This window comes from Aythya fuligula, chromosome 13 (genome assembly GCF_009819795.1).
Source record: "Aythya fuligula isolate bAytFul2 chromosome 13, bAytFul2.pri, whole genome shotgun sequence".
Classification (NCBI taxonomy): Eukaryota; Metazoa; Chordata; class Aves; order Anseriformes; family Anatidae; genus Aythya; species Aythya fuligula.
In genome coordinates this window covers 19,946,145-20,085,821 of record NC_045571.1, presented here as the reverse complement: position 1 = coordinate 20,085,821, position 139,677 = coordinate 19,946,145, and the positions used below count along the sequence as shown (strand labels likewise).

Genomic DNA, 139,677 nt, shown 5'->3' with positions numbered 1-139,677 from the left:
CCTTGATCCCCAGATGCTCATGCATGTTCATTGCCAAACCCAGCTCGTGCCAGAGGTGGTCCTTGAGCAGAAACACATCCTCTCCAGGGGCTGTGTGCCCTGTTCCCAGCACTGGGGCATCACCCACCCACCCTGCCTGCACCCCCAGGGCATCGCCGGAGAGCAGGGAGGAGGGAGCCAAGGAGCGGCCAAGTTACGTGGGAAATTACCTAATTACTGCACCAAATGACTGAGGCACGGGGAAATGCAGACAATGCCCCAAAATGGCTGGGTGCAAATAATGGGAATCAGCCCCATGGAGAGAAGGAAGCCCTGACCACACACTGCCCACGGCTGACCCCGGTGGAGGGGAGATGCAGGCTGACTTGTGGGGCTCTGCCAAAAAGTGAGGCCACAGAGGAGCCGAGCCCCATGGAAGGATGGAAAGGGGAGTTGGGATGCAGGGAATGTTAGGATGTCCTGCTTTTGATAGCCTTCCATTCCCCATTTCAAACCCCTTTTGAAAAGTCCCAATGAGTCTTGCTGGGAAAGAGTGGATCCGTTGGGTGACTAAAGTCCTCAAGGGCAGGATTCATCCCTGCAGCCTTGTTAGAGGCAACACCAAGAGTCAGCTGTCAACGGCAGGCAGAACTGGGGCCTCAAGATGAGGAGAGAGAGAAGGGGAAGAGAGGGAGAGAAAAAGCAAAAGGGAGAAAGGGAAAGGGAAAGGGAAAGGGAAAGGGAAAGGGAAAGGGAAAGGGAAAGGGAAAGGGAAAGGGAAAGGGAAAGGGAAAGGGAAAGGGAAAGGGAAAGGGAAAGGGAAAGGGAAAGGGAAAGGGAAAGGGAAAGAAAGAGAAGGAGAAAGAGAAGGAGAAAGAGAAGGAGAAAGAGAAGAGAAAAGAGAAGAGAAAAGAGAAGAGAAGAGAAGAGAAGAGAAGAGAAGAGAAGAGAAGAGAAGAGAAGAGAAGAGAAGAGAAGAGAAGAGAAGAGAAGAGAAGAGAAGAGAAGAGAAGAGAAGAGAAGAGAAGAGAAGAGAAGAGAAGAGAAGAGAAGAGAAGAGAAGAGAAGAGAAGAGAAGAGAAGAGAAGAGAAGAGAAGAGAAGAGAAGAGAAGAGAAGAGAAGAGAAGAGAAGACTGATGGTAAATGAGGCTTAATTGTAATGACGGGAGGTAGCTGATTATCAAAGCTAACGTTTAGGGCGGGATATCAGACACCATCTGGCGCTTTGCAGCAGGCTGGGAAGGGCCAGGAGAAAACAGCCTCACGTTAAATCACTGCAAGCGCTGGGAGCCGGGGGCTGAGCCGGGGCAGCCCCCACCTGCAGCAGCCACGCTGAGACCCCGACACCCACAGCAGGTTTGGGCCATGGGCAGGACCTGCTCCAGCCCCTCCAGCCCCTGCTGGGCTCCGTCCTGGGGGGTTCCCAGCCACTATTGCATGAGAACCTCACCGTGTGCAGGCTTTGGGTTCGTGAGCAAGGCGGCTGCCTTATGAAAGAGAATTTCTGAATCCTTTTGTCAACAAGTAAATGTTTCGGTTGACAAAGTCAACGCGTTATGCGAAATTATAAATATTAGATTAATAGTATTGTATAGGATTTATATCACACAAAGATCCAAAGAGTTATTTTTACCTTTGTGCAAAATAAAGCAAGAGAGTTAAAGTGATTTGTTCAGACACATTTCCCTCAAAAACTTTGTCAAAATCCGCTCATTCCCAGGGAACACTTTGATTTCGATAAAACTGCATTTCTCAGTAGAAAAATCAACCTGTCAACAGCTTCAGCCAGCTCCAAACATTGCCTGAGCACTAATAAAGGAGGAACCTGGCTCCAGGGAGGCATTTCCCGAACTGTGGGGGCTCAGTTCCCTGCCAGGGGCTGTGGGAGCTGGTGGTGTCCCCCCACAGCCCTCCTCCTACGGGTGTCATGCACCTCCCCAGAGGGAAAGGTGCAGCCCAGCCCTGTGGTTGGAGAGGTCCTGCATCCCCTGTGAGGTCCTGCACCCCCTGCGAGATGCTTGACCTACCAAAACAGCTCACAGCATCCTGGGGCACCCCACCGGCAGCTGGAGAGGTCGACTGAGCACCCAGGGGTGCCAGGTCCATCATGACCCTGGCAAGGCTGGGGAGATGCTTTCACCACACCAGCAGCTTGGTGCCAGCACCCCCGAAGCCACCCGAGCCCCAGCCCCGTGGCACCGTGACACCGGGGGACCCTGGTATTGTCCCCGCACCCCAGAGCCTGCCTGGCTGTAGGATGGAGGTGAGAGGCAGCCTGCGACTCCCCCCGTGCAGCAAATGGGCAGAAACCCTCCACATGCCTCCGCCTCATTAACTGTGCTTTCCTGGCAATAAAAAGCAGTTAACCCACCGGCCCCTTGATCAGCAAATTCGCTCCAGCCTGGAGAAACCCCCGGTGTGGCTGGGGCTGAGTGGTGCCAGGCTCACCCCGCTGCCCCCATACCCACCGCCCCCTGCCCCGCAGCCCTGCACAGCAGCGAGGGGACGTGCCCAGGAGCAGACCCCCCTTAAAACCCTTCTTTGTAATGATCCTCCGACTTTTGAGCCGTCTCTTTCTAGCGCTGATGGTGCTCATGTCCTGACCATCGCAGGCTGGATCCCAGATGATCGCATGAGTTTGTTTTGCTCCTGAGCTCCCCGTGCTCTCCGTGCAGGGGCTGCCTGCCCCCCGCAGCCCAGCGCCGCCCCCCTCCCACCTCGCCCCCTGCAGCCCCTCCCGGGACCCCCCCCCCCCAGCTCCGGTCCCGGCGGCTGCTGCTAAAATTAGCCAGGAGCTTCTGTCCATTCTAATAGTAATAGGCCCATTTTTAATAATGATGTTTTCGCAGCAATTTCAGCCCATCACGGTGTCACGGGGGTATTGATGAAAAAAGCGTCTAATCCCTTTTAATAGATTCCATTTGACAGCGAACGTGTCTCCAGGTTCGTTCCCAAAGGCCCCGGCGGTTTCGGTGTCACTCCCGGCTGACCCCAGCGGGTAACGAGACCCTCTCCAGAAGAATGGCCCAGTGTCCACCCGGGGCTGGGCTCCCCAGCCCCCTGCCCCTCTCCCCCAATTCTCAGAGGGTTTTCACCCAGTTCTGCAGCACAGGGGGGCATTTTGGTGGGTCCCATGGGGCTGCGGTTTGGTTTGCTCTTTCTTCCCCCTTGGATACGCAGGGGGGTGCTCCGGATCAGGGGTTGTGCCCCCGGGCAGCACACGAGCAGGGCAGCCCGAAGCCTCGCAGCCTGTCCTGAGCCATCCTGCAGGACCCGTGCGCACACAAACCCAGCACACACCTGCTGGAAGGTGCCAGACAACACATAAGGAAGCCGCGGCAATTGCAGGTCCGGGGATCATTAAACAGGGAAGAATAATTGGCAGCTTCTCACCGGCATCGCCAGGACTGGGAGCTGAGGAAGCCACCTCACTGCGGGCTGCTCACCCTCCTGCAACCAGCCGGGATGGTGCCAGAGCCCCCCACCTCCCGCACAGCTCCCTGAGCCTGGAGGCAGCTGGGACCCTATCCCCAAGCCCCTCAGCACCCCACATCCATCCCCTGATCCCACAGCCCCATCCCGGTTCTCTCCCAGAGCCCCTTCCCTGCCTCCATGCGAGGCACGCGTGGCGATGGGGGCTGCTCCCCTGGCAGCGGCCGGGGGCAGGAGGAAGGACACAGCCCTGCTGTGGCTCACAGCTAAATGCTGCCTTTCACTCCAGCATTCCCAAGGAAAGTAATGAGAATAATTAAAGGTAATTTCACTTATTTCGGCTTCAGCATGTAAAGCAGATGGGGAGGGGAGGGGGGCAGCTCCTTGCTGAAGGAGGGAGGGGAGCACACAGAGTGCAGAGCCAGGCAGCAGGACCCACCTGCAGCCCCCATCCCCTGGGACTGGCTATCAGTGGGATTACTGGGGTTGTGGGGTTGTGGAGAGCGGGTGCAGAGGGGAGAGGTGGTGCTGGGGCACCCGGGGCGCTCCCCCCAGGATGGGGGTGAAGCGGTGTCAATTGTTCATCAGCGCCACGGCCACCCCGCATCAATTCCTGCCCCCAAGGGAGCCGGGAGCTGAAAGCAGGGACATTAATTGCTTGTTAGCCACACCAGTACTCTGGGCCAAAGGGACCTAACCGGGTGGTGACGATGCTGAGCTGGGTAATTACGAGGCCATAAACCTCAAAGGTGGCCAGCGGTGCTTTTGCCACCAGCCCTCCTGCTTCTGTGCCACAGGCTGGGGGCTAACGGAGCCACCCTGCAGCACAGGACCTCATCTCCTCCTCCTCCTCCTCACCCTGGTGGGGGTGAGCTGGGCAGACTGCTCTGGGTCATATTTTAACCTCCTCGAGTGCAGAGGGAGGTGTCCCAGGGCTCCCCAAACCTTTGGGGACAGGGGAGAGGTGGCACGCAGGGAGGCAGGGAGCAGCCCGAGCACCGCCAGCCGAGTCCCCTGGGAGCTTGTTCAGGCGCAGAGAGCTCTTTGATTCACCTGTGCTCTTGACCCCATTGTGTCTCTTCCGCATGAATAATGCCAACGCTCGAACTTCCCCAGCACGCACGCTCATTAAATATAAATTCTGTACTCAGATATTTGGCAGCAGCATTGGGAGCAGTGCGTTTGGGTGCATTTGACATCCTCACCGTGCGGTGGGTGACGGAGCCACCCAGCTGCCCCCCAGGAGCGGGACCACCGGGATCGCAGCCGGTGGCACGAGCAGGAGCTGCAGGATGAGCTCCCTGCCATGCAGTCTGCAGGTGGACTCAGAGAGGGAAGGGATGCCAGGGAGAGATTTGTAAATCATTCCTTGGGACAGATATGGTTTGGAGAAGCCATCTCTTCACTGAAGTGCCATAATAAATAAATAAATAAACTAATTAATTAAATTAAAAAAAAAGAAAGGGCAAAGAAAGGAATGCTTTCGCTGTGTTCCCCAGCTTCACACCACCAAAACTTCATCAGTGGCTTCAGGCCTGTGGATATCTAAAGGGCCACGGCTGCCTCCAGTGTCAGACCAGGATCTCGCTGCTGCTGGGTCCTTGCTTGTCCCAGGGTTGTGAGGACACCACATAACCTCAGAGTCAGCCCGCCAGCCCTTCCCTCTGCTCTGCCCATGTTCCCCCAGCAGCTGTGTGAACGTCCTGCCCCTGTCCCCGAGGGGAAGGTCTGTGGGGACAGCTGGTGGCAGGGAGCCTGCGGTCCCCTCGGTCCCAATCAGCTGTGATTGAATGCAGCCCAGAGCCCCCGGTTCCTCCGCACGTCTCGCGACGAGCATCCGTGGAATCTGCAAGCCATTAACTCTCTGTTATCTTTCTGGAGATGCTGAGGTGAGCCATATGGAAGCACTTACTCGTCAACAGCCTGGGACAGAGTTTGGTGGGGTGGCCAGGACTCAGCCCTTTGTGAACTGCAGAGAAGCTGGAACGCGTCCATTGACCCATTTAATGAGCTCCGGCAAGGGGAATTTCACACTGTGCCTGGAGCGGCAGTAACCTTATATGTAGAGAGAGGGGGAGATAATTTCTAATCTTGTCAATCACGCCGTTGTGAAATCCGCAGCAGGGTTTCTTATAGCGTGAGGGCCAAGGAGAAGGAGGAGGGCCTGATCCCGGTTCGTGCCGAGCAGGACTGCACAAGAAAGGCCTTTCATTATTTTTCTTTGCAGTCTCCTCATTTCCTCGCTGAAAAAAACAACAATATATTTATTAACTAGACAAATATTTGACTGGGACAACATGCTGAAATGACCTGCGGACGCCTCCTCGTTCCCACCGCGAGGGGCTCCTGCTCCCCCTGGCAGCTGCCTGCGCGCAGCAGGGGCAGGGCTCTGCCTTGCTCCCCCACCCCGCTGCCCCCAGCCCCTTCCAGCCCCCCCGAGCAGCAGGAACAGGGCACAGCCCCTTCCAGGTCCCCCGCTGGCAGGGACAGCTCAGCACCACCTCACCTGGAGGGTCCTGTTTTTTTTTTTCAGCTTATGAGCCGAAGTTCCTCATGTCCTCGTTGTGGTGAGGTGCTCCAAGGAGCAGGAGGCAGAAGGATGAGGGACGTGGCCACCAGCAGCTGTTGCAGCGATTTCCCTCGGTGCTCCCCAGGGTGCACTGCCCCACGCTGGCCTCTTCCAGCCCCTAAAAAGAAACATCACCACTAAAATGCATGTTAAAAGACATCTTTTTTTAGAACCAGAGCACTGGGCTTCGTTGGCCTCGTGTCTCCAGAGAGCCGTGTGCCCACTGGGGTGGGCAGGGGAAGCTCTCCTGCTGTGCCAGCAGCTGTGTCCCTGCAGGGTCGCCCATTTTTGGGGGGGTGGCAGAGTTTCCTCAACATACTGTGGCTGGGAAACTCTTAAAAAGACTTTTCTTTTTAAAACAAACCCCAAAATCCACACAGGACCTCCACCAGGCCATCACTCCCCAGCGTAAGCAGGGGTTGCACCCGCCGAGCCCCCACCCCTGCTGCCAGGGGACAGCACCGCTCACCCCAAAACGTGCAGGCTCTCCCCGATGCCAAGGCCCGGTTCCAGCCTCCCCGCCGTGGGGAAGCGCTCCGATGGAGAGCTGCAAGCTAAAGAAACAAACACAGCCTTTTTTCCCTGTTGTTTTTCCTGTTTGCCTAAGAAACATAATCTTCCCCCAAAATGAAAAAAAAAAAATAATAACTTACAGGAAGGCCCCAAGCGTGAGCCAGTTTGTGTGCGATTTCAATCAAAACAGGCTTTAAAAAACAAATTCCTTCGATATTCGTCACATGTGTAAAACACATTAAAGGGGGACAGAGGAGCAGAGCCCTCGGGGTCCTGCTGGCACCGAGGGATGCAGCGAGTGTCAGCGGTGGCTTCTCCTGCTCGTCCCCATCCCCTGGGCTGGGGGGGACACAGGCACCCCCACCCTGAAAGGGAACCAGCAGTGGCTGTGCTTCTACCACACATTACAGAACCACTTTTATACCCACCACCTTACCTTCCCCTTGAATCCCTGGCTCCCTGCACCCTGGTGGAGCTGAGGACGGCCGAGCACCCCGAGTCCCATACAACCCAACCTCGGCGGGTCCCAGCTGCTTTTTTTTCCCCCTCATTTCAGTGGATCACTGCTTATTTGCACATTTGCTAACACAAAGCGACTGCCACCAAGAGGAGCACCCCCCCTCCTCCCCGGGTCACACTTTCCCTGGCAGGGTCTCTCCCCTCTGCCGGAGCCGCAGCCCTCGCCGCGCCGTGCCGTAATCATTATCCGTGGTGTAACACTGCCCGTTTTCTGTGGGTTCCCCTGCTTTTATGAGGTGTGATGGGGAAGGAATGCTGTGTACAGTTTAATTAGGGACTAAGTGCCGTGGGGGGGAGTGGAAGGCAGCAGATACCCCGGGCACTAGCCCCGGACACTCAATACCCTATTAAAGCAGCCCCTTTGATGTCTGCTGACGGCCGCCGCTGCGCAGCCCCGGTGTCCCACCGCGCACAGCCGGGACCGGGGGATCAGTGGCCAGGGTCTGGCCATGGGGGCTGCGTGACCGGGCACAGCCTGGCCCCCACCACGACCCCAGTGCACCCCAGGCTGAACTGGGCAGCCTGCTGAGCCGGGAGGAAAGTCCCCAATGTCACCTCGCAGAGCTGCGGCCTGGACAGAAGGCACCTTAGGCTTGGTCCCTTCTCCAGGGATGGAGCTCCACTTCTCCCAGGTTCTTTTTCTGCCTTGCTATTTCATCCAAACACATCTGGGAGTGGGAACCAAGCAGGAGCAGGGCCAGGCAGTGGGATGACAGGAGGACAACGTGCTGTCCCAGCTGGAGGCTGCACCTCCAGGGCACGGCGAGGGCTCTCCCGGCCGCTGGGCTGCCCTGCCTGGCGCTGAGCAGCTGCAAGGAAAGGGATTTGGCTTCTGCCACCCTTCAGAGCAGACCCCAGGACAGCCCAGGAGGCCACAGCTGGATGGTTTTCCACTCCAAGGCAATGCACAGTGCCCAGTGCCGAGGTGCCAGCACCCAGCTGTGCCAGGCCATGCGGGGACCCCGGAGCTCTGCTCCCACGTCCCGGGGCGGGTGCCTGCTCCTCGCCCCATGACTCACGGCAGGGCCCAGCACAGGCTCTCAGAGAGGCTGAATCAGTGCCCCGCGGGCAGGATGGGCCCTTCCCTACCCAGGAAGAAGTCATGACCTACCCCTGCTCCATCTCTGACTTGTTGCGGGCTGCAGGTACACGTTGTGGGAATGGGGGGGGGCTGTGTCAGCGTTGGCTCATCACCCCTGGGCTGCCCCAACGTGTGACAAGACGTGGTGGCACACTGGGAGGTGAGGACACAGAGGGGTCCCAGCTGGGAGACGTGACACGGCCAGCACAGCCCCTGCGCCAAGGAGCTGAGCCTGGTACCACGGAGCGGCCCCATGGGGGCAGAGGTGCACAAAGCCCCTTGGCAGTGCCAGAGCCTTGAGGTGCACGGCACAGGCTGGCTGAGGACACATCCAGGGACAGCACGGGGCTCTGCTCATGCTCCCCGTGCTGGGCACAACGCTGGGGTCCCTCACCACGCTCCCACTTGTAACCCACCTGCTTTTTCACCCCTTCCTCTGGAGCTGCAGGACGCGCACCCTGCTCTCCGGCTGCCCAGGCACTCACCCGCCCCATAAATAATTCCCAGCTCCCCTCCCTGGCACCGGGGTGACCCGTGGAAGCGGAGACGTGAACTCGGCACACACACACACGCCTCCCCTGATTAGGACAACTTTTAAGTAGGTCAGAGCCTGGCTTTAAGCCGCCTGACAGTTCCCCTATAAAACATACCTAGTTTAATGCCCTGTATATTTTTTGTGATGTGAAATAGGAGCAGTTTATAGGGGCAGTGTTGGGTAGCAGATGTTATTCCCATGCTGGGGGAGGGCAGCGCTGGGGAAAGTGACTGCTGCAAATGAGCTGGTGATTGAGGTCGTTAAAGACCCCTAACGGAGGGCACAGAGGGGCCGGAGCCGTGCTCCTGGGCTGCTCCATCCCCCAGCTGGGCTGGTCCCACGAAGCCAGCGGGCACCTCCATTTATACAGCTCCTAAAGCTCTGGCTGCCAGAGTCCTGTGATTATAAGAGAAAGGTGACTTTTGGCATCACCTTTTTCTCTTATTTTTTTTTTTTTTTTTTTTTGGAATAAATCTGGTCACTTGTTTTTTTTGTGTCCATGGGATAAGAGCGCATTTCAAAAGCGAAACCCTACAGATCCGTGCCCCATAAGGCAGGCATTACAAAAAGCTGCTCGCTGCCCTGCTCAGGGTCTGGGGGTCTCTGCCTGAGCCCAGCAGTGGGATGGAGATAAGGGGAAAACCCTGTGGCATCAAAGCTCACCCCCAGGCCATCGGGGCAGCTCGGACGGGGGTGCTGTGCCGAACCCTTTGGACCCCTGCACCTCCTGGGCTCCCTCCCTTTGGCCCTCAGGAGCTCCCATGAACCAGGACATTTGGCAGTGGTTTGCTCCCCTCTGACACCCCCTCACCCCCCCAGCCCCACTCCCCCCTGCACGCCTGCAGCCCCTGAGCACACCCTTTCTGAGGAGGCAGGCGAGAGGCATGATTTAGAGCCGACCTCTCACCCCGAGCTGTGTCTGCAATCAGACGAGCAAACGTTAATAGGCCGAGCCAGGCAGCGGAGCCCAAAGCCCAGATAAAACCCGGCCCCGACGACAATTCAATTTCCTTCCATGAGATCAACTTGCAGCTTTAGCAAAGCCACTTGTGAGGTCGCTGGACTGAAACAATCTGGGCTGGCAGGCGCGGCCGCGCTGCCTGCAGCTGGCACCACCGGCTCCTGCACGGCACCTCCCCAGCCAGCACCCAAACGGGGCTGCACAGCACCCAGCACCCTGCTCACAGCACCCAGCATCACCCAGCACCCTGCTCACAGCACCCAGCATCACCCAGCACCCTGCACCCTCCCGGGGGCTTCTTATCTCCCAGCACAGCCCCTGAGCTTATCTCCCCCTGTGCCAGGGGTTGGGAGCACCGTGTGCCTTGCAGGCAGGGCTGGTATTTCCAGGGGAGGTTTTTTCTGTGCACATTTAACCCAGCGGGACTGGGAGGCTGCCCTTCTGCCACGGCACCCACAGCACCCACAGCACCCACAGCACTCACAGCCCCAGGCTGCCCGAGGCGGTGGGAGGCTTGCAGCACGCTCCTGGTGCTGGGACCATCCTGCCTCCAGGACAGCCACGCTGATCCCTCCGATGTGCATGAAACCCTTTTCTTCTTCCTCCTCCTCCTCCTCCTCCTCCTCCTGCTCAGAGCCAGTGTGTGCAGGGGGAAGGGGAAGGCTGGACCCTTACGCACAGCTGAGATGTGCTTTCTGTTGCGAGCAGCAAATCATGTCCGCATGAAAGGCACGATGCTGGCTTTTGCTTTCTCTTCCATTTTTTTTTTCCTTTTTTTTTTTTTTTATATTGTTGTTGTGCTTGCTAGTCTTTGACCTAGATACCAAGGAAACTTGATGGGAGAGAAGGGGGCTGGGGCGCCGGCCAGGGCTGCAGCAAACAGCATGCTGCCAGGGCATGGCGCAGAGACACCGCGGGGTCTTCAGGAGCAGTAAAGGAAATTTTTGCAACACCCACACCCAGCAGCAGTGCACTGGACTCGCCACAGTTCCTGGGGCTGCTCCCAGTAACCACCCAGCACCTCTTCCCAGCTCTGATGCACATCTTCTGCCTGTCCCCTGGGTGCCACCACAGGAGGTGCGGCCCCAGCTCAACCCCTTCGCTGTGGGTCTCAGCCCCACGGCGCCCGTGCCCCACCTCTGCCCCCCGCCCGTCCAGCCCCCAGTCTCTGGGTGGGAATTGCCTTGTTACTGGTGTGCAAGCCCTGCTAGAAGCCTCCAGTGTACAACCTGCTGTCACCGATTTCCAGCCCACTGTCACCAATTTGTAACCCGTTTCTGTTGGCTGAGCGTAGGGACACTTTATGAAAAGAAGCAAATCTGCACAAAGAAGCTTTTCCTCTAAACGTGCACCTCAATAACCGCGGAAAGGCCGAATGTAAAAATAATCATCCGAGGTCTGTCCTGCATCTCCTGCATCGGCACTCGCCGGCCCTGCTCGGAGATCACAAACTCCCCCGTGTGCTGCATGCACAGCTCCAGCAGCCCCGGTCTCAGGGAAAAGATTAGCTCTTAATTCCCCGAAGCCAAATCAGGACACGACACAGCCCATATTGTTCCAATTTACACCTCCTTATGAGTTTCCTCAGCTCCCTTTATAGTCTCAGTCTCTGTGCTGTGACTCTTCCCCATTTCCAGTCGCTCAGGTCTGGGGGCCCCTGGGTCCCACGGCCCCCCCCCGGACCCCCGCATCCCACCAGCTTCCAACCCAGGGGGCTGCAAGGACGGAGCCCCCAGCCCCTCGCACACCACCCTGCGTGGCTGCAGCGACCAAGGCGGGGGGAGATGGGGGGTGCTGGCCATAGGGGAGCCCCCCAGGGACGTGCCAGGGGTGGTGAGGAACCAGCCAAGTGCGCTGCTCACAAGGGACTTGGTGGAGAGCTGGGCTGCAGCCTCACGTGGGATGCTCGCCCTGGGCATCCCAGCTTCATGTGTGGCAGTTTTGTTTCCCATAAGACGTTACAGACTTGGTATTTTGATGGAGGGGATACATATATTTCTTTTTAATGAAACATGAGGATCTGATGAAGGAGGCAGCAGCCTCGAATAACCCCTGGCTTGGCGTGAAGGCAAGCCCTGGCTGCTTGGGATAAACACGAGCCCGGAGGAGGCTGCCCTCTCCCCGGCCCAACGCAGGGATGCTGCGGGTGGGATGCAGGGGTGGCAGCAGGGAAGCTGTACCCCCCCTGCAAGCACCCATCCCTGCACCCCCTGCCCCACGCCAGCCCCAGGAGCAAACCCCGCATGGGTGGGTGCAGGGGGGAGACCCCTCCCTTCCCCAGGCCCTGCTCCCCCTGGGCTGGCACCCTCCACCCTGCCAGATGAGGGGCGTTTAAAAGGAACTGTGCTAATTGTCCCAGTTTTGGGGTTCACCCAGGTGCTGGCTCGGACGGGGGGCTTTGGGTTTGTGCTCGTGGTGCTGGCACAAACCCACCTGGGACCCAGGCTCCCAGCCTGCGCCCCTGGGACCCTCCCGGCCAAACCAGCAGAATGAGCCAGGGAGAGCCACGGGCGCAGGCGTGCCAAAAGCCCTGCTCGTGAAAGGCAATTTATTCTCAGATTCAATCCGCTGGCTTAAGGGATCTGATCTGGTATTTTCTGCTGTTAAACAGCGGCTCCTGCCATGAGATGGGAATGAAGAAATCCGGAAAAGGCTTTGTTGAGCCCAGAGTGTCTGCAGGAGGCCAGGGGCTGCACTGGGGGAGCCCAGCACCCAGCAGGCAGAGCCCTGGTGTCCCCTGGGGCAGTGACTGCAGTTTCCAGCCCTGCTTCAGCCCCAGGCTCCCAGCACAGCCTGGTGCTGGGCCGGGTCCTGCCCTCTCTGGCGCATGAAGGAGTTAACGCGGTGCAAACCTCACCTCCTCCCCAGAAGGGCTTCCAGGGACCAAATCCTATTACAGTGACACGTACCTGGGGAGCGGTGGGGAGGGCAGCCATGCAGCAAACCTCAGCGGTTTGCTACTTCATTTTTTTTCCCCAGGACCAGACAGCTGCTGGTGGAGCCGCCAGAGAGCAGCCCAAGGGCTGGAGGATACCCTCACAGCCCAGGAGCTGCTTTTCTGCTCTAAATACCATAAAGGGGGGCTTGGGGACAACACCTCCGAGCCTGCATTGCTCCCCTCGAGCCGGGATGGCACAGAGAGCGAGGGGAGAGGCGAATGCACTCGTTTTGGAGAGCTCTGGGCCAGCAGACTCACGGCACCCTGGTGCTGCCGGCGTGCCTGAGGCTCAGCCAGCCCCAGCAGGGAGCCACAGCTCGCCCCAGCTGAGCAGGGAGGGGAGAGAAACGGGAAAAGGGAGGAAAAGGAGATGGATTACCCCTGGCAGAGGCAGCAGGAGTGGGGTGCACAGCCCAGCGAGACCCGTGCCTGGGAAGGGAGCTCGGCAAGGAGGCGGCTGCTGGGCTGGCGGAGAGGGGCGAGAGGATTGGGTTGTGCAGGGTAACGGAGACCTAGCGGGGGAATTGGCAGCAGCAGGGCAATGGCACGGCCCTCTGCCAGGGAAAGGAGCCCTCCTGATGGGAGCCAGGTGGCACTGCCCCTCCGGCCCTCACCGCGGCTCTCTCCGGAGCGAAGCCACGAGCACAGCCCTGTCTGCGGGATGAAAGCCTCCAGCCCCCACCCCGTCCCCAAAACAGCTCCATGGGGTGCCAGCAGCTGGGGGACCGCCACATCCCGCACGTGCTGCTCTGGCACGGGGAGCAGCTGTGTCCCCAGGCCGTGGCACGCTTCCCGACGGGCTGCAGCACCGGCGGCACTGCCAGCGGGTCGCAGCCGGCGGCAGGCTGCGCGGCTCTGCCGGAATGTCAGGGACAGGGGACAGATGGTCCGTGTCACTCAGGGAGCCCCGTGCTCCTTGGCCCTGTCCCCCAGCTGCCTGCGGGGATTTGGGGCAGCTGTCGGGGCGGCAGGCGGGGGAACGTGGGGACAAGCCCCGGGGTCAGCCACGCGCGGCGATTCTCGTGCAGGGCCAGCCTTGGCCATGGATGTGCCCCTGTGGGACTGCTCCTGTGCTCAGCATCGCTGCCAAAAAAACGTGTCCCCATGGCCTCCTTCAGGGGGGTGGCACGGCACATGGTCCAAGTGGCACAGGGCATGGTCCAGGTACCCCAGAGCACCGGGACCCCTTGTGCGACCTGTCCCTACCCCAAACTGGGTGCCACCCGCAGGGGTCTTCTTCCCTCGGGTGGATGAAGGGTCTTGGGAGCAGGCCCGCTGTCTGGAGAGCACAGCCCGTGCTCCTGCACACCACTTCACTTCTGGAAACTCGTGGTTTTTCCAGCTCCTGCCCCCCCAGCAGAGCTGCTCTGGCCGTGAGCTCCCTCCTGGCACCGGGAGCCGTGAGATGGCACCGGACCAGCCCCCGTTCTGCTCCCCAGCCCAGGGAACAGTGGGTGACTGGAAAGTGGTTTTATTTCACCACTGTATCTGGAGGCACGGTGATCCAAGAATAGAGTTTATGCATAAAATTGGACTCCTCAGTCAGGGTATATAGCACCAGCACAGCAACCGGCCCCATAAATCATGCGTCATAAATCTCCGATAATGCATAACCTGCACGCTGGCTGCAGCTCAGCTCCAGGTAATGGCTCAGAGAGGAACCAAACTTGGCAGCACCGTGGAAATCAGGCAGGACAGACCCATTCAGACCTCCTGCAGCTGCCCCAGGACGCCCAGACCCTGCACGCCACATCCAGCAGAGCCCCTCAATCCTCCCTCATCCCCAAAGGGATGGGAATGCTCTGCCCTGCCCCTCCCCAGCGTGGCTTATCCACAGGGTCTCAGCTCAGCAACCCTTGTCCTCTGCTTTTTGCCTTATTCTTCAAGCCCCAGAGCAGAAGCCTGCCTTTCTGGTGGTGCAACACCTATCATTTACTGGTTGCAGCCAGCCTGGGTCAGAGGCAAACCTTGACACAGGCCCCAGATTTTAGCTCTGGCTTGGCTGCCTCGAGCAGGAGCCCATTTGGACTCCATCGTCCCCAGCTCCCCTGGGCTCCCATCCAGAGGCAGACATCACCTCCCCGCGTGCTCCAAGCAGGGCTCAGGAACAGCTGCTGCTCCTCACTGACCGGCCGAGCACAAAGTCTGGCACGCAAAGGCCGGGAGGAGGCTGATGAGGACTGCGTCCTGCCCTGCCACAGGCAGGGGAGGGCAGGATGTGGGCATGGGAGGCAGCGCAGTGCCTGGTGCCAGCTGCTGGCCGGGTATTTCCATGGGCCAGCCTGCAGGCATGGTGCCACGGGGCAGAGCACGAAGTATCCAGGCAGGGGAGGCACATTTATCGCTCCCCACCCGGGGCCACCATTCCTGGACTCAGAGCCCAGTGTCAGGAGAGTCCTTGGAGGGCTCGGTCAGAGCATCCAAGTGCCGCAGTTTTCATCCAAGGGTTCACTTAAGCCCCTTTCAGCTTTCCAGCTGTGCTGGAAGTCCTGCGAGCTTCCCGTTGCATCAGATTCCCAGGAGTGCTCTCCCCCACAGGCACTTCCAGTTGTGCTCGAGCTGCTGTGCTGCCTGCTGCTCAGACCATGGAGCCAGATTATCCCTCCGTGCCAAAACCAAGGTTGTCCTTCCTGCTCCTCTTGGTGGTGTAAGAAGAGCACCTCTCCTTTGGTGCCCTCCTCTCCGTGATGCAGTTGCCGTGCAACTTACCCTCCCCAAAAAACAACGCACCTCTCTCTGCCTGTGATACTTAGGGCTTTACTAACAATTCATCTCAGCGGGGTGCATTGTGCCCAAAACAAGCCCAGCATCCCAAGAGCCATAGTAAAGGAGAGGATCCGTGATGTTTCCCCAGGACACATGAGCGGGCATCCCCTCTGCAGCCGTGCCCAGAGCACAGAGCCAGGGTTGTCACTGTCCCCAGGGCTGTCACTGTCCCCAGGGCAGCTCAACGGGGGCTCTGCAAAGCCAGAGCTGGGTGCAGTGGGGACGGCCGCCTCACCCAGCTCCCTCTCGCCAAGGCTCCTGCTCATGCTCGTGCTCACGTTCATGCTGGCCGGAGCAGCAGCGTGCACGCAGGGTGGCACAGCCCCACGAGGGACATCGGCCACCCCGGGGTGTCCCCATAGCGTGGGAGGAGGCGTTTGTTATTCCCCCGTCAGGCAAATAAATGGACACTCGCAGTGCAAAGCTCATGGCTCCTCCGCCAGATGTGCCCCGTTGCTGTTATCATGTAATATTAATCAGAAAGGCCTGTGTGTAATTTTGGAGTTTTGATTAGAGAAATCTCCCTTACAATAATAATCACGCTGGGGCCTGTATAAATACCAACGGCTCCAGGTTTGTTGGCTGGATAAAGTGGCATGTTGATTGCTCGGCTCGCCTGTTCATCAATCACTCAGCGTTGCCCCCGCGTTCGCTGTCCTCCCGGAGAGCCCCCCTCGTCCCCGCTGCCCCGGTGCTCTCCTCCTCCCCTCGCACCCCGTCCCCACGCCGTCCCCATGCTCACTCTCTTCCCCCTTCCTCCTCGCCTGCTCCCTGATCCCTGCATTCATCTCGGATTATATAAAGTTTGGCTGCCTCGAGTAAAATAAATTGCAGGCTTTTGAAGGGCTGGGGCTCTGTATATTTTTACGGTTAATGAATCTTCCTGTTTGAGTTTGGAAGATGGGAACTTTGGTTTCCAGCTGCCATGTGCAGCTCTGGGCCAATTAGACCAGCGGGGGCTGGAAACATCGCCCCAGCAGGGGACACCGCTGGGCACGGCCGGTGCCACCCTCCCTGCGCGGTGACACCACCGGTGAGCCAGCCCAAGCCCCAAGCACCCCAACATGTCACTGGGATAAAATGGGAGCAGCCCCTAAGTGAGGGGAAGGAGAGAGGCCACGGTGATGCTGCTGGGACCTGGTGCCCTGCCTGGTGGGGTCCTAACCCTAAAGGCTGAAACCATCTGAGCACAGACCCCTTTTTTTTGCTCATCCAAAGGGTGGGAGATACGCACGCAGCCCTGCCCCATCTGCATGGAGCACAGCCCTGTGGGGTCATGAGGGAGACGCTTTGCTGTGAGTAAAAGCGAGCCCTGGGCTAGCAGCTCGCACAGATCGTGCATTTGCCCAGCTTCTCCTCGCCCTCTCAGGGCCGCCTATGGGCAAGCTGCTCCAGCCCCTAATTTATTCATCATTGCGACTGATTCATCATCTACTTTTTACGTCTTGTTTCTTGGCCTGTAGATTATCCGCCAGCAGTTTGTTGAGCATATTTGACATGTGAAACTCAAGCTGTGTTTACTTGTAGTTCATGTACCATGGCGTTTGGGTTGGCCGCGTGCCACCGGCCACGTGGTGCCTGCGCCGCGCGCGGGTTGGCGGAGCGGGGCTCGCCGCCGATGCTCGCACGCCCCAGCGCCGGCTGCAGGCTCTTCCCCCTGCTCCCCTCACGGTGCAGCGAGCAGGGAAGCCCAATCCCTGTAAGAAGTCAGTGTGTGAGATCCCATACCATGCGGGGGTAGCGCTGGAGGAGCAGACGTGGGGGGCTCGCCAGCCCCACAAGCACAGGAGAGTCTCCAAACATGAATTTCCACTCTCGCTGCATATCCGTGGCCTCCAGCAGAAGAAAGGAAAGCTTTCCCAGCCCCATGTCCTGCGAAGAGCCGGAGGGGTGCTGTGCCCTGGTAGTGAGCACAGAACCAAGCCCAGGGCTGGAGGGAGGCAGCGTCCATGGGGCAGAGCCGGGGCGCGAGGCTGACCCCGCCGGGAGGGGAGCGCAGAGCCCCGCGGCCGGCTGTGTGACATGCGTGTGACAATAACCCCATTAGCGTGCACACACATCAGAGACACACTCACGCTGTGGGAGGAGCAAAAAAAACGAGCCCTTTCTGTCCGATGTGCTTCAAAAATATGTATTTGATTTTCAGATGTGAAGCTGGAATTGCATCCAGATGGACTCGGGGTCACACTCCCTGACACTGGCTTCCCATCACTCTGATATTGAATGCAGATAGGCTTTATGCAGCCGGCTGACAAATATAGCACAGTGTTGTTTGGGGGGAGGATTTTTATAAGACACATCCCCCACCAGCCCCTGTTGTGCCACCTCCCCAGCTCCCCACACTGCCTGGGGCTCCCCGCACAGCTCCGAGCTCATCCCACGAGGACAGTCGAGTGGCAGAGCCATGTCCCCCGTGGTGGCAGCCACAGCTCCTGCACCCCCTCTGTGCTCCCCTCTCCATCCCCACAGGGGGAAGGATGCAGCACTCAGACACAAAGCGAACTTCCCCAGCCACCAGCATCATCCCGGACACCAGACAAATGCAAACTGGACCGCAGCTGGGTAAGAACAAACATTTAACAACACGTCGAGATTTGTGGGGCTTAATGTGTAGTATTAAACGTGGCAATAAAACTATACGGCTATTAATGGTGTCATTCCAGCACTGAGGGCCTCGGGCGACTTCAAGGCTTTCTCTTGTGTTTCACATTGTCACCACGATCTGTTGATGGAATTACAGCCACTTTATAATAGGAATAATAATAATAATAACAGCAATAATAATAACAATAGCAATACATTTTCTTGCCATAAAATTCCTTCCGATTCCCCAAGGGTGCTATGCAATCAGTCCCACTGGTGCTGTCCCCACAGGAGGGGTCCTGCCCTGTCCCTGTCTCCAGGGAGCCGCAGCCATGCAGGAAGGGACATCGTGCACCCTGCGTGTCCCCCACACCCAGGGACGAGCAGACACAGCGGGACAGGAGCTCTCCGGCAGTGCACAGCCCCTAACGCTGTCTGGGGAAGGTTGCTTCTCTTTTTTTGCTGGTTGTTGAGTTGTCCGGGAAAGGATCACTGTTTTCTCAAATGTATTCATTATCCAAAATTATTTGGGGCCTAACAGAGGGGGATCTTTCCACTGACTTAGCTGGGTTTTGGATTAGGCCCTTAATGAATAATTTCTGCAAATAATTCTTGGCCTGTGTCTTGTTCACAGGCAGTTTACTGCAAGAATTCAAAAGTCAAGCTGCTTTATTGGCCGTATAGGTCATATGGGATTATTTCCGTTCCCCGAGCAGATGACTCTTAGCACTGAGTCTTCAGAGCACACATTTTGTATTAATTCAAAATTTGCTTTCTATGAATATTTTACAAGAGTGCCTTAAAACTCACTGTTTCCATGGACGTTCCTCCTGGTAACCTGGTCTGTTGGCTTGAATGTGAACCCATGGCAAACAGGGAAGGGGCACAGGGAAGTATTGGGCACGGGGGCTGCGGGGAAGCTCAGCCAGGGAGCTTCAGAAACACCAGCACAAACAAAGCAAAGAGCAGCGCCTGCTCCCAGGGCTCACCCAGCTCCATCCCTCCACCCCTGCAGCACCTGGCCTGCTGGCATTTGCTCCAGATAAAGGGAATGTCGGGACCCCAGGCATGTCCCTCCCTCCTCTGCTCCCCCCTGGGGATCACAAGAAATGAGCAGGGCACCGTCACTTCTCCTAGACAGCCCCGAAATGGGTTCAGCCCTGGTTATAGCAGCAGACACCCAGCCCAGCCCAGCACCGGGGTGCATTTCCCCCACTGCAGACCAAGGAGGGACCCGTCCCGCAGCGTGCAGGCTGTCAGCCCCATCACCTTCCCAGGAAGCCCCGAGAAGAAAGCGCATTTCCTCGCCGCCAGGGAGCGAGGAGCCGAGTAACGGGGCGGTCTCTGCCTGGTGAAATGTGCATCGCATTTGGGCTGAGATTCTAATAGATTCTGATGCGATTTTTTTTTTTCCTGATTTGTACCAGGCCATCTGGATTTGTTTCTGTGAGATGCTGGTTTAATACACTTAAAATTTCCCATTCAGTCTCATGCACCAAAGAGAGGGGGAGGGGGCAAATGAAAAGCAAATTTAATAACAGAAAGACCTGAAATCTATTAAATATACATTAAAATACATTTGGTTTCCCAGTGGGTGCAAAGTGCCATAACGTTTTACTGGGTTTATGACGCTGGCAGAGGCTCTGAATGAAAACGGAGCGGAGAGTCCAGGGTCCCTGCTCAGTAGTTCACGGTGGAGAGAAAGAGTCGTCTGCAGTTTGCTAACGCAGCAAAAACGGAAAAGGCTTCTCGGGTAGATCCGCAGAGAACGCGTTTCACATGTGTTTCCGTTAAGGATGTTCACAAAACCTGAACAGCGAGAGACGCTCAGGTTCTCCAGTTAGTTGGGACTCTCGCTCTCCCTCTCGTGCTGCAGCGTCGGCAGGGCCCCTCGGCGTCCTTGCAGGACGGCGATCCAAGCCCTAGGAGTGCCACAGCTCCGTGCAATGTGCTGCACCCTCGTCAGATGAAATCCCCCTGTGCATTGCATGGCAGAGCCTGGAGTCATGCCATGCAGCTCATGCCACCCGTCCCTTCCTGCAGGCACAGCCGCCAGCTCGGGGTCCCCCTTCCCCCCCGTCTGGGACCCCAGCAGTCTCCTAACACAGTGCTGGTCCTTACAAAGGGGCTGGGACAGACCCCGGGTCTGTTCTCCATCCCTGGAAGGCTGGGACGAGAGGAGGGGGCTGTCTGAGGTGAGCTGCGGTCCCCTTAGCAGAGCCCACCCCGCTGTCAGTGTATGGGCTTGACCCCCTGCATTTCAGACATCTGCATCCAGCAGGAAGGAGCTTTTCTTGGCATCATTCTGCCTCTCTCAGCCTGGTCCCAGCCTGCACATGGTAGAGCAAGTCATGAGAAAGTAACAGGAGGAAATACATGCACTTGCAGCCACCCAGGGCTTCAAAAAAAAGGCTTTGTTTGCACTTATCCAAGGCTCCAGCTGCTCCTGCTTTGATGTAGAGCAGTTCATGCACCCAGACACCGAGCCTGCTCTGCAGCAGTGCGTGCATGGCCAGCGGGGTGGGGCACACGTGTGTTCATGCGTGTGCAAGTGCACATGTGTGCAGTGGGGGCTGAGCGTGGAGAGGGGAATGTGCACTGGGAATGCAATGCCCAGGGCACTGAGTACCCAGGGCATTGGGTACCCAAGGCAGTGGGTGCCCAGGGCTGTGGGTGCCCAGGGCAGTGGGTGCCCAGGGCTGGGGGTGCCCAGGGCTGGGGGTGCCCGGCCGTGCACAGGCAGCAGCAGCACGGCTGCGTGTGTTCCTGCAGCCCCGTGTCAGCCCCGCTCCCTGCCGAGCCAGCAGCAGATGTTCGGGGCAGCGCGAGCCAGCACTGGGCCAGCTTTCCATGCTGGGAAGGAGACTCCTTCCTCTGCCAAAGTCAGGACGAAGCTTCCCCCAAGATAGGGTTAGCCAGCAATACGGAGATAATGGGAAGATGTTAAGGCAACACAGCTGGCAACCATCAGCACGCTGCTCTGCGTCGGCTGCTGCAGCCCATTGCTCCATTGTTCTGGAGGGAAGAGAAATGCCGACCTCTGGCCGGCCGCAGAGCCAAGTTCGCTGGGAGGGTAGGGAACAGGAACAGGACAGGCTTCAGAACGAAGACCAAAACACAGCCCGGATGGGTCACAGATGATTAATCTCGCAGGGAGCCGCTCTCCCAGCTCCAAGAGCTACACGAGTCCCAGCACTAATGAGCCGGTGGGTGAATTCCCCCGCGCGGACTTTAACGATGAGCTGGAAGGGAGCCAGCCCTTCCTCTCCCCATTCCCACAGCCACCCCCACCAAACCCCGCCGAGCCCTGCTTGGCCATCACAAATCCCACCTCGCTTCAGCACCAGGCTTGGGAAACGAGGGGGAAGGTGACAGGGCTAGAAGGGAGTTACTGGGGTGGCAAAGAGGGGCTGGGCTCCCTCTCCTGTGCCCCCTGGGCAGCCCTCCATCAGCCAAGTCTCGAGCAGGGCTGGTGGCACTGCATGTCCCGAGCATCCTTGGAGACATCCAGCTCATCACCCTTCACCTGCCCACATGCTGCAGGTGCCCCTGGGTGCTTTGGATGCCACCGACCCAGCAGGCACACCTGCATCTCCCATCCCTGTCCAGGCTTGAAAACCCCCCAGATCCCCCATTCTGCAGGCGGCAGGACAGAGCTCAGCCCTTGCTCGCTGCACGCAGGGAGGCCGCGGAGATGAGCGTAATCCTTGGCTGGAGCCACGGAGGAGGAGGGAGAAGCGCTGCTACCCGGCCACCTGGCACGAGGAGCCCGCTGCAAGGATGCTGCGCTCAGCGCTCCCGCCCGCGCTCCCAACCGGAGCAGGGGAACTTGGACAGGGTTCAGAAAAGAGCTGGGAGTGAGTCAAGGCAGCGGAAAATATGCATTACAGTGACAGAGCGAAGAAGCTCCGGCTGTTTAGTTTATTGAGGAGACCAAGAGGTGGCTTGCTCACGGTCTATGAGCATATGCATGGGGAAGAGATTTCTGATAGCAGACGGCTCTTTAATCTAGCAGGAAAAGGCATTACAACATCCCTCGTTGGAAGCCGAAACAAGACAAATCCAGATTAGAAATAAGAAGCACATTTTTAGCAGTCAGAGCAATTAAGGGTTGGATTGGATCCCCGGGGACAGAGTGGGATCTCCATCACTCGAAGTCTCTTAATGGAGACTGAGTATCTTTCTAAAAAATATGTTTCAGCTTGAGCAAAAGTTGGGAGGTTCCTGCCAAGGCAGCGGCCTCTGGAATGCAGGAGGTCAGCCCGGCCAGTCGCAGAGGGCCCTTCTGGCCTGAACATCCATGAATTGTGCTCAGATTTTCTGATATGGGCAAAAACGTACCCAGGCTGGAGCATTGACCACCCTGGGCACTGGGTTTCGCAGCTCCTGAGATGCTGGAGCCCATCCTGAGGCCACCAGGGCAGGGCTCTGCCCTGCCATCTCCCCTTGCCCAGCAGCCAGAAGTCCCCACATTGGGGGACAGTAGCTGTCCTCCCAGGGGGACATCCCTGGCCAGAGCTGAGAGATGTGGGCTCACAGCCCAGCCGCCTGCCCACGGAGAGGCAAACCCAGGCAGAAAACCCGTCACGGCTAGAGGAAAGCCAATGTTGAATGGTTTCCTTCTTAATTAATTTAATTCCGGTTTTAATGGCTGTTCTAAGGCAGCTTTTAGGCCCTAACAAAAGGAGCTTTAAAGTCTCAAGGAGTGGTGACTGTTATAAAAGGGGCACGAGAAGGTGGGAAGCCCATGGGACTTCGTTAGGAGCACAAAGCCTGATCGCAAAGCTGCTGCTCAGCACGGCTCAGAGCGAAGCCTGGCAATTAGCACAATCCTAAAAAAAAAAAAAAAAAAAAAAAAAATTTAAAAAAAAAAATCGTAGCCTCTCAGAAATGAAAAAAGGAAAGAGAGAGGAGACGGGGGGCACAGAGACACCCTGCCCAGCTCAGTGCTCCGCTGAGACCCAGCACCTTGGTCCTACACAGCACCAACACTGGCCACGGCCACTGCTCGTGTGAGGGGCATCCTTGGCGGGGCACTGCGCATGGGAAGCTCTCGGCAGGGCTCTGGGCTCTGCATCTCACCCCTGACGGACCCCACTCAGGCTCTGGGTGCTCAGGGACACCAGTGCCCAAGGCAGCTGGTGGCTGGCAGGGCCAAGGACGTCCAGTGGCTGCGGCACGTCCTGCCACCAGCTGGGCCCTGCAGCTGCCGTGGGGACCGCAGCGAGGTGGCACACGGCCATATACCCTTCCTCAGAGCATGGGGGACATCGGGGGGACTCGGTGCTGCCTTGTGCTGAGCATCTGTGCCCCAAAGCATCCGTCTCCACGGCAGGACCCGCCGAGCTGCAGCGCGGCAGGCAGCAGACAGACAGCAGGACAGGACGGCAGCCTGGCGGGGGGAAGCCGAGCCTGGAACACCTGCCACTTGGCCACGGAAACCCACAGGATGGTTATGACCCCATCAGCTAAGAATCTTCAAGCATTTGATACTTTATTTAATTTAATGCTCCTCTCTCTCATCCTTAATTGCATTTATCGTCATTAAAATATCAACAGAAGAACCTGGCTCGAGCCCAGGCTCGCTGGTGCTCGTAGGAAATTTCCCATTTATTTGATGGATTTAGCTGATGCCCTGCCACCTGCTCTTGGCTCTGCCCTGCTCTGTTTGCAGAGGGCAAAACTTAGTCAGGGGTGAAGTAAGAGCCAAAAAATAGAAACAAATCAACACGGGCTCGGAAATTCAGCCATTTTGGAGCAGTCTGAGCGGTCGCGGGGCAGGATGCAAACAGGCTTCCATGATCTCGAGCCTGGCTGAACAAGGGATTTCTGGTGGCTTCTGTCCATCTGAACTGCTAATGCCCAGCGTTCACGGAGCCATTTTTCTCCCTCAAAAGGAGTAATAAATATGATTAAGTCTCCCGACCACTTTGGCACGACTCGGATCTTGCAAGAGGCAGAAATTAGCGGCAGAGCAGAGAGCGGCACGATCCCCTTGCAGGTCACAGCAGGAGCTGGAGAAGAGGCAGGTGAGCTCCAGCTTCGCTCCCTGCCCCGAGCCGTGCCTTCCCCATGCCTCTCCTGCCAGGGGAGGAAGGTGCAGAAAATCCCCCTCTGTCCTTAAAGCCCAAGGGCTGAGCTGGAGCTCTCCCAGCAGTCCGTGAGCAGTGGCGGTGGCAGGGAGCGCACCGAGGAGGGGACACCCCAGCCACAGACGTGTGGGCATGCACAGCACCGGTGCTCATCACGGGACAACTTGCCACCCACCCATCTCCAGGCACCCTGCGGAGGATGACTTTGTTGGGAAGAAGGAGCATGTCCAGCCAGGAAACCTGTGGGATCACCGTGCCAGAGAGTGCCGGAGAGAGCCATGGTGCCTGCCCTGAAATATTAACAATTATCCAACACAACGGGGATGCAGGATCAGGTTTCCATCACTCTTTAGTACACGATGCTGGAGACATCCCCCATCCAGCCTCGCACCAGGAGGGACACCCAATTGGAGGTTGGAAAGCAGGGCACCACTGCACGCTGTGCAGGGCTTCCAGCATGCCCCAGGTGAGGTTACACCAAAAGGATCCTCCCCAAACTGGGCACCAGCTCCCCAAGGACACACACCATGTGCTGCGAGGACACTGGCAGTGGCAGTGGAAAAATCCTGCACCTCGCCTGGGGAAGTCTGCGGGGCCCCTGAGATGGGATAAGAGACGCGGGGATGACACAGAGAGGGAAGGAGAGCCAGCACGGCTCGCCCCTTCCCTTCGGATAGGGCTTTGATTTCCTCCACATTACGAGTCAGCGGGTCCCCTCTGCTTTCTTCCCAGAAGAAAGACAATACATGTCTTCAGATTTCAGGCTTCTGCCCAGGGCAGCTCTGTTAACTAGAAAATAGGAGGCATGAAGCTACTTTGGGCTCTGAGATGGAAGCGAAAACCAGACACATTTGCATGTGAACATTTTTGCTGTCTCTGGAGCAGCAGAAATGCCTCTCTGTGGACTTCTGTGGTTTCTTTCTGTTTTTGTGATGAAATATGTGGCATGGGGAGGGGTTCATTAGCAAAGCCCCGGGAAGGTCTTGCAAAGCCCTCAAGTTCTCCGGCGCGCTCTTACCGCAGGGAGAGCCAAAGAAAACTCCCTGGCCCCATTTCAGGATTGCCTCTCTTGCAGCGGGCCTCGAAACCGCGTGGGGAGGCCCGAACCTCCCCCGTCCTGCAGAAACACACAGCTCTGCCAGCCCCACGTCCTGCCCCCGGGGTGGGACACCCACAGAGGGCTACCACCCATGGCACAGCTGTGCTGGAGAAGGATGAAGACAGGGCTGGAGACGTAGGCTGCAGAGGACACGGTCTGCACCCCGTAACTCATGGCATGTCTGGATGGTGTTTGTCTTCCTTGAGTCTCCAAAGCCCTTTTTATTCATCCCCTGGAGCTCAGAGAAGGCTGCAGGGAGATGGGAGCCTTCTCCTGACCAAGGAGAGGGTATGGAGAGGCAGAGGCAGGATGGAGACCCAGCCATCCTATAATGATTGTCCTTAAAATGCGTGGCACGGGCGTGATTCACATGTCTCCCTTCAATCATTCGGGCACCCTGCACCACGGCTGGGCCCAGGGCTGCGCTCTGCCTTGGCACCCTGGCCAGGGGAGCGGGGGCTGAGACAGGGGCTGGGGGTCTCCACGTGCTCAGGGTAGGGAGATTTGGGTGGTGCGGGGGTGCCGGAGGAGAGGTGGGCTCCGGTGTGGGTGTCCCACGGGGCAGGGGAGCCCTGGGGACAGCCGGGGGTGGCCGGGGCCACCCCACAGACAGCCGCTTGCCTCACAAGAAGATTCAGCCCTCCAGATGGTAGGGAGATAACTAATTACCCGCTAATTATTAATCAATTCCCTGTGATTTTATCTTAATTGGGCTCTTGCCTACCCAGCCTTGAGCAGCATCTCCCTGGCTTTGTGTGAGCAGCTCGGAGCCACCGTCCCCTCGCTGCTGGGGTGTCCCCGTGCCCAGGTTGTGCCCCCCGGGTGGGGGTGATGGGGCTGGCCGTGGTGGCACTGGGACATGAGGCAGCTGACATCGGTTTCCTCCTGGGAACACGGTGCCCTGGGGCATGCCCACCAGCTTTGATTGCCTACAAGAGTCCCCAGGCACTTCTGCTGCAGTATGAATGGTAAATACCTCCGAATAATCCGTACCTGGAGGCTAGGTCAGGGCTGCCAGGGGGATGTGACAGGACAGGAAAGCCCCCCCAGGTCAAGGCAGGACATCACCTCTCCACCTGAAGCAGGGCTGGCATTGCTCTGGACCCGTGTATGTTGGCAGCCCCTGTGCCAGACCCCGGGAGGAGCCTGGGGGGGCTGAGGGACCCCAAAACATGCAGGTGACATGGGCTGTGCACCCGTAAGGCACCTCACCACATCCCCACGGCGCCGAGGGAAAGGAACCCAGCCAGGGACTGCTGCTGCTGAGATTTCCTCCCAGGAAAGAAACGAGGGCTGCAATTAACACGCGCTGGCTCTAATGACCCCCCGCAACAACTGCAGGCAGGGAAGAGGGGTGTGGGGGCGGGCAGCAGGGCTGGGGGCTGCCCAGCACCCCCGTGTTTTGGGGGCTGCGGGGGCTGAGCGGGGCCCCTCCAGGGCCCCGTGTGTGGTGGGGAGAGCTGGGGGACAGCGGGAATCCCTGGGAAAGTCTTTTACATGATTTATTCATATTCCAGGTATTTCAGTGCGTTGGCTGTAATTAAAGTTCAACATCTGAGGCAAAATAAGAGCAAAAATCTTCCAACCACTTTAAAGAGAGACTTTGAGAGAGGAAAGCAATAAAACATGCCGTGCTTAAACAAATCCTCTTTACCTTTCATCATTTCCCTTCACAGCCCTGGCTAATTATCAAAGCTATCTGTGTTTCGGGAACAGGCCCCGCTGCTCCCGGTCCCTTCCCCTGCCCCGTCCTGCCTCGTGGTCTCAGTCCCTCCTCCAGCATGTCCCAGTGCTCCCCAGTCCAGCGCCAGCCGCACCGGGCGCCTGCCACGAATAACGGAGCCCTTATAGTCTGCGCCCCGGCCCGGCTGCCATTGTTCGCTGGCAAGAAATTCGCCCCCAAAATGATTTATTTTGAAAAATGTGAACAAAGACGGGGCTCTGAGTTGGCTGCGGGGCACGGCGGGAGGGGAAGGGGAGGAAGGGCTGAAAGCCCCCATTGAGCGGGGCTGATCCGGGCCGCGGGCTTTGTGCGCGCCCCGTTCCCAGGCTGCCGGCCCCGCGTGGCCGCAGGCGCTTTCCCAGGGCAGCAGCACCCAGAGTGTGAAGCAGCTCTTGTGGCAGCCACCGCCACCGGGACCCCCGTGGGGCCACCACCAGGCAGGGCCACCGAGCCCAGTGGCAGTTTGCAGGGGTTGGAGACGGCGGCGGCGCTGGGAGCGCGCACAGAGTGCTGCAGGAAAAGAGGTCTGGGGTGACAACGCTGGGCAGAGGGAACCCCCATCCTCCGAGGGGCTGCGCAGGTGTTGCTGGATCCAGTGGTCCGTGCTTCAAAGCATCCACCCGATTCCCAGCAGCACGGGAAAACCTATCTCCCGCACCTGCTCGGAGCACTGATTTATCTCCCTGCGCTTCCCCTACGGCCTGGCAGGGAAACAAAGAGGGGGAAATATGAGAACGATCGCTAAAATAACGATCGCTTTAGTGCATTATCAAGCGAAATGGTTTCCTAGTGGCGAAGGGATGACGGAGTGAGGCCAGCGGGGCTTGCGGGAAGGCGGCGTGGGGTTCCCAAGAGGCCGGGGGGCCCCAGCCGAAGGAGAATGAAGGTGCGAGTGGGAGATGCCAGGCAGGAGGGGGGCGTGCAGTGCCACCCCCCGAGCGACGTGTCCCATCTGTGATGGACAGGGTGTCCCGCGCCCCAGCTCGCTCGCCTGCTGCACTTTTCTCCTCCTCTGTGGGGAAAGGTGATGGGGGAAAACGCTGGAGTGAGATTTCCCTTTGATCCTGAAAGCAGAACCAGCTGCCTGCTTTGGGGTGCAGGGAGGCTGTGCTGCAGGGGCGAGCGCGCGGGACACAAATCAGAGTCAGGATGCCCCTGGGAAGGGGGAACGTGGGCAGAGCTGCTCCCGTCCTGGAAAGCCGCCTTCCCCTTCACGCAGAAGGGCTCCCAAATCCATCACTGTCTCTTGGCTTGCTCGCCTGCAGATGATGGGGAAAAAGCAGAGGGAAGAGAAAATACACGCAAGCCCTCGAGTGCAGAGTTCACAGAGTTTCGGCAGCATCCGCAGCCGCCTGCCAGAGCCTGGGGATTTCCCTTCCCATTTCAAAGCCAACTGCTCGCGTTGCTGATCCCAGCCGAAGCGCCTGCTCCCTGGGGAACGCTGGCTGCGCTCCACTCCGGCACGGCCAGGCAGTGCACGTGGCAGGGGGGAGATGCTGCTCGCCCCCCAGTAGTTACCCAGAACCTGTGGCATGCCAAGCCGGCTGCCAGAGCCCCTGGTGGGGTGCGCCCCCCTGGCTCGTTCACCCTCCGGAGCCCCTCAGCCCTGCCAGGAGCCAGAAAGGTAAAACAAGAAGAAAGGGAGGGGAAAGGGGCCAGATGCAGAAAGAGGGACCATTTTAGGCTGGGAACACGCTCCCAGTGGTGCTGCCATCATCACCCATCCTGTGGGGTCCCCAGTGTCCCCAGGACTCTCCTGGGACAGCCCCTGGCCACCCTCTGGCACTCTGGGGCAGATGTGCAGGCACCATCCCATGCTGGGTCCCACTCCCAGGCTTGTCTCAGGAGCTGAAAAAAAAGCCTGCCCCCTGCAGCTCTCGTCACCCACCCCATGGCCCCCACCCCGTGCCCATCCCCGAAATCCCCCACCAGCCCCATCCCAGTTACTGGGACACACTGGGACTGCTCGCTGCGCCATGGCGTAGGAGGGCTCCCAGCCGCATGGAGCGGAAAGAGGAGAGGGATGCTGCTCTCCAAGTCAGCACGTTCTTTGGTTTGGGTTTCTTCTTCTTTTTTTTTTTTTTTATCCAGCACTGAGAGGCTTTTGGCAGGTCAGTTCTGTGGCCATGCCAGCACGGCGAGCCGCTTGCCAGCTGCGTGCTTGCCACTGGCTGCCTTCTGGTTTGAGTTACCCGGGCTGGTCACATTCCAGTGTAAAGTGCATTTTTTTCCCTCTCTTCCCCTTCCCCCCAGCCCCCCTCGCAGGAGCCCCCTTTGATTTAGTGCTTGTGAAAAGTTGCAGGACATGGCCCCAAGCTGCGGTTCAGGTAAAGAGCAGTGGAGCAGAGCACAAATTGCTGGGGATTAACCCCCCTGGGGAAATGGGGCCTGAGCATCCCCACCACGGGAAGCGCACGCCCTGGATGGGAGCAGGAGTGCCGGCTTCCAGCCATCCCGAGAGGGGCTGAGCCCAAGTCCCAGCGAGACGTGCTGGGGGGAGCAGCGAGGTTCAGCACTGTTTTGGTCTCACCTCAAAGCATTTTCTCCTCTGCCCCCAACCCCAGAAGTGCAGGGTTTCCTCCGTCAGGACTGAAAACCCCGCAGAGGTGTGGGGCGGCTCTTTTTCTTCTGCACTGCAGGAGCAAAGCGCTCCCTGTGGCACCCAGGGGAGCTCTGCCGGGCTCACCGCACCTCTCCCCAGTCTCTCCTCATCTTTTCAAGCTCCCAGATTTACCTGCTCCTTGGAAATTTTCAGAGACTATGCACGTGCAGAAGCCAAGAAAAATAAAGCCATCTACAGCTGCGCTGCGGAGGGCGGAGGGCACGGTGCAACCTTAACCCAACCTCCTTTACGACGGATGCAAAGTGGCACTGAACCACTTTCAGGATCCGTTCGAGGTTTGTAAGGACACCCAGAAAAACTGCAGCACCGGGCCCAGGAGCACTGCACCGGCTGTGCCCCCACAGGGCTGGGAGACCTGAGCAGGGATGCGGGCGTGCGGGAGCATCTCTGCCACACCGAGCCGGTTCCCGCGCCGCTCGCAGCCCAGCTCGGCAGCTCTGAGAGGTTGGGATCCTCCCAAGATGCAGCCACACATCGGGATGATGCTTCAGAGCGTTTGAAATTTGACCACCGCTAAGGAAAAGATGAGGAAACTGAAAAAAAAAAATAAAAAGGGCTAATGTGAAAATAATAAATTGCAAACATTCCTGCGGTGGAAGTGGATTCTCTGCCTCCTTTTATCCCTGCATATTGTCTTCGCAGCAGCCGTCTGTGAAATTGCACTGTTATTGAAGTAATTCTGGGGGTAATTAGAGTTAATAATTCAGTATTTTATTTCTATTCTCCAGTTACTGCAGGGGGAAAAACATACATATATATAATCCAGGGAGCAAAGGCGTGGTTTTCCTTTTCATGGCAAAAAATAGCCCTGTCTGGGTCCAATCCTTCCCGCGCCCACCCACGTCCCGCAGCGCCGGCCTCCTGCCTGCTGCTGCCCGTGAGCATCGAGCATCACATCGAGCATCGAGCATCACATCGAGCATCACATCTCATTGCATCGCCCAGCCCCACTGCCCCTGGAGCCACCAGGACCGAGCCCCTGGGCCACTTCCATGTCCCGTGGGGGATTTGGGCTGCGGGACGACGAGGGGACAGGACTGGGCTGGGGCTGCTCCGTGCCATTCGCAAAATGCCCTGGGCTAGCCGCGGTCTTGGTGCACTTACCCCCTTGAAACATTAAGGAACTTTTCTGCTAAATTATTTGGAATTAAGTTTGGCAGCCGAGCCCACTGGGAGGGATCGGATTGATTTCCTCAGTGAAATGAGTTTGGAGAGGGCTCAGGCTGGCTCCTCGTGCTAATTATCCCCTGCAATAATTAAGCCGTCAGCAGTTTGGGGGCTGCGGGCCTGTCTGGGGAGCGAAGGGGAAGGTGAGCCCCCCCAGGGGCTGCGCTCCGGCCCGGGGCTGGGCTCAGCCCTCGGAACAGGATTAGGGCGAGAGACAGACAGAGCGCAGGAGTTATTAGAGCAGGAAATTTCAAATGATATGGAAATAATCTTCTGAGTGAGAGTTTATTTTGGAACTTTAGACTTAATAATTCAGCACTTCTGGGATTTGGCATGCGGAGTGACAAAGATTAAAGGCGCATCGCCGGGCTCCCCGCTCCCCGCTTTCAAACCTCCTCACCTGGGCTGCAGCTCCGTGGGCCCCCCCGGTGCCTCGCCGCTTCCCACGCGGGACCCGGCTCGGTGGCCAGCACGGTGCCCGAGCGAGGGCTCATGTTCCCGAGACAGAGCTGTTCTCAGAACATGTGCTAGCGCATTATGAAGCATAATCATAAATAATTAAAACTCTGCTACACTTGTCAAATAAATGAACAAAGTACATTTTGTGATGTATTATCCCCGCTTTCTCTTGACTGTGTTTGTCACTCGCTCGTCGAACTGGGCAAACTATTTATAGCGAGCGATTTATTCAAAGCATTTTGCCCTTTCTTCTTTCTTCCTGCTTGTGAATTGTTCATGAACAGACTCCGATTCTTTACTAATTTCTACACTCTTCCTAATTGCCCAAAATATGTTTCATGTGCATCGTCTCCAGCGTGTGGGCTGATTGCAAACAGCTTCCCTTACATCCAGCCACTATTTTTGTTGCTTCCAGCCCTGGGATTGCCACTTTAGCCGCGTTTTGTCCCTGGTGCAACGCAAAGGGACCGGCGTGTGGGTTTACCCGGACGCCGGAGGGAAGACGGGGCTCTGTTTTCCCACCAGCAAGACAGCCAAGGACCCGAATTCGATACGAGTCCTTCTTGGAGCTGAATTCAGTTCAGCCTCTGCAGGGGAAGGAGCCTTCCTTGGCCAGCATGGCCCACAGAAATGATGGGTGCAGGCTCCAGCCCCCAGCCCCTTTCCCTGCCCTGCAGGAGCTCGGGCGAAACTCGAGGTGCGCCCAGCCGGGGAGCCGCAGTGTCTGGGGGAACGGTGCTCGGGGGCATCCCTGCTTGGGCTTTGGCCACCGGGGCAGGATTTTACATGACCAAACAGTTCTTCTTTGCGGCTGGTTTTGGAGAAAATATGCAGAACGAGTTACTCAGGGAGGGAAAAAAAAGAGTTCAGAGCTAGCTTTTAGCATTCAGGTAGTTCCTCTTTCATTGGCTGGGCTATTTTCATACAGAAATACATCGCTTTGTTGTGTGTGGTTTTGTTTGTTGGTTGTTGGCTTTTTTTTTTTTTCTTATTAAAGAGAAACCACCTTCAAAGTGGCATTTCCGTTAACCCCTCACTGCCTGTGAGTCCCAGCACTGCGGGTAAATCTCTGGTGCAAAAGGCAACAGGGCAGCAATGACGGCTTTCGGCAGGCAATGATGAGTGAGGAGACAGAAGCACATGCTCCCAAAATCCAGGGGAATCCCCGTAGCCTCCAGGCTGGTTCCTGCTGTCGGGAGACCCATGAGGTCAGCACGGGGAGTCGTGGCCATGCAAGGCCGTGATGGGCTCCATGGGGACCCCATCGATGGGTGGCAGTGGGGCAAGCTGGAGCAGCAGGGTGACTCAGGGGACGGCCACCATGCAGCCACCAAGCCCAGAAAGCCACCAGCCACCGGCCCTGAGAGCGCAGCTGGGGGTGGAGGAGATGAAAGCGGGCGGCCGGGAAGGCACCCGCAGACACCAGGATGCCGACACGCCCGGTGCCGTGGTTTCCGACTCGGGTCCGCGCCCAGGAGAAGACAAAGAGCTGGGGCAGGAATTTGACTGCAGGCTGCTGTCTCGTCAGGGCATCGTCACGCCGGCCTCGTCTGGGGCTCCCGGGAGACGTGTGTGCCTCCTGGGGAGCCCGCCGGCACCCGGCCCCTTCCTCACCCACCCTACGGATGCTCCGCGCCCGTCCCTCCTCACGGGCTTTCCCAACGCCTTTCCCCTTCTCCTCCGCTCCAGACACGCAAATCCCAGATGCAGCCGTCATGCTCCTGGTATTTCTGGTGCGTCTTTGCCCCGAGGGAGCTGGGGACCTTCCAGCTCTCCTGTTCCGATGCGGTTAGTCAGGAAATTCAGCCCAGTCATCGCAGCCTCCGTGCAGCCACCGAGCAGGCTTCCCGGGAGCACCCGCTGCGGCGGGGCTGAGGCACGGGGGGACTCTGCTGGAAGGAGAAAGCAGGGTGTGAGGCTCCACGAGTGCTCAGCCACCTCGGTTCCCATGCAGGGGGAAGGACACCACCAAAAAGCTGAGGTTCACCCCTCTGGGGCATGGCCAGGTGGCTCCCGCAGGCGCTGAGCACCCAGCTTTCCACCCAGCGACACCATCGCAATGCGCAGTGAGGCTTGGCCCATCTTTGCTCAGGGCCGCAATAATGCTAAGGGATTTGGGAGGATTTTAGGCCTTTCTGTGTCTTTCACAAATGCAGAAAATGAAGAGGTACTTAAGAATCTGCTGTTTATATTGAAAGCTAAAATCCCTTTAGAATTTAATCTCCCAGCGATGGATTTAAAACTGTTACAGGCAGTCAAGTTCTTTTTTTATCGCAGGAGTCGTGGTAACTCTTTGAGGCAGGGTTTTGTTGCAAGCACAGCATTTGTCTCTGAGGCCCCATCACGGTGATGTCCATGTCTGGCTCTGGGGACAGGCACTGTGACAGCCCCAGGAGGGGACAGCAGGGACATTCCTGCGCCGTGACACAGCAAGGGCATGCGGTCCCACCTGGGGGTGCCAGCCGAGCATCCCTGTGAGAACCAGATTTTACTTTGCCGGGGGCCTCGGGGAGCACCTGAACCCCAAGGGAACAGGAGCCTTTGGGACATGGGGTCGGCAGGGTGTGAGCTGCCCAGCACCCAGAGGGGAGCAGCCGGATGCAGGAGCAGCGTGGCCAGACCCTCCCTCTCCAGCATGAAAGCAACCCATTTGCTTTAACCGGGTACAATTAGCCAAAAGCCCCTTTGTTTCCAAGAAGAGGCGATGCCCAAAAGACGGTGCCCGCAGCAGCGCAGCGCCTGGCACGGCTGAATCAGCCCTGACTCAGAGGAGGCAGCCTCACCCCGAGCCGCGGCCCCGCTGCCCGCCAGCGCCAGCTCCCACCGCGCTGTGTGGCTGACCCAGTTCCCACTTAGCATGTAGAAGCTGGTGAGATTATCCACCTCGGCCAGCACGGCACAGACACCCTGCGTGCCTGCAGGGGAGGAAGGACTGAGATCATTTTGACATCACGAGAAATAAAGTGAAAAGGGAGAGATGGAGCCGCGGCTGCGCGGGGATGGAGAGGGAGCCCGCTCAGCCATCACAGCAGCAGGGCAGCCGAAGCACGCAGCCATCCTGCGGGATGTGTCCAGCTCCTGCAGCAAGGAACAGAGCTCCTGGCAGCCTGGGGTGGCCGCAGGGTGCTGGTCTCCAGGTAGCATCCGTGCTTGTAGGGTTTCTCCCGCTGACAGCCCCGGTCCCCTGATATAGTGCTCTCACTCGGTGCCCGCAGCATGATACAGCAGCAAAAAAGCCCACATCGACACTAAATCAGGCACTGGGTGCCACCTCTGATTACCACAGTGTCCCCACCTCTCTGCTGTGCCCCCACAGCCCCACCACTGTGCGTGCAGCAGCTGCAGAGGGCAGGAAGGTGCTAGCACAGCTCAGGCAGCGTCCCCAGCAGCACAGAAACACACGGCTGGAGAGCAGCCCTCACCCCTCCCCAGCAAGAAAACTGCCAGCAGGAGTCACCAACCTTGTCTCATCTTCCAGATGCTGTTCCAGGAGCTCGGAGGGACACACAAGGTCAGTGTCTCTGCCCGGAGGTGGCCAAGCAGCCGTTTCATGGCCGTGGAGAGGCTGGCGCTGAAGCACGGCTCATCCCGGGGCGAGGAGCTGACAGATGGGTGCTGTGTGGGCAGGACCAGGGAGACCTGACCTCAGTGCTTCCCAGAGCCTTCCACCTGGAGTTAGGCAGCTCTTCACTTCATTCAGCAGCTCCTCCATTGCCCCCACCCATGAGATGGGACACACTGTGCCCTGCGCAAAGCTATTTCCCACGGGGAGGCTGCAGAGGTGTCTCCTTTTGGTGGAACTCGGCTGTTCTGTTGTTCACGTCCTTTGAAAAAGCTGCTCTAGCCCCAAGCCCCTCATGATATTTAGGGGGCCTGGTCCTCTCACCATGAAGGAGGCAAATTTGAGGCCCAGACAGTGCTGTGTGCCATCCCTGGCTGCTGCCACAAGATGCAGGCACTGAGCATCACCTCTGCCCTGGCCGGGCACCCGAAAGAGGGCTCCTGACTCACCAGACCCTGCAATCTCCACTGACCCCAAACTGCTGCCTCACTGTTGTGCCTCTGTCTCATTGGGAACTTGCTGGAATGACGTGCTTGAGAGAGCTGTCAGGTCTGCTTAAAATTATCCTGTGGGCTCGGCGTTATTACCGGGGGACAGATGGACACTGGTGCGCACACAGAGCGCGGCCGCCTGTGCCCGGTACCTCAAGGAAACCACGCTCACGTAACCACTGCGAGCCTGCCCCTGGAGAGCAGAGCCTGCGAGACACATCGGGCAGGCTTGGCAGATGGTGGAGGGCTGGAAATTGGGCTAAAACCTGGGCTGGGGAGGACTGGCCCCAAGCCTGCCCAGCAGCACAGTGTGCTGCTGCTCTCCCCTGCTCATGGAAAACCACAGACAAGCGCATCCGTGTAAGATGTTCCCGAAACCCTCTGTAAAAGAGCAGGAGGCACCTGCCCAGCACAGGCTGCAAGGTTTCAGGGCCCTCCCTAGCCCCCCCAGGCCACTTTTACAATCCAGGGTGGTCCAGATAAAACCTCACCGTGCTGTGGCTGTGTTTATGGGCAGTGATTCCAAGCCTTGCTGCAGGGCTCCCACAGCGCTGCCCTCGTCTCGTCCCACCTGCCAATGAGCGAGCACATGGACAATTTTCTTTCTTCCCCCAAAAAGAAAAGCCTCAGATGGGGAATTTTCTCCCTTGCCAGTCCCTCGTGGTCTCGCCATGCTGGCCGGTCACCAAGCCTCTACCCATCCCTGGGTGACCCCATGGGTACCCACAGTTGGCACCGTGGCATCCCAAAGCAGCTCGTGCCATTCCCACCCCCTGGCCCCGGTCCCTTGCAGGCAGATAATTACCATCTCCTGGCCTGGGTAGTCATAATGAGGCCAGGTGCTCATTTCCCATCCAAGCAATTTACTTGGCAGATCCTGCAGCGAACGAGGAGTCCCACCGAAGGGCCTTGGAGAACGGCTGTGCCTGTGATAAATGCGTAGGACATCTGAGCAAAATTACCTCCTCGAGGGAGGAAGTGAAACAAAAGATAAGAAAAAAGGCTGGAGAGCCTGGGAAGGGGGGAAGGAAGAGACAAAGAAAAGAATGGGAAAAATGCAGCCGAGGTAGCGAAGGAAAGAGAGCCTCTGATAGATGTTGTTCTGTGGCTTCCCCGTGCCCAAGCCCTCCAGCACCTTAGCAAATACGGTCCAAAAATCCTGGTAAACACAGGCCTTAGACTACAGACATAGCAAGAGCCAGCAAGCTCCAAATGGTATAAAAACACAAACACAGGAACTCGAAGGAAAACAAAAACATCCTGCTCAGCACCAGAGGCATGTGCCGGGCAAGGGCTGGGCGCCGGGGAGGGGGCGAGGGAAGGGGGAGAGCAGAAGGGAGCTGCCTGGTGCTCTGTGCCCTGCGCCCAAGGGCTGGAACCACTGCCAGGAGGTTATTTGGGTTATTTAGGTTATTTCCAGCGTTATTTTGGCCAGGCAAGTGGACTTGTGTACAACCCCTCACCGCCCATCCGTGCTCAGAGTGAAGCAAAGCGCCTGCTGCTGTGGGTAGGGCAGGGATTGAGCTTGGCCGGTGCCAGGCTGAATCTCTTGCTGCTCAGATGCCCTCGGACCGGGCTTTGGCAGGGCAGGACTTGGCAGGGCAGGATTATTTCGCTGACATCTGCGAGCTCTGCAAGGCACCGCATGGGGCAGGCGCTCTGGCAGCACCAGCGCGTCTGCAAAGGTGAGTGGAGGGGAAATATTATTTAAAAATAGCGCCTGGCTTCACCTTGACGCCTTTCCCCTGGGAATCCCAAACTGCTTTTCGCCTGCCCCGTCCTTCCCTCATCCATTGCAGGGTAGGAGATCTTCCCGTGGTGCTCAGGGTCTGTTCTGGGCTGCTGGGTGGTGCTCAGCTGTGCCACGTTTAGTGCGGGTGCATCTGTATGGATGTGCGTGGGGGTCCCTGCCTGACTGCCACAGGCAGAGGGTAAGGTTGATATCATAAAATCAGCATACAAAAAGAGCAAATCACTTCCCTTGGATGTTTCGATCTAGCAGATCTGATGCTTGTACCCCCATTTAACTTCTCTGTGCATGGTGGGCACAAACTCCCCATGAAGCTGCTGAGCTCCCTCCTGGGTCCAGCTGGTCCCCGGCCAGAGCATCCCTCTCCCAGAGGCTGCTCCAGGCTCACCCCCAGCTGGTCAGAAACCCTTTTTCGATACCTGGCCTAAATTTATTCATGACTAATTCACAGCCGTTTGATCTTGTGCTGATATTATCACTTCACGTAAATGGTTTATCTCCCTCCTTGGCAGGTGCTCCTCCAAATTTGTTTATTGGGAGTCATTACATCCGCTCGCCAGCTCCGTTTGGCCAGGCTGAACAAACCACCTCCTCTCATCTCCCGGCATGGGGCAGATAAGGCAGATCCTCTTCCCCAGCCATCCTCTCAGGGTGCCAGCAGGCACGATGCTGCCTGAGCCTGCAGCAAGGGGAACCTTGGCCTTTGGCTCTGGGGAAGGCACCCAGCCCGGGGGAAGGCACCCAGCCTGAGCAGGGTCAAGCCAAAAGCTGCCCTGCCCTTCACACTTCCCAATTTGCCAATGCAGGTGTACCCAAAACGGGCGGTTCCGTGTCCCCAGCTCCCTGGAAAAGGCTTTTTCCCCATGACCGCCTTGCAGAATTGGGATGTCTGTTAACAGGGCAGCCAGCAGTAGCTGGGGAGGCCTAGGCAGAGATAAAGCACTGTTAAAAAAATAAAAATAAAAATAAAAGAAAAACAACAAACGATCTAAATGTTAAGGGAGGAAAAACTTAATAAATTAAATGTAAATCTATTTTTGTTACATCTGTTCGGATCCTTTAAGGAGCTTTAGGACAGATGTTTCTATATCCCATTTAATCTTGATGTTACTGTAATGAGCTCGGGCCTGGGGTCTGCGCTTGTCGCCTCCCCAGGTGAATTCCTGAGCCCCAGGAGCACACCGCCCCCAGCCCCACGGTGCCCCCCGGACCCCGGGCAGCTCCGGGCGCAGACCCCAAGACAGGGCCATGGAGCTGCTGGAGGCAGAGAGCAGCCCCAGGGCAGGGGGGCGCACCCCAAACTCGGCCGGGGCCCCTCCATCACCCCCCAAGCCCCCCCATCACCCCCCAGGCCCTGCAGGCGGCCGCGTTGTCACGTCCCCCCTTCGCGCTCCATCTCTCCCCCCCAGTTTGCTGGCATGGTTATTACCCTGGCATTAGAGGCTTTGTTTTTAATTTCCTAAATTACAGCATAATTTAGGCTAATTATTGCTTTGTCCCTCTGATCTTATTAAACCTTTAATCCCTCGGTGATTCCCCACCCAGAGCAAAGTCTGCTTTTCTCACATTCAGTTCTGCGCTGGGTCTGCTCTTGCCTCTCGCCCCGGGCAGCCTCACCTCCGAAACGCGTTGCAGATGCCCCTGGATCTTCCCTCCCCGTTTCCCTCCTCTTTGGTGCTGCGGGAAGCCCTCCCGCGGGCCGGGCAGGACTCGGTGTGAAGGTTTTTACCCTCCTTTTGCCTCGCACCATTTGCTCCAGCTGCCTCTGGCTCCCGGGGGCTCTCCGGCAGCCGCCCCGCAGCGAGGAGTGCGCAGCTCGCTGCCTTCACCCCAATTTTTCTACCTGTGGAGCTCTGCCCCATCCCTTCCTGCCAAAATCGATACGGCCAAGGCGCCAGGCGCACAATGCCCGTGCTAATTTGCTTGGGCAAAACAGATTGCAGAAATGTACTTTTTATAGCTATGAAGTCGAAGGATTTTCTGACCACAGGCTGCAAAAATCCCCTTAATGAAGCCCCACAGCTCTCCGGGGCTTTAGGAAGAGCTCTGGCCCTTGGCCCCCCTTCTCCACTTGAAGTATTGTTTCTGTCTTCAGCCTCCTGCCAAGAATCTCTTCAGCTCTGCAGCTGGATTTGATACAGGGGTGGGGAGAGGAGCTTAATCACAGCAATAAAGAGAGCGGGAGAGAAGCTGCTCTGGGGGAGTCTTTCAAGGAGCAGGGTTTAAAGCATCCCCACGAGCAAAGGGGGCTCCCAGATGCGCTGCCCAAAGCCGGAGGAGGAAAAAGAAGGAATAAAAATGCCAAACAAAACCTCTCCATGGCCGGCTCTGGCTGTGATTTATCCCAGTCCCAGGCTGAGGCAGGTCATTGAAGTGGCGGCAGGGAAGGGGTAAGGACAGTGCTGCTTCTGCCGGCGAAGGGACAGCAAATTTGTGGCCCCTGCCCCGGGAAGAGCTGCAGGCACCCATCACAGGGCTAACCATGCTGTGCCGACCCCACAGAGCTCCCCATTACCTCCTGGGGGGCACGGGTGAGTGCCCCACACCTACAATCACCGTGCAAAGCGCCGCCGAGCGCGGGGGGCAGCGGAGCTCGCGCTGCTCCCGGCGCAGCACAAAGAGGCCCTTACAGCAGCTCGGCAGCCGGCGCGCGCTGGAGAGGGGCACAATTATATTTTTATTCCCTCGTTTCGGCACTGATTAACATTCCTTCACATGGCAGCCGAGGGCCGGGCCAGAACAGACGGGAGCCGCGGCGAGGACAGGCGTGGAGGCAGATGTCCCCAAGGCACGCTTGGGCCCGGCGGCTGCCAGCAGCCCCGCTCCTCGGCGAGCCAGCGCCAGCATCCCCGAGGCCGGCAGCATCACACCGAGCTGGGGGAGAGGGGAGCTGGGGTCGGCCGCGGCTGGCTGCTATAAATAAGAGTAAGAAACCTGCTTGCCTCGGCCTTACAAGGAAGTGCAAGTTGGAAGCCATCAGCTGCGGATCACGGAGCCCAGACACGCTTCGCGGAGCAGCGGGGAGCGGAGGAGAGGTTGCAATCCCCAGTAACACTAATTACACCAAGCACGAAGCTGCATGGGGCCCGGGAGCTGTCACCGTCTGCCAGGGGCTCCTCCAGGTCTCAGCCTGCTCACTGCACGCCGCGGCGTGCTCTCGCCCCGGGCTCCCGGGGAGACTGGAGATTTGCCGGGAAGCGCCGGGCTGGGAGGCTCAGCCGGGGCTGGGGGGGCAGCAGGAGGTCTGACAGCCCCACGGCACGGGCAGGACCCCGGGCACAGCCGGGGCTGGGGGCCAGCAGCAGGACCGACAGCCCCACGGCACGGGAGGGACCCTGCCGTGAGACGTGCGGCCGGGAGCATCCCGCGCCCCACCTCGCCCAGGGGATGTTGGCCAGGGCGAGCAGAGGCTGGCTCCTGCGGCAGAGGTGGGGTGGCCCTGTCCCGGGGCACCCAAAGCTGGCAGGCTGGAGCCGAGCCCGGCTCCGTGCCGCGGCGTGATGCACGTGCAGGAGCGGGACAGGGCAACGCGCTCCAAAGCGGGCGGACTGCCGGAGCCTTCCAGGTGGCCCCGGCGGCTCCTTGCTGCCAGCCAAGGAGGATGCTGAGAGCTACAGGATCCTCCTGCTCTTCCCAGAAAGAAGATGTAATTTCACACCAGGTGTGAAGGAGATGGGGCGGGACTCTCCATGCCCCCAGCTCCCGGTGCCATCCCGCTGACCCTGCAGCGAGGGACAGAGCCTCTCCCACCTCCATCCCCGTCCCGTGCCAGCTGAGGCCAGTGGGACAGAGCCACGCTGCTGCCTCCAATTAATGTTTTATTCCTGCGGCTTGGCCAGGCCCAAGCAGGTGTTTGAAAGAGAGACCTTCAGCTGCCCACGAGCACCTCCTCAACTGCCCCGGCTCCTCTCAGTCCCCTCTCAGCTCCCACCTGCAGTGGGGCAGGGGGAGATTGCATGGGGACAGAGGGGGCAGAAAGGGCTGGGAACGCCTCCCTGCACCTGGAACTGCACTCGGAAGCGTCCTGGCCCCCAGTGCTCTGGTACCCCAGCCCGAGGGCTGTCCCCTCTCCTCTCCGCCTGCCTCTGGGGCCCCTCGGGACCCTCCCGGCCGGTGCCTGTGGCTCGGTGAGACCCAGCGCTGTCAGCGCTAACAATAGCGAGGAAGAGCTGGCTCTGGCTGGCGCCACGAATCCTGGGCAGCCAGGCTCACCACCCACAGCACAAAAGCAATTAAAAGTTGCACACAGAGGCCACTGTAAAGAATGAGGGCACGTAGCCATGTCGCTGCCGCGGCGTTCACGCCTGTCACACCAGCGGAGCCGGTCCCGGGGGACGCGGCACGGCCGGGGGATGCTGCTGGAGCGGGGCTGGGGCAGTCCCCAGGGGCTGGCGAGCAGGGTCCCGGCCGTGGCCAAGGCGCTTGCGGAGGACCAGGGAGCCTCCAGGGAGCAGGGACTTCCCCAGAGCAGCTGCCGTGTCCCCAGGGATAAATAAACCACCCCTGGGTGCCGTCTCCAGCCTCCTCTCGTGCCAGGCTGCCTCTGCTGCAGGCTGCGAGGGGTCACGGTGGGCACCGCTTTGCCCGCCCGCAGCCCCCCGCCACGCAGCCGGCTCTGCCGCAGCTCCGGCCCGAGTTCAACCCATCCGGGGCCATCCACGGAGCGGGGGCCCGGTGCCCGCAGCCCCCACCTCGTGCCGCAGCCCATTGTATAACATGGCCGGGCCGTCAGGACGCATCTCGTCAGCCTGCGCGGCCGCTCGCCCCCAGGGAGCCGGCGGCAGCAGCTGCCAGCACGCATTAGGCAGCGCCGCCTGCACCCAGCGGCGTGGGGGCACAGCGTGGGGAAGGGTTTGGCTCCCGGGGGGCCCTCGGCTGCTCCCCAACGTGGGTGTGGGGCACCAGGAGCGAGGTGAGGCAGTGCCGGAGCCTGGCCCTGGAGGTCACAGCCCGAAAAGATCAGTGAGGGGGAAGCGGCGCGCCGAGCCACTCGTCCTGGCGGCACATGAAGGAAACGTCGCGGCAGAAGGTGGAAGAAAAACCGAGGGCAACGCGAGCTGTGAAAATGACTGACTTTGTTTTCCGTTCAGCCACCAAACAATAACAAGAATAGGAGAGGGAAATTTGTTTGAGCAGACCCAGAGCAGGCGAGGAGCACCACAAAAGGGAAGGCCTTTGTCTCCGCGAGGATAAACAAACAGCACGTTGTGTACAGCCGGCGAAAGTCAAGTTTATTTGGGGAAGGCAGAGCTGTCTTTAAAAAAAAACGTGCCCTATAGCTTAACCTGAGCTCCAACAAGTCTCCAAAGGCAAAGCCAAAACATTGTGCTTCAAAAATGTCAAAGCGAGACATTTTTATATTTCTGAAAATCCGTTATTTTGGCCACGAATCCAGAATGCATGAATAGTTCAGGCCAGTCCAACGCCGCATATTTCTGTCGAGCAAAGCATTCGTCGGAAATGTTTCACCAGGCTCCTCCAGAAACAAAAGTGCAGCCCGCGAAGGCTCTCTCATCACCCGAACTGCGAGAGAGGTTCGGGCTGGGCAGAGAGCGTAAACACGGGGAAGTAAATCAGCTGCTTCCAGCCCCTTTCGCCTTCCCGAGCGGGGAGGTGCTTCGTGACACCGCCAAGGGGGCTGGGGAAGTTCCTATCCACCCATCCCGGTGGCCCTTTGCAGCAGGCTCGCAGTGGGATTTTGGCCCCAGGCAGTGACCCCGTGGCCCTGCAGCGGGATGGAGCAGGGCGCAGCACCCGCTGTGGGGACAGCCTGGGCACTCGGAGTGCTGCAGGGCATCCCAATAACCCCCACCAGCAGCATTTCCTGGGCTTCCATCTGTCCTTGCTCTGCAGATTTTTCTCACACTGGGGGTAAGGAAGTCCCCCTGTGCACACAGCTATGGTGCAGCAGAGGGGGAAAGGGGTGGCAGCATCCCCCTCCCTGCACACACCACTCGGAGTTTTGGGGCCACCCCACCAGCCCCCGGCGGAGCAGCGTGCATGGCTGCACTCCCTGAAAGGCCTTTTCTCTCCCATTTGTGCTGGCCACGTCAGGATTTGCCCCGTTACCACCGCGCATGCATCCCATCCAGGCTTGCACGCATGCCCGGAGGGCGCTGGGCACAGCCGGAGAAGCTCACGGAGGCAGAGCTGAGCTTGGGGCCGGTGGGAGCGAAACCCCACCACACATAAACCCTGCGGGAAATGGAGCAAAACCCAGCCCTTGCTGGGCTCCCTGGAGCATGGCACTTGGCTGCCTTTGCTGGAGCTGCAAGCAGCCCGCTGCCTGGGCTGTTTTTGGGGTGCAGGATGTGACCCCGGCCCTCGGCCACCTCCTGGCTCTCACGGACACCCGCCCCTGCGCGCCACCCGGCAGCTCTGCCAAGGATGGCAGGGCTCGCCTTTCCCTTTTATTAAGAGCTAATTACCCCCCTATTAGTTTGGGGAAGGATAGTGTCGATGTTTGTAAAATCAGCATTCATTAACCCTTTCACCCCAGCCTGGGATTAATTTCCTGCTGACCCTGCTGGGCGATGCGCGCCCGACGGGGCCGCGGGCCGGGGCGCAGACAGTGGGGCTTTGTTCGGCTGGGTTGTCGGGGCAGGATCACCTTACGTGTGGGTTCTGCAGCCCCACCGAGGCTGCCAGGAGCAGCAGAGCCCAGCAGGGACCAGGATCATTACTGGAAGTCCGGGCAGGGCGAAGAGCAGGGGGTGGGAGGAGGGACCCCATCCCATGCGCTCCCCAAACCCCGGTCCCCCCGTCCCTGGGGAGCCACCTCCCTGCAGCTCAGCCCTCTGCAGGAGCCTCCCGCCCGCTCCTCCAGCTTCCTCCCCAGGCTTGCCTGTTAAGCACATAATTAATGGCCGACACCTTATTACATTAAGCAGCAGGAAGCCAAAGTTCGCCACGCATCGCTCTCGCAAGCTGCTTTTCCATTTAGAGCGAGACCAAAGCGAGGGACAGGGCTGCCCGCGAGCCCACGGGTCCCATCCTCACCAGGACGGGGCGGGCAGGTGGGGCGAGCTGGCATCACCCAGGGCGTGGGAATGGGGAAAAGAGGCTCTGGGTGCTCCCGCAGGAGCATCATCCCACAGCACCCAGGGCAATGGTGCCTCCTTTCCGAGGAGGACACCCGTGCCCTGCCCTGTGCCCACCCAGCCTTCCCTCCGGCTGTATCCCGGCAAGGACACGGACCCCGGGTCACCAGAGCCCTGACAGAGGGGAGAAAAAGCCCAGCTCCAACACGGGCACACCCCGGGGGCAGGGAGAGGCCAGACAGCAGCGGGGACACTTCCTCACCTGGTGCCCCGGCCAGCGGAGCGGGGAGCGAAGCCCCCCCAAGCCCACTTCCCTTGGAATCGCCGTCTCCCTTTTCCTTCTGGCTCAGCTGCCTCCCGCAGCCCCCAGAGCCGCAGCCAGAGCCAATTTCCAGCAAGAACCTGGCGCTGGGCTCGCTCGGGAGGATTACACCAGGCTGCAGGAATTGGGAGGGGGAAAGCCCGGCTGAAACCGAAGCCTCGGCCGGCCCTTCCCAGCCGGGGCAGGGCTGGAGGCAGCCCAGCACCTTCCTGCAGCCTTGGGGCAGGAGGGGGGCTGCAGGATGGGTGTGGGGATCGTGCCACATCCCCCAGGACGTGCCCACCCCGTGGTCCTGGTGTCCCTGTGCCCCGTGCCCTGGGGATGGGGCACTCAGCGCAGCCGGAGGTGCGGAGCAGAGCCCGCACAGCACCCGGCCAGGGCTGCACCTGGCCCAGGCAGGATCCTGCCCCGGCGGCCGCAGCGCTGACATTTCCCGTTTACCTCTCATCCTCCGTCACGGCCAAGGAAAGGAAAAGCTTTCTGTTTCCTTCAGGCCCTACTCCAGCAGCCAGGGGACCCTCTCCAAGTGTTTTGTTTCAATAACATTAAAACCTTGCACATAATTAATTTACATTTGCTGCAGAGCAATACTTGCACTTCGCTCTTTTTTTTTTTTTACCCATGAAAAACTACTGAACTTGTCCTGCAGCTCCCTGTTTCGCTGGGCCTCACCTCCCTGGAAGAAACCTCTCTCCCTCCTCCTTCCTCCACTTTCCAGTTCCTTTTCTAGGCTGTCTCACTCTTTTTTCCAGCCTCACGCTCCCCCCCCACCAGCCCACCCCTCTCCCAGCTCCTGCACCCCAGGCTGTGAGCCCCGGCGAGCCTCCGCGTGCACCGCGTGCCCGGCCACCAGCAGCAGCAGGACGCACGGACACAGGCTTGGGGGTGCCAGCCCGGGGCACAAACCTGCAGAAATCAGCCAGGAGAAGCATTCCCAACCCATCCCACGCAGAGCATCGCAGGCACAGAGCGAGCCAAGGGTGGTGGCCAGCTTGGGGACAGGCTCGGTCCCCAGCCCCGGGGCAGCGCAGTCCCCCGGGACGCATCCTGCTGGTGTCCAGCAGCCGCCACGAAGGGGCTGTGATGGACGGCCCGCCGGTGCACTGCAGTTATTGCTCTAATTACGGAGCCCGCGGGACTCGTTGCATACCACGACAGCCTAATGGATCTTCCAGGCTCCTCTTCGGGAGCGCGGAGACCAGGTGCAGCCGAGGTGGTGCACGCTGCGAGAGCCCGCGGTGTGGGAAAAGCCCACGGCCTCCACCAGGAGAACCTGTTAGCTATTGCGGATATCCTACGGGGAAAACGAGGATAAACTTCCCGATCCTCGTTGCAGCAGCTGGCCCGGCCAAGGTTTATTGGGAGGGCTTGCTGCTCCGTGGCCTCTGGCGGGCTGGCCGGACGCTCCCCACGGCGGGCAGGGAGCGGCGATGCTGCAGGCGCACCCAGCACCCAGCCACGTCTCCAGCACCTGGGGTGTCCCAGCAGCTGCAGCATCCCTGCCTCCCCCTGGGTGCCGATGCTCCCCGAGCACGATGCCTGTCTCAGCCCGGAGCTGGGCTCGCTGCACGCGGGTGGCTTTGCCCTCGCCCACCCGGGGGGCTCAGCCCCCTGCCCGTGGCGGTGGCTCCGGGCACGCAGCCTTCACAAACAGCGCCGGGCCCGCTGGGCTGGCAGCTGCCTCAGCTTCGAGCGGGAGCTGGCCAAGGGCGAGTTAATAAACTCGGCAGAAAGCTCCTTTACGTTCAATAATTAAAATAACTGATCCAGTCCTGACGGACGTCCAAAAGCATCGAGGGCTGTAATGAACTTTGCAGACCCGCAGGCTGAGGTCCCGCCGATCCCCCCAGCACCAGCCGGCCCCGGGGGGCTGAGCCCCACAGCTCGCTGCCCTCCTGTGCCCCAGCCAGGGCCAGGGATGCTCGGAGCAAAGCCCTTTCCGTGGCCAGGGCTGTGTGGAGGCTCCCCCAAACCCCTGCAATGGGGGCGATGCACCAGGGACCCCCAGGGGTGGCCGTGCTCTGTGCCACGCACCTGGACACACAGGGGAGCACACACCGGGATCCAACGAGCTCCATCCCACCGGGTGTTTTTTGGGGCTGCCCCATGCCCGTGCTGGGAGGGACCCACGGTGCTGCCGCTCCCCGGCTCAGCGCTGGGCTCCGGGAACTTGTAAAAGTGCTTTCCTCCTCCTCTGGCAGGTCCGAGCAAGTTTGGCACTTAGAGATTTACCCTTCGGGCATCGGGGACCAGCGAAGCTGTTTGAAATTAAAAGCATTATTTAATTCACCCTGGGATCAAAGCACGCAGAGGAGAGGGATTTTCAGCCCGGCAAACCACATACAAGCAGGGCTGTCACACCCAGAGGCCCGCTCCCCCCGCCCTGACCCCGATCCCAAGCAGCCCCTGCTCGCTCCTGCAGATGCCTTGGCACCGTCCCTGCGTCTCGGGCTGCTCCCCAAGCACCCCGGGACCAGCCTGCCTCGTTTGATCTCCTCGCCCCACCTCGCCTCCCACCCCCTGCTCGCTGGCCCAGAAGAAGTTCCTCCTCCACCCTCTCCCGGTGCCTTGGCCTCATTTCTCCCCCGAGACCCCAGGAACCCAGCCCCGTACGCAGCACCACAGCCCCATACCGGGCAGCCTTGAGGCAGGTGGGGGCTGCACCAGGCAGGGCTCTGAGTCCCCCCCACCCCTAGAGCCCATCGCGCATCCCATACCCTGCACCCCGTACCCTGCACCCCGCACCCACACACCCTGCTGGCCTCTGCTCACCAGCAGGTTCCCCCTCCCCAAAAAAAAAGACACCCAAAAGCCTGCTGCCCCCTTAAAACTTCGTAAAACATTTTAGGCAAGGGAGTCCACAGAGCTGAAACGCGGGCCCCAGGCTGAGCACCTCGGGTGGCCGGGCTCCCCGGGTGCTTCCCACCCACCTCCCACCCCCCTCGCTCCGAATTTATCGCCGCGCGGGGCCGTGCAGGGATGCAAAGTGCCACATTAAAGCGGGTTATAAAGAGCAAGAGCGATGACTGTGGTGCAGCCCATCTCGGAGCCGGTTAAAGCACCATCTGTTAAGGATTTATTGCCATCCCATTTCCTAAAATGACTTTTTAATAACTTATTAAATGAAGGTACGCTGAGGAACGACTAAATAAATATCAGTCACCAGGAGGGATGGATGTTCCTGCCCCGAGCCATCCACAAAGTGGCTCTGGGCGCTCCCCAGCCCGGGAGCAGACCCCAAACCCCGTCCCCATCCCCTGCCACCCTCCTGCCAGGCTGGGGAGCGAGCACCCAGCAGCTCAGCACGCACCCAGCCACAGGTAGGGTGCCAAGGGGGGTGTAACGCTCCCCCCAGCACCCCAACAGCTCCCCCCACGCCGCGATGAGCTGCCCTGTCCCCGGCCTCCTTGGAGCCAGGCTGTGGCTTCAAAGGACAACCCGGGGCAGCAAAAAAGCACACGGGAGACAGCCAGGGTTTCCATAGGAAAAAAACCTTTTATTTAACAATATATCAGGTTCCATCACGGCTCCATGGGGTTCAGATGCCACAGAGCTGGTTACCGATGGCGATGATATGCTACTGGGCGGGAGAGCTGGGGCGAAGGCGAAAGGAACCGAAAGGAGGAGGAGGAGGAACAATGACGAGAAGAAACAAAAGCCCCCAGCGCTGGGGGGCGGCACGGCTGGCGGGGCCGGAGCCGATGGACGCTGAGCGGCGAAGGATGCTGAGCCCCGACCCCGGGCTGCTGGCATCGCCCCACGCCACGCAGCCCCCCCGGGGCAGGGGGTCCTCGGCACCTCCCCGCCACGGCCACCCCAAGTCCCCACAGCCCCCCGGGGCTGCGCCAGCCGAGCCCCCTCTTGCGTGGCGCCGGGCGAGGGATGCGCGCGTGGTGGCAGCGCTGAAATGTAGGAGCGGGCGCGGGGGTGCTGGTGTGCGGGGCGGCGGGGGCACGGCCCTGCTGGGGGCTCCCCGAGCAGCGGGGACAGCCGCAGCCCCCCAGTACCCTGCTGATATAATGAGGATTTAATGCACGGGCTGCCGGGGGCAGCGGGGACCGAGGAGTGCGCCCAGGTGCCGGGGGTGCCGGTGGCACCGAGCTGGCCGCAGCGGGGTGGCCACCTCGAGCCACCCTCGAGCTGGGGGGCACCAAGCAGAGAGCGGGCTGCAGCTGGAAAACAGGGCAGGGGGAGAAGGGCCCCGCGACAGAGCAGCTCCACGGGGCTGGAAAAGCAGATCTCAAGATGCTGCGTGGAGCTACGAGTCTTGAGGTTTTGGGTTTGCTTTGTGTCGTTTTGTTTTTGTTTCTTTTTTTTTTTTTTTCTGTTAAATGGATAAAAGGAGATCGATTTGCTGCTGCTTGCATTTATTTTGCATTAACAGGTCCGTGCCCAGCAGCTCTGCTTGGACCCAGCAAGGAGCTTTCCACGCACCAGGTCCAGCTCCCCACGAGCACCACGGGGTCCGGAGCTGCGCCCAGAGGCAGAGGGGCACCAGCCCCACACCACAGCGGGGGGAGTGGGACATCCTCTCTGCTTGGGGCCCGGCACATCCTGCATTATACCGAGGGTACAGACCCCAATCCTGCCCCTCGGGTGCCAGAGCACTCCTGGACAGCAGCACCCTGCAGCCCTCCCCTCGCCGAGGGGCGTTTTGGGGCTGGGGGCTCCTGCGGCGACCCCAGGACCGGTCCCCGGGACCCCCGCACACCAGCACAGACCCCGCGGTGCAGCTCCTGGATTTGATCGCAGTATGACAATGTTTTACACCCGTTCTCGTGGTTAATTTTTTTTTTTTTTTTTTTTTTTTTTAGTTCTCATTTGTTTTTCTAAGAAAAAGCAACCAGAAAATAATTCGGAGTTTATACAAAACATCTTTACATTATTTCTCCCAAAAAAGACTAGTATTTACACAAACAGAACAAAACAAAACAACGAAAAAAAAAAAAAAAAAAGAACTTCAACGCTTCCAATGAAAAGAACAGAAGGGACACTCAGTTTCAGGACCCAGCAGACCGAGGTGCTCAGCAAAAATCAAGAGTTCCGATTTCACCCTTTCTGCACATATTTACAAGTGTTTTTTTTTTCAGCTGCCCGCCTCAGAAGGAGCTGGGCTGCCCGGGGCCAGCGGCCACCCCGGAGCGCCAGCAGGGCCAGCCACGAGGACTCGCTGCTTGGCTTTTGGCACGCTGCGTGGCCAGATCCTCAGCAAATCAACCCAAAACCTGCCGCCCCCCCCGCTGCCCCAGCCTCGCCAGGTGAAACTCCTGCACCGAACCCACCCCAGCTCCTGCCCCGCTGGGCTCTGCTCCCCTGGGGACCTCCAGGTCGGAATTTGGGGGGGATTTTTTTTTTTTTTTAAGACACAATTTGATGGAGAGCAGACCCCGTCCCCTTTGGCAGCGCCGGCACAGCGCAGCACCTGCATAGACGCCCCGAGGGGAAGGCAAGGGGCTGGGGGGGGAGGAGGGGATCCAAAAGGTGCTGGGGGGGAGCGGGGAGAAGGGCTGGGCAGGGCAGCCCCCAGTCCCAGCTCCCCCCTGCCGCAGGCAGTGACCGCGTTACTGCCCCGGGGCGCAGGAGCCGTCCCCCCGCAGGGATGCCCAGGCCGGGGAGGGGAGCTGGGGCAGCCCACGCTGCTCCATCCCGAACTCCCACCTTTCCAAAAATAAAAATAAAAATAAAAATGACTAAAGCAACATGAACAAACGCTCTGCTTGGGCCCACGGGCGGCGCAGAGCCGAGCACGCTCCTGCCCCAGCTGCCCCGAGCGGGTGCAGACCCCACGGGGCTGTCCCCTCCGGGGCCCTCCGAGCTCCAGCCCTGTCCTCCTGCCACCCCCGGCCCTCTCCTCATCAAGGCACTTTTGCAGAGCAGCTCTCTCGCTCTTTGGGCACTTCCCAGCCCGGCACCCGGGGCCGTTGGTGCTGGACACGTGCCCAGGGCAAGGCGAGGAGAAGCCGGGCAGGGGGGGGGCGCACCGCGGCGGGCAGCAGCAGCCCCCTCCTGCTCCACGCTTGCTCCCTGAGCAAAAGCAGCTACTTCTGAAAGGAAAAGAAAGCGAGGAAGGAGCACGCAGCCACCAGCCCCGGGCTGGGACAGGCAGGGTGGCAGGGCTGTCACCTCCAACCTCACCACTATGGCAGCGGCAGGCCCCCCCGGGCAGAGGAAGCCAGGAGCGAGCCTGCCAGAAGAGCCCCAAGAGCTCCAACCCTCCCGGTTTTGGGCACAAAGCGAGCCAAACCATAGCAGAGCACGGCTGGGCTGGTGACCCCCTGCAGGAGCTGGTGGGGCTGGGTGAGTCCCTGCACCCGGAGCATCACCCAGGGGTGCGCCGGGCTCGGGTTGGGCCCGGAGGCAGGGCGCAGGGGGGCACCAGGGGGTCCTGGCACAAGGGGAGGGTGGAGGGGAGCCTCCAGCTCAGCTCCCAGCCTGGGGAATGCCTCCTGGGGGCTTCCAGGTCCCCGTGGAGCACCGAGTGCTGCAGCACCACAACAACCTCCCGTACAGCTGAGAAGTGGGGTGCTGATGGGGCTGGGGTGCCAAGGAGGAGGAGGAGGAGAAAAAAAAGGAGGAGAAGAAAGAGGAGAAGAAGGGGAAGGAGGAGGAGGAGAAGGAGGAGAAGGAGGAGAAGGAGGAAAAGGAGGAGAAGGAGGAGGGTTGAGCAGACCTGCCTGGGTGGATGGTGAAGGAGACCCAAGAGCACCGGCTCCCAAATGTTGGCTTCCTCCTGACACCGCCGCTCCAGCCCCGAGCCCAGCACCATCGTTTTCCAGTTTCCTTTCCAAGGAGAAGCACCGCAGGGCGGCACCCCGGGGCCACCAACTGCAGCACCGCCCCAGCGCCGGCCGCGGGACAGGACCGGTGACACGGGTGACACAGGACGTGCGGCCAGCCCTGCCCTCCCTCCTCCCCAGGCTGCCTCACGCTTCACTTCCAGCAGTCCCGGCCCGACGGGAAGCAGCAGCAGAGGCTTCCCCTGCTCCTCGTGGCACCCCGGGCAGGAGGACGCCCTGGGGAGGTCCGGGATCGCCGCGAGGCTGCAGCCTCCGCAGGGCAGGAGGAGCGCTCGGACTCTCGCGCGCTGAATGCTTGAGACATCATATATATATTTTTTTTTTCTTTCTTTCTTTTTATAAAGAGACTAAAACAAGAGTCAACAGCTACGAACACAAAAGTTTAAAACGGCAGCGGCGGGCGACGGCGGGTCTGCCCCGCGGCCGGCGGGACGGCGTGCTGGAAGGAGGCGGCGGGCGGCGGGCCGGAGTCCCGCCCGGGATTCACAAAAATAAAAATGTTACAAAAAAAAATTAAAATAATTATAATAATAATAATAGTAGTAGTAGTAAATCGGGTTTGCCAGCTTCCTCCCTGCACAGTTCTCTGCATCTTGGCACCTGGGCGAAGCATCCTCCTCCTCCTCCTCCTCCTCCCCCCGGGGCCGCTCGCTCCCCGTCGGCCCCAGCTCCTCTCCGCGGCCCCGGCGTCCGTCCGGGCCCGAAGCGGCGGCCGCTGCAGCACCAGGTGCACGGGCACTTAACACAAGGACGTGGAGGTGACGAGGGGAAATCCCAAAAACGAAAAAGGGGAGGCAGAGTCTGCGGGGGCGCCGGCGGTGTCCGAGCGGGCGCGGAAAGGCAGGGTGCCCGCCACGGCGGGCGCTTGGCTCGCGCCCCCGCCGGCCGCAGTCCGGAGCAGGAGAGGAGGACGCTGGCGGCTCACCCTCGAAGTCCTGGGATTACAAAAGCTGAGAACTACAAAACTAAATACAAAGGGGGAGAGACGGCGCGCGAGCGAGCGGCGCGCTGCCGGGCGCCAGCCCCCTGCGCTCCCCGCGCCGTGCCGCGGGGCCGGGGGCGCTGCCTCCCCCCCGGAGCCGGACCCGGCGGCCGCTCGGCGCTCCCCTGCATGGCGGCGTGCCCAGGCTGCTCCTCACACCTTGTAGTAAATGTTGGCTGGGCTCTGCGGGGGCATCTCCTGGACGATGTAGACGGGGTGCCCGTAGTCCCCGCTCACCTTCTCGTAGTGCGGGCAGTAGTTGTTCTCTGTAGTCCGTAAGGGGATGATGATGTCGCTGGGCTCCGAGCCCGCGTTCCCGCTGCATTTGGGGCTGGCCAAGGTGCTGAGTGACAAGGCTGCGGCCCGCTGCTGCGTGTGCTTCCGGTGCCGCTTGCGGATCTTGATCAGGAGGACGACGAGGAAGATGATGATGAGGATGAAGATGACGCAGCCGGCGCCGATCGCCGCGAAAACGGCGACCTTGGAGCTCAAGAACCCGTCGCTGGGGCCTTGGGTTTCCTGCCCATTCTGGTTGACGGAGCCTGCAAGGCGAGGGGAGGCGGGCGTCAGCGTGCACAGGTGGGCTGCCCCATGTTCCCACCCTGCTCAGCCCCTCGTGTGCTTCACCCCTGCCTCCACGGCCAGGCACAACGTGACAGAGCCCTGGGCACCCACGGTGGAGGTGCCAGCCCGTCCCCTCCCGGCTGGATGAACCAAAATCCAGGCTGAGACCAGCGCACGCCCCGGGAGCCTCTGCTCTCCACAGCTGACCTGAATGCAGTAATGAAAGTGGGGCCTGGTACCCGGAGCCCTGCAATATCCGATTACTGACCCCCACCTCCTCCTGACCCCGGCCCGGGCAGCTCCGGGCCCCCGAGGGGAGGCCACTTGGCTGGCTGCACCGCGGGAGAAGAAAAGAGCAACTTTTCCTGACTTCATCTGATTTCACTTTTCTCTCAGCAGGGTCAGGAACTCAGGAAACCACCTTCAAAGGGCTTTCACACTGGCTCAGCTCAAAAACCCAAGGACCTCAACTCCTCCAAGCCCCCTCAGATGTACGTGGAGGAACAGATGGGCAGCAGAGGGAGGAGGAGGAGGAGCGGCGTGCTGAACCAGCACTTCTCCACCACACCACTGCCAGCACAGCCCGGCGCTGGGAGAAGGAGCCCAGGAGCCCGAGCTGCTCCGCTCAGCATCCTCACAGCCAGCTCTGTGCCCTGGCACAGCCAGCAGCCCCTTGCCCATAACGCCCAGACCATGGCGAGGAGATGCTGGGGGTCAGGGCTGCGGCTGGCACAGGGGCGCAGCGCCCAGCACCGCCCGGCTCCGCGGCTCCCAGCCCCTCTCCGGGACGCTGTGGCCCCGCTACCTGGCTTGCCGGGCTCCTCCACCGCCGGGACCTTGTGGCGTGGGCTCTGCGTGACGATTTTCACCGTGTTGTCGGACTCCTTGCTGGGCCGACTCGTCGTCAGCTGCTCGGGGACGACCGCGTTCGGATCTGGGCGGGCAGAGAGGCGATGGATGAGAAACCTCGACTCAGCCTCGACACAGGCGGCTCCCACCCCACTAAATATCCCCTTTCCCCATCCCTACCGGTCATCCTGCATCCAAAAAGGCTCTCAGCCTGCCGTCCACCCCGGTGCCCCAGGAGGAGCAGCTGTAGCACACCGATGGAAAGATCGTCCTCCCCTCTTTAGGCCAGTCCGTCCCCGGTGCCCCACCAGCCCAGACAATTAGGCTGTTTCCAAAAGCTGCCCGTGGCACGGAGCTGGGAAGGCACCGGGGGGACAGAGGAAGGGGCACAGGGCCAGCAGTGTCAGACCCGAGCAGGACACAAGCCTCTGTCTGCAGAGCAAGATGCCAGCCTTGGATGATGACCGAGTTGCGTAGCTCCATAAATAACAAAGCTCCATGAAAACCCGCAGTGCTGGTAGCAAGGGATGGACCCAATCACACCACAACAGAAGCCTCTGTCCTAAAACCTCCGAGCTCCCTGGCAAACCCTGTGTTCAAAGCTCTGATTTGCTTTGCAAGCCACGGGACCCAGCCCTGCTCCTGCTCCCAGGTGCTCTGCGCCCTCCGCCACAGCCCAAAAAATCACGGTGGCTGTTTGGGAAGCAAGAGGGATCCTGCCCTCCTCGGCAGCTTAAACGTGTGAGAACTGGGGCGAGCCCAATGGTAAGAGCTAGGAAAAAAGATGCGGCAGCATCACCCCGGGCTGGGCTGCCCTGGCTGCCTCCTCCCTCCTGGAAGAGACAGGAGGACGGAGGGAAGCGGCGTCCCCACCCTCACCCCGCACCCCGACGCCTTTTCATGTTTTCTGCACTCCCGCGCGTGGGCTGGAGCGAGTTTCTTGCAGGGGCAGCAGGAGGAACACGAAGGGGAGGGAGGCTGCCAAGGCTGCAGCGCTGCTTCTTTTGTTTATTATAAATACTGGCCCCAGAGTGAAAACAAAATAATGAGAAGCAGGCACCGGGAGCTCCGCAGCCGAGAGGGGGCCGAAACAAGCCCAGGGCATGGCTGGGGCCAGCAGGCACTCGGCAGCCCAGGAAGGGAGGTTTTGGGGGGCGATCTCCAGCAGCAGAGCCCACTGTCAGGCTGAAGGGATGGTTTTGGTGGGCAACAAGAGCAAGGAGATGCTCTGCCTGCATCGGGATCCGGAGTCTCGCCCGGTCGTTCAACTGCAGTGACCGAGCACTGCTCAATACATGGCTGGCACTGAGCATTTTTGGGGTGGGGGAGTCTGGAGAGACTAGAAATGGTGTGTAAAAGGCATGGTGCTTGGGCAGAGGAGGATGTGGGGGGGTTTCTCTGCTCCTCTGGTAGGCGTGGAGGAAAGATGGGGCACCCCGGGAATGGGGTCCCGCAGCCGGCTGCGAGCTGGGGGCTTTGGGCACTTATTGGTGAGGGGGGGAAAAAAATTGATAACGCTATCAGGAAATGAAACCAGCTCCTCGCTCCTCTGCTGCCCACTGCTCATCACCCTGGGACAACACAGAGCCAAAAGGAAACCTTCCTCCTGCCGGGCGTTTTAGCACAGCACACTCCCCCTGCCCCATTTCCAAGCCCACAGCACGCTCCCCCTGCCCCATTTCCATGCCCAGGGGACACCCCCCCTGCCCCACGTCCATGCCCAGGGGATGCTCCCCCTGCCCCACACCCATGCCCAGGGACACTCACCCTGCCCCACTTTCATGACGATCTTCATGGAGCGTGTCTGGCAGACCCCCCCCTCTCGGTTCTCCAGGCCATCCAGCGTCCCGTTAGAGGTGGCTGTAAGGGAAGGAGACGGGCGGTTAAGGGCTCTGTAGGAAACGCAAGAGCACCGACAAGGCTTTTTTTTAGCTCTCCCATCTGTGGCTATTCCCTTTGGGCTAGCTTAGAAAAACCCCAAGGAACAGAGGAAAAAATTGTGGGAGTGATTCCTTGCGTCCCCCAGCCTGAAGACCCTCGCCCCAAATGGCACCAGCGACGCTGCAGTCACACGGGGCGGGGTTGTTCAACAAAACTCGGAGAGTTTTTACCAGCAAGGCTCCATTTTTTGGGGTTGCAGCTGCTGTGGGGTGCAGGCAGGAGGGCAGCAAGGGTTACTCCCCACTCCGGCAGCGGAGCAGCATGCTGCCGGCAGGCCCCAGCAGTGCGGGCGTGCCTGCTCTGAAGATGTTTGCAGTGGTGAAGAAGTGATACCTCCAGCTTCCCCTCGCCGCCACATCCACACAAGCGAGCCATTCTCAGGGCCTGCGCGCTCCTCCCCCCTTAATTCCTGGATAATTTCCTTTGCTCCTCGGTGTATAATAGGAACACATGCATATGCAGAGTTTAAATTATACATATATAATTACACACTGTGCCTCAGTAAAGAATGTAAACTCAGAGCCCCAATGGGCTTGAATGGCTTTAATTGCAGGGCAGAAGTCAGTTAAATTCACATTAACTTTTTTCTGTAGCCGGCACGGATTTTTTCAGGCTCTCTCTCCCGCGGGAGCACCGCGCGCCGCCCCCCCGGTGCTGCCATGCAGGCAGACCCCCCACCCACGCGCCCGGCCGCCACGAGTGGGCAAGGGATGAGAAAACACACGGCAAAACTGGGCATTATGGGGTCAAAAAATGGCTTCTGGCCCCAAAAGGGCCCCCCGGTGCCAGGTGGCAGTGAGCGCCCAGTAGGTGCTGTGCGGGGAGGAAGGGTGCTGTGCCGGGTGCCAATGGGTGCCAATGGGTGCCAATGGGTGCCAATGGGTGCAGGGGGGCTCTGGCTCACAGCCCCTGCTGAAATGACCCCCATCCAGCCCAGCAGGACCAGGCACGAGGATTTATTCACACAGAGGAGCCAAAAAACACGGGGGGAGCACGGCGACGGCGCAAGGGGGCTGAGGGAGGATGCACAACGCAGGACCACAAATCCCCTTGGAGAACTCAACGGAGACAAGGCAGCAAAGCCAGGCAGGATCCGGCCACCACCTTCCCCAAGCCTCGGTGCCAAAACTCAGCCCCGGAGTTTCGGGTTACCGCAGAGCTCCGGCCTCGGCCGGCGGCACAAGCGTTGTGCCGGGGAGGGGGGCGATGAGTGACGGTCGGCTGGGACGAATCCATCAGACAGCCCTCGCTGGCTGTCAGCTCGCAGGTTAGGGGAGGAGGCCAGCTACGAAGCGAGGTCTTTCCTTTCCTTCTGGGCTCCCCTTCCAGCGTCGGGGACCTCGGGGCGTTCGGTTGGTGCCGCGGCGAGGAATGGGGAATTTACGCAGGGCGGCAAGGCGCAGGCTGGCGGAGCCAAAGCAGGTCTGGGAGGCTGTGCTGGGAGGGCTGGATCCACGGGGCTGGATTCACCAGGAGCAGGGCATGGGCTCAGGATCCAGCATCGAGGCCCCAGCATCGCCCCTGCCCTGCCTGCGGGTGATGGCGAGCCTGGAGCAGGGCAGGGCGGGGGCTCCAAGCACATCAGCTCTGTCCAAAATCCTCCCTGCGATCCAGCCTCTCGCGTGAGACCCCAGCAAATGTTTTCCTAATCAGAGAGCTGCTGGGGCGGCCGCGGAGTCATCGCCTCGCCAGCGACAGCAGCTTCGTTTGCCAGCAGCTCGCCGGAGAAAGCCATATATCCACACGCCTGGGATTCGCCCGCCCCGGCCTTGACAGGAGCACTGTCAGCATAAATCCCGGGGCAAACGCAGGGGGGAACGGGAGAAACGTCCCCTCGGTGCCTGCACGGCCTCTTCCCAGCTCGAGCAGGAGGTAGGGCCCGAGCTCAAACACGCCGTAAAAACATCGCAAGGAGCTAATTCCTGCAACACAAACAGCGGCTCCGCTCTCCCAGACCAGAAGCACCTTTTTTGGGGATAAAATAAGTCAAAATAAGCAGTTTCATGAACAGCCTCCAGCCCAGCACCGTGCCACATGGAGCGGGGACACGGGCAGCACACACACATCTGGGGGCTGCTCCATCTCCAACAGACTTCACCAATTCCTGCTGCAGCTCGGAAAGGGGCAGCATCTCTCTGGGACGGACCCATTTGTGCTTGTTTTCACCCCAAACTGCACGTCTCACTGCCCGGAGCATCGCAGCTCCCTGCTCCACGTGGCAGCAGCTTCCCTACAGCCAGGATCCAGCCCAGCAGGGCCAGGGAAAACATCAGCCAGCGACACCAGCTCCAGCAGACCTTACAGGGGTGTGCTTACAAGGTAATGCCCAAATCATGTCAAAAGGATCTGCAGAGAAAGCAGGGCTTCGGCGCACGGGACCGCTGGAGATGTTGCAGAGGTGGAGCACGTGGAGGTACCGGGAGACATCTCCTTCTCCAAAATAACTCCCGAGACATCGCTTTCAGCCACGAAGTGCTCAAACAATACAAAAGCACGCCAGCTGGAGAATCACATGGCCGGACTAAAGAGGACACAGCTGAGCGTCCTTTCTCCCAAGCAGCGCGCAAGACTTTGTTGAAGGAGCCTCTCCTCATTCTGATCATAATAATTATGAGGAGAAAAAGTAGCTTTGAAAGGGGAGCCACATAAAAAAAAATATATATGAAGCAGCTACTTGAGGGAACATAAAAGGGACAGCTAAAAGGGTAAAACGCTTGCAAAAACCATGGCGATCGTCTCCAGCACAGCCTCTTGAAACAGGCTTGAAACAAGGACGTGAAGGGCCCAGCTCTCTCCAGGCCCGAAATAGGCCACGACCGAAGCAAAGCGAGCTACTCCTCGCGCTGCAGAAAGCCGAGGCCACGTCCAGATGAGGAGGAGAGCACAGCTCCTGACAGGCTTTATGTAAACACCCGGCAGAGCCTCAGATGGCCCCGCAGGCGGGTGCGGGTGCAGGACGGGAGCTGGTGCCTGCTGCAGGCAGCAGGGCTCCTGCACAGAGCCACGCACAAAGCTGTTCCTGGTGAAAACATCCTTTTGACCAAAAATGCAGCGGAATGAAGCAGAAAGCGCATCTCGGAGGTGCGTAACCAGCTCAAGACGGACACCTGAGCCGTGCGCTTTGCTTCTTGTTTTCACAATGGAAGATTTAGCAGCAGCACCTGCCCACAGCCCGGGGAGTGCACTGCAAGCAGGGAAACGAAAGCTCCCGAGCGATCCCAAAGTACCTGTGATAATAACTGCTAAGCCAGGTGCAGAGCTGTGGCAGCTCTGGGTAGCACAGAGCGACCGGTTTTAATGGCAGATGAAATCCAGCGTCACCAAACGCAAGGCGACACACAGGGGAGGAAGGCTAAACAGACAATCGTAGGCTCAGATGAGAAAACCACTGCTCGGGCACGATGCAGGAGACAGCAAGGATCGTTTTCCAAATGACACCGCGGTGTCAGGAGGGGTAGACACCATTGGAAATGGTGCAGAGGCGACGCGTGGCACCGGGCAGGTTCAGCCCACCAGGCTCCATCCATCGGCAGGGACTGAGCGCAGGCAGCCGAGGGGGGCACGCAGCAACAGTGGGTGCAGGGCTCCGTGCCCGCATCCCCTTCCAGTCGGGAGGGACTCGCGCTGTCTTGTAGGAGCAGCAGAACAAAAGCAGCCTCTGGACAAACGACTTCGGCACAGGCTTAGCGCAGCGCAGCTCCCAGCCCGGGGAGCTATTAGATGCCTTTGCCTTAATGAAGCATTAAGCCCCGGGCTGCCGAGTGATGAGGATTTACCATTGATACTATTAACCATGTAATTGCTTGTCAACTCGCAGGAGATGCTCAGATGGCGTGGAAGCAGAGGCAGGACCTGAGCTTGCTGGCACCGCTCCTCGTGCAGGAGCCCCCCGGATGGCCATGCAGCAGCCCAGCCCCGGTGCCAACCAGCTGGCACGGCCCCTCTGTGCAGAACGGGGACGAGCCACGCTTGTGCTCATGCTCGTGCTCATGCTTGTGCTCTGCTCGTGCTCTGCTCGTGCTCTGCTCCAAGGCAAAGCAAGCAGTACCGGCAGCTTTCTGTCCGCACGCGCCCGCCCGCAGCTGCGCACCCGATCCATCACACCCTGCCTTCCCACCGCTGCGCCTTCGAGCTGCACCATCGTTTTTCTTCCTCCACTAAAAATATTTCAAACAAGAACTCAGTTTTGGCAGATTGGAAACTCTGGAAGTAATACCTGGCAGCAGATAAAGGCAAGGGTCTCTTAAACGGTCAGTCTTGGACAGAGCGAGACGTTTGGTTTCTCTTCTGGATTCCCTCTAGCAGGACTCCGTTATGATTTGGGCCCCAAAGCACAATTAATGTGCTGAGACTGTAGCGAATCCAAGTCTCTTTCCTTTTATTATTCTTAATTACTCTTCCATCTGTGTACAGCGGCCCTGCTCCAGGCTCAGCCAAGCGCCGCATGGATCCAGCGTGGACGCTGGCCCCGCAACCCTTCCCTCGCCCCCGAAGTGTCAAAGACTCAAGTTTCCCTATTTTATCTCACAGCCCGCCGCAGGGCCCGTGCTCGCAGAGGATTTCCCTTCCTGTCCTCGTGCCGGGGCTCTGCAGCCAGCTCCCAGCTCCAGACGTGGCCTCGCAGCGCGCGGTGACGGCACTTTGGGCACAGAGAAGGGGCGGTGGGGAGGCACAGGCCAGCAGCGCTCTGTGCACTGCATCCTCAGCCCTGCGAAGGGGCAGCTGGCACAGAGCAGCCTCGACACACGGCTCAGAGCCAGCACAGCTCACCCAGGACACCCAAACCAGGCTGAAAGCCCTGCCTGCTCGGGTCTCCTGTGACCCCGAGCACGTTCCTCATACACCTCCAGTGTGCGCAGACACCTTGCCAGCAGGCTCCTGCGCACATCCCCAAACAAACTCCAGGAAGATTTAAAATAAAAACCTCGCCCGTGCCATCTTCCCCGTCCTCCCAGTCTTTCAGGTTGTTTTCTGCACCCGCAAAGCCCGCAGTGCAGGTGCTGCATCGCTGCAGGTGGGTGCTGCGTCCCTGCAGGTGTTGCAGCAGCGCTCAGCCCCATCGCAGAGCACCCAGCGGGGCCAGCACACCCCTCCCCGTGCCCTGGAGGACCCGCAGGGACACTTCCAGGCCCCCAGGCAGCAGCAGCACCCTGTGCTCGGCTGCACATGGACACTCTGCGAGCCCCTGGCTGGTCACAGCCCCCTCTCTGTTCCTACTGAAGCACCGGCACGCAGCCGCACGGCACCGGCCCACGCTCCCACTGCTGCTCGGATTTTTTGGGTTTCCTTCCCGGGCCGTGCTGGAGGGCTGTGAGCCCGACGCCCCCTCCCCACACACGTCACCCCAGCGCCCTTCCCATCGGCTGCGGCACACCGGCGGGTCGGCTGCCAGAGCCCCGAGCTGTCACGCTGCCAGCGGGGCCGGGAGCCGCCTCCGACCCGATCCCAGCAGCAGCTGCGCTGGGAAGGGGCCCCGCAGCCCCAGAAACGCCTGTGCAAGCCAGGCCGGCCCCGGCCCCTCCCCAGGCTCCTGCAGGAGGTGCGGGGCTAGGATTTCACACACCCTCCTGGCAGCCGGGGAGCTGCTCCAGCCCTGCTGTCTGCCAGGGAGAGAAGGAGCAGAGCAGCCCACGCTGCCCCACACCACCCCACCCCATGGTGCCAGGGTCTGCGCCTCCTTGCTCCCGGCACCGCTGCTCCCCTGGGCACCCTGAGAGCATGGGGAGCCCCAGCACTGTCCTAAACCCCGAGCCAGAGTCTCACAAGCAGCACTCCCTGTCCGCTCTCTGCCTCCTCGGGGTCCCCCGAATGCAAACAATTCAGAAACCCGCGGGTGTTGGCTGGAAAACGCAATCCCAAGAGTGCAGAAGCTGGGAATTAACAGCCAGGAATCACGACTCCTTCTCAGTTCCCAGCAGCTGGTTTCACCTTCCCTCTGCCCGGGGACTCTGTCACCCACAGCTCCTTCGTGGGCCAGGCACGGAGCTGAAGGCGAAACCCTGAGCGAGGAAGGAGCCTCCCAAAGCCCCCACGTCCCGCGCACCCCGCAGCCGTGGGTACCCCGCGGCCCCGCAGCTCCTGTTTGGAAGCGCTCGGCTTTTGCTGACGGCATCGACCTCGAGCAACAGCTGGGAGCCGCGAGCAAAGGCGGCTTTTATGGCTTCACCTGGCGTGGAAAGAGCCCTGAGCCGGAGAATACAGCGCCTGCAGGCACAGCCACATCTGCTGGGGACCCCCACCCCGGCCAGCGGGGACGGAGCCGGTGCCGGCGATGGCCACGTGGCTCCAGCTGTCCGGGGAGCAAGGGCAAGCGGAGAGGCCGGGCAGGGCGTGAGGGGAAGCCAGTTGGTGGCCGACACAAAGGCACCATTTATTGCAGAGGTGCTCGTGGGGGATTCGGGTGGGCAGGAGCACCACGTCCTCCCGGGGAGCACGGGCCGGCAGCGAGGGAGCCGCTGACGCCCACCAGCAGCAGGCGCCCAGCCCTGGCCGTAGCTGGTTAAATCAGTGAGAGCTACATAAATAAATGCATGAAGCTACATTTAAAAATGAAAGGCGTAAACAAATAAACAAGCTTCTCTATAAATAAATAACCTTTGAATCACCAAAGCCCTGTACAGCGCCGGGGAGGGAAATGCAAGCCCAGACCTTCGCCTGAGCCCCCGCGGCACCACGGGCAGCCCCCGCTCAGCCTCACGCACGGCAGGAGGAAATGACCCCACGGTGCTGAGTCCAGCCCGGGTCAGCATTTCGTGGTTTTGCTCTGAATTTCACGGCTGTAGGAGCGCTGCTCGGAGGCACCCCTTCAGCAGGGCCAGGGCACGCGGCCCCCTTGGGGCTGAGGGCACTGGGGGCTCGCAGGGCGCCCCGACCCCACCACAGCCTCTCCCCGCTTCTGGTACAGCAAGGGCAGGAGCCAGAGCCACCGTCCAAAACGGAGCCTACGCTGGACGCCGGCAGGGACTGGGACTTTCCAGGCTGCCTTTTCTGCCGCCGCAAACTGCCGGCAAACGCCTGGTGGAAATCAGAAGGCTGGAGGACGCTTTGAACAAGCCCCATCAAAAAAATGGCTGCGCGGGGTCTGGCTGCCATGGAGTTTGCTTCCTGCCGGCCGGGGTCAAACCACCACAAAGATCAAAATAGGGGAGGGGAAAATCGAGCGTAAAACCAAGGGTAAAAGCCGATGCTTTCGGACCCCCTGGCCGGGCAGCAACCTGGGGTCTCGGGGGGGTGAGCAGCAGGCAGCCCCCACACCCCGTGTGCCCCACACTGGTCTGGGGCAATGGGCAAGCACCACTCCCATTGCACAACACAAGATGCTTTAATTCAGGGAACGACATCAACAGCCTAATTTCCCATAAAAAAACAGCTTTTTGGTGGAAAAAATATAATCAGCCCTAATTAGCACTGCAATTAAGAGTCACAGCCACGTGGCAGGTAAGCTCATCAAGGCTGCAAGACCACTGCTTGCTCGCTCAGCCACGCGCCCTTCAGCATCAACCACTACTGAGCCGTCCACAGGGGATCGGGTCACAAAATGAAGTCTTTGTCTTAAGGTCCATCCGCCCCCTTCCAAAAAGAGACAGCAGCAGCGGGAGGGGAAGGTTATTTGCAACGTCTCCGTGGCAGCCCCAAGCAGCTAGCTACACGTCAAAAAGGGAAAAAAAAAAAAAAAAAAAAAAGTGCCATGTAATTCTCCACCTGATGCTCTGCCAGAGTCATTTGTGGGCCCCGCTGGGACGCGGGGAGGAGGAAAGCACTTATTGAGTTTTAACAGGGTGTAAATCTCCTCGGTTAGGTAGCAAAACATCTGTGACTCTGCCGGGGCAATCTGCCGGCGCGGGGACGGGGAGCGGCTGGCGGGGGACAGAGCGGGTCCCTGGAGAGCAGGAAGGTGGCACGGAAGGACAGAGGGACAGAGGGACAGGGGGATGAAGGGACAGAGGGACAGAGGGATGGGGACGTGCAGAGCAGCGCTCCCCTCCCGGCTGCAGCTGCAGCAGCGGGGTTAGCCAGGGCTGCGTCACCGCCACCCGGATGCCGAACTGGAGGCGGTTCAGAGCAAAAAATCAAAGTTATCAGGGACCGGAGCGGCTGATTTATGTGCAAATGTCCTGGAAGTGGAATCCGCCGGGCTTGGCGGAGCCACAAGCGAGGGAGAGCGCTCGGAGACGTGGAAGGCGTAAGGCGGCCGGGAGGGAGAGGAGCTCCGGGAGCGCTGCGGGACAGCCGGGAGGAAACCCGCCTGCAATTACGGGCACACTTTGCATAAGCATCAGGAACCTGCTGGCAGCGGGGAAGTTTGCACTGTGTGCACAGGCAAACAACCCCACGGCGGGGACGGGACGCGGCCCTCACCGCCCTCCTGCCGGTCTCGGCGCTGCCGCAGGGCGCTGCCACGTGGACCTGGTGTCCCCGGAGCCACAGCACTCGGGCACTGCCAGGAGATGCCGAACACCCCCCGGCTGCCCAGCAGAGGACGTGCCCGCTCGCTGGGCCTGCAGGAAGGATGGAGAAGGGCGCCCTGTGCCCCCCAGGGCAGGACCAGCCCCGTGGTGGCGGGGAGCAGGCACCCGCTGCCGTCCCCTCGCAGCCCCGCGCCGGCTGCAATTACCTGTGCCAACACCCGCGCCGCGCCGCGGGATCAAAGAGCGGTGGCGTTACACAGCAGCAGCAGAAAATCATCACTCCTAGGGCAAAGAAACTTCAAATAGCAACTCCGAGCCCTTCTCCCCGGAAAGGAGAGCTTGCAGAGGCGCAGCACGCAACCTGGGGAGCCTCCACCGGCACAGGCACGCCGGCCAAGAGGATTTCAAAACGCAGATCATTAGAAATTAAAAAAAGATGGAAAAGAGCTGCGTATCGCAACTCGCTACTGCCGGAGCCAAGCTGGCCTGCAGGCTGCACGTCTCGCAGCCCAAGCATCGCAATGCTCCCCGCAGCCCCAGCGTGCTCTCACTCCACAGAATCCCAAAATCCCAAAAAGGCTGAGGTTGGAGGGACCTGGTCCAACCCCACCTCGAGCAGGTTGCCCAGCTCTCCACCACTGCCCAGCCAAGCACCCACAGCTCCCATGCGAGTCCCCAGTGTCCCACCGTGCAGCAGGAGATACAAATCATGGTATTTCTGCGTGAGGACAGGCCAGGTCACAGCTGAGGAGATGTTTGCAAGCCCATGAAAATGCAAAGGGGGAGAAAGCTCCGGCAGAGGCGAGCCCCACTCCCACACACGGAGGTGAGCTCCTCCGACAGCCTCATCCCGGCTCCCCGGGGACAAGAAAGCCCTGCGGGTGCACAGGCAACAAAGAGAAAAGCAGCGAGAGGGTCTCGAGGCAGGAGCAGTTATTTTAAAAATACACCAAGCAAGTGGTTGCCGGCGCTTATCAGCTGCACGCCCTTCCCAGACGTGCCTACACGCTGTGAGTTTTTTTCAAGCCATCTTCAAGCTGAAGGCTTCTTCAGCCTTTCAAGTGTCTTAGCAAAAATTTGCTCGAATCGCAGTCATGTTTTAATCTCTTCCAGCGCTGCAGAGGACGCCCTCGGCGCTGCACACCGCCGAAGAGCAGGGTCCCTCCGGACACCGCCTGCCAGCGAGAAGCACCGCTGACTTTCTGCACCATGGAGCATCCCCCAGCTGCTGGATGAAGAGCACAGGGCTCAGCCCAAAGCCCGGTGTCGCAGCCCTGCCACCTGCGAGCCCTCCCGGGGTCCCCGTGCCCCGGGCAGAGCCGTCTCCAGCTCCCGCGGCCATGCAGGAGGTCGGGCAGGGGCCGGGCTGGCAGCGCGCACCGGGCACGGCCCCGCGGGGCCCCCGGCCAGCAGCAGATCAAAGCGCTGGGTATTTACCTCCTGGCCGGGCGCAGGGACACTGGCCCTTTCTGATAGGGCTTTTCATCCCTATTAGCGCCATGAAAGGCTGAGCCATGAGATCAGCTGCCAGGGGCTGCGCGGGGACAACGCTGAGCCGAAAAGGTCAGGAGGGAGGAGGAGAAGAGAAAAGAGGCAGAGGCTTAAGGGACAGGGCTCAACAAAATCGCATTTACTGTGGTCACGGTCTTCAGACAAGCCTCCGAGACAAGTAACCGCGTCTTGTCTAAGGGCCATTATTTGGGTTTGACATGTCCAGCGCAGGGGCTTTGAAGTTCCGAGGCGGGCACTGCTAGAGCCCGTTTGTCCCCAGCACCAGCCCAACGGCTCCCACACCTCCCAGCACCTCCTGTGGGATGCCCCACGGCCGGGGCATCTCCTCCCCACCAAAACCACCTCTGCCACCTCTTCTCCCCCAGCCCCATTGGCCCGGGTGATGTCCCGGGGCTCGGCTCTGCTCGTGCGCCCCCGCCACCAGGGCGCAAGGACGCGCGCGCCAGCCCATTTGGGTGAAGAATGAGGAAGCTGGTTAATTGGGTTTTTATCAGCAGAAGTTCACAGCTCTCATCACGGCATCAAACAGCACTTTTGCTTTCAACTCGTCTTCAGCAAACAAGTCGTGGGACGGGAGCTGAGGAGTACATGAAAGTGGCCACATTCAAATGCAGTCAGCAAAGAAAGGCGGAGAGCTTGGCTGGCGGGCACCCGGCACGGCACCCGGCACAGCACCCACCACACGGCCCATGTGGAGGGAGGGAGGAGGGCTCAGTGTGCGTGGGGACAGCAGGGGTGAGGGAGGAAACGAGCGGGCTGCAGAAAGGTCGAGGCTCCTGGAGCAGCTCCGCGGACACCCTCGTGCACGCCGTGACTCCCAGCTGGCTCGCGGGCCTCCTAAACCCATGGCAGCTATTTCGGGAGTCAGGGTGCAGCCAGAAAAACAAGTATGGCAACGTGTCTCAAGGAAAAAAAAAAAAAAAAATAAAAAAAGAAAAGAAAAAAAAAAAATAAATGTAAAAAAAAAAACAGGAAATCAAAACAAAAAAAAAAAAGGAAAATAAAAAAAAAAGAAAAGAGAAAAAAGGGAAAAAAAAAAAGGAAAAAAGGAAAGATAAGAGGAGTCTGGCACTTGGCAGTACACAGGTGACCCCCTTCTCCGCATTAAAATTCCAACTAAAATAGGAATAGAAAAATGCTGAGGAAGAAAGGGCCAGGGATGAAACCCGCATCGCAGAGGCAGCGATGGCGTGCAACAATAGCTCTTGCCAGGTTGGGCCTAATTGCATCTAAAAACAGAAATGCAAGACAAGGGGTTTAAAGGAACCGTCGGCGTCATGTATCTGGGCTCTCTGAATCCCGCTGCCAAAAACTGTTAGATTGGATTACGAACATTATGACATCAAAAATGGATTGAAGGGCTTAACGACGCACAATCAACAGGAAACGCGTGAGCTTTGTGGGGCGAGTGGCTGCCGCGGCCTCGCCTCTGCTTTAGCATTTTCTGCAAATGAACGGGAGGAGAAGGAAGGCTAGTTTTGAGTTGCTTTCCCCTGTTGGTGATGGGGACAGGTCGGGCACTATGAGCGTGCCGAGGTCCCCACGGGGTCCCCAAGAGGTGCCTCCTGGAACCCAGGCGGTGCTGGGCGCTGCCCGCCCCGTGTGCCAGCAGGGACTGAGCGGGAATGGAGGGACTTGGCTCTTCTGGAGCAGTGTCCCCACCAAAACACAACCATGGCAATGGCAGAGAACAAATCGATGTGCCCAAGGGTATGGTAAGCGCCGGGCTGAAGGCACTCGGCATCCGAGGCATCCCCCTGCCAGGCACCGGCGGCTGCTGGGGCACTGCTGGGCTGCGGCCAGGGCTCCTGCCCCGGAGCCGCCAGGACAGCTGGCTGCACATCTCTCCATCTAGGCACCTGATTCCCAGAGATAGCAGAACTGGAGCAGGTTCAAAGAATAGCAGCAAGCGCAATTAAGAGCTGGAGAGAATTCCGGAGGGAGGCGAGGAGAGCTAAACCTGTACGGCTGGCTCGGGGACGGGGAAGCCGGAGCTGCCCACAAGCATCCCGAGAGCGCAGCCACCAGGGAGGGGGAGGAAGGCGATTCGCGTGGGACAAGGACGCGGCGGAAGCAGAGCAAACCACAGGAAACTGGGAAAAGTTAAGGCTGAGGAGCGGTGAGGTTACGGACAGGCTCTGGGACCCCGCAGCAGGTGGCCTGCAGGCGAGCAGGAGTCGCTGCCACACAGCAGAGCCCCCCGAGAGTCCTCCTCTGCCTTCCCAGCAGCCTGCCCACGGGCTTGGCCTCGTGCCTCGCAGAGAAAGCCCCAAATGGGCACTGCGAGGGGGCAAAAAGCAAGAGCTCCTTCCCGCTGCGTTCACCTTCCCATACGGCAACGCAGGAACCGCCCGGCGGAGAACCCGCTCCCCTTCCCCATCCTCCCAGCACCGAGCAGACACCCACGGCAGCCAGGGAGACACCAAAAGACACCAAAAGACACTCATGAAACCAAGGATTGCCCTGAACCTCCGTCATCCACGGAGCAAACAGAGGAGCAAAGCGCCCCGCTCCCCAAGTGCCAGCTCTCCTCCTCCCCACGCCCCGCCGCAGCCCCAGCAGCCGGCAGCAGCCCCACCGAGCCTTTGTCTGCGGCACGGCCGTGCAGCCAGGAGCTCCCGCATCTTTTTCTTTATGAAAAGGCTTAGGAAGAGGAATCACCTTCCCCTGTCCAGCCGCAGGAGAAAAGATGCTTTTAATGAAAGCCTCCAGCTGGCACTGAGGGGCTCGGTGCGAGGATTCCAGGGATGGGGAGAGGTTACGTTCGCTTTCAAAAGCCTTTTTCATCGCTCAAGCAGCCTAAGCCGAGGGCTGAGTGTCCCTCGGTGATAAAAGTGGCCCTAAACGAGGCTTGGCATATCCAACGTGATGGCGGGGGAGCGGGGGGGGCGGCCCTGAATGAGCTGGGACGGGGCCGTGCGGCAGCCGCGGGCTCTCTCAGCGGGGCTGGGGACGGCACCGAGCCGCGGCCGCCCGCTCCCGGCCGCCGCCGCGCCGCTTCCCCCCCGGCTTAGGGCCGCCGGCGAAAGAAAAGGAAGAAAAAAAAAAAAAAAAAAACCTTTTGTGTGTCCGGGCGAGCTTGGGGAGAGGGGAATAACAAAAAAAAAAAAAGAAAAAAAAAAAAAGACAACACGTGGGTGGTCTGCTCGGGAGACTTTTGACTTTGTTTTTTTGGCTATTTTCTTTCTTGGCAGAAAGGGTTCCTGGGGCTGCCGGGCAGAGGCTACGGGCAGATCACAGGAGCATCCCCGGCCCACCCAGGGGCCAAAGTTCAGCGCACAGCGGCCGCCCGGTCCCAGTGCCGCCGAGGCTCGCTTCAAAGCGCGGAGCAGTCAAGAGAAATTAAAGTCAGAAACGGAGCGAGACGGGGGCAGAGCAGCGGCGGGCAGGGGGCACCGCCGGGGGCAGCGGGGCCGGGGGGAGCCCGCGGGGGGACGGGGACGGCACCTGGGCACCGGGACACGGAGGGTGAGCTGGGTTTTGTGGCGGACCACGGGGAGATGCCCCGGGCTTGGAGTGGGAACTGGATTTTGTTATGAATAGAGAGAAAATCTGCCTGTGTGGGGTTTCTGGTGGCGGAATCGGGAACGCAGTTCCAGCTTTCTCCCTCTGCAAGGGGAGGGACTGCTGGTGGAAACAGCACCGAGAGCCCCGGGCAGCTGAGGAAGCCGAGCAGCAGCTTTGGTAGGATTTGGAAAGCTGCTCCTGGGGAAGGCAGAGCCTGGCAAAGCCTCTGCCCACCCGGCCCTGCCCTCCGCCGGCACCTATGGGCTTATCCCATGGGGTGGCAAAGAGGAAACCCGTGCTCTTCTCCTCCCCGGGGCTTTCTGAGGCTCCTGATTTTGTTCTGGCTCACGTGTTTGTCCCGGAGGGCTGCTGACCCTGCGTGCCGAGCAGCCGCTGCCCGAGCACTTCAAGACATTTGCCCTAAATCCAAAAGGCAGATCTGTGGCGGCGCCTTGAGCCCCTCTCCCTCCTCTTCTCCTCTGCCTGCTGCAGGGAAAGCTCGCAGCTGAGCTAAGCCTTGCTGAGCTGGTGGGGCTGCAGGAGGGGCTGACCTTCCCGAGCACAGAGCCACCGGGCTGCAGCCAGCCCCGGCCACTTGCAGAGAGCAGGACGAGACCGTGGAGACCTGAGAGAGGCAGCGGGAGCTGGGCAGGGGGCGAGCTGGCAGCACAGGGGGGACCCCGGGGGAATGGGGCACAGGGCGGCTGTTGGCATCCCTGCCTCTACCCCAAAAGCAGCAAAGATGGGGATCCCCTGCTACACGGCGCTGGGAGCAGATGAGCAGAAGGGACGTTTTGGTTAGGAGCTGCTGCAGCCCCTTTTCCACCACCCCATGCTCAAGCCCAGCCTTGGAGCTGAGCAACGTGTGCGCCACGGATCCAAGGGCGGGCTGAAACCTGACCTGCAGGAGCCCATTTGGCTGCTTCCTCAGCACCAGGCACGCTCAGATTGTGCTGCAGTGGAAAGAAAGCCGTCTCCAACACCAGACGGGGCTCACGAGGGAGCACCCAGGCTGGCAGCCTCGCGCTGCCCCACAGCCAAGCACCCCCTGCCCCTCAGCCCCGAGACAGCGGCTGCCTGCAGGATCCTCACCGCCCCTTCCAACGGTGAAGATCTGAGGCTAAAAACACCGGGTTTGGTGACCCCAGTGCACCAGCCCACACATTTCGGTGCTTGCCCCCCACGCGGCCGGCTGACCCCTGCACCGGGCCACTTGCTGGCGAGCCTGCGGCGTGGGACAGAGAGCAGGCAGGGGACAGCAGAGCCACACCGTGCCCCTTCCCTGCTGCTCACACACGCCGAGCAGAAACAGCACGACACGGGGCAAAGCTGGCAGGGAGCTGGCAGGCAGCGCCCGGCCCCAGCACCAACCCCACGGCCACGAGGGAGGATGGAGATGTCCCGGCCGGCACCCGTGGACGCACCCTGTGTGCACCATGGGCTCAGGGACAATCCAGCCTCCTTCCTCCTACAATTCCCAGTTGTACAGAGAAACAGCAGCACCCGGCCCGCGTGCTGACAGCCATTTCGACCGCAAGAAGCTCTGGGAGCATCTCTCCAGGCTGCTTCCCACGGCGGTCAGCGAGGACGGCCGAGCTGGTAGCATTTGGCACTATCGCTCCCGATCCCTGATTTTACACCAAGAGCATCCCAGCTCCGGGGCAGCACTATGAGAGCGGCCCCACAGCACCTCCGGCCCCACAGCACCAAGCTCCAGCTGTAAAACCACTCCAGACACAAACCCACTCGGCTGCGGGCAGGTCTCACCCCCTCCACAGGGACCACTCCCGCTCCTGGCGCTGCGCGGCGGCCAGATAAGGGCCGGGACCCCTCGGCCTGCAGCGCATTCCTCCCCTTCTCCCATCCAGCGGGAAATATTTTCCGTGCGTGTCAGCTCTGAGCAGGAGCCAAGTCCCAAAGCAGCGCCTGGCGACACTGTCCAGGCCCCCGCAGCCCCCAGCCTGCGGCGCGGGGTCCGGCCGGCGGCGAGGAAGAGCGCGGCGACTCACATGTGATGAAGTAATCCTGCTGCCGCTTGAACTCCAGGCCCATGTAGTTGGGGCTGAACTCCTGGAACTTGATGGTGAAGCGGATCTCCTGCTCGGGCCGGTTGCACGTCACCAGCACGTTGGGGTCCATGACGGTGCTGCAGGCATCGGCCTGGTCCTTCTTCACCAGGTACAGCTTGTAGTACTCGTAAGGCTTGGACGGCTCCGCCTTGGGGCAGATAATGTCCAGTTTGTCCCCGATCTCCGGGTAGATGACCAGTCCCTTCCCAGTCATGAACCTGCAAGGAGAGGAGAGGGCGAGACGTTAGCGACACTCGTGCCCGGGCGTTCCACCCCGCGCACAGCCCTGCTCCCCCACAAATTATATTTCAGCCATGAACTCAGCTGTTCTCCCCCCGCAAAACGCCTTTTTATTTGTCACCAAGTTCTCCTCCTCCTTCACCAGCGCTGCGCAAAGAGCCAGCACATCAGCCACCAGAACCAGGGGCTCCTCCCGAGCCCTCCCAGTATGGCACCAGCACACACCAGTGAGCAGCGTGGCCGGAGAGGGAGCGGAGCCACCCCACCGCTGCCCTTCCTAGCGCAGACACCACGGCTCTGCCCATGCGCCCGTGCCCCAGGGCCAGGCAGCGAGCTTCCTGCGGGACAGCAGGTAATTAGGGACAGCAGGCAATTAGGCACGGGAGCAGCCGTCAGGACGGGGCGCGGGGAGGGATCCCTTCCACGCCCCGGTTACGGAGGAATTCCTGTCCTTACATGGCAGGGAAGGAAGCATCTCGCAGGACAACTTCTACCCACCCGGCGGTTGCCACAGCTCAACGGCGTGCCCAGGAGCGTGGGAGGACCGGGTGGAGAGGAGCGAGGAGGGAGGAAAGCTATTTGGGGCTGGAAGGCAGGGCATTGTGCAGGGAAGGGAGGGAAGGTAATGTGCTGATAATTAACATTCAGATTTCGTTATTGCAGAGCAATACTCTGATTTATTTTTTTTTTTTTTTCTTTTCACGGTGAAGTAGAGGATTAGGGCAACTCGGAGGGAAGCAGCAGAGCGTCCACTTTGATGTAGGCAACACAATGCGCTCCTGATGGAAGATAACGTGGGAATGGATGTTCCTGCAGAGCTATCTATCTCCGCTGCAACTCCCTCGTGCAATTTGGGCACGGTGCAGAGCAGAGCACGTGCTCCGACGGGCTGCACGTCCACGGCCTCCCCTGCGCTGCCAGCCCCTGCCTAGCCCCCTCCCGTGGCAGCGGGGCCGGAGCCACGGGGCTGCCTCCTCCCAGCGTCAGCTGCAGGCTGAGGCTGCAGGCAGCGGGGAGCAGGCTCAGGCGTACAGGACCAACCTGCTCCGTGGCTCCTGTGCAAGTCGCAGCAAGAAGCCAGGGAGCTGAAACCAGAGCACGAGCAGCCCAGGCTCCAGGCCTCTCACCGTGTGAGCTCCGGCACCTTTCCACGCCGGCCGGGCTCGGAGAAGGCAGGAGGAGCCAGGAGCCCAAGCCCACACACACCCCGGTGCCCTCAGCGAGGGCTCCCAGGCCGGGTTTGGGCTGTAGGGCAGCCAGGAGAGCCACGCATCGCCAGCACCTCTCCACAGGCACCTTCTGTCCACGCTGCCCCCAGCCCTGGGGGGCTGCATCACGGGGTGCTACTCGCCCCATCCCTCCTGCCCATCAGGGGAGCTCCGGCTCAGACCGAGGAGCCGAGGTTCTCCACCAGCAGCAGGAGAACTGCCATGGCACCAGACATGGGGACAACCGGGACCATCCCAACCCCGGCAGCACAGCGGCTCCAGCAGAGGTGTAAGCTTGCAGGAAGCAATTACAGCTCCTGGAACCGGGCTCTCCTGCAGCAGCCCCAAACCAGAGCAGGGACCTCAACCCCTGCGAGGCCCCGCTGCCGCCGGGAAGGTCGAGCGCAGGCGGCGCCGCTGCAGCCCCGGCTGCCGGCAGGTGAGCTACCAAGTAGGTCAGCTGGCCCCCGGCCAGCAGCGCGCTTCCAAAGCCTCACACGCGATAAAGGCTTCCCCCACCCACTGCCTGCGCCCTGATGCAATCCCCGGAGACGTTTAGTCAAAGATGCAAAGAAGCCCCTGCCCCTCCCTCCCCTTGCTCACCATCCCCACCCTCCGCGAGGCCACAGACATGCAACGCAAGTAAACACTTGCATGCTCACTCACAGGTTCCCACCCTAAGAGGCAGCTGGATCCCACATTCATTTCTCCGCAGTTGGGCTGAGTCAGACGTTTTCTGGCAAAGGGCTCCCGAGTGACTCAAATTCCCTCCTTCAGCCTCTGCCAGCTCCCTCCTGCCCCAAAGATGCCAAACAGGAAGCCACAAACGAGTCGAGCAGATGTCTCGCAACTCCCGAGTGAGAGCAGAGGGCTCCTATCCGCCTCCCATCTCCACACCAGGAGGGCCGATCACAGCCCCTGGGCCAGCGGGGCAACTGCAGCACCCACGTGCCATCCACCCGCACTCACGGCAGGTCCACTGCTTTTCAAGCACGGCAGGGCTGGAGCGATGCAGGGAGGGCAGAGGTGATAAAGGCATCGAGGGAATGAGGCTGAGAACATCCAGGCACGGTGTCCTGTTGGCATTCCCTCATCTCCCAGAACTCGGCAACGAGGCCCGCGCGCGCTGTATTTGTTTTGAGGACAAAGCCATAAACCCATTTTCCTACATCGACGCTCAGCCTCAGCTTCAGCAGCGCAGAGCTTCTGCCCGGGGATCAGCCTCGCAAGGCTTTCCAGACTTCCTACGTGAGAATCGAGCACGAACCAGCTGCCGGCCGCAGTGGCCACGGAGCCCGGGGGCTCTCGCACGCCCCGGGGCCGCAGCAATCCCCGCAGCTCCCCGGGGAGGCCGGGAGGGATCTGCTTTGTATCTGCTTTGCATCACGGCCCACCGCCGCTCAGACACCGCGCACCCTCCGCCTGCCGCTTCCTGCCAGCAGCATTCCTGCGCGCGTGCACGTTTTGCCCTTTGTCCTTCCATTTCCCTGATTTTTTCTCCTCCATTTCCCCCTTAGTGCGCTCCCTCCCTTCTCTAGGAGCAGGGCTGTTTCCAAGCTACGAGGCTGGTCAGCATTAGCCATGACAAGAAACCCCCGAAACTGCCTTCCCGACACCTCCCTCGTTGTGCTTTGAACTCTTAGCTCCACATCACGATTTTTTCCCCCTATTTTCTTTTTTTTTCGTCACAAGCCACGGCCGGTGACAGCCGTTCCAGGGAAGACTGAAAATGGCTCCCATTAGGTGAGAGCCCAGTTCTCCAGGAAAGTGCAACAGAGGAGGTGAAAAGCAACATTCATCACAAAAACCGCAGAGGGAGAGGCATCCAAACCGGCTGAGGAGTCGCCTCTGCACGTTATTACACCAAGTTTTGCATTTGAGAGATTTTACTTCATGAGGGCCCAGCCGGGCTTAGCCCCTTGGCACACGGGGACTTGTCTTTACAAGGACACATCTCCAAACTCAGGCTAACTGGGAGGAATGAGCAGATTACTTTTAAATTAAAAGGGAAACTCGCTGAGCCCTGAGAGCACTCGCTGTAATTTTGGGGAGGATCTGCCGCATTCATCACACAGACAGAGCCTGATTTCCTTGCTCTAAGGTGTGGGGGGAAATCAAATTCAATTCGACCTTAACGACGAAACTGTGACTGACATCTGCATAATAAAGCACTCTGGGATGCTCTTCGAGACATGCAGTGTATTAGACAACTTAAATTAGGATACGGCAGACTGGCGAAGCACTGAGAAGGAGGATGGCTGTTGCTCTCAGCAATAACCTACTTACATCCCAGCCTCAGACGGCTCCAGCCAGCGCGAGCCAGCTCCGGGGACCCTGCGGCCACCCGCACCAGCACTGCAGGAGCGGGGATGGAGCGGGCAGCACGCAGCTGGCCAGGGCAGGCAGCCTGGCACGGCACGGCATGGCATGGCACAGCACGGCTCCTGCAAGCAGAGCAAGGCTGGCAGGGGGTGCACACAGGGGGATGCCCCAGCAGAGAGCACGCGGTGTCCCTCTGGGGGCTAATCCTGCACCGTGCGTGCTGGCACCGGCGTTCCCCAGCCAAGCCATGGAAACTGCAAATGGGCAAGCCCAGCAGCCCATCGCTTGCTCCTGCTCCTGCAAATGCGACAGCGAGCACACCCATGCTGGTCTTCAGTGGGCAGCCCTGGCCAGACGCACGCAGCACCCTCCCCGACACCCCCAGCCTCCCAAAGCCCCCGGCCCTCGTGGCTCTTCCAAGCAAACCATGGCACGATGGCTTTGGGGGAGCAGTGCTGAGCTGCCCGGCCACCCTGTGCCCCCTCTCCTCTCCCGGCGCCTCGCAGGGATGCTCTTGAGCCAGGGCCAAGGGGAGCACACACGGCTCCTGTCCTGCAGCGAGGTCTGCCCATGCCACCACAGATGCCAGGCACGCAGCAGAGGAAGGAAAAGTTTTGCGAGGCAGGAGAAGCCCGGGCTGCCACACATGCCAAGACGTGTCTTCCCCAAGGACCTCCCAAGTCTAAAGGCTGAAGCCGTCCAAGTCGCTACAAAACCAGAGGCAGGCACTTCAAGCCGATGCGAATCGGGAAGCGTGCTCCGCTCAGCTGGGCCTCCTTTTTATCTGGAAATCTCAAGTGCTTCATGAGATGGAGCCTCGCAGCCGCAGGAGACGGTTGAAGGACTTTGTCACCCCCGAGTGCAGCGCTGCTGTGACCGGGCAGCAGGCCACGCAGCCGACTGGAGCTCAGCTCCATCTGTACCTGCCAGCAGGCACCTCCCCGGGGAGCACGCCGCCTGCCCACCGCAGGGCTCCTCTTCCCCGCTGCCCCCCCTGTGCCCCCCCCCGGGAGGAGGAGCACATTTCTGCTTTGGTTCATTCACCGTTTGTACCATCGCCGGTTAAGAGCTCAAAAAACATCCCAGCATCTTTGCTTTTGGTGTCAAAGGTGGGAAGGATTAACTGCAGCCATTCCAGTTGGAAAAAATAAAAATAATGTTACGGTGCTGCAGGCACGTGCTGGAACGGAGCTGTTACCAGCAGGCTCACGACGGGAAGGCCCCCGGGGTGATTTGGGGGGCACCTGGAGCTGCCACCCGCAGCCCCGCCGGGTTCAGGGTCCCCGTGCCGCCGAGGAGCATCCCGGCGAGGTGGCCCCACGCACCGGCCGGCCCCGCGGCCCCGCAAATTCCTGGCCCTGCAGGTTCCTTGGGAGCTATCAGGTGGCAGCGTCCAATTTCCTCATTGTTTCGGGAGGTGTTTTCTGATGGGAAAGGTGAAAAGGGTATTTGTGAGCCTTGTAAACCGATTCCTCCGAGTTGGGTAAACAAGGGGAGCTCTGTTGGCAGCCAGCCTCCGCGAGCCGGAGATGCCTGAGCAGAGAAACCCAACCAAGGGGCTGCCCCCCCGGCCCCGGCCAGGGGCTCAGGGGTCACTGGGGGAGCCCCCAGCCCCCCTGCAGTTGGAATCCAAGGGGCAAGCCCATGGGCAAGTCCCCCCAGGGGGCAAGTCCACTGGAAGCCCGTGGCTTCCAGCCCAGGCTTTCCCAGGGCTACCCCCTCACTGTGCAGGGGCTTGGGCTCCAAAAAGCTTCGGTGGGACCCCATGGAGTGACACAGGAGTGACAAGCGGGACCCGAAGCAGTGACACAGGTGATGCGCTCCCCACCTCGGAGTGTCTGGTGTCAGGTGCAGCCACCCTGGTATCACAGAGGAGATTTAACAGGAGAGGAAGACGACTGGGCTGATAAGGGATAATCCCTCAAAATATGCCGCTGGGCTACCTGGGGGGATTTCAGCGACCTTTGTTTCACCGCCCAAGCGAGAGTTTTGCAGCCCCAGCATCTTCCCCAAGCGAAGGAAGGGGCCTGCTGCCTCCTCCCCCTCTGATCCACAGCATCCAGCCCCAGCCTGTGCCAGCATGGTGATGGGCAGGAGGGGGCATCCCTGCCACGCTCCCACCAAGGGAGGACACCTCCACCAGCAGCTGAGACGCTCAAACCTCAGCCTCAAGGAGAAGCAGCCCCGCGGGAGGCTGGGGGGGCACCTGCAAGACCACGAGTCACACCAGCCACATCAGCCAGCCCAGGAACAAGGGGACAAGGAGGAAAAGCACGGATGCTTGACCCGAGCAGGCTCAGGAGTCATGCTGGGCACAGCACCTCGCTCCTCCTCTCTGCACGTGCACACATTGCTGTCTTTTCTTCTTCCCATGGGCACGCACGGGCTAGCAGGCCAGGTCACGTTTGAAAGTGGACTGGCTAACGTGGTCAAAACACCACCTGCAAACCCCAGTGCTCCGCAGATAGGGCATCTGGCACCTCCAGAAACACGCCAGTGGTTAGGCAGTACTTCCTTAGGGCAAACATGACTGGTAAATTGCTTGAACATGTGTTGTGTTTTGTTTTTTTTTTTTTTTTAAAGAATGGGTTAACACACTTTCAAGCAACCCATCTCCCAGCCCAGGCGCTCCTTGAATCCTGAGAAGTACAAAACCTCTGGGCAGGCATCACGTTTCCCTGTGTCTGAAGAACAAAACGCACCTTTCACTTTATCTCTGGCTTTGCAGAAAACAGAACAACACCGAACAACAACCCCCTCGCTGGATAAGATACTCTAAAGCATTAATTCTGACATACATAGAAGATGACATATGCTAAATGCTGTTTTCTTCAAAGAAACCCAGAAATAAGCATCTTACAAGGAGGACATCTACTTTTAGCAGCCGAGGCTGCAGGAAGGCTTAGGAGGCCTGGCAGAGCGATGCACGGCGAGCAGAGGACAGCAAGCACCCATTTACAGGGGGCAGATACTGGTACACAAGAGCTCCAGATTCGTCCAGGCTTTCAGGACTTGAAGACCACAGTAGAAGAGCATGTTTTGGAGTTGCCTTCCTTCCATTGAGTCTCCAAGAACGAATTTAAGAGCTGCCAGAAGCGCCCAGCTGAGCGGCGTTGGGCACTCGCTGCCATTTGGCGTGCCCCAGCTCCTGCAGGTCCCCACAGCTCGCGGGAGCTGGGAAACGAGATCAAACAGGGGAACAGCCAGCAGCTCTGAAAGCTGAAACGACCCAGTAAAAACGCTGGAAAACCCATGAAAAAACTTCTGAAAAGCATTAGTGCAGCGTACGGAATCTGGGAGAGCTGTGCAGGTGCCCAACCACAGGCTGAAGCCTTATTTTCAGCAAGCCAGATGAACCAAGGGGTCAGGAGCAAGCTCTGGGACCACCAGAGCACCTTCACACCATCCCTGCTGTGGTAGAACAGCATCCTCAGAGCAGACACAGCCCAGCCCAGTGCCCACATCCATCCCAGAGCGGCAGCACCGTGCTGGAGCACCAAGAAAATCAGGTTCCTCCCCGCCATCACCAGAGTTCATGCACTGAAGCAGGAGGGCTCTTACAACTTTCTTTTCCAACGCCTAGTGTTATTACAGTCCGATCCCTTCCTTTTGACTCCTGTTAAATTCTCGGGAACAAAGATATCCTGTGGAAGGAAGTTAATTACAACTTGAATGAAGCGGTACCCGGCCCTCCTCTACCTCCCATCTGTGTCTGTCGCCTTCCCATTCGTGCAGTCGAGTTGCTCGTCGCTGCAAGAAAGGGTAAATAGGAGCACGCCATTCCCCATCCCCGCGCTTTCAGATCCCACTTCTTTCATGTGCTCTTCTATTATTAGTCTCCTTTAAGAAGAGCCTTCGATCTTTTTATTCCTGCTAATCTCTGTATAATTATTTCCACTGCCCTTCTGCAGACCTCTTCTATTTCTGCTGCATCCGCCCGGCGAGGGGAGCGGGACGCGGCGATCTGGCGGCGTGCTTGTGCCTTCGGCCTCGGCGGCTCGAAGGAGGAGCTGTGCACCCCGGCACCTCTGCCTGGCTCAGTTTTGCCCATCGTTCATGCCCCCAACATGGTCCAAATGCCATCCCACACGGCCTCTGCAAGTCCTGCATCCCCCGCTGGTGAAGGCACGGCACGGCACGGCGAGCTCCTGCCCCTGCTCCAGCCACCCCAAATCCTTGGGGAGCCCCAGCCCCCAGCTGGGGGGCTCCCGGGGGCCATTTCACACCACCAGGATTCAGCAAAGGGATCACCCAGCGGTTCGGCCCCATCGCCACGACCAAGGAGGGCCGGCTGGTGGCTACCCCCCCGCGTTAAGTGGCCGGCTAATCTCCCCGGCCGGCTCCTTCCAGCAATTTATCCGGCTCTGTAGCAATGCACCCCGGTCCGTAATTCTCAGGATCATTCCTAATACCTTTAATGATAAACACAATGCTGGCTCCCTGCCCGCCCCCCAGCAGAGCAGCTGAATTAACGAGGGATTCCACCTCGTTAGCGGCGTGGGGGCAGGGGGTGGCCACGTCCTGGTGCCCCCCAGCGCCCCGCTGCCCCCCGGCTGGAGGCCCCTCGCCCGCTTTCAGCATCAGCTGGGGCAGCATGAGCAGAATCCGTGCTTTTTTGACTTAAACACGAAGCCGGGGTGCCAGCAGCCCCCGGGAAGGGCAGCCCTCATCCCACAGCCCTGCCTCCTCCTCTCCACACCACCACGAGCAGCCCCCCCGCTCCCCACTCGACCCGTCCCCCTCCCAGACACACTTTAAGGCCCTTTTTTCCCCTGTTTCAGGTTTAATGAGGCCCATTCAACCCTCCCAAAGACAAAAGGCCCTTCTCGTTTCTAAACGGATTTACACGACGCATCAGTGAGGCAGAAACGGGTCGCCATGGCAACCCCCCCCCCCAGGCGGCTGCCATTTTGTAGCGCCGCCGCTCCCCCAAACCCCCCCGCGGTAACGGGGGGCACGCCTGGGGAAGGGGCACGGGACACAAAATCGGCCCCGGAGGGGACACCGGAGGGACACAGAAGGGAGCGGAGATGCGAGGCCCCTCGGGACCCTTCTGTGGGGGACGTGTCCCCCGGCACCAGCAACCCATGGCCCTACAACATCCCACAGCCACAGCTCGGCTGCTGAGGGGCCATAGTCCCCCCCCCCAGGAGCACCGTTTCCTCCCATGAACTGAAACCCACTGAAGTAAACATTTCTCCAGCATATGTAATCCCCCGCAAAGTTCTGCGCCGATGACTGATCGGGGTTTATTACCAAACCCGAGCTAAAATGTAAGCAGCGGGCCAGTAAACACCAGCTGCAAGGGGAAAAACACGAGGAGGACACCCGAGGCTCCCCGGGCGGAGGCTGTGACGGGAAGGCCGGGGGGGGAGCGCTCCTCTCCGCCACCCACGGCCATCGGGGGGGCTCAGCCCCGTCCCGAGAGGCACGGAGGCCTCGCTCCAGGCTGGCCTCCACGGCCGCATCCTCGCCCGGCAGCTCCAGGGAGTGTGATTGCAAGTGGCAGGTACAAGGCGCCCAAACAAGCCGCCCGTCCACCTCAATTTGAGCGCGACGGGCGTTCCTCACGCCTCGGCAAGTGGCCGTGACAGCAGCCTTGTAAGAAACAAAACCAGCAGCAGCTTTGGGCACAAGGTGCGTGGTGGCCACTGAGATGCTGATCACCAAACGTGAGCGGGGCCGGGGGCTGTGCTCGACTATCAAGGGGACGAAGAGCAGAGAGCCCGTTTCCATCAGAGGAGATGCTCTTCGTCCAGGACAGCCATCCGCCAGGCAACAACACGGTCCCTCCGACATCCAGCCATGTTCCTTTTGTTATCACCACACCAGAAGACCCGGCAGAGGAAGCCCGGTTCAGGAGCAGCTCGCAGAGGTCACCAGGCAAAAAGGACAATTCCCACAGCCTCGGGCTCGCTCTTTCCCCCCGAGCAGGCTTCCCTACCCACGCTTAGATCTGCCTCCACTCTCCCAGTCCGCAAGCACTCGAGGCTCCAGGTCGCACCACGCTTGCCACCAGCAGCGCCAGGAGAGCAGCAGAGGGCTCCAGGGGTTTTTGGTACGAGGATGCTGCAGAAAGCAGGTTGGCGGTCCAGGCTGCAGGTTGTTGGTGCCCACAGACACGCCACCAGGCTGCATGATCCCGTCCCTTAGAGCTGGGGGGTCTTTGGGTTTTTATTGTCTCTTTGGGTTTTCCTCATCTGCATGCAGTCGCTCTTTCAGTGCAAACCAGGTGCTCTTCTGGTGCCCCCACCGGATTTCCAGCGAGGCCACGAGGCAGGATGGATGCGGCTGAGGCAGCGCTGGCCACGTGCACGCTGCTCCGAGGAGTCGCAGAGCCGCCGTTACGCCACGCAGCCGCCTCCCAGCTCTGGCCTGCACAAAGGCATCGCTCCGAAGCAGCTTATTTACAGCTCACGCCTCTAACGCCATGCTGCCTCCATGCAATGGCTGCGAGCGATGTCCCCGGCCATGGGCAAGCCACACGTGGGCCACACATCATGGGGGGGATGAGGCTGAGGAGGAGGAGGAAGAGGAGGAAGGCGCACAGCCCTCACCAGGGCCAGGCGCTGAAGTGAGCAGCCCGCCGAGGCTCCTTGCTCCCAGCTCCGCGCAGCGCCCCGTGCACCCAAGCCACCTCAACAAATGCTATTTACCCAACCCCGCGAGGAAAATTAAAAACCAGACGGTAATTGAGGCAGTTTGGAGGAGATTTAATTGGGGCCAGGCCACTCGCGCGGGCTGCTGCTGCCACCTGCAGCGCTCTCCGCGAGCGGTGGCAGCGGCTCCGGGGGGACCGCGGGCCCCGGACCCCGCTTTGGGGGGGTCGCAGGTGCTGGCAGGGCAGGACGAGGGACAGCACGCTGCCTGGGCGCCCAGCCCTGCCCCGCACGCAGAGCCACTCCTGCAAACTCCTTATTCCCCCAGGACAATAAGCGGCATTGCCCAGGAGCTGGCCAAAATACCGCCAAATAAATAAATAAATGCGGGCGGCTGCGTTTCCCTCCCTCGAGTGGCAACGTCCCGCGCCTCCCCTCAGAGAAATGAAGACAAGCCGAGCTATCTAATTAATGCTGTCAGGCCGCGGGGAGGGGGCCGGCGGCGGCGGCCCACAAAGGCGGCGTGGGGAGCGGTCTCCCTGCCTCCGCGGCCGGCATCTCCCGCGCCGCCGCCATCAATGGGGCCCCACACTGCGCATGAGGTAAGATGCGATTCAAAGCGGGGTTTGTAAGGGGTTTTGTTTTTTAAAATGGGGGAGGGGAAGGGAACAGGGCTTGACAAGAGCTGACAGACAACTGAACAAAACCATAAGGGCCATGAATGGCAACACGGCTCTTTAATTGGCGTAGGAATGGAGAGAAAAGTGAGACAATGAGGCGCAGGCTCTGGCCGCGGGGCCCCAGCCCGGCGAGGCGCGGAGGAGCGAGCGCTCCCCTTCTGCTGCTCCCTGCAGCCCTACGCCCTCGTTTGAGCTTCGCCAGGCCTACCGAGGTCAACATCTGCATGCATCCACCCCGGGGACCAGCTCTCCGGAGGCACGCACAGGCACCCTCCCAAAAACAGAGAGGGCGAGGGGAGAGGCGAGCAGGAAGGGCAGGGCGTGCAGAGGCTCTCCTGACGTCGCCCCAGAGCGCAGCGAGACCACCTGGTCGGCGAGGGGGCTTCCTGCCCCCCAAAGAGCCCGGGCTCTTCTTGCAGGACCCCGGCCAGGAAAAACGTCCCGCAGCCAAGCCCCGCTCACCACCAGGAATTTCTAAAGCTAGAATTCCTCCGAAGCGGCACGGACCCAAAACCCAAGGCCTGGATGCTGCAGACATGAAATGATCTGCTGGAAGCAGCTCAGGTTCCCCACTCGGCTCCATTTGTTTTTCTGTTTTGCTTTGGTTTGGGGGAGGCCCAGGAACGCCCGTGCCCGTGCTCTGGCTGCAGCCCCGCTCCCGCTCCATTCATCTGGAGGCCAGGGGGAGAGGGAGAGACAGGTTAAAAGGGAACAAGGTCCGACCAGCGGGGTTCCCACTTCTTCCCTGACCCCTCCGAAATGAGACGGAGGAGATTTCGCCTCCCGGTTCCAAAGCAAAGAATTACTTTGGCATGGCACACCGCGGCGGCTGCGCGCCCACTTGGAAGGGAAGCCGGCAGCAGCGCTCCTGTGCCCAAGGAAGCCGAGAGCGAGACCTCCCCGCCAAGCCCCGCGCATTGTAATGCAGATGCGGCCCCAGAGCAGAAAGGAGGCGTGCTGCAGCCCTCCGCCCTGCAGCCCTCCGCCCGGACCCCGCACAGGGGCTCAGCCGAGGGGACGGCACCGCTCGCTGGGTCCAAGGCCCGGCTCCAACCCTGGCACCTCCTGGAGAGCCCCTCCTGCCTGCTGAACTGCAAAGTCAGCCTCAAAAATTAAGAAGTGAAAGCAAAGACGGGAAGAGATGAAGTTACAGCTGTGGTTAGGCCCCGCGGTGCAGGGAAGCCATCATCTGCATCACCAGCACGCGGGGGCTCCAGCAGGCGCACGCTGCGCCCCGGTGACTGCTGCACCCCAAAACCTGCCCGGTCCCAGCTGTGGGAACCCCCAAAACCAGGTCAGGCCAACAACCACCTCCCCACACACGGGTCCTGCAGGGAGAAAGCTCAGCACATCCCCACTCCGCAGACCCGATGGGTGCGGGAGGGCCCCCCAGGCGACTCAGCTCCCCGTGCCCCATGTGCCGACCCCAGTCCCTGGGCCAGCTGGGGCTCGGCTTGCCTTGGGTAAGCACCGCTGCGGTTCCAAGAGATGAATCCCGACATTAGGAACTGGGCACGGGGAGGAGAAAACCCCAGGACCGGTTACCCGCAGCGCAATTAGGGGTGCCGTGCCCCGCTCCGACAGGTCGCGCAGGCTCCGGCGGCCCCTGGGGTGGCGGCTGCCAGCCGGCCGGGCAGGGCCAGCGCCGCGGCCGGGGCTCCCCTCCTGCGGCTGCGGCGTGACTCACGCCCGCTCCTTTTGATCTCCTGACTCCCAGGGGTGGCGAAACGAGTTTTGTAATTTGGGCTAAGTCTGGAAGCACCATCTTCCCAGGCAGCCGTAAATCACCGTCTCTGCGAGGCCTCGTGTCATTACCGGGAACTTGCTCGACTGGAGGCCGTCTTCTGACTTCTGCAGACTTTCTTAACCACCCCATTACAGCGAAATGCACGCATACAGCAACCACCACGACTGTCCACTCCAGCCATGTAATGACTGCCCCGGTAACCAGGTCACACCGTATTCCTACCCTCTGAGTCAGCCCTGTAATCTTCACGCTATACTTGGCTGTACAGGACTTTCAACCCCACACCACAGGCTGTTTTGGACGGGTCTAGGAGAAAAAGCTGAAGATGAGTCATAAGAGCTCAAAAGACTCGTTTCCCCCCCCTCCCCCTTGTCCTCATGCACACAAAATGTAGGAGATCACCGGGGACCGGTGAGCCAGTTCCACAAGAAAGCAGAAAGCCAGCCTCCACCTCGGGCCGCGCTCCCTACAGTTGCTCAGCAGGGAGGAAAAATGCCCTTTTCTCCCCAAAACCCCTTCCAAGCGCCGCTCGCAGGCGGCACAGCGCGGCAGTGTCAGGTTTAAACCTCGCCCCTTGCTGAAAGAGATCTGGCTCGTACTCGCTTTTATTTTTAGGCTGGATACACGTACGGCTGAACTTTAATAAAATGTACAACCTCCTTTTGGGAATATGAGAAGCGAGAGAGGAACAAGAAAGCGCGTTGCTGTCTCAGGTGTCGCAGACGCTGCCAGACCCGAAGGTTTCGCCCCTCAGGGACACGGAGCAGAGCTGCTGGGTGGGCGCAGAGCCCCCTGCACCCAGCCTGGGTGCGCTCAGGGTGCACTGTGGCTCGTGAGACCGCAGGGATTGCAGCTGGGAGAGCACACAAAGAGCTTCCAGCTCCACAGCAGACACAGAGCAAGCACGGAGACCAGCAGCCTGGTGTAGAGATGTCCCTGCCCGTGCCATCGTTGAGGTCCCTTCCAACCCCAACCTCTCCGGGAGTCTCCCAATTGTTCCCTTTGCAGCAGCACGGTGCCAAGACCTGCACCTCTCCAAGAACTCCTCCAGCAAAGCAGCGTCTCATCGAAAGAGCCTTTTAGCAGCACGCTAAAGAAAGCTCTCCCCAGCCCAGCAGCAAGCCTCTCTTCAGGGAGGCCACCGCCACAAAGCTCGGCTCCCAGACGTGTCATTAGGAGCTCCGCGCACTTGCTCCTGCCCCAACACCCGGTCACGCTGCGGGCCGGCTCGTCTGTCTTCAAGGCAGGATTTGTGAGTGCAGGAGGGAAACGGGGCTGCTGGTCTCAGGCTAGTCCAAGCGTTGACTCCTACAAAACCCCAGCAGTTCGGGTGTTGGGCACCCATCGGGGTCAGCTTGTGTCCCGAGAGCAGCCTGCCCTGCCAGCAGCGGGGTTACGCCAGGCACTGGGGAGGACCGTACGCCTCAGCCCCCTGGCTGGCCTTTCCTCTGCAGCGCTAGGCAAATAGCACAGGAGTTAAAAGCCAGCAGTCCTCTTTGGCAGAGCCTTCTGCTATTTGCTTTTAGGGGAGAGGGCAGGGAGACAGAAATTGCCTGTGTCCTGGAAGCACAGCTTCTCCTACCGCCCCGGCCCGCCAGCATTCCCCAGCCCGAGCAGCCCGCCTGGGGCTGGCACCTCCTGTTTGCTCGTTTTGAACCTGAAAATGAACCTGGTGAGGACAAAGAGGAGGAGGAGGAGCGGGGCAGAGCCACCCCAGGACACCGCGAGCCCACCGGCTGTCCCCGCTCCCCCGCGCCACTCCCGCGCCAGCAGTTTCCAATTGCCAGCAGCAGAGCCTGCGGACGGGGAGCGTGCACAATCCCCACCCCAGAGACAAAACCCCTCCAACTTGCCACCCACGTGCAGCGAGCGAGCTGACAAGATGCCGCAGGAGAGACCAGAATTCCCCCCGACCACTTCCTCCCCCACAGTTTCGCTGCCAGATGCGATTCCCCGGGGCCTCGCCCCAGCATCCCGCTACTTACGGCACTCCCGCCCGCGGTCCCCTCCCCACCACGCGCCGTGCCACCAAGCTGGGGACACGTCCCCACCGTGCCACCGTGCCGATGCCGAGAGCCCTTCCCCTGCCACGCTGGAGGCAGAGCCTCGCACGTGGTGCTCGGTGCATTTAATGGGGAGCAGAACCCTCTCCTCTGTGTTACTGCAGCAGGGCGCAACGCTGTGTGCACGGGGACGCTGCCCACGCCGGGCACAGCAGTGTCACCCGCTGTCCCCCTGGCACGTGGCACGGCCACAACACAACGCTGGGGATATCTCAGGGCCCTCGGAAGATGCACACTCCCTGCACACTGACCAAGACTCCCGAACCCACCCGCCCCGACACGCGGAGGCTTCGCATCGCTGCAGTCACCCAGCGCCAGCCCGCACGCCCTGCAGCGCCTCTCCATCCTCTCGCAAATGAAGAGGTCACACACACACCAGGAATAACCAGTTTTTGCAGACCAGACGCCTAGATGGCTAGCGCCAGAAAGACCTGGGCGAGGATTTTTTGGCCGGTGTTGTCTCAGCCCGTTGGGGTGCACGGCGATGCTCGAAGCAGGGGCTGCAGCCGCGTCCACCCAGGGACCGACCCAACCATCCCTGACCCACCACCACCCGGCCTCTGCCTCCTTCAGCCCCGCTCTCCGAGTGCATTTTACTCATGTTTTGCACTTGAGGTCTCTCCTTTTTTTTTTTTAACTTATTAAGGAGAAAGTTCAAAACGCCTGCAATGTCTGCGACGCACTAATTTAGAACTTACTGCGGTGTCGACATTGCATTAAGTATTTCTGTCAACCGTGAGGACAGACTATGTCTATGTAAGAAATTACACCGGCAATTATAGCTAAAGAGGCATGTAAAATTTCCAAAAAAAAATTAATGTATTCAGAAATGATAACTGACATTCTTATTAGGATTAATCTAATTTTAGTAGAGTCATTTATATCCTGCCTTTGGATAAAAAATGAATTTCAATTTTAAAACCTGGGTAAAAATTGGCATTTAAAAAAGTGCTTTGAGAAGTCACCCTGCGTGATTAAGGGTGATGATAATATGAGAAAGTTTAAGGGAAAAAAAAAAAAGGCTTTCCATGAAAGAAGATATTTGTTAAACCAAAGGGAAGCAGGCACTTAACAACCTGCGCAGGCCGCTTCCGGACTCGGCGCTTTCGGGTGTCATTTTTAGTTGCGGGTTAGGCTCCGACTTGCTTGTGGCTTTCTCCAGCTCGGTGCCACGCAGCCGGGAAGGGCCGAGCCGAGGTTGCTGGAGCAGCAGCAGCAGCAGGGACGTCTGCTGGCACCCTCGGCAGCGCCCCGGCCGTGCCGCAGCGGGGCTTTCGGACCTCCGCCGGCAGCCGCGCCGCGCTCCCGAGCCTCAGATCCAATTTTTAGGGCAGAGCCAAGTTGAGGCCTTCAGAGAAATCATCAGCTTCCACCGCAGTCGTTCAACGGGGAAAAAAAAAAAAATTATAAGCACGCTTCAGTCTCAAATAAATCCCTTAGCATAGTTTTGTACGCACACCAATTAATCGCAGCCCACACCTCCTTACAAAGAATGGCTCTGTTTGACAAACCTGACATCGCTCCGCGAGGAAATTACACGTTTAGCTGATAAGGCAGCTGCACCGAGGCACCGACTGCAGCGCGGCACCGACCCAACACAAGCCAGCAGCAGCGCGGGGCCACTGCTGGAGGCACCAGGGACCCGAGCTTCCCAGCGCTCGGGGTGAATCCTGATTTCACCCCCGGTTTGCATTGCTGGGAAGCAAGCAGAAGATCGCTGCTCACCAAAGGCAGGGAGGAGAGGAAGGTTAGCATAGCACGACGGGCGAGAGGGAGGGCTCCGAGCATCTTGTCAGCTGAAGAAAATGCTCGGAGATGCTCGGAGCTCTCCGTCTGGATGCCAGGAGCACGGGACAGATCCTGCGCCCACGGCACACACGGGGAAATGCCAGGCACTGGAGAGAGCAACACTGCCCACAACCCCAGAGCACAGGAGTGACTCAGGGATAAGAGAAGAGTGGGAAAGCATTGGGTGCAGTTAGCTAATCCCAAAAAAAAAGAAAAATTCCCCCAGAAAGACATTCAACACCCTCCACAGGAGGGAACTTCAGGGCACCGAAGTCTCCATGCGGAGAGGCCTGCCAGGACAGGACGCGCAGCTACGGGCTGGCTGCACGCTCCTTCCCCCAGAGCTCTGAAATTAATTAGTTGTCTTGTAGAAAAATGCACCATTGGCCTCACACACAGACCTCACCGCTGCTGAAACCAGTGGCAAACGGGTGGCCTGGGCCGTCAGGGTCCTGCCCGGCCCCGCCACAGGCACGCCGTCACGTAAGGATACGTGGGGCGGGAGGCAAACGCCAAAGAGAAGGCGAAAAAAAAATGTCCTGGGCTGATTATTTTATTTTCTACTGACAGTTTCAGCCATGAAGGCCAATAAATCCCGATTACAGATTTTAAAAACGCTTCCTGCAGACACTTGGACCATCAAGGCAATTCCGGGCTCCCATAACTCCTGTTTTATGATGGTCATACATGTCAGCTTCTCACGGAGCCCAGCATTTCAATAAAGATGACCATAAACCTAGATTAGAGATTAAAGGACTGACTCAGAACTTTGTCAGAGGAAGAAACAAGTTTGTCTGCAGCCGCCTCGCGCTTTTTAACGGCTGTTACAAATGCTTCATTTTTGATGCTTTTACGCCAGCAATAAATTTCCCGGCTGCCGACAGCTTCCCGAAGGTGAAGGCAGCGCCTGCGTCCTGCGGGCAGGGCAGGAGAACGGAGCCAGACCCGAGCCGGGAGCAGGCAGCCACCGGGGGGGAGAGACCCCAGCCCGTGAGGCTTCAAATCCATGGGACTGGAAAGCTCCACACCGAAAGAAAACACCGCACGTGGACAAAATCCGGAGCAGGGAGGCTGCGGCGAGCCGCGGGGCGACGCGGGGACAGCCACGAGCCCGGCGCTCAGCTCCGGCAGCAGGGACGAGAAGTGACGGGCGGTCCTCTCCCGTCGAGATCGCTGCAGACAGCACAAACACAGCCACACGCCAGAACTGCCCGACCTTCCCGGCTCCTCTCCCCCCTGCCTGTCAAATCTCCCTCCCAGGGAGCAGCTCTGTCCTCGTTTCTCCTCCTCTCGTCTTCGCAAGGTTAGCGGCTGCCAGGCAGAGGCAGGCGAGCACGTGGAGAGGTGACAGGAGGAGACAGACCGCCCCCAGACCCCCCCCCAGGTCCCCACAAGCTGTGCCAAGCAGGATGGAGGTGCCTTTTGCACAATAAATGCCGTGCATTTGTTTTGCTCTGGTTTACTGGATCAATCTGCTGCTTCCTTTTCATAAATGCTCTGTTGGGAGAAGAACAAAAAAAAAAAAAAAGCAGCAGAAAGGAAGAAGAATGAGTCACGACAATGCCACATCTCCACCAGCGCTTGGAGAGCTGCTGAGACGGTGCCAAGGACAAGGGCTGGGACTGGGTGAGATCAAAAGGACGACGGGGGCTGCAAATCCAACCCTCCCCGGAGCGGGGACAGGTTTGTGGGGGCTGCTCGGAGCACGGCCAGGACGCAGCCGTGCCCTCCTGGCTGCCCCACTGAGCTTCAGAGGATGGGGCTCTCCAGCTGTTGGCTTCAAGAAGCGGTGGGCAAGGATGAATGTGGGGGCTCTGCCCAGCACCCAGCCCCTTTTTTGCCTTTCCTCTCTCGCAAAAACACTTCTCCAAACCAAGCCTTAAATTCTGCCCCATTCCCAGAGCCCTGCCAGGAGGCAGAAGAGGAGGAGGAGGAGGGGGAAGGTGACCGCTGGCCGGAGGTCTGTCCCCGCAAAGTGTGACCGTCCCCATCCCATTTCTGCCCGCCCGCTGGGCACGTGGGGCCACCGCTCGCTGGGACACGGGCAACGATGAGGACGGGAGGAACATTGGGTAATTGGAGGTGCACCCGACAAAGCGCCTTGGTGATCAAAAAGTGCCCTTTCCTGACCACATAAAGAGCCCCGGAGCTCTGCACGCTGAAGGGGGCCAGTGCCCTTTCTGCTGGTGTCTCTCAAAGTCCATCAAAAAGTCCCATTTACATCAAAATGCACTTCCAGACATGCTTCAATTTTACTTTCCCCCTTTCATCTCCTTCCACCCTCCCACCCCACCTCTGAGCTCTATTGTTCGCGCAGCATTCGCGGCATCCCGTGCCGCAGAGAAGGCCAAGAAAGCTGCCAAAGTTAAAGAAACAGGACAGGAAGAATGAAGCTTTAAACTAAGCCAGAAGCCGGAATCGCTGCTGGTTGTGCTCCAGCATCCGAGCGGGGCACGAGGGTGCCCGCTGTTGGCGGCCGCCCCGGGGGGGACGGCGCTGGCCGTGTCCCCATCCCGGGGGACTCGAGCTGCCCCAGCCTCCGTCACCGCTCGGGCTTTCTGGTCAGGCTCCGGCAGCCACAGATGGTTTTAATGAGCTTTAACAAAAGCCCCGGGCAACGGGGTTGGAATCAGCAGCCCTGCACCTTGCACAGAGCCGCTCGTTCCGCCTCCCCTCGGCACGGCCGCACGCTCCCAGCCCGCAATGAAGTGCCCAGGGTGGGCAGCGCAGGATTCAGGTCTCCCCACCTCCAGATGAGGGGTTAAAAACGCAGAGGAGCTGGAGCGTTTTCCTCCAGTGCTGGATTTTTCTCGGCTGCTTGGCAGTGGAAGCTGTTTCCCACCTGCCCTCCTTCGTTAGGGTTTAATTAACTTCTTTCTTCTCCCAGGCCAGGCCCCCCCAGGCACCGCATCCCAGCGAGATGGGCGCAGCATCCACCAGAGACAGGGGAGCAGCAGGGAAAGGGAACTTTTGGGACACCCTCAGAAAAAGGGGCAGCTCCCCCGGGTTGATTGACGTCCAAACCCAAGAGCAAAACCTGCTTCTGGTTAGGACAAGTGCAAACGAGCTTTAATTCCAGTCTGAAATCATTAAAGCCAAGCCCTAGCAGCTCAGCGTAATCCAGATGCCTTTCACCCAGCTCCTGTCCACTTCCCTTAGCGCGGAGCTTTTTCAGTCCTTCCTTCCTATTGTCAAGTGTCTATTTTTAACCCCAAGCATTATTTCTCCCCGCACGGCTTCAGAAACTCTCTGGGGACGGTCTGGACTTGCTGAGCTTGTACATGGCAAAGTGACTCGACTCTCACCTTCAGAAGCACTAGAGAAAGCACGGGAGTCATAAATTTCTCTCCGTTCACATTTTCCTTTCTCTTTCCCACCAAGCTTTGTCAAGGGGCTAAAAGCAGGGGAAATTGCGGAGCCGCAGAACCTGCGCCCATCAGCCGGCACCGCCAGGCGAGCCACTTTGCTCCCTCTTCTTCCCGGCACCTTTATCATCAGGCTGCATTTACCCTCATTCCAGTTAGCCTGAAAAAAAAACAGCATCGATACCAAATTGTCGCTGTAAATCAAGGTCAGAGCCACAGCCTCAGAACAGGTCGTAGGAACGGAGGCTCTTTGCCAGGCGGGGGAAGGAGCGCAGCGGAGCCCGATGGATGCGCAGGGACAGGCGTGCGAGGGGGAAGGCTGCGAGCAGCGCCCCGCTCCTCCCTTTCACCCGACAGCCCCGGTGCTGCACGGCAGTAATTAACGGGGAGGTCAGCAGCCAAGCAGTTTCGGAACCTCTACCTTGAGGAAAGTTTATCAAAACAAGGCTCCATCCGTGAGGCGACGCCACCTCCTTTGAGTAATTCATGAAGTGCTTCGAGCCCGGCGCTGGGAGATAAGCCCGCGTCCCGCCGCAGCAGCACCTTTGCACTGCATTAGCCAGCTGTTTACGTTACTTGGCATTAAGAACCAATAAATAATCATTAATACTGCTGCTAGCGCCGATGCTCCGCGCACGAAAGCCCGGATGCCAAAAAGCACAGCCTCTGCGGCACAAACAGCCCGAGGCAGCGGGAGCCACAGGGCCACGGGAGGAAAGGAGAGGAGAGGAGAGGAGGGCAGGCTGCTTCGGAGCTCGGCCCGCGGAGCACAATGGAGCGAGCGCTGCCAATTCTGCATTTCATCACGAGTCCCACCGCGCTCGACATTTTTCAGAAAGCCCCAGCTCGGGGGCTCATGTAACCGGCAGGGGCTCAGCTGCAGCCCGCCAGCCGCCCCGCTCCCACCAAAGCGCGGCGATGCCCCGGCCGCCAGCGCCGCGGGGGGACCCGGAGCCACCCCGACATGATTCATTTCGGCTCATTTGAGATCTCTCGGGCCGGCCCCAGCTTTTGGCTGAGTCCTCGGCTGCGCTTGGCGAGGCTGGCAGGGAGGAACACACACGGCACCGGTGTCCCGGCCAGGGGAGGGAGCATCTGGAAGCAATTAGCCCACCACTTCACTATCTGTCACCCTCTCTCAAGACTTGTGTAAGGAAACCATTCGTGCTATCAACAGATCTCTTTATCTTCCATAAACGGGGAGCGCGATTCCCCTGCGCCCCTGTAAGACATCAGCTTCCCAAATGGGGGTGCAGGGGGACCCCTCCCGCAGGGCGCAGGACGCGGGGGTGACCCCAGCAGGAGAACAGCTCCTGCCACGGGGAAATGGGAGCTCCTCAGCTCTGCCTGTGCTACGTTATGAAGCCACAGCACGCCCATGCCCTGCTTGCAAGCCCCACATCCTACAAAGTCGAACTGCTTTGTGAGCATGGATTAACTCCGGCAGCTCCGCAGCAGGGCCTGCGCACCTCCACCCCCAACCCCGGCACCTCCACGCTCAGAATGGAGAAACACGGCAGGGACAAAGGGCTGCTCCTGGGACAGCCAGCCCTCACCCGCCACCAAACGCCCCATTTCCCTGCTGCTCACACCGGCACCCCCAGCACCGATGGGTGCCCCGCTCCGAAACGAGGAGGAACGGAGCGAGGAGCGCTGCGGTGCGGGGACGTCCCCCCCCAAACCAAGGTGGGCACAGCCCCGCTGCCGGACAGGGGGCACCCAGCACCCGTCTGTGTTCGGAGCACAACAAAGGGAGGCGGTTTTGGAAAACTTTCGTGCCTCTCCTGGATGTTATGAAACCGGTGAAGGAGCATGAAACTGCCTGCCGTGGGTGGGAACACCCTGGGCTATATGAACAGTGCTCCAGGATTCCTGCGCTGTATGGGAAAGCACGCTGCTCTCCCCCACCCTACACACACCCTGGCAGGAGGTTTTTTATTATTTTTTCCTGAGAGAGATGGGATAAGCATAAACAACCCCACCAGCCCTACACGCAGGGGGTAATTAGGGAAGCAGCTCCCATCACTAACCAAGTCAGGGCAAAGATCAAAAGCGTAACCAAGCGTTAAACCTCCCTGCCACCTGGAACCTCTCCTCCGGAAGGGACTCACATGGGCCCCCCCCCTCTCTTTCTGTCCCCCCACATGCCACCAAGCCCCCCGACCCCGGGGAGCAGTGCAGGGCCAATCCCTGCCACATGGGACTGGCACCAGGGCTGGTCCCTGGCAGGGCTCAGGGCACCGGCTGCCCCCACCGCTGCCCCCGGTGCCGTTCCCTACCCATCCCTTTGGGACCAAAGTCTAATTTCACAAGGGCGCACACAAAGGAGCGGCCCTGGAGCTGTTTCCTTGGTTGATCCGGGGAGGAAAAAATCCCAGAGCCCAGGTGGGCAGGCTGCCTCGTGCACCGGGGTGCTGGGTGCCACCCCAAGCACCCGCAGCCACCGACGCTGCCGGGGTTGTGCCCCTCTCCTTGCCTTCACCACCGCCACAGGGGTGGCTCCAGCATGCCACAGCTTTCCTCCGTCCCCTATCCTTACCGATGAGCTTTTGTTTAAATCTGGGAGAGCAAAAAGAACAAATAAAACCAGTTACCCAACTGCAGCAACAGCAGTGCCCTCGCAGGAGCTTCGGGCACACCCCCATGCTGGTGCAGGAGCGAGCACCCATGCTCCAGAGGGGCGGGAGACGGCTTGGTGCACGATGCCAGCTCCTGTCCTTGCCTCTTCCAGCCCTGACCCTGCCACCTGGCCACGCTGTCACTGTCCCCAAGCCCAGCAATTAGCCACAGCTGGAGTGGGGAGCATGGGGGGGGGGCACGGCGCGGGCACACACGCCGCTCCGGACACGCAGGCAGGGGCGCGCACCCAGGACGTGTCTCCGCAGAGTTTACACCGAGCAAGAATAATCCAAGCTCAAAAACAAACACAGCTGAAGGGGAAATTCCAGCCGCCTTCAGCTCTTCGCACCTCCGAGCCGCTTCCTGAAACTTTAAGCCAAGCAGGCCCCCGCTCTCCCCGGCCAGGACGGGGCTTCGGGCACCGCAGCGACGTGGGGCACACAGCTCCGAGCCCCCGCTGCCCACAGCGCCGGGGGGCCCTGCCCCACCTCGCAGCAGAGCATCTCCTCCTCCTGCTGCCGCGAGGGAAGCTGGAACAATGTGGCACGCTGCTGCCAGCCCCGGAGGGGACAGCCCGTGCCGCACGGCTGCCGCAGGACAATGCAGGGGGCAGACAGCTGCGGGGGGAACACAGCGAGCGCGGAGCCGAGCCCAGAGCCGAGCCCCCAGCCCCTGCTCCACACAAGCAAGATGCAGCGCCCCGTCTCACCGGGCCAGCAGGGCTGCCAGAAACCCCCTGCCCACCACAGCACTTCCCAGACCCCAGGCCACGCAGCAGAAGCATGGGTTGGACCTGTGCTTGCTCAGGGTTCGAGTCAGCAGCACGAGCTCACCGCGCTCTGGCCCCCAAGCTTCCCCCAGGAGAGGGGCCGCTCGCTGATGCATCAGCCAGGCCTTCCCCTCCCACCTCAGGACAGGTTTCTTTTTCATGTTTTCTTAAAAAATTTCCTTATTCTGAAATAATTGACTAATTGGCCAAGCCCCAGTTCTGCGCTCGGAGTGAATTCCAGGCTCGCTCTTGCATGAAGTGTTTATTAAATACATCAGAGCGGGAGATTAGGATAAATCACAACACCGGGCAAGCCAGAGGAACCGGGCGGTGCCCGCGCGGGGAGGCAGCGCCAGGTGGAAATTTCCCATCGCGCCCAGAGGGAGGAAGCCCAGAATTAATCCCGGCCGGCCCCCGCAGCGCTCCCCAGCCCCGGCGGGCCGTGAGTCAGCCGGGCCGGCACGCTGCGGGCCCCCACGGCACACCGGGACACCGCCGCTGCTGCCCCCAGCCCTGCCCACGGCGGGCCAAATCGCCCTCCCTGCGCCGAGGGCTGCCCCCCTCCCTTTAATCCCCAGCGCCAAAGCAGAGCCCTTGTAGGGGAAAGTGTAACGCAATACCTGGAAAATTTCTCCCACCCGCTCTTCGCTGCCGGCTGCCAAATTTAAAACATATTTGCTGCTCCGCGCCGAAGAAATGTAACCTGCTGCTTAATTCCAGCGCATCGATTCTTTGGGGGCAGCGAAAAAATGCGCGCGGCCGTGCGTGGCTCCTCTCCTTACACACCACAGCCCGGGGGAGGGCTGGGGGGCTCTGCAGGGCCGGCAGCACCGGGCACGGGAGGGGACACGGGTGGCAGCCACCACCTGAGCGCACGGCAGCGGGGCTGCTGGCATCGCCCTGGGCCTGCTGTGCCTGGGGGAGGACGAGGAGCAGCGGCGGCTGAGCCGGAACGCTGCTTGGGGACACGCGGGGGCACCCGGGCAGGCTCATGGCGAGGGCACCGCACCCGCCCCAGGGACACAAGCAGAGAGAACAAGGCTGAGAGCATCCTGGGCTCAGCAGAGCATCTGAAAGAGGTACCACCAGCCCCAAAGCCCTTCAGACACAAAGTGGAAGCCCTTCAGCCACCAGAGGAAGGGACAGGAGCCACCCCAACCGCACAGGAATAGGACCTGTCCTGCGGAGCCCGCTCCAAGGACGGTGGCACCGCTCCTCTCCTCGCCTCACGGCCCTGAGCCCCCTCAGCCCGAGCAGCCCCCAGCCCCTGCCTGCCCCTCCGAGGCTGCAGGAATTTTCCAGAGGGGCTGGGTTTGTAAGCAAAGGCTGCGCGAGTGGAAAAAGGCTGCCGAAGTGCGGGCCGGCCGGGCGGGGGGCTGGGGGAGGGCACAATGTGTTTAGCAGACTGAGCGATCCGACAGGGCCCATTAAAGGAAACAATTTGTAATACAATAATTATTATGTCGTTTCTCTGGACTCTTTCCTAAGCCTCTCTTTAAACAGTTAGAGGCTTGACGGGCCTGTATAAAACAGACATGATCTGTGGGGCTGAGGATGCTGAAGTGCCCGCGTGTGTCGAGGCGGCGCGGGGGGCGGTGGGCGCACGGGGATCCTGCGACCGCCGGACCCGCTGCGGCCACGGCCCCCGTGGAGCCGAGCCCCCGGCATCCTCCAGGCAGGGAGAAACCATCCGGCAGGGAGAAACCATCCCTGTGCCACGCTGGGCACGGAGCCGTGGCCGCCACAGCCCCTGGCAGCACGGCCGGGACCCCCAGCTCCCCCGGCTCACGCTGGCTCCGCTTTTATGCTCTGAAGTCCTCGGCCGCACATCTGAAGAAAGCAGCGGTAGCGAACAAGAGAGCGAGAGAAGGGGAGAGCAAGCAACACAAATCCCCGGGATAATGAGCCCGGAGGAGGGAGACGGTGGGCTCTGTCTGAGAAGGGAGCCGTGCTTTTATTGGAGAGGCCTAAAAGGGCCATAAATCCTCAGATTCAAAGGCGAGCTCGAGCTCTTTCAAGTCTGAGGAAGGCCTGGGATGTGTCAGCCGGGAGGACTAACCGCACCGCGTCCCCTGCTGAAGTGGCCTCTTCAGCAAAGCTGTTCTGCAGCTCGGGATATTACACCCAGATCCTTTCCATATGCCGCCCGGGCTGCTGCAGCAGGCTGTGCCGGCAGCCCCCCCGCCTGCCCGTGGCCCCCTCCCGGCACCACCGGGGCAGCCCCGGCCCCGCTGCCACCCACCCAAACCCCGCGCACCGGAGGCACCCGCACGCGTCACCCCTTTCCGAGGGGGATGGCCGCGAGCTGCGCGTCCCCTCCAAGCCAGGTGGGGAAGGGGCTGGATTCCCGGGGGGGCCCCCAGACCTCCCCCTCGCGTTCGGCCGCGTTACTACAGCGAGGCCAGACAAAGGAACCCGGAGCACCCGGAGCACCCGCCGGCCGCTCGGCACCCCGGCGCGCAGCAGGAGCCCACCGCGGCGCCAACGCGGGCGGCACGGGGAAGGGGGCAGCGAGCCCTCGCCTCGCCTCTGCCACCGAGCTGCGTGCGGTGTGTGCGGTGCTGCAGCCGCCCCAAAGCCTCAGCAGGAAGGAAAATGCGCCCGCATTCGGAGCTGTGTTAGCGGTGTGTTCGTGCCCAAAAGCGGCACGAGCGCGCGGTGCTTGCCCGCGGCACGCACCCGGTGTCGCGCACCAAAAGCCAAGCCCCTGCTAGCAGTGGGGTGGCTGCTGCACAGCACAGGGAAAGGGAGGGCACTGCTGTCCCCTCGCTGCTCAGGAGGGACACAGGGCTCGGGAGCCCCCAACCCAGCCACCAAGACCCCTGTCCCCAGGGATGACGCCTCTCCGGGTGCAGACAGGGATCAGGACGGTGCTTCCTAACCCCCCGCCTTCCCAACCATCCGCCTAAGGCCAGGCCCAGGGTGGGGACACGAGGAGCACCCCTCGGACACCACCCTGCGAGCACCAGCGAGCTGCCCACAGGAGCTGGGCTAACAGCGAGGCTCTGGGCACTGCCCGGCCCCTCCTGGGGTACAGCACCCCCAGTTACAGCGGGTACCACCACACACCGAGCAGGATGGAAGGCGTTTGCTGCTCTGCACAGAGCCAGGAAAAGCCCTCCCGCAGCCCTGCCACCATGCCCGGCGTGGGGCTGTCCCCGAGCACCACCGTGCCCTGCTGGACACCGGTCCTGGCACCCAGCCCCGAGCTGTCTGGAGGGCAGCGAGGGAAGTTCACCCACGGACACGTCCAGGGCCCGGCCTCTCCTTCGCTCACTCCAGAACGTCACAACGCTAACAAAACCACAGAGGCTGAACTTCAGATCCAGGAAAAACAGGAAAGGACAACTTAGACTTGGGGGAAAAAGGCATCCAGGGGGCGTGCCACCAGCCCCTCACCTGCTGCGCTGCCACCCCGTGCCTCCCCACCTCTCCCTGAGCGCAGCCCAGGCCCCCTCACCTGCCCCCTTCCCCAGCAGCCAAACCCACGCCACCACCAGCACGGGCAAACCCCCAAAAAACTGCCCCTCGCTGCGGGGTGGGCAGTGAGCAGAGCCCAGGGTGCCCCCCAGGCACCTGCCTGCACCACGCACCCCTCACAACGCACCCGCCCAGCCCAGAGCCCAGCATCGGCACCCTCCAAGCAGGGACAGGGCCCTGCTGCTCCAGTACAGCTACTGGCAGAGCACTGGTGCCAAACTGGGACAGCACAGGGCAGGAAAAGCCTCCTCGGAGGATGCTTGGTGTGCTGCCCAGGCTCAGCCCCACAGCCTCCGAGAGCAGGAGGGGTGGCACCAGCCCGGCACAACGAGACACCTCCTGCTCCCCGGGGGACGCTGAAGAGGCGCCTTCCCTGTTACAGCAACCACCCCGAAGCAGGGAACGGGAAGGGAAATGCAAAAAGCAGCAGAAAGCAGCAAAAAGGAGCCCGGCTCTCCACAGCCCAGCACAACAAAAGCCCCGCACCAGCGCCACATTCCTGCCCAGATGTGACGCCGCGATAGCGCCGAGCCCGGAGTCCTCCTCCTGCTCTCCTGATACAAGCAATCATTAATTAGACACAGAATGGATTTCAGCTTTGTTTCTCCCCACCCTGTTTCGGCTGCCAGACTCCAAGTAGCATGTGCTACTGATCGCTACAAGATGTTTTCCCACCGGACTCCGGCGCTCCTCGGGCAGATCGGCTTCCGAGCAGCGATGCCGCTGCTGCTGCGACGAGGGGGTGCCGCCAGCGGGACGGAGCCAGGCAGCGGGGCCACGGGGCCAGGGATCCCACACAGAACTCGGGGTCAGTCCCTCTGGCCAGCCACCAGTTCCCGGGGAACACCTCTCATTGTGTGCCCTGCGCGGCTCCAGCACCCTCTGCGCCCCCAAGGGTGGCTCAGAGGGGCCCCCTGCCCCACAGCAAACCTGTGCCGAGGTGAGGACGTGGCCACGGCACACCTCTGCTGCCCACAGCTTTTTTGGGAAGGGGACCCACGGGCAGCTTGCAGCTAGGAGACACTGACGCCAGGCCCAGGAGCAGCCTGCCCGAGCCCCGAGCAGGAGCCATACAAAAGCCCCAGCTCTGTCGCCGCTCCCGACACAGCTCCAAGGAACTGCAGCAGCTGTTTTGCTCTGGAGAAAGCTCCAGCTCCTTTTACAATCAATCAGCCACCCCATCACGGCTCTTTTTTGCCTTTTAAAGGAAGCAGTTAAAACCATTTTATAGAATCCAGTGGTATTTACCCAGCTACTGCAATAGCCGCAGCTCGGCATTCACTTTTTTTTTTTTTTCTTTTTTAATTTAAGTTAATGAAGCCATTCCCGAGAGACACACAGGCAGCCCCGGGTGCCCCTTTCCCCCGGGGGGAGCAGAAGGGGAGCTGCGCCCCGAGGACCCTGACAGCAGCACCCAGGGCTGCGCTCCCACCGCGACCTCCTGGCACGCTCGGAAGGGGGCTCCTTCTTTCCAGAGGGAAACATGAACCCGGATTCAGACTGTCCGGGCTTGCTTAATCCAAACCAGTCCTCGGAGATTAGGCAAAGCCCCTCGGATGCAGCAGGCGAAGGTGCACGCACGCCATAAGATCGCTTACGCGGCCATCTGGATGCCCCGGACCCCACGAGCCAGGGGCCGCAGCCACAGCACCCGGCCCCGTGCTCCCCTCAAGGACGACGTCCCCAGCGGCCCCACGAGCCAAACATGTTTTTTAATTAAAAATAAGCAGCGTGTTTTCAATATTTCCCAACTCCTTAGACTGCGGAGCGCCTCATGCGCCCACTAGTACGGTAATTAAATTACATCTGCTCCGACAAGTGTTAGCCCACTGATGCAAAGCTCCAGGCCAACTCTTCCCATCGAAAACAGCTTTCCCGCAAGCACTTTGTCCCTCATAAAAGGCATTAAAAAAAGCAAAGATACACCAGGCTTCAAACTCAATGCTCACAGAATTCAATAGGACACCATAATGTCATTAAAGACAGAATAAAAATACCACAAAGGATTAGACTTTTGTCTGCGTCTGGATTTTTTTTTTTCCCCTCCCCACCCCGCTTACTTTTTCATTTTTTAAATGCATTTGTTTTGTTTTTAGAAAGTTGCTCGATGGCTCCACGGAGCTAGCAAGTGAGCAGATCTGAGTAAAATTTATTTGAGAGAAAGAGAGAAAAGCAGAGCCGCAATGACCGATTCTTAAAAGCTCCATGGATGATGTGTCCCATTTCCCCCACCTCCTTATTAAAATGCTTTCTGGAAAGGCGAATTCCAGCCTGAAATGAATTTTCCAAACCATATTTTATTAGGAATGCTTCCTTTTAACGTTCGGCACAGGAGCCCACCAGGGTCAATATTTCTCCAGAATTACAGTCGGGGGATTTCAGCACAGATTTAGTCAGAATTTCTGTGCAATTCCAGGTTGTTTAACAATAGCGAGCTCCAACCAACAACCCCGAACGCTAACTGCTAAGTAGCAAAAGGGCCGATTAAATCATTGAAACCACACTTCAGCTCCCCCCTCCCATAAACGCAGAGAATGGTTTTCAAAAAGCCCCCTTCAGACATGATGGAATAAAATTAAAACCATATTGGTTCACTGAGACCCCTTAAAGAGGCTCTGCTCACATCCCGAGGAAAGCTCACTCAAAGGGGATCTAATTGAGCCTAAACTTGTCCCAAGCAGAGGTTTGTGAAAATTGTAACCTTTTATCCTGCAAAAGCATTTCTGGGCCTGTTTTTCTTTTCTTTTTTTTCCCCCCTTTAAAGAGGCAGAACCATTCACAACACAAACGCAGTCACGATCCACTTCTGGCTTTTGAGCGAGCACCCAGGAGCAGAAGGAAAGCATTTTCCCCGGCACCGAGTGCAGGACTAAAGATTAAGATATTCCTAACTCGTTTAAGAACGTTAGGAAATTGCTCTCGGTATCAGACGTGTTATCAGTGCCCCTTAATAACAAATATCAGATCAGAAACCTGCCCGTGACACACCGACGGAGTCCCACACTCACGCTTCACAGGAGCAGCAGCCCAGAGAAGAAAAGGGCAGAAAAATATTTTCATTATTTACAGTGACACTATCAAGGCCGAGCGGTCCAGCACGCGACACTTTTTCCTTGTATCTGCTGGAAAATTCCACTTAACGGTGTTATTTTTAAAGGCTTTAGCGCTCTTTACTCTGAAAACAGGCAGGCACCCCGGTGCTGACAAAGGCAGGCTGGGGCTCTCCCCGTGCACCACGAACGGGCTCTGGAGAGCCCAAAGCACCCCGGAGCACACGCAGGGGTTTGGTAATGTGCAGGGCCAGGGAAAGTAATCCCAGCCTAACAAAGAGCGTGGGTTTCCGGCACGGGGCTACTCGCGGCGCACGCTTTCCAGGCCGTTCCTCGGAAACGTGCTCGCTCGATTGTGTTCGCTGGCGAGAGCGGCTCTGAAGAGGTCCTGCCTCATTCCGCACACCCTGCGGAAACCTGAGGAGGAGCACGAAGGCGTTAAGAAGCGAGGAAAAAGAGAGAGGGAGAGGGAAGTTTGAGGGGCAGTGGGTAACGTGGAACAGGAACCAGCCCCAAGACGAGCAAACGCGGACGGAGGGCGCGAGGCACCGCGGCCCAGCCGGAGCTCCAGACGCAGCGGGCGGGTGAGGAACCAAGGCCCCACGGCAGGCACCACCGCCCCGCCACCTCCGCTCGCCTCCACCGCCTCGCCTTCCTCGCCAGGCACGGTATTCACTAGGACACCCTGCACAGAACCCATCCCGTTCAGGCCACGGCACTCCAAGAGCCATTTCTGGGCAGCTGCGCTGCCATTTCAGGCACTTCCACCTCCTCCTGCCACCACCGTGGGGACAAACCAGGCGGTGTCCCCATGGGTAGGTGCCCCCAGACCGAGCCACACAGCCCCACGCTGGAGCAAGCATGACGCCCCACAACTGCCCGCATTTACGGCCAGGGCTCTGGGCGCAGCCACGCTGAAAACCCAGAGAAAACTCAAGGAATGGACGGGTCACCGACTGCCACCCTGCCACGGGGACATCCACAAGGCCACCAGGCCCAGGGCTTCACACAAGGACAGCGGTGGGCAGCTCGCAGGCCCCTGCGGAGGGATTGGAAAAGTTCCCCCCGCACCCAGCCCCAAGCAGAGCCGCGCTGCGCACCAGCAGGGTCGTTACTGCCATGGACGCCTCCCAACTTTCCAGGCCTTGACAATTTAATAAACGCAAACGCCAATAAACCAGGTTCACTCGAGCAGGGGCAAGCTTCCCAGCTGCACACCAGGATCCCCAACCTCTGGGCTCCACCGTGCCAAGGAGCCCCGGGAATCCTCGCCCTGGTCTGGGCACCGGCGACGCCATCGCCAAGCGCACGGCGCGGGGGGAAACAGCCGCCCCTCGCTGCCCGGCTTCACACGCATCTACCTGCACGTTCCTCAAGCTAACACAACAAACTCAAAGAGATTTCTATCTCCCACTGCCCCTTTTGAAATAAAAAGGTGGCGGTTTCTGGAACCAATTTGCTTTTTCCTCGCTCCCCGCCCCCCCGGCCCTTCGTGCTGACATAGCAGACTTATAAACACAAAAGATCAATTCCTACGGGTAAAAGTTCCTTTGCTTTTTGCTTCGAGCTAACAGAGAAATCTTCAAAAGGGAGGAAAAAAAAAATCCAAGTAGGAGAATTTACTTATTGCAGTTCTTAAAACCACCAGAGATCTCTTCCCAGCTTTTCCAACACGCCGAATTCAGGAGTTTATGCGCAGTGAAGTTGCCCCCCACACACACACCCAAAAAAAGATAAATGTTTGGTTTTCGCTTAAGTGTCCAACTGGAGAGGGCTCCCAAACCGTGTCAGTTTTCTCCAACTCTCAAGAACTTTTCTTTTTGTTCTCGAGAAATACGGTGGGGGTGGGAAATCAAGATAAAAAGCTGGATTTTTTTTTTTTTAAACTACGAAGAGAAGGGGCTAAGATAAACAAACAGTCCGCGATTTACAAGATAAAGCCCAGCAAGAGGGCTACCAAAAACATCCTGATATAATCGGTCCCAAAACATCGATAGGTCATTAGTAACCATGTCGAGCGTTTAAACGTCTTTTAAAGCTTTTCCTTACTCTTTATTCCAGGCATGCTGGAAAGGCGACGCTCATTGTCCGCGGTTTTAAGCCCCGAGCGCAGCGGGCAGGGGCTGGGGGAGGCGGCAGCGAGCGCTGGAAGCCCCCCGCGCCCCCCCCTCGCTCCGCCGCCCCCCAAACACAGCCACCACCGGCCGGGGGGCGAGAGAAGCGCCTCTCCCCTCGCCCCCACGCACCTGCTTTTGGGGCCAAAAGCGCCCTTTCCAAGGCTCTGCAGGGCCGCCCGCCCCGACGGGGGGCGGGGGGGGTTGGCTGGGACCCCCCCGGGGCACCGAGCCCTGCCGCCCCCGCCCTGCCGGGCCCCAAAAACCGAGCCCCGCCGCTCTGCCCCCACAGCGGGCAGAGCCCCCCCACGGGCCCCCCCCAAGCTCCGGGGGTGTCCGTGGCCACCAGGCCGGGGGGGGTCCCAGCCCCGCACCTACCGCCCGCCGGCGGCATTCCGCAGCTGCCTATTTATAACAGGGGAGCCACGGGGAGGGAGGAGGAAAAAAAAAAAAAAAAAAAAAGAAAAGAAATAGCAGGCAGCCGAATATAGCCGCAGCCTTCGGCACACCGAAACGCGAGCGCGGAGCCGAGCCCGGGGTGGGAAGGGGGCGGCGAAGGAGCCGGCGGCGGTCCCCTGCCGGCGCCGAGCGGGTGCGGAGCGGGTGCGGGGCGCGGCGGCTGCAGGCGAGGAGCGGCGGCTGCGGGACGCTCTCGGGGCCGCCGGGCTGCCTCCAGGCGGGACGCGACACGCTCCCCAGATTCCGGACAAAAAAAAAAAAAAGAAGAAGAAGAAAAAAAGAGAAAAAAAAAGAAAAAAAAGCCACCAGACGCTGGGGCAGCAGCCAGGCGTGCTGCGCGGCTGGGAACGAGCAAACCAGCAGCGGCTCGAGCTCTGCGCTGGTGCAGCGCTCCGCGGGCTCTGTATTCCAAGCGGGGATTTTTCTATTTCTCGCCGTCCGTAGAAAGCCGCCGCCAGCTCCCGGGCGGCTCCGGCGTCCGAGGCGCGGCCGGCGGCAGGTCCGCACGCAGCGGGCGCTCTTCGCGGCTCCCCCGGCCGCTCCGCTTCCGAGGCCAGAGAGCGCGGGGCGAGATTTTCTAAATACACATACAATTTTTTTTTTTTTTTTTCCTCTCGCTTCGCCTCGTTTTGGTTTTTTTTTTTTGTTTTTTTTTTTTTTTTTTTATTTCGCCACCGGGGGAGGGCGAGGCGGGCGCCCCCCCGCACCCCCCGCGCCCCCGTGCCGCACGTACTTGGGGTTGCCGGCGCTCCAGGAGACGGGCTCCAGGCTCTTGGCGAGCGGCGCGGCCAGGCGGCACAGGGCGAGCAGCACGCCCAGCAGCCACCGCCCGCCGCGGGGCCGCGCCATCGTCCCTCGGCGGCGGGACGGCACCGGGCGTCAGGCGCCCATGCCGCGGGGGCGGCTCCGCTCCTCAGCCCCGCATCGGCGCCGCGCCGCCCGCGGGCAGCGCCCCGACGGCGGCTCCGCTCCTCCGCGCTCCGTGCCGGCCCGGCCCCGCCGTCTCTCCGTGCCGTCCCCTCCGGCGTCCCGGCTCGCACAGCGCCGCCGCCCGCCCGCGCCGCCCCTCTACTCCCCCCGGCAGGCAGCGGCGCGGCCAACCCGAGGCGGCGCGGCCAATCGCCGAGCGCCCCGACGGGGCCTTCGAGCCGCCGGCACGCCCCTCCCCGCCCCCGCCGTCGGTTCTTAAAGCGATCGGGCCCTCGCGGCTCCCCCCCCGCCCCTCCACCAAGCGGGCGGGGCGGGGGGACGGGGACGGGGCCGGGCCGTCGGGGCGCCGCCGCCCGGCGGCGCCCCGACGGCCCGGCCCCGGCCCCGGCCCCCCGCCCCGCCCCCGGGCTCAGCCGCGGTCCAATGGCGCCCCCTGGCGGCCGCGCACCGCACGCTGATTGGCCCGAGTGGCGCGCCGAGATTTGCCGGCCTTTCCCACGCCCCTGCGGACGGAGCCGACACCGGGCGGGGAGCGCTCAGCTCGGACCGGGATGGGGGGGGCGGGGGGGGACGGGAATTTTGGGGAGTTGCCCCCAAAATGAGGAGGTGCCCACCCAAGTGAGGAGTTGATCCCCCAAATGAGGAGGTGCCCCCAAATTGAGGAGGTGCCCCCACAATTGAGGAGTCGTCCCCAAAATGCTGAATTGCCCCAAAAGGAGGAATTGCCCCCAAAATGAGGAATTGCCCCCAAAATGAGGAGGTGCCCACCCAAGTGAGGAGTTGATCCCCCAAATGAGGAGGTGCCCCCAAATTGAGGAGGTGCCCCCACAATTGAGGAGTCGTCCCCAAAATGCTGAATTGCCCCAAAAGGAGGAATTGCCCCCAAAATGAGGAGGTGCCCACCCAAGTGAGGAGTTGCCCCCAAATTGAGGAGTTGCCCCCAAAATGCTGAATTGCCCCAAAAGAAGGAATGGCCCCCAAAATGAAAAGGTCCCCCCAAAATGAGGAATTGCCCCAAAATGCTGAATTGCCTGCAAAAGGAGGAATTGATCTCAAAATGAGGAATTGCCCCAAAATGCAGAATTGCCCCCAAAAGGAGGAATTGCCCCAAAAGGAGGAGGTCCCCCAAAAATGCAGAATCGCCTCCAAATTGTGGACTTGATCCCAAAATACAGAATTGCCACAAAATGAGGAATTCACCCAAAATGAGGAGGCCCCCCCCAAAATGAGGAATTGATCCCAAAATGAAGAATTGCCCCCAAAATGCGGAATTGTCCCATAATGTGGAGTTCCCCACAGAATGCGGAATTGATCCCAAAATGCAGAATTGATCCCAGAATGTGGAATTCTACCCAAATGCAGAATTGCCTCCAAAACTCGGAACAGCCCCAAAATGAGGAATCGACCACTAAATGCGGAGTTCCCCCCAAAATGCGTAATTGCCCCAAAATGAGGAATTGCCCCCAAAATGAAGAACTGCCCCAATATACAGAATTGCCCCCAAATGCGGAACGCGCTGCCTGTGCAACAAGAGGTTTGTCTGCGCAGAGAGAATTCAGCAGCCTGATCTCCCTGTCTGACTGCTCTTCTTTCTCCTTTGTTCCACACTTCCTAAGCCTCAGGGTTGCGTTTTAGCTGTGTCTCGAGGTGTGAGGTGACTTCATCAACGAGAAATCAGAAAGGAACTCGCATTGGGAGGGTGGACCAGATGGTCTTGGAGGTCTTCTCCAGCCTTAACAAGTCAATGTTCATAAACGCACCTGGGATTGAACGTGAGGCTCCTCGCCACAGTCAGTTTACATTCTACTCCAAACATCCTTTAAAAACTCCAAGGTTGCATCATTTTCTATTAACACAACTTAAAAACCCCTTGGTTCACAACAACCTCAAATGCACTCAACCCCATTACTTGTTTCTCATTTGGCTACTTGCGCGTTTTTTTCCTCTGGCGCCTCACATGGCACAATGTTGCCATCAGATTTGGATTGAGCTTTATTAGGTTTCTGTGTTTAAAAAGAAATTAAAATCTGGAATGAAATGTGTTGTTAAATTGAAGCTGTGCAGATGCTTTCCTGAAAGCACGAGTCTGCAGCACGGCCTTGTCCGAGCCGTTCCCTGGCTGCTTAAATTAGGTTATGCCGGGCATTTTACAGAGAGTTAGAGTCCTGAAGACAATGTCAGTTTGATTTAGGCTAAATGAATGAGCCTATCAATTGCTTTTCCAATGACACCTTAATTCAAATGAGACAAAAAACCTCGAGGACGGAGGAAAAAAATATTTTCATTTTAGGTGGGAGGATTTAGAGCCTACCATAATGAATTATATTGCAACAACGGTAATTATTCCAAGCAGGCTGGCTGGGGAATTGAGAACCACAGTAGAGCTTCGGTGACTTCCCTCCTGCGCCTCCCATCGCCGCTTCCCGTGGGGAAGCCAAGCACCAGGCGGGGAGCTGGCAGGGCCCGGGGGGGGCGGTGGCACAGGGCGCTGCAGCCCCCATGCCCCCCGGCCCGGCCAGCTGGCGGGCACCCCTGGGCGCCCCTGCCCAATAATCTCTGCAAATGACATCACGATTAGTTGCCATGGCGACGCCTGCTCTCACAGCACTCCGGCTCAGGTGGGAGATGGGGAGCCGAGGAATTTAGAAGCTGGAGGACTGGAGGACGACGTTTCCACGCCTCCCTCGTGCCAACGGGACCGTGGTGGATGAGGAGGGGACGAGGCAGAACAGCTTGGGGACCTCCTCATCCCCTGCACTGGGCTCTGGCACCCACCACCCTCCTGGAGCCCTTCAGCCACACACACGGGGTCTGGCACAGCACCCACACCACGGTGCCACCGCCGTGCCCCCCCGGCCAACAGCTCTGGCAGTGCCCCCAGGTGCACACCTGTAGCGCACAAAGGCGCTTTGCATTCGGCATTTCACGCGGGTTGTCTCACGGGAAACAAGGCACGGGGGCTGTTTGCAAACAACCCTCTGCATCTCCGAGGTCTTCGCCACCTCAGAGCAGACCAGCGGGGACCAGTTTGGTGCTAACCAATGTCGGCGCATCCTGAGAATGGGGAAAACAAAGCCCTGCAAGTGGGGCGAGTGCCCCGAGCAGCGCAAGCGCCGGCTGTTGTGGGTACTCTTTACAAGTTTAAGATAGGCAATGTCAACAACAAGCATCCAAAGGTCAGCCAGTGCCTCTTTATCATGGATTAAAATGGTTTGTACATACCTGACACACCAGTATAGCTGTATGCTTAAATGCTGTGCAAATATCCAGTTTAACTTCATGTTTTTATCATTTCTTCCCCTCTTGGAATTTCTCAGTGGACAATGGACATGGGGAAAACCAAATACTTCTGGCATGGGAAAGGCACCGGGGATCAGGGAGAGGTTTTGCTCGTTGCAGGCTGCTGGTGTGGAGGGCTGGATGCCCGGCTGTGAGAGCACCTTTCCAGGGTCACCCTTACCACGGAGGGCTCCCACCCATTAAAGTCCCTCAGACACAAAATCCTGCTTTTCCAACCTGGACCAAGCAAGGAAATTTGTGATGCCAAACAAAGCTGATTCCTCAGAATTAATTGCTGAGAAATGAAGGCCATTAACCCACAAATGGTTCCTAACCTCGTCTGTGCTGGTGACTACTGGCAACCAGTGAAACCAGTGAAATCAGACGGTCACGAGCGGCACAGGCGGCAGGAGGAAGGGCTTGCTATTTTGGAGAGGGTGGAGGCAAGGATTTTTAGCAGTTGCCAGGAAGAACATTAGCTGGGCAGGTGCAGTGGAGGCAACGACACCCCATCCTTCTCCAAAAATCCCAGGCTTTGTGAGCTCTCCTCGTGTTTTGACAAGTAGCAGGGAGCGGGAGAGAAGTTGCCAGGAAGCTGTCGCCTTGCCCATCCCTGCCTGTCTCCCCCAGGAGCAGTGGGAATTCAACTCTCCCTTCCCTTTTTCCTGCCTTTCTGCTACTCCCTGGAGACCCAGAGCTGAATCAAAACTGCGGGGTGAAATGCTGAAACAAAGGAAGAGCTGAAGCCCTGCTGCGCTCACATGGGGAAGGGCAAAAGGGAGAGGGCGTGCATGGAGCGTGTGTGCACAGCGAGTGTGTGCACGGCGAGAGGGTGCACAGCTCGGGCACACCTGCTAGCCAAAATTCGCACACTTTGCCACGGCAGAGAGAGATCAGAAGGCTCACGCTGCGCTGGACCGAGCCCCCCACCTGTCAGAAGGATTCGCATGCCATCCATCAGGGGAAGCAGCGCTTATAAGATCCCATGCCAAGGGCACGTATGCGCACACAAGCATGGGGGGCAAATATAAATACACATGCGGCCCAGGCCCGGGCCCAGCTGTACGAGGCATTCCTCCGTGGCACAGACACACAAACACACACGGAGAGCAGACCCAGAGGCAGGCACGCAGCGGGAGCGCTGCGCCGGGCTGCGCTGCGGATAGAAAGGCGCGACGCGGGGCTTGGCCCGCGCTCCCCTGCTCTGGCAGCGAGGGGCTGCTCTCGCTGCCTTTGATGTCCTGAGCGGGGACAGCTGGCGGGCGTATTGGGTGTCACCGGGTGTCACGAGGAGCGGGGAGCTTCAGCTCCTGCTCTGCAGCTCCCAGGACAGAAACGAGCCGCAGGAGGGCTCCCGTGGGAGCCGAGGGGGCTCCAGCAGGCCTGGCGCTTCTCCAGGGTGGTCGCGCATGGCTGTGGGAGAAGCAAGGGCATCGCCCCTTGGATGTGCTCCGTGCATCCAGGCCTAGGGGTTGCCTTGTGCTGCAGCACCACGTGCACTCGCATGTCTGTGCTTCCTCTGCTCAAGCTCCATGTGCCCCTTCCGACCAGCATCAGCCCACTGCTCTCCCCCTGCACGTGCACTCCAGCCTCTTGGCTTCCATCTCCCCCTCCCTTTAAACCCGATTTTAAACAACGATCCAATTCCTGGGAGGATTCACCCCCGCCTGCCCCTTTTTTATTCCCCAAACGTTTTGTTCTGCAGGGACAAGGCAGGGCACGAGTCACTTTGCCCCCTTGCAGGCACCCACACTCCTGCAGCCTTCCTGCAGCCCACCGCCCCCCCGACTCCCCCTGCCACAGCCTTACCCTGCACAATCACACCCTCATCAAGTAACGATCTGCATCACAAAATGTATTCCACAGCCACTTCATATTTAAATTACCTGAGACATTTTAGAGCGAAAGAGTAATGGGATAAAACAGAGCAAAAGAAAAATTTAGGCTGAACACCAGGAAAAAGTGCTTAGTGCAGAAATCTGTTCGGTTGTGGGATGGCTCCCCCAGGGAAGCCGTTTGGAGTTATTTAAAACTCACCTAAATAAAAAGCGGTAGGGAATAAACTCCGCTTGTCCCAAAGGCATGGCCACGGTGGGACCTGGGAGACTTTCCCCCAAACTGCTTTCTGTGATGAGACATGTGAGATGGGAGCCCTCACGCAGCTGAACCCGTGCGGCACGGTTATCCCAAATGCTTCGCAGTCCACCCGCGGAGACGCACGGCCCCGTCCCTGAGCAGAGCCTTTGCAAACAGAAACCTCCCTGCGGTGTGGGCCCTACTGTCGGTAGCAGGTGAATTGGGGCTGAAATTCGGGGTTAATCCAACCCTCTTCAAGAAAAAAAAGGAAAAAGAAAGAAGTGGATTTTTGAAATACCAGGACACCGGCTGCATGGAGATCTCTGACAAGCCTTGTACCTATTAAATAGCAAACAGCCAGGCAAAACGGGTGCCAGAAAGCTGACATTACCCTGCTAAACCAGAGGATCAAATTCAGAAATGAAGGTGATGTCAAGGATTTTCCTCCGCTGTGATTTATACCATCATTCTGGTGCTCAGGCTCCTGGAAACTTGCACCTTCTGCAGATGTGCCGGCTGATTAAAATGACGCAACTTAGTCGCTAGCTGTGCAATATGATTTAAATTAAAAGCCCATATTCTAACCGAAAATCTGCTGCGACTGCCTGCAGCCTTCTCACCGCCTCCCCTCTTCCTCCCGCATGCGTCCCATCCACACGGGGCGGCAGGTGTGGGCGCTGCAGGAGCCCAGCACAGCCCTTCGCGTGCTCCCTGCTCCAGCACAGTTTTTCCAGCCCTGGGAAAAGGCAGCTCCCACCCGCTGCGGGTGCTGGGCTGGGGGAAAGGCAAGGTGCTGGCCGCAGGCTCTTGAGTTGTTGGGGTAAGGAGCGAGCAGGGGAACGCAGCAGCTCGGGGCGGTTGGGTTCCAGAAGGCACATTTTATGGGGCTGAGCAGTCTGCTGCATAATGGTCTGGGGAAGGAAGTATTAAAATCTTTAACCAGTTTTCAGAGACGTGATAATTAAGGTGTTGTAAGCTACAATTGCCTGGAAGAAAAAGAAAAAAAAAAAAAAAAAGGCAAGGAATACGATTTTTATCACTCCAGAAGTGGCCACTCATGGATTTGAGGTTAAAAAGAAAAAAAAAAAAAAAAAAAAAAAAAAAAAAAAAGGATAAAAAAAAAGAATCCCTGCAAGAAAAAGAAAATGTAAAAAAGGCGCCTGAACAAGGGTCTGGCCAGGGGCTCCGGGGGAAGAATGGTGGCAGAAAGCAGGAGCTCAGTGTGCAGCCGCAGGCACTGGGAAGTCAGGGAACCTGATTCAGGAAAGCACTTAGCATTGTCCCGAGTCCGGTCATTCAGCGCTTTAATCAGGCACTCTAATGGAACTTGAGCACAGGCTTAATGCTTAAGCATCTTCAATAGAGCTGCTCTCTTTCATCGGGACCTCTGGGGAGGAAAGAATATTGGCTTAAATTAATGAGGCCTCAGAAATGGGTGAGAGATGTTGAACTCGGTGCTTTGCCCCCTCTCGGGCGCGGAGTTCAGGCGCAGAAGGCAGCAGCTGCTGTGGGACGGGCAGGAGAAACCTCTGCCACTTCCAGAGCTGGGAGCAGAGCCTGTGGGCTGCTGAGCCTCGGAGGATCTGCAAACGCTGCCCCTCTGCACGGCCAGCCAGCGTCCCCCCGGGACACCGAGGGAAAAGGCTGCCGAGCGCCCAGAAGTCAACCAAACGCGAGCGGAACGAAGCGGGGGCCTGCCAGAAACGGATCGACTTGCCTAAGGATTGATGTCAAGTGGCAGGGAGGTATTTTTAGCTCTTTTTAACAATATCGTAGAAAACGTAAAGGGAATTGTTGGAGATGGCTGGAGCGCGAGCGGCCCTGAGCTGAGCAGCGCCGGGGTGGGGATGGGGGGCGAAGCGAGGAGCTCCCCAGCTGGAACAGAGCGAGGAGGTGGAGCCAGGAGGATCCCGTGGGGTTCTGCAGGGGTCATTCGTTAACATCTTCCTTAATGACCTGGCAGAGCGCGTAAACAGCATGTTAATGATCTGGCAGAGAAGATAAGCAGCTTGTCAATGAAATTCCCGAGGATATGGCGAAGCGAGGGACCGTGCAGCTTTCCACAGTCGGGGCAACATGAAAGGGGCCTAAGTGGCTAGAAATATGCACAGGAAACTTAATGATATTGTTAGGGGAAAAAAAAAAATCTAATCTGATCTATCTGGGGCAAGTGATTAAAAACTTGTCCGGGGTGGGGGAGGCGAGGAGACCGTCACAGCAAGAGCTGGCAGGCGGCAGCTTAGCAAGGGCTGCTGCTGAAGGCTTTAATATGCAGCTATGCCAGAGCTGGCTGCACGAGCTCTTCTCATCTACCTCTCCGAGGGAAAACACAGAGTGCATTTTCAGGTCACTGATCCACCAAAAGAAGGAAAAGCCCCAAAAAGGAGCAGAAGCTGGAGGAATGGTATGTAAGCTGAGATTTTCAAACACATGGATCTGTTTTCTTTGGACTAGTAATAACTAAGGGAAGTCACAACAGCATGCAAATATCCCGCAAGGTTCTAACACCAAAGGAAAGATGATTGAGGGTGGCAGAAGAACAGAAGGCGACCTCAGGCCGTATCCTGCCCGTGGGGAAAAGGCCGGGGGCCTCGAGGCCGTGCTTCACAGCGCAGCAGTGTCGTGCTGGGCACATGGCTGCAGGTGGTGGTGCCCGGGGCTTTGTGCTGAGCTCGGAGCTTGGAGAAGCCCCTGCCCTCGTCCCTGCTGCGTCCTGGCACCACGGCGGGTGCCTGCCATGCATCTGGGAGAGGCTGGCTGGTGTGCACAGCCACGTAGTCACGCTACCTCAGCAGGAGGAGACGGGCTGGGAGGGATGAATTCTTCTCCCCTCTCCCCCTGGGGAACCCCCAGGCAGGCCGGGACGGGGCAGGGTCCCCGCAGCAAGCGCAGCGCACACGTACCCGCACAAGTGCCCCGACCGCCTCGGTGATCTCACGTGCATGAGCTAAGAGCTGGCTGGGTCCTGCCAGGATTTACATGGGAGGCTCCAGAGAGTCTGTGTGTACTCAAAACCCTCCTGCGAGAGCCGCAGCGCTCTCCCCGCGGGGAGGAGGAGCGGGGCTCCCTTTCCTGCTTCCCCACCCTGCGCTGCCAGCTCCGGCTTGCTGGCAGCCCTCCTGCAGCCCACGCGGCCTCCCTGCCCCGCCAGCTTCATCCCCTGCTGCCCCGGGCCAGAAAGCCCCTAAATCCTGCACCCTGGGGTCCTGCACCCTGGGGTCCTGCACCCCGCATCCCTGCACCCTGCAGCTCCGTAACCCTGCAGCCCTACAACCTGCGCCCTGCACCTCTGCGCCCCTGCACTCCACAGCCTCTCCTCACCCCTTCCACGGACCAGGAGGGGACCCCAATTCCACCCAGGGCAGCACGGGGATGAAATCCTCCCACCGAGGCAGTGTGCTGTGTGTTCAGACCGCTGCTCCATGCCCTGGCACCAGGGATGTGCCACAAGTATCATCCACGCAGCCCGCACTCCTGGCTCACGGCACGGAGCAGGACGGGGCGAAAGGCGGAAAGAGGAAACTGCAGGAAAGATGTTTTATCTCAGCAATCGCCAAGAGGGATAAACTGACATCATGAGTAGTTGCACAGCAGCATTTCTTTTGTGGGGCTGGTAATTTGTGACAGCGAACATCACTGAAAATATCTTAATTAATGTTTATTTTGATGGCTGTGTAGGTTTGGGGTGACGTGTCCCTGAGTCTGGAATGGGGAAGGGGGCAGGGTGGCAGGAAAAAAGGCAGATTTTTTTTGACTTGCTGCCCAGAACCACAAAAATGTCTTTTAAAGACTCACTCCCTCGCCCTAACAGGCTCATCGGGAGAGGAGAGGAGATCACGGAAAGAAGAGAGATAGAAAGATAGAAACCCAGAGGAAGGGGGGAGAGGGGCAAAGACATGGGAAGGAGACAGACAAACACACACTGAGCAATTTGCATGTTTTATGAGTCTTTGATTTCAATGTATTTACAACCCCAGTGCTAACACCCCGGTGGGAAGTTCTGGAGATTACTGTATTTACCCTCTATTTCTCTTTACATCTTTATCGAGCGATCTGTCTGTCTCGCCTCCAGCCAGTCATTTAACAAGCTGCATCTCGGGGAGGTACCGGCCCCATCGCGAGGAGCCCCTGCTCCTTTTCTCCAGTTCCCAGGAGCGCACGCAGCCGGCGCTGCCCTGGCCGGGGTGCACGAGGTGGCTGCCCACAGCCAGCACCCATGGGTGCCCCGGCTGCCCCAGCCCTGCTCCTGGCCTGCGGGCGGAGGAGGCTGTGCCCTGGGAAACATGGAGATAACCTCAGGAAGCAGCAGAGATCTTGAGGCCTTTGTTTTTTTTTTTCTCGAGGTGCCTCATCTCTCTGCTGCTGCTGGTGGTTTTCCCCAGCCACAAAGATGCGCCACAGCACTTCTGTGGGCAGGCTGGGTGGCTTCTGGTGGAGAGATGGGGTTGTTCCACAGAGGGAAAAGTGAGGCTGAGGGCAGCACTTTCGGTTCCTAAATGGAGAGGGGTGAGGCTGCCTGCCCCTGCTGCCTTCACGGTGATTGCACCCTGCCCTGCTCAGCTGCTCGGGCCGTGCCCTTCCCAGTGCTGACACCAGCTTGTCTTTTTCTCCCATTTCCTTTCCTGTTCTCCTTCTCTTTGAGCCATTTTCTCCCTGCATTCCCTCTAAAAGAACCGAGTTCCCTGGATGCCACCTAAATGGGATGGCCAAACGAACGGGCAGCTCCCGTTCAGACAGCAACGCGCAGCCAGCCGCTTTTTTTTCCCGTTTGACATTTGAAATAGTGACATCCAAATTCTGCACAGCTCCGCGCAGGAAATGTCTTTTCTACCAAGGACATCTCTGCTGGGAGAGCCAATTTTCTGCAGGAATTTCGAGATCGGCTGGAGATCTGTCATCTCGCCGGAGAGCCCCCATCACCCCAACACGCGTCTTGGCTGCGCAAAGAGCAAGCGGCTCGCACCGGGCGTAGCAGCAACATCGTCCCAGAAATCACGCCGTGACCCCAATTAGCACTCAGGAGGAGAGATAATAAGCGCTTTTTCTAATGCCCTTTTCAGCGTGTTTGGTTAGCATGAATCTTGTGATCTGCCTCCATCAGTCAGCGCGCACCCGAAAGTCAGCTATTATTCCCCGACCCTCCGAGCGTGCTGAGTTGTGATCAAGGGAAGATTTCCGAAGGATTTGGCTTCTTTTGGCGCTTGGATTTCCCCCAGAGAAGCGTGATTTCTCTCAGATCCAGACACCCCCACGCACACACAAAGGCAGGACCTGCCAGGAGGAATCAGAGGGTAGCTCAGCGCCTGGAAGTGGTTCCTCCCTGGCTGGCAGGGGGCTCAGAGCAGCGTTTTGCAGTTTGAACCACGAAATCTCGCTCCAATTGGCTGCAAATCCCCCAGCATCATTTCCATGCCTTAATTGGGCAAGCGATGCTCTTCATATCAGATCTTCAGTGCAAGCGCTAACTAGTGCCTGCAAGTCCAACGGCTCTTCGGTGAATAATAAGGAATATTCAAGGAAAATTTTGTACTTTTTCTCATCTCGTTTCTGCCAGGAAACTCATTTTTCGGGATACCTGTGGGAAGCGAAAGCAGCTGAAGCAAAGGCAGCGCACAAGCACAGGCAGTGCTCGCATGACTATTCATGGGCAATCTTCGGAGTATTTGCCTAAATGCGAAGCAGATTTGGAGGAAAAATAGGAAACCTGCAACCCTCTGCAAGCCGGCGCCAGGGGAGCAGCACGACAAGCCTTTGCCTACGACTTCTTGCCATAGCTCTGCCTGTGCGAGGACTAATCATGGCACTGGAGGAAGCTTCTCCGCGAGCTCATTCAGCTCATTTATACCGTGCTGCTTTTTTTTTTTTTTTTTTTCCCCTGACATTATTTAAATCTTGTTCCTTAATAACTCTACAACTAAAAGCAATTAAGGAGTTCAGTGAGCAGCATCAATTTCAGCCGTGCCTCCAAAGCATGTCCAGCCGAGATAAGCCGTCGCTCGCAGGCGGCGGGAGGGCAGGCGGGGGCTGGGGGGGCACTGGGGGGGCCATGGGGGCCGTGCTGCCCCCAGCCCCAGCCAATTCCTTAGGGCAGCCCCACTGAGGATGCCTCTCCCCACAGCCATCACCCACTGCATCTCCCCTTCCCCACCCATGTCTGTGGTCCCAGGGGTTGCTCCAAGCCCCCCCAGGTTTGCAGACCCCTCAGCAAGGTGGGGGCCATGGGGGCACAGCCCCTTCCCCCTGCCCACACACCCTTTAACCAGCAGGTGCTGCTTATCCAACAGATGATGTTTAAAACAAAATGCATAGAAAAAAAAAAAAAAAGCCAATTTTTTGCCAATGGAGCAGCAGACCAGGAGCAGCTGCATCTGCGAGGCAGACGATAATTGCCAGCAGTAAGCTCCCAAACATTTTGGTGACATTTTGGTGACAAACAGGGACGATTCACCTCTTGGGGAGCCCTCTAAAAAGCCGGGCCATCCGACAGCCAAAAGGGCGAAGCGGTGGGGACCTGGGTGCCAGGGGCAGGCAGCCAGGAGGGGTTCCCTTGCCTGGCAGGCAGCTGGTGTGGATGTGGCCGGGTGCCCGAGCACCAGCACAGCCCCGGTGAGGATTTCTCCTGCCCCCTGTCTCTCCTGGACCCAGGCACAGGAGGCCCAGCGGGTTCGGAGCACCCAGAAAGCCCTTTGAGCCCAAACTGCTTTACATCCTCCCTAACAAAGGGCTTTTGCTTCCATCTCAGCAGCAATAAATACCGAGGCAGGAGAGGTAACCTCTTCCCACAGCATTTTAATGAAGAAAACACCCACTGAGATGCAAACGGCAGCGGCGGCTCGCTGCCTGGCGGTCTTCCTTCCGCCCTGGGCTAACCGCCTGCCCCAGCCACACGAGGAAGCACGGGCACGCACAAAACCATGCCCGTGCAGCCAAATGTCCCCAAACCAGGGCGATGGCACACGTGGCACAGGGTGGCACGGGCTGGAGGGACACAGCCACGAGGGCAGCGGGCGGCAGCGGCGAGGGAAGGGGGAGGGAATCTGCATTAATTAGCAGGAGGCAATTTTGCGCTCATCTGCTAATCACCGGCTGCACACGCCGCTCCACAAAGCTAATAACAAAGCAGGGTGGTTTCAGTCCGTAAGCGTGCTTAAACAAAATAGATACTGGGCTTTTAATGTCAACATGTCCTTAATTACCAGGAGCAGGTACTCGATCCGGATAAGCACATGCCAGCTCCCCGGGAAGCAGGAGCAGCCCCACCACGGTGCCAAGAGCTCGGGGTCGGTTCCTGCCCTCCCTCCCCTGGCCCCGTTCCTTCAGACGGCACCAGCCTGGGCTGCTTTGGCTCTGCAGCTCCATCGCCATCCCCGTTATCCTGGTATCACTCCTGGCTGCCCACATCCACACTGCAGCACAGCCCTGCTCGCCCTTGCAGCATCACCACTGCTGAGCAGAAAGTGTGCTGAGCCTTATGGCCCCTGGGGCTCCAGTCCCTCGGGATCCCATCCCATCCCCATCCCCATCCCCATCCCATCCCCATCCCATCCCATCCCATCCCATCCCATTCCCATCCCCATCCCATCCCCATCCCCATCCCCATCCCCATCCCCATCCCCATCCCATCCCCATCCCCATCCCATCCCATCCCATCCCATCCCATCCCATCCCATCCCATCCCATCCCATCCCATCCCATCCCATCCCATCCAATATCCCCATCCCATCCCATCCCATCCCATCCCCATCCCCATCCCCATCCCATCCCATCCCATCCCATCCCATCCAATATCCCCATCCCTATCCCATCCCATATCTCCATCCCATCCCATCCCATCCCATTCCATCCCCATCCCATCCCATCCCCATCCCATCCCATCCCATCCCTTTCCTCCACAAGCAGCTCCCGTGCCATCTTTGTGTCTTGTCTGCAAAAGAAGTGAGTAAAAATGGGAGTGATTTATTGAAATCTTTTGATTTTCCGTGAAAAACTAATGTATTTTTGGTCTCAGAGGTGTAGTTTACAGCTGGGGAAAGTATGAAATGGGTGTAAGTGAAAGAAAAATTGGAGAAAAAAATAAAAAATGGCTGAAAGGCATTTTTTATTACCCAGGTAAGGAGGGAAGGGGAGAGCCGAGAAGAAGCCACATCCCTCTGCCCTCGTGTCCATCCCACCTGCAGCATCGCACCCGGGGGGCTCTGCTGCGGGTCCGGCTCTGTCCCTGCTCCATCCCCGCAGCATTTTCCCCGATCCCAGGGGAGATCCCGGCTGTCTGCACGGCTCCCGGCCTTCCCAGGGCCCCGGGGCTCCCCCAGCCCCGAGATGCGGCTCCCGCGGGGGAGCCCAGACGGGTGAAGCTCGCTTCTGTCAAAACATTTCAGAAAAATCGTCATAAAGCACGGCCAGGCTTCAAAACAAGTTAAAACAGAGCCGCCAAGGTCCGGTCACCTCATAAACCACAGATAAAGCCAGAAAGGCCTCGCGAAGGCAGGTTTGATCTTCCTCCCTTCCTGTATCTCTTTCGTAAACATCTTGGGGAGCCACAGGAGGAGAAGCTTATTGATGAAGTCCGAAAACTAACATCCTATGGGTGCTGGGAGAGCCCCGCTCGCTATCCCACACTTCATCTTGTCTGCCCGACCCCGGCAGGCTCTGCCAGCGCGGCACACCGCTGCCCGTCCCGCCCCAGCTCCTCCTGTTTATGTTAGCCCAGTTCCTGCCTAGCTCGAGAAAAAGAAAATAAAAAATTAAAAAGGGCCCTGTAGCCTCCCTCCGTGCTGTCTGACCTTGTGGGGTGTCGGCCAAAGGAATGGGTAACGTTGACACCGGGGGAAGCATCTCAAGGGGTTTTGTCGAGCCCACGGTGCCTTTCCAAAGCCCCCTCACCGCCCGGTGCTCTCGTGGGAGTGAAGTCGGAGCTCCCAGCCTCCAGCCCAGCTCCTGGCACCGAGGGACGGCTGAGAGATGCAGCGACAGGGCACGGCGGGATGGCAGACAGCCTCGGCGCTCAGCACTGAACAGTGATGGACATGAAAAGCATCGCCCGCGCCGTCCCCGCACACAGACGGGCTCTGTCCCGGCAATTGCTGCGCTTTAAAGAGATCCTGGAGACGCTGCCGGGCTCTTTGAAGGCATCCTTTCAGTGATTAGCCAGAGTCAGAAAAGGCAAGCGGGACATGAAGGGCTCTCGGAGCCAGAAGAGAGAACAAAAGAGGAAATGTCATTATTCCTCCGTCTGGGGCTGAGCAGCTCCTGCAGCTCGGCCCCAGCTGACCCATGGAACGAGCAGAGGACAGGGTGCAGAAAATCGAGGCAGAAGGGATCAAAGGTAGGGACAGCGTCTGCAGAGAGTCAAAATGGACTGGGTCCCTTCTGCCTGGAGAAGAAGATGAAGAGGCAAATAACTGAAAATTACAGAGGCTTGCAGAAGAGTGAACAGGAAAAGTGACAGAGCCGTCCTCGGGTGGCAGCTTTAAAACAAGCAGGCAGAAATGTGGAGAAGTTTGGGGCAGACTGAGTTTGGGGAGGGGGTGCTCCCCATAAACCCTTCATCCAGCTCCTTTCTTGCAACACCCCACTTTTGTCTAGGAATTTTCCAGATCCTTCCAGGAACTCCTCAGTCTAAAGCCTTTCTATGATTTTCAGGGGTTGTTCTTTGCCTTGTGTCTAGCACTTTTCCAGGAACATTCAAGGGCTTCACAGGACTTCTCCAATCGGGAACACCCCAAGGAGTGCCCAGAGCTTCGTTGCTCTCCGTCTGTCTCAACCTTCTCAGGAATTTTCCAGGCTTCCAGGGAGGTTTCTGGTATTTCCTTATCTACAACCCGCCCAGGAGCATCCCTTTGCATCTCAAGAAGCCCACAAGTGCTCTCAAGAAATTCCTCAGTCTAGAATCTTCCTATTAAATTCTCCAAATGCTTTTCAGATATTTCCCCACTGAGGAAATCCTCAGTCTAGGGCTTTCCCCAGACTCTGCCACTGTTTCCCAGAAGCTGCACAACCTCAGACCTTTCTGGGATTTTTTTTTTCCCAATGATTTCCAACCGTTTTCTTTGTGCTTTCTGGGATTTTTCCTCTCGCACTTCAGCAACACCCCCAAAGTTTCAAGAAATTCCCCCAACGCTTTCTAGAAGTTTGCCCCCTGTTCTGGAGGAGTCTCCCCAAGCCCCCTGGTTCCCATCTCATGCCCGGTGAGGTGCCAACATCCCCACACATCCCAGCCCAGTGTGGAGGAACCAAAACTCCCCAAAACTCGGTGCTCTCCTGGGACCTTCCCACGAGTCCCAACCGCCCCGTGCCGTGGCAGCAGAGCCTGAATTCCCCTCGTGGTGGGAGGAGGCCGATCTGTCACCGTCACTCCGAGCCGTCCTGCGTCCCCCATCCATCAGTGCCAATTAGCAGGGCACACAAGGGCGGCAGGCACGGGGGTGCAGCCGGCAGCCGGAGCTGTCCCAGGGCACATGTGGACAGATCTGAGGAGAGAAGGGAAAAGCAAAGTTGTGACAAAAACAAGATAAATCACGGCTACACACCCGGCTTACTGCCAGCCTGCTGCTCTCACTACTGCCCATGACCGCTGTGGGGCCACCATGGTCAGCCCCCACTGAGGTCCCCAGGGGCACAGCGGGGTTTTGGGGTACAACCAGAGGCAGCTGTGAGCACTCAGGGCTCTTCACAAGCCCCCCTCTCTGAGGGTTTGGGATCCTGGCCCCACAAATTCAGCAACAACTCACCAAGCACCCCCTTGCTGCGCAGCTTGGCACCAGGAGCTGTGGGGCGAGCATCCCCCTGAGGAGCTGGGGGCACCCAAGGGTCCCGGCACCCCCCCTGGTGTAAGGGTGAGCTGCAGGCTCTGCACAATGCAGGGAGGAGGAGTGGGGCTGGAAGAAGCAGGGACAGGAGCAGCCGGGTGCTGCTCACCCTGCTCCAGCTTTGGGGAGCCCCCAGGGGTGCAGGCAGGATCCTGCCACCGTCCCCCCCCCCGGCACACCCTGCCTGGTGCTGACTCACGCCGGGCGGGATGGGCACGTTCCTTCTGCAAACATTTTCTGCAATGAGCTAGCCGAGGCCGTGTTGACTCTGTTTATCTTTCTGGCATTATTTATTTCCTACCTGCCGATGAAAGGCCGGGGTCAGCCAGCGCTGAGTGGGTCGCCCGGGCTGTGTTGGCTTTGGCAGCGGGGCAGGGCAGGGTGCGAAGCGTGGCTGCGGCGTGTGGTGAGGAAGAGGAGGCGAAGAGGAAGGCTGGGCTGGGGTGACAAGGGGAGGCAGAACCAGCTCCGGGTCTCCTGGGAGGCACCTGGCGGTGTGCAAGAGGCTTAGAGGGGAGCCGGGGGATTTGTGTCCTGTTTCTGGCTTAATTCCCCTGATATCCGATCCCTGGGGAGGAAGAGAGGATTCCTCTGCCCCCATTATTTAGGGCCAGACACCAAGCAGCCCTGAAGCAGCACAGGAGGAGCTCAGAGCCCTCAGATGTGGGGGTGTCCCCTGGCAGGTCTGGGGGGGCTGCAGGCAGTGCCTGGCCCCGTGCTGCCCGGAGGAGCGGGGCTGGGGGGGCTGCTGGTGGCCACCCAGCCCCGCTGCCAGAAGGAGACGCCACTTAGCAAAATAGATAGCTAATGAAGCCGAGATCGCCTTGCTGCTTAACCAAGGCCATTTTCTCTCCAAATCCTTCCTAATTCCTCGCAGATATTAATTATAACTTATTGTCCCCAGGCCTCGGGAGCGGCAGCTTCCCGCCGTCCCAGGCCCAGCGCCTTCCCGGGGGCCCCATTTGCAGCCAGCACTCCCCGGGCTAAATAAATCCCCGGCCTAATGCGCCCGACTTAAATTAGATTTGGGCCCTCCACCTCCTCTCCGCCACTTTCTTCTCATTTCCCTAAACACGTATCGCAGAGAAAACAGGAGGGATTTGGAGAGGCAGATTTGGCCGCCTCCTCCAGCGCTGCGCATGCGAGGCCAGCCTTGCAGAAGCGTGCCAGCGGGCAGGATGCTGCCCTGCTGTCCCCACCGTCACCCCACAGCCCCGGCAGGGTCTGTCTGCACGTCTGTCCCACCAGGAGCAGAGCCTGAGGCTTGAGCAGGGTGGGCTTTGCGCTCCCCCCAGCAGCGAAGCTCGGCGTGGGCAGCTCGCGGGGGCTGCGGCGCGGCGGCGAGCTCAGGAGGGGTTTGCGCTGACCTTTCGGCTGAATTCCACTTTAATGAAACGGCAGCTTCACGGGAGGGATGGGAGCGAGCTCTCAGCCCATCTGCAAACAGATCGCTCCCCTGGGCCCTGAGCATCCTGCGCCGGGGCTGGGCAGCTCTCCCCAGCCAGCGCACGGCTCCTGTGATGCGAGGAGCGGAGCTGCCCCAAATCGGGTGCACCCAAGGGTGCTGGAAACACTTCATGATGCAAGCAGCCACAGGGCGAGCATGCCCAGCTGGTGCAGCAACCACGCACGGGGTGGTTGCAGGGATCCAAGGAGAGGAGCCCTGGTGTTACGTGGCAGCCCCTGGATTGCTGTGGCCAAGCCTCTGCACAGGCTGTTATTGCAGATCCCCTCCCCAGAGCAAACAGGAAGACCCCCGGGCAGCGCCCTTTGCCCGGCGCCGCTGACCTGTGAGCAACACCTCGCTGCTCCCCAGCCCCGGCCACGCTCCAGAGCCAGGCTGCAGGCTGCAGAGCCCCTCGGCACCACGGGTCAGGGCTGGGGAGGGGGCTGCCCCCCGCGGGCAGGAAGGCATGGATCAGAGCTTCAGGAACACTCCGAGGGATGCACGGGGTGGGGGTGAGCCTCCAGGGCTCGGGGTTCTGCCTGGGGATGGGGTGCCCTGGCCGTGCCAAGAGCACTGAGCAAGCCAGGGTGGGTGCACAGCCCCATTACGGGTGCACGGCCCCATTACGGGTGCACGGCCCCATTACGGGTGCACGGCCCCAGGGTGGGGGACGCCAGCACCCAGCCATTTCCAAGAGGCTCCCCCGTGCTCCAAGGCACCCGTGCTCTCTGCTCCCTCCCCCTGGGGAGCGCTTTCATTCCGCTGGGGTTTTAGTTTCGTGTTTTCCCTCTTGTTAATGTTTGCACCGCTCGGTGCCCGGGCTGGGAGGGCAGCCAGAGGCGCTCCCTGCCACCCCCAGGGCTGGGGGGCTGCAGGAGGCCCCCTCCCCGTCCTCCCTCCCCTCGTGCTTGGGGTCAGGGTGAGCCCCAGTGCTCGCCACCCTGCAGACACCGCTGGTGCTTGGGCACTGCCCTCTCAGCAGCTCTGCTTCCTTCACACCCAGGTTTTCCCAGGTCCCAGCTGGTTTCTGCCAGGTTTCGGGCAGCTTTCCTGCCAGCCCCCCCCCATGGCTGCGCCCTGTCCCAGCTGGTGGCAGCAGCTGAGGTTTGCCCTAGGGTGCAGCCCTTGGGCTCCCATGGGTGCGCCCAGCCGGCTCCCACCTCACCACATCCCCCCGAGCCCGCCTGACCCCTCATTGCTCATTAACCAGCTCTTGTAATGAGGAATAATGAGTCATAAATCACACCTGCAGCCTGCCTGGACTTTACCCGCCAGCCCTACCATGCTGGGAAGTCCCCGACCCACGGCACCCACCCGGCCCCGCTCCTCGGGGCTGCCTTGAGCTTTTTTTTTTTGGGGGGCTCTGCCCTAATCTTGGAGCAAACAGGCGCTGGAGATAAGGCAGCCGAGCGACCCGCCGAGCCCTGCAGCCCTCTGTTTTCCTTTCGCCCTGCCCTGGCGTGGAGCCACCCAGATGTTTGCTGCGGGACCGGCCCCACGGCAGCGGGGTGCAGCAGGGGCAAAGTCTCCCGGGGCAGACGGGAAGCACGGACACAGCCCCTGGCACCCAGCCTCCACCCGGTTCTCCTCCAAAACCCTGCTCCGTGCTCCAGGAAGATAAAAATTCCTCCCCACATTTTCTTATCAAATTCTTTCTCTCCTCACACAGTTTCCATGTCCACACTGACAAAACTGCTGTCCCAACACCAGCACCCCCTGGTCTGGCACTGCCCGTGGCAGTCCCACACTCGGTTCCCATCTGGATGCCCCAAAATCCCGTCCCTGTCCCCCCTCCTTGCGCACGGAGCCCTCGCGCTCCCTTTGAGCCTCCCCCTCCGAGCCCCCTCCCGGGATGCGCCTCTGCTGGGCCACCTGAAAGACATCACCCGGCAGATGCTCAGCAGGAAGGGAGCGCTGGGTGGCTTCAGATGTGCTCGTGGGAGTGACCTGCCTTTGATCGGGACCTTTGCTGCCCTGCCTCTTTCCTCCCCGGTGCTCAGCAAAGCGCTGCGGGGCTCTCCGCACCGGGGGGCACTGAATCTACCCAGGCTGGGGCTTAGCAGCCCTGCCAGCCCTCTGCCAGGGTGTCCCACAGCCCTTACGGAGGTGGCATTTGTGCAGCAGGAGCAGCTCCGAGCTGCAGGTGACCCAGTGGCACAGCAGCTCTCCCCCCATCACCGCGAGGAGAAATGGGCGGCTTTGCGCTCAGGAGCGCAGCAGCAGCCCCGTGCCACTGGGACGGGCTCAGCACGGGGGGGCTGAGCGAGGGGCAATTCTTCCAGGAGCCCCAGGGACAGGAGGAGCCACATCTCTCCCCGTCCCCACGCGCACCCCCGGGGGCTGGGGGGCTGTCAGCAGCGGGCAGGAAGGATGGCTGAGCTAAATCGTGCGTCCCCGCCACACAGGCTGCTGCGCTCCCAGCCCTGGCCCCGCGCATCCTCACGGCCACCCCCTCCCAGCCGGGGCTGCGCAAACGCTTCCAGACACGGTTCAGGACACCGGGGTCTTCCCTGGCCCCCTGCTGTGAAGATGGGAAAACAAGACCCCGGCCTGGCTCTGCTTTACCCCCCCTGTCCAGCACCGGGTTATCAAGCGGACCAGCGGGAAGGACGCAGCACCTTTGGGTGAGGTGGGCCCCAAATGCAGAGGGCTCTGCCCCAGCTCCCAGCACCCTGCCAGCGGCGATGCCAGCTCCATCCGTCCCACAAGCACAGCCACCCCTCCGGGTGCAAACACCTCTTCCAGCTTCCTCTTCAGCAGGAAAAATCCCTTTTCCAGAGGTGCCTCGTGAAGCTCCTCCAGCCTTCGGGTTCACCTCTGCGTGTAGCAGGCATTGGTCCCATGATTAATCTTTGCAGGAATCCTCTGCAGATCCGCTTTGCGCTGGGAGGGGACATGGCAGCCACTGCCCCGAATTTCTCTGGATTAGCAATTAAGACATCTTTTCTCACTTTATATCCAATGGAGGGAACTTCTGCTAGACCCATTACTGCCTCCACACAGCCTCGCTCTTTGTATGGCAGAGATTTCCTCGACGGTCTTTTCTCAAATCTTTCACTAAGGTATTTTTTTTTTTAGGGACCACAGGCTTAATTAAAACATTGGTTAAAACTTTAGCACCTGGTAATGCTTCGGAGGTTTTGCAGGCCCTCTCTGAGCGTCCTGGGGGCAGAACACCAAATGGCTCCCACGTTGCCTCGAGATGAACCAAGAGGAGCAGTTGTGATCCCCAGCTCGTGGCCTGGCCCCCCCAACACTCCCTGACCCTCGGTGCCCCCCCCGGGGCTCCTCGCCCCCAGCCAGCCACCGACCCCAACCCGAGCTATAGGGCAGGACGTGGGGAGCCAGAGCTCAGTGACCGAAATCAGGACATGGGGAAGGGGAAAAGAGGAGCTGAGGACAGTCGAAACGTGCTCTCCCAGTGTTTTCATAAGCTTTTGTTTCAGTCGTGAAGACCATTTATTTCTTAATAAGTTTTCCTACAATTAGATTTAATTTCAGGATGTTTGAGAGAGAAAAAGCTAAACGTTCAGTAATTTGGACAGTTTTTCTCTTTCTTTTTTTTTTTTTTTTTGCAGCGGAAAAAAAAAAAAATCGCAGTTCATGACAAAGTTGATGAATCGGCATTTCTAATAGAAAATTCTGTTCCTTGGACAGTTCCCAGCCTGATGTATTTAGTTTAGCAGCTGAGCCGCTTCATCCTCCTGGGCTCTTGGAAAAGGCTGCCTGTCCTCGGCGCTCGCAGGCTCTCCAGTTATTTTGGGAGCCCTCTCCGGAGGCGGCGGCTCCCTCTCCCCGTGGCAGGGCTCTATCACAGCTGCAGAGGGCTGGGGAGGAGGAATCACCCCTGTCCTCTGCCGTGCCCTTCCCTGCTTGGTTTTGCTCTTATTGCCTCCGGGCTTCTCGCGCCTGCACAAATCCTCCTGCAGGGTTTCTCCCTGTGATGTGCTGGAGCGCTTTGTGCCACAGCCTCCTGGCATGCCCCGAAATCCCCTATACAAATGACCTGCTGCAGCTTCTCCTGCCCTCGGGCAAGCTGGGCTCCTTGATGTGAAGGACACCTTTTAGCTGCCTCCCTGTGGGCCCTGCACTCTTCCTCGCCAGCCGAGCCGTGCCAGCCACTGCTGGGCTCCCCCCATCCTCCCTGCCCCGAGGCTCTGCCTTTCCCCAAGGGCTCCCGAGCCCCTGCCCGAGCACTGCCACCACCAAAAAGCCACTGCCAGGAGCTCTCCAGGCTGCTCTGGGGAATTTCTGCATGCAGGGAAGCTGGCGGCTCGTCCCAGGCAGTGTGGGGCTTGGAGGATCCAGGTGTTGGGGAGGCAGCAGCCCCCAGTGTGGCAACAAAGGGTTTGGGAAAAAATTGCCATGGAGAGTGCATCAGCTACCCAGGGCACTGCTCCCTCTGTGTAACCACAGATTTACCTCCCCAGACTCGTACAGACGGGTGGCTGGGAGCAAGAGCAGGGGACAGCCCGGCTCTCCTCTCACCACCAGCTCTGGGAAGTGCCCACCTCTCCTCCCCAGGTCGAGAGGGGCTGGCAGGGGCAGCTTGTGAGCACGCAGCCCCATACATCAGGAGAAGCGGAGACCCCAAGGGTCCCTGACCTTTCAACAGCCAGATGCAAAATACCCGCTCCTGTTACCCAGGTACTTACTCATTTCCAGTTGATTGAAACATAAATACAGGTCCTCAGCCTGATGAATCGCCTCTGCTCTATGCGGCATTTACCTTTGAGGGGGAGTAAAAAGCAGAGGAAATGGTTTCCTATGCGCTTTCCGTACAGTGCACTGCGCGGGGAGGGCACAAAGCACATGGAAAACATCATTGCTCTGTGGAGAAGATACTGATTTGACTCCTAGACCTGCTGCTACGGTCTTAGGAAAATCATTTATTTCATCCCTTTCTGCCTCAGGTTTATTTTTCCCCATTTGTCCTTGCTGTTTAGATTTCAAGCACTTACGCTGGGTTTAGCCGTTCGCTCAGAGCGCTGTTCGGCAGCCCTGGCACCAAAGGGGCAACGAAGACAAGACAGAAAACCAAGGAGCCAAACCCCCAGGGCCCTTGTAAGCCCCGGGGCCCTTTCCATCCCCAGCACGAGGTGAGCACCCAGAGACCAGGGAGGGAGGCAGCAAGCCTGGAGTGCATCGGAGCGAGGAGAGGGACCCCGGCCGGAGAGGCGATAGCGGGGCTGAATTCCTAGATAACCCCCGGCAGATATACGGCCGGGCTGCAGGGACCTGCCCTCCCTCCTCCCGTGAATGAAAGCAGCCCTGGCTGCCCCAGCACATAAATTAGCGATGGAGACCAGAGATAGCAGCCAGTCCACACCCGGAGGGGCTGGGGGTGGGCAGGGGGCCGCAGGGCGCTGGGGTGCCGCGGCGCGGGGATGCTCCTCGCCTCCCCAACGCCAGCCAGCTCCTCGAGGGCTGGCTTCTCGCTCCCCACCAGGCATGAGGAGCTCGTTAATACCTGCTGACACCGAGGTCAAGGGTCACCACGCCACCGTCCCGCCGAGCGGGGGGAAGTGGCCTTTGCAGTGACACGCAGCCGGCCCGGCTCCGCGCAGTCCCGCGGCTCCCCGGGCTGCGGGGCTGTGGGAAGGATGCGCCCCGCGAGCAGCCCCCTGTGCCTGCCTGCCCCGGGCTTTCTGCAGCCCCTGCTCCCCACGGCCACACTCCTCCGTCTGTCTTGTCCTAGAGGCCAGGCAGCGAGGGGGAAATGTTCCCTGCACACACCTAGCCCTCTTCTCCTTCTCCTCTCCTTGCTGGAGAACATCCCTCCATCTATAAAACCTTCCACTATTCAACCTGAAATTTCTGGTGGAAGAAAGTGTGGGGGGAAATAAAAGACACAAAAAAGTGTTTGCATCCTCTGCCCAGCAGTGCTGCTGGCTGGCCTTGGGGCATCACAGTGGGATATCTCCCCATGGAGGTGCTGGGGCACTTCTGTGTGGCACAAGCCCCCTGGTGAGGGCAGAGACCCCATGGGCAGAGGCATCCTCGCAGCTTCGGGATCAATTTGCACGGGAAGGCAAGTGCAAAACCCCAGCAAAACACACCGTGAAGCCCCCCTCACACGGCTGGGTCCCCCCCACCCCTGGCTGGCAGCGCACTAATAACCACCGGCGCCAAGCTCGGGGCAGCGCGGCCGCCCTGCGCCGCGAGCGCGTGGGTCACTAATGAGCCCGGCGCTCATTAGCCCCAGCTGCGGGGCCGGGGGTGTGCTCCCAGTGCTGTCAGCAGATGCAGGGGGGGGGGATGTTCGATTAGTGCCCCACGGGGCCACCCCCGAGAGCCGAGATGGGGAATTAAACATCCCCTGAGTCCGGCAGTGCCCTGCGCCCGCTGCCGGGTGAGAGCCTCGTGGACCTGCCCCCGGAGGGATGGATGCTGCTGGGCTGAACCCAAAATGGAACAGGCTGGAGCTTAAAAACAGCCCCCAAACCTTTCCCAGCCGCCCTCCCCGGTGTTAACATTTTCCTGAGTGCACGAAGCGCAGATAAGAAGAAGTTAAATTTATCTTCAAAGAAGCCCCAAAAGCGGCTCTCTCTTAACCCCCTGCTCGCCGCCTCCCTCCTCGCCTGAATAAATCTTCCCCTTATCTGAACTTCCAAGGAGCGGGGCTGGGCGGGGGAAGGAGCGGGAGCACGGCAGACTTTTTTAAGCCAAAAAAATCTCTGGTTCGTATTAGAGAGGCAGGATAAAAGAGCGCGAAGGGTCCCACTGCGAGCATAAATAACGCAGGATGGGCCGTTGGCGGAGATTTACGCCGGGCGGCTCTCTCCGGGAGACACAAAGCCCAAAACAACAACAAGGAGGGGACGCACCAGGGAGCCGTGTCCCCAGCTGTGCCCGGGGCTCGGCACCAGGGGGGCTTGGCCCTGTGCTCCCCCCGGCTCCTCCAGCCTGGTGGTGGCCGTCCAGCAGCGTGGCCGCCCCCAGGCTCGGAGTGTTTGGGTCTGAAAACGGGAAATTGGGGTCTCGGGGAAATCAAATCCTGAGCGAAAGGCTGTGGATGGGACAAGGTGTGGATGGGATGGCGTCCAGAAGCCCCCAGCCCCTCTGCTTGGTGCAGCCTCCCCCCACGTGGACCCTGCAGCCAGGAAAAAAAAGGGGAAGGGGAAAAAAGGAGACAGGGAAAGAGAAAGGGAGGGGGAAAAGGGAAGGGGACAGGGGAAGAGAAGGGGAAGGCACCCAGGCCGCGGTGACCCGCGGCTCACACGCGAGCACGTACGCACCCCTGCCGATCGGACAAAGGAAACCGGGCAGACAGAGCCAAATTCCAGAAAATTATTTTTTCATTTTCTCCTTTATTAGTTTTTTATTAGAGGAAAAAATAAACGTAAGCTGACTCTGCCCCAGCGCTGTCTTCACCAGAAAAGCTCCTGGATCCTCAGCGGCTCCCCTGGGGCTCGGGGCGCTGGGGGGGTGGCTGCCCCTGACCCCTCACCTCCCCTGGCCCCCTCCTGGCCCCCTGGCCCCCCGGGGGGGACACGGCACGGGCTGCTTGCACCCTGTCCTGCCTGGGGATGCCCAGCGGGTGCCGGCCAGCACAGGGCCTGCAGGCAGCCGAAGCGCAGGGCAGCGAGTGCCACGGTGACATCCAGCCACAAACTGCCCATCCCGGGGGGGGCCTCGGCTTCTTTCTGTATTTATTACTATTTTGGGTCACGTTTGGGTCAGGGCTGCACGGGAGGGCGGAGCTGGGGCTCAAGTTGCTGCTGGGACCCCCCAGCCCTGATGCTCATCCAGGGGGCACCCACACCGCAGGTGCTCCAACCGGGGGTCCCCAGGAGGGCAGACCCGAAGCAGCCCCCCCCCAGGATCCGTGGCAGATGGGTGAATAAATGCAAACAGGACGGGAACATCCCGGCCAAGGGATGAGCTAACCGCGGGGCCAGGCGCGTTGATGCGATCTGGGGAAGGTGCAGCCCGATGGGAACCGTCGGAAAAAAGTCTTTGACCTCCCTGAACCCTGGGAAAGATTGAAGCAACACCTCCGGCCCGGGGAGCTGCAGGCAAAGAGAAAAGCATGAGCAGATGTCCCCCACGGCGGGGGGCACGGCCAGTGGCCAGGGAGGATGAGCAGCATCGGCAGGCGCTGCCCCGGGCTGCATCCCACAGCCACCGAGGGCAGAGCACCGTGCACTGCCCGGACCCTTCCTTGGCTCTGCTGTGGGCAGGATTGGGCTCGGTGGCAGCTCGGGGAGCTGGGGCCATCCCCGTGCTGTCCTACCACAGCACAAATCGCGCCGTGGCCCCGGCGCAGCTGCAGGTTCCCGCTGGAGGTGGGAAGGGCTGCCAAGAGCCATCACCCTCCTGCAGCAATGCTCCGGGGTCTGGAACCAATTATTCTCCGGGCCCAGGAATTAGCACATTACAAAGGCAAAATGACTTCAAGAACCTGGAATGGGATCAGTTTTTGCTCAAATTGTCACCTGCTGACCCTGCCCCTAGCCTTGGTGCGGGGAGGGGAGGCTGCAGGGCAGCTGCGCAGGGCACGGGGCCCTTTGAGGGCAGGAAAACCCTCGCCCGCACCCGGCAGCTCCGGGCCGAGGTTACGGAGAGGTGTTGGTGCTCACTCCCCGCGTCAGAGGCATTTTTCTCCCTCCCAGCTGAAGCTCTCCAGAGCTCAGCCCCGGCTGAGAAGTGACCTGGGGATGCCGCGCGCTCCCTGCCCAGGCGCACCCAGGTGCTTCCCACCCAGAAACAGATTCTGGAAAAGCAGATTCCGCCCCAAAATGCTGCGGGTGCTCAGGATGAGCAGCCTTGTGTGCAATCCCACCCCATATACCCCAAATACGTCTTCCTGAGCCCGGCAAACCCAGAGGCGGGCGCCTGGGGGGCACGAGGCGGCCCCGGTGGTCTCATCCCACACCACCCGGGGCAGCGTGTGGGTGAGTCTGGGGGCTGCAGTGCCCCGTGCCCTGCGTGACCGGACCCCCCCCTCTGCCTCCTGGCTCCAGCTGGAGAGAAATCCTGCTCTCGCCTCGCGACCGAGCTGAGCGAGCTGGAGAAAATCAACACGGGATTTGCATTAACAGCAGTCGCTACAACAAGAGCGCGGCCAAGCACAATATTGGGAACTCGGTTCCCCCCCTCCCCTGTCCTTAGTGCTTCCAGATGGAGCCCCTCGTGCAGACCAAAGGGTAGGGGCACAGCCCCAGCCCGGCTCTCAGCACGGATGCTTTCTGCAGCCCCGGCCCCGGGGGCGGGGGGGTGAGGAGGGACAGATCTGCCCTTTGTTCGAGCTCCCAGCCCCACGCCAAGGCAGCGGAGAGACCTGCAGCTTCCCCAGCTTCCAGAGCAGCAGATTTATTTCCGCTTACATCAGAGAAAGTTAAAAAAAAAAAAAAAAAAAAAAAAAAAAAAGAGAGAGAGAGAGAGAAATAGATCAGGATATTCTGTAGGTCCCGCGGGCTCTGTATAGGGGAAGACATCCTTGGAATAACATCACTGGCCCCAGCGCTGCCTGCTGAGGCCAGCCAGGACCCGGCCCCTCTGAGCACTAAAATGGCTCTAGCAGAGTGCTAAAAACCTTCACGACCCAGGAGGGAGCCGTCACCGCCGCGGGCCCCAGGTATTAAGTAGGTAGCAAGACCTGGCACGGGCTGCTTGGCTTACACCGAGGCACACGTGCTGGGGTTGGCCATCAGAGCGAAGATGATCCCGAGGAAGGGCCAGACCCCAAAGCCTGGCTCAGCCCCCGCTCCCCCCGCCAGGAAATCCCTTCCTGGCCGAGCTGCCAGCCCGTTCAGCTCAGGGTGCAGCGATAAGGACGGAGCCTCCCCGTGCCGATGCGGGGTGTGCGGGTGCAGCCCTGCCCATGGCACCCTCGGTGCCGCCGTGCCGCTTTGTGTCCCCCCTCCACCGCTCTGCTCGTGTCCTCGTCCTGAAACGAGCAGGATGATTTGTGTCTGGGCTTTGCATGAGACTCTTAATGCCTTGGGCAGCGGCTCCTGCTCCTCCCAGCCCCCAGCTCTGGAAATTTCTTTCGCTGCTTCCTCCGGGCGAAGGGCTCGTCCATCAGCACCGAGCCACCCGGCTGCTGTCCTGGGGACAAAAAGCCCCGAGCGTGAACAAAGCACCTTCAGACAGACACAAAATCAAATTTAGGTCACAGATTTCTCATTTTTTCGCCACCAGCCCCTCCGGCCTTTCTCCACCACGGCGTGAGGGCCCGGGGCAGCCCGTCCTGGTAGCTCTGGGGACGGATGTGGCCGTCCCCGTCCTGTTTAGGCTCAGGCTGTTTTCGGACCGCCGGCCGTGTTTATCGGCCCGCCCGGACCCGCTGCAGACCGGAGGCAGATGCAGCTGCGGGGAGGAACGGGGAGGGGGACGTTTTTAGGAGGATGCTCTCCGGACCGCAGCTTGTTTATGGGGCCGCGGCTTCCCCCGCTGAGCCCCCGCAGCTGCGCCCTGCACGGGGGTGCTCGGGGCCGCCCGCTTGGGCTCGGTCTCTGTGCACGTGGGGGTCTCGAGGCCCTAATCCTGGGTGGGAGGATGACGAACAGGAAGGGGCTGAAGGCAGGAACACGGCTTGGGTCCTTCGGCCAGGAAACCCGGCCAAGTTTTAGGCTGCCAGCGATTTCCAGCGGCATGTTTTACCCCAAAGGGCAGCGTGGGGGCAGGCTGTAGGAACACAGAACCTCTACCCCAGGTCCGTCTGCATTGGGAGCAGAAACCTGACGAAGAGCAAGAAGAGCTCAGCACGTGTGATGCTGCCCCAGCCTCTCGGTGTCTCCAGCCCAGGCCCTTCTGGGAGCAGCAGCCCCCCGGGAGCCACTTTTCCGTGCACTTTTCAAGTCTCCTCGTGCATCTGTGTAAAGGTTTAGGCCCGTGGACTTTCAGAATGGGTTTTTCTGCTGCACGCTTCCCATCACAGCATCTTCTCGCTGCAGATGCGATGCAGGGAGCATGGGGGTTGTGCAGGGCAGGACCACGAGGGGTCTCGATCATGCCCCCAGAGCCGGGGCATGGCCGGGACACGGCTGAATGGTGAGGGCTGAGGGCTGAGGGCTGAGGGCTGCAGCTTTGCTCTGCCCACGGGTCTCCAGAGAGGGGACCAGGGAGCTCTGTCAGCTTTTGCTTTCCTCGTTCAAAGAAGCAGGACAAGCCATCAGCCCAGGAGCCACAGAGCAGCTTCTTCCTGCTCCTACCAAGGCCACCACGCACACGGATCAATTCCCCCTGCTTCCTTATCAGGGCCCAATAAAACCCTGCCTCTCACTGCAAACACTCCCGGATCCTTTTCCTGCGGTGCCCATGGGCGCAGCCAGCCCTGCCCATGCTGGGGGACAGCGGCCCTTGCACCCCAGGAGCTGCCAGGGGCTTGGTGAAAGCACCCAAAAATGGGTCAGAAACTGCTCTTAGCAAACGCCAGGGCTCAGGACCAGCCTGAGCTGGAGGCAGAGAGGTCGGGAGCGCAGGGCAGCACGGGGAGCAGGCAGAGATCTGCGCTCCCCGCAGATAAGGGAGGATGTTAAGGGCTGGTTTTACACACCGAGATACAAAAAGCCAACTCGGGGAGGATAATTGCTCGCAAAACAAAGGGGCGCTTCATATTTCTTGGCTCCCTGACAGAATTAGCGCAGCGAGCGCTCCCTGCTTTCCTTTCATTCTCCTCCAAAAACATCGCTTTCCTCGGGGAGGGCGAGGAGGAGGCAGCGAGCACCGCCGGGCCCCCGGCAGCGCCGAGCATCCAGCTGCAGGCGGGGAGCGGGGCGCAGCCAAGACCCCTCACCTGGACGGGGCCAAAGGATGCTCATCCCGGGGCTGGGGGGATGCTCATCCCATCCCACATCCCAGAGGGGGAGCCCTGAAGCCGGGGTGCCCGTGGCAGCTCCCCCAGCCTGCTCCGCGCTGCCCGGGCTTGTGCGTGTCCGCGGCGGGGAGGCAGCGTGCCAGCGGCGCGGGCTGGTGCGCGAGTGGCGGGGAGGCGAGCAGCTGGGGAAGAGCCTCGGAGGCTTTTTCCCAAGCTCGGCGAGCTCTCTGAAGCGGCGTGGAGCTCGCCCCCGTACCCAGGTGTCCTTTGAAATGGAGCTCGGCAGCCCCAGCGCCGAGCAAGCCGCGGCAAGGCAGGGCAGGGCAGGGCAGGGTAGGGCGAGCGGCCGGCCCGGGGCACCGTGCCCGGGCTGCGGGGTGCGGATGGGCAGGTGGGGGGGTTCCTTGTGGGACGTGGAGGTGGCACTGCCCGGCCCTGCCGAGCCCCAGGCCTGGCAAAGCAGCAGTGAGAAACGTGCCCCGTGGGGTTTGCACCGCCCTGGGGGAAGAAGGGAGGAGGAGGAGGGTGGTGGGTGAGAGGGGAAGAGAGGAACGGGATGGAAAATGGAAAAGGGTGGGTGGGCACTCGGCCCCGGGGTGATGTCTGGGTGACATCCCCAGTGCCATCACCCAGATCCAGCATGGGGAGCATCACAGCTAGTCCCTGGGGGTACCAGAGCCACCTTGATCGAGGCTCGCCCTGCTTTACCCCAGCAGACAGTGCACGTGAGCCCTGTCGTTGTCAGTCCCTGCAGCGGGGGTGCCAGGAGTGGGGGTGACACCCGGTGCTCCCCCTGTGCCCCCCCATAGCTCCCCACCCCTGTGCTCACCCCCCCCAGCCCCAACTGCAGCTTTTCAGGCCTCCCCATAAAGAGTTATTCAGGGCTGGAATTAAAAAGCTGGAGCGTAAAAGAGCGCTAAAGGGAGCAGTGGCAGAACCGGATTTTCTTTTATTTGATTTTTTTTTTTTCTTTTCTGAAGGATGCTGTATTGAGCCGAACATGACAAATATGCCAGGAATGTTTGCCCTCGGGGCTTGGGAGAGCAGGGAAAGGCCCAGAGAAAGGCACCGCTGGCACCTTATCAATGCACTGGCCCCGCTGTTTGTGCAAAGGCCAAGCCCCGGCAGCAGGTCCCTGTGCCCCGCGGGCAGGGTGCCACCAGTGCGGGTGCCTGCGGTGCCACGGGGCCGTGCCACTGCTGCAGCGATGGGTGACCTCCCCTCCGGCTCCACGGCCACCCTGGGCACCGGGCAGCCCCGTGCCCTGCCCCAAATCCTCCTCAGGAGATGAAAAAGCAGCAGAAAATGTCACAGCCTTCCCAGGAGCCGGGAGGAGATGCGCCGTGGAGAAGGGGACAGCACTGCCTGCCTCGGGGGCTGCTCCGTCCATCATCGTGCTGGTGTCCTCCCCGACGGACTCCCCATCCCTCTGCCCCATCCCAAAGAAATCCTTCCTCCCAAGGAGCTTTCTTGGAGCAAAGATCACGCAGCCACTGCCACGGGTCCCCTGTTGGTGTCTCCACACCAAGGAGACCCCCGGCCCCGCCGCCCCGCTGAGCCGCACAGCCCCGGCCCGCGAGGCAGCCCCGCGCAGCAGGCTGGGGCCGGGGCTAATTAACAGTCCTCGTTAAAAATATATTGTGGTTGGTTTAAATGAGGTTCCCCCGAGCCAGAGGAAGCTGGTGAGGGACTGCGGAGAGATAGCGAGCGAACGAGGCGGCCAGGGAGGGGGAGGCGATGGCTGGGTGCATTTATTTCTTTCTTTACCTCCATTTCTAAAATAAAATAAAGTGCCTCTCTGTAGCTGTAGGCGCCCTAACGTCTATTAAAGCACCACATAGGAAATTGTAAAGTACAGGAAAACAGCCCAATCAGCCTGACCCCTTAACAAACTCCAGCCATAGCCAAAGTTGCAGAGTAAACAAAGCAAATCCTCCGCCGCCGCCAGGCCTCGGCCGGGCGCTGGGGCTGCTCTCCCGGCCCCGCAGGGATCCCTCCGGGATGCTCCCACCTGCCCCAAACCCGAGGATGCTCTGCCTGGCCGCAGCCCCTTGGCCAAAAGGCCGGTGGTGAGCGTCTCAGGAGCTCAGAGGGGAAGGCTTGCTTCGAAGCGCGCTGCTTCCTCTCCTCCGCGCTGCAGGGCACGATGCTCGGGGCCAGCCGCAGGTCCCGTCTCCCCCTCAGCCTCAGGCTGCTGTGTCCCCGAGCCCCGGCTTTGTCCCAAGCCCCCGGAGTCCCTCGGACACCCACGGCAGCCGTTAGCATCGGTCCCACCCAGGTATGGCTCCGTTTCCCTGGACACAGATAATTCAGCCAGAACCTGAGCAATTTTCTGCGCATAATAGCCAGAAATTTGCTCTCAGCGGCAGGCTCTGAAATCAGCATCCCAGCGGAGACAGCCTGGATTAATCAGGCCGGCCACAACTCGGAACAAACCTGCTGATTAAGTCTTGGCAGAGGTGCTCAGGGCCTCCCCGCGCCTCCTGCCCCGGCACAGCACGAGCTCCGAAATCGCTCCGAAGCGCCGGGCTGCGTTCCTCTGAGCCGGCTGCCACCAGCGCTCAGCCTCTGTCCCCCATGTCCCTCGTGCCGGGGACACTGGGGGCATTATCTGAGCGTGCCAACCCTGCCCATCCCAGGGGGATCCCTCCGGTGCCACCCGGACCCGGAGGGGGAGGCCGGAGGGGGAGGCAGGACGCGTCCCCCCTCGCTGCGCCTGGCGGAGCAGCCGGATGTTTACGTGACGGTTTCTGGCTGGTGAAGGACACGCAAAGCCTCGAAAAAAAGAAGAAAAAAAAAAAAAAAAAGAAAAATGAAATGGAATAAAGCAAAACAAAACAAAAAAAAATCCCCTGTTGTTCCCTCCAGCGGATGGAAAGTAAACACAGCTGCTCCGCTCACCCCGAGCAGCGCCGTGCGCCCCGGCCCCCGCCCTGCGCCCCGCGGTGGGGACGCGCACCCGGGGGGCCCCTCGCCGCGGGGGACACCCGGCCCCCGGCTTCTCCAGCAGGACGGGATGGAGCAGGAGGTGTTTCTGCAGAGGGCTATGTCTCATAGCCATGGCGTTAGCGTTTTCTGGGTCATTTTTTCTTCCTTGCTGTGATGCCCGGAGCCGATGCCAGGCGTGGCTGGGCTGGGGGTGCAGAATGGGGTCGCCCCCGAGGATGCCACGGGGCCCCCAGAGCCCAGCAGTGATACGGGTGAGGGCTGCAGGCACCACCGCCAGCATCTCCTCCCTTCCTTCTCCCTTCCTTAACTTCCAAGCAGCGGCAGCTCCCTGCAGCGGGGCTCGGCAGCCCCCACCCTGTGTGACCCGAAACCGGGGAGCACCCAAAACCGTTCCCATATTTCCCATGCAACGGCAGCAGCTGCGGGGCAGAGGCGCAGTGGGAACCTCCCCGAGAGCTTCCTTGCCCCCGAGAAGCGCTCGGGGCTGGGATCCCAATCACGCCCCAACACCTCGCAGCCCCACGCCCCGGCACGGGCACCCTGCGCCCCCCAATTCCGCCCCACTCATGGGGGGTCCCGCACGCAGCCCCCGGCCCCACAGCCCCCGGGAGGCTGCGGGGGGCTGCAGGGGGCTGCGGGGGTGCTGTGGGGGTGCTGGGGGGGACAAGGGGTGCTGGGCTGGAGCCTGCTCCCGACCTTTCCATGGAGCTCGGCTGTCCTCTAGTGCCCGCCCGGCTCATGGCACAGCCAGGCAGATGCGCGAATTGGGGACCTCTGCCCCACCGAGCCCGGCCCCATTTCAGCCTCCTCCCCCCTTTTTCTTGGCCTTCTCCTTCTTGCTGGCCTCCCTCTCCTCCTGGACTCCAATTTTTCCGGCCTCCCCACAGCCTCCAGCCTCCCCCACTCCTTTCTCTCCCCCTCTCCTTCAGGCCTCCTCCGTCTCTCAGCCTCCCCCAATTTCTCAGCCTCAGCCCCTTCTTGGCCTCCAACCCGTTTCCAGCCTCACGTCCTGTTCGGGCTGCCCATTTCTCTTTCGGCCTCTATTTTATTTTATTTTATTTTTCCCTCCGGGCTCCCAACCCTTTTCACCTCCCACCTATTCCAGCTCCCACTTTTTCTCAGCCTCCGGGTTTCTTTTTTTGTTTGTTTGTTTGTTTTTCCCCTACCACAATTTTAATTCCTTTATTTGCCCTCCCACCCCTTTTTGGCTGCTCCTTTCTGTCCAACTTTCCCACCCATTCGACCTCTACTTTTTTTCTCTGGACTCCCCACCCCTTTTTTGGCCTCCAGCCCCTTTCCAGCCTCCAGTTTGGGGAGGTGCAGGACGTGGCGCCCCTCAGAGCAGGCGTTTAATCCTACAAAATGAGGCTGTGCCCCTCTAATCCAGCTGACACCCGCCGAACCCCATGGGCTGGGAGCCCAGGATCAGTCCCACAGCACAACCAGTAATCCCCAGGGAGATGATGGGGAGCCAGCCGGGTGTGGGATGTGGGAAGGTGATAAGGAAAAATGGGTAAGGGAGCACAGGGGGGGCACTGCTGGGCTCCCCACACCCGCCCTGGCTCCATTTAAACTCAGGCCAGCGCCCTAGGGACAGACCCTCCCCCGCCTGGGGTCCCCCCCCCCGTGCCATGTCCCTGGGGGGGGGGTTCCCAGCTCCCATTTTCGTGCCGGGAGCTCCCCAGCCGCATCCCCCCCGTTTTAGGGTCGCCCCCGCGTGGGGCTGGGCCGAGGGGCGCAGCGGTGCCGGTGGCCCACGCGGGGGCAGCAGAGGGCCGGGGATGCTCCTGGGGGGGGGGTCGGGGATGCTCCTTGGGGGGGGGTCGGGGATGCTCCTCTCTCCCCCCAGGCATCTCCAGGGCCTGTCAGCCCGAGCAAGGGCATTGAAGCTTTAACCACCAAATAAAAAAAAAAATAGAAAAAATAATAATAATAAAAGAAATTAAATAAATTAATTAATTAAAAATAAATTTAAAAAGGAATAAAAAGAATAAAAATTTTAAAAAATAAAAAATTAAAAAATAAAACTAAAAATGATAAAAAATAAAAAATAAAACTAATAAAACGAATAAAATTGAAAAATTAAAAAATGAAAAATAAAATTAAAAAAATAAAAAATTGAAAAATAAAAGTAATGAAAAGAATAAAAATTAAAAAATAATTTAAAAAAAATAAAAATAAATTTAAAAAATAAAAAAGAATAAAAAGAATAAAAATAAAAAATAAAATTAAAAAATATAAAAAAGAATAAAAAAATAAAAATAAAAAATAAAATTAAAAAATATAAAAAATAAAAAATGAAAAAATGAAAAATAGAAATAATAAAAATAATAAATATAATCAATATAATAAAAATAAAAAATAAAATATTAAAAAATAAAAAGAATAAAAAGAAAATAAAAATTTTAAAAATAAATAATAATAAAAAAGAATAAAAATAAAAATAAAATATTAAAAAAATAAAAAGAATAAAAATAATAAAAAGAAAATAAAAAATTTAAAAATAAATAATAATAAAAAAGAATAAAAAAATAAAAATAAAAATAATAAAAATAAATAAAAATAATAAAAATAAAAAATAGGAGCAGCCGCCCGTGCCCGGGGGTGCCACCTTCCCTTCTGCCCCATGGGGTCGAGCTGCCCTGACCCACGGTGGCTGAGACCAGGTACCGGGCCCCCTGCCCCAGCAGGAGGAGCGCTCCCAGCCCCCAGCCACGGGCGCAGGGGCTCAGCTCAGGTCTGAATCTGCAGCCTGAATCTGCTCTACACACACAGCCCCCCCCCATAGCCCCCTCTCTCTCCCCCCCCCCCACCCCGTGATCTTCAAAGCCAGGGACCTGGCAGCCGTTCTGAAGGGCGGGCAGCGCCTCGGTGCCCCAGCTTGGCACGCAGCTCAAAGGCTCAATTAGCAACATCTGCTGCTGCGGGCTGCGCAGCCCGCTCCCCGCTCCCCTCCCTCGCCACCGCTCGCAGCTGGGAGCAGCATGGAGCGGCCCGGGGGGGGCTCCGCCAGCGGCCCCAAAGGCTGTCCCCAGCGGGGTGGCCGTCCTGCCAGCGTGGCGTGGCACCGCCGTGCTCCTCGTCCCC

General features: G+C 59.5%; 1 protein-coding gene across 2 annotated transcripts; it reads right to left on the bottom strand.

Moving 5' to 3' along the window:
• Positions 1-52,016: 52,016 nt before the first annotated feature.
• On the bottom strand, positions 52,017-104,389 carry EFNB1 (ephrin B1). Of its 2 annotated transcripts, none has more exons than XM_032196217.1 (5): positions 104,071-104,389; positions 70,775-71,052; positions 55,165-55,257; positions 53,354-53,482; positions 52,017-52,526 (listed from the first exon to the last, which is right to left on the bottom strand). In XM_032196217.1, the coding sequence occupies exons 1-5, from the start codon at positions 104,184-104,186 to the stop codon at positions 52,138-52,140; spliced, it is 1,005 nt and encodes a 334-aa protein (XP_032052108.1). In that variant the 5' UTR covers positions 104,187-104,389; the 3' UTR covers positions 52,017-52,137. The 2 variants fall into 2 exon arrangements, with proteins under 2 accessions (XP_032052108.1, XP_032052109.1); XM_032196218.1 differs by lacking the exon at positions 104,071-104,389 and adding an exon at positions 90,787-90,855.
• Between the last annotated feature and the right edge of the window lie 35,288 nt (positions 104,390-139,677).

Bases quoted from the DNA above. Each gene is read 5' to 3' on its own strand.
- EFNB1 (XM_032196217.1), bottom strand. From the start codon at position 104,186: ATGGCGCGGCCCCGCGGCGGGCGGTGGCTGCTGGGCGTGCTGCTCGCC. The intron at 71,053-104,070 runs GTACGTGCGGCA...CTCTCCTTGCAG, and splicing joins TGGAGCGCCGGCAACCCCAA to GTTCATGACTGGGAAGGGAC. The intron at 53,483-55,164 runs GTGAGTGTCCCT...CTGCCCGCCCAG, and splicing joins CGTCATGAAAGTGGGGCAGG to ATCCGAACGCGGTCGTCCCC.